This window comes from Capricornis sumatraensis, chromosome 8 (genome assembly GCF_032405125.1).
Source record: "Capricornis sumatraensis isolate serow.1 chromosome 8, serow.2, whole genome shotgun sequence".
In the NCBI taxonomy this organism is placed as follows: Eukaryota; Metazoa; Chordata; class Mammalia; order Artiodactyla; family Bovidae; genus Capricornis; species Capricornis sumatraensis.
Window position 1 is genome coordinate 24,219,194 of NC_091076.1, and position 133,944 is coordinate 24,353,137.

The 133,944-nt window shown below is 42.0% G+C and overlaps 4 protein-coding genes across 5 annotated transcripts; 3 read left to right on the plus strand and 1 right to left on the minus strand.

Moving 5' to 3' along the window:
• The first annotated feature begins 3,586 nt into the window (after positions 1–3,586).
• LOC138084374 (serum amyloid A protein-like) lies at positions 3,587–6,717 on the plus strand. The gene is given in 5 exon segments (XM_068978627.1): positions 3,587–3,603; positions 4,009–4,100; positions 5,915–5,999; positions 6,001–6,051; positions 6,443–6,717. Coding segments are annotated over 4 exon segments (390 nt in total). The 5' UTR covers positions 3,587–3,603; positions 4,009–4,012; the 3' UTR covers positions 6,609–6,717.
• Positions 6,718–12,999: 6,282 nt separating this feature from the next.
• On the plus strand, positions 13,000–22,797 carry LOC138084373 (serum amyloid A-3 protein-like). Of its 2 annotated transcripts, XM_068978625.1 has the most exons (7): positions 13,000–13,118; positions 14,932–15,058; positions 16,250–16,289; positions 18,351–18,445; positions 21,466–21,557; positions 22,011–22,149; positions 22,536–22,797. In XM_068978625.1, exons 1-7 carry the CDS (start codon positions 13,046–13,048, stop codon positions 22,699–22,701), a joined length of 732 nt encoding a protein of 243 aa, XP_068834726.1. In that variant the 5' UTR covers positions 13,000–13,045; the 3' UTR covers positions 22,702–22,797. The 2 variants fall into 2 exon arrangements, with proteins under 2 accessions (XP_068834726.1, XP_068834727.1); XM_068978626.1 differs by lacking the exons at positions 13,000–13,118; positions 14,932–15,058; positions 16,250–16,289; positions 18,351–18,445 and adding an exon at positions 20,406–20,912.
• A 17,639-nt stretch (positions 22,798–40,436) lies between these two features.
• Positions 40,437–84,862, minus strand: HPS5 (HPS5 biogenesis of lysosomal organelles complex 2 subunit 2). Its single transcript, XM_068977647.1, has 23 exons — positions 84,819–84,862; positions 75,793–75,956; positions 74,011–74,121; positions 73,778–73,842; positions 73,131–73,323; positions 71,887–72,020; positions 67,158–67,370; positions 66,772–66,843; positions 62,918–63,006; positions 61,643–61,821; positions 60,619–60,777; positions 59,850–60,036; positions 59,060–59,183; positions 58,079–58,228; positions 56,173–56,250; positions 55,280–55,860; positions 54,171–54,291; positions 53,813–53,968; positions 52,729–52,848; positions 51,043–51,156; positions 49,178–49,284; positions 43,451–43,721; positions 40,437–41,893 (listed from the first exon to the last, which is right to left on the minus strand). The coding sequence occupies exons 2-23, from the start codon at positions 75,898–75,900 to the stop codon at positions 41,833–41,835; spliced, it is 3,393 nt and encodes a 1,130-aa protein (XP_068833748.1). The 5' UTR covers positions 75,901–75,956; positions 84,819–84,862; the 3' UTR covers positions 40,437–41,832.
• A 397-nt stretch (positions 84,863–85,259) lies between these two features.
• On the plus strand, positions 85,260–114,012 carry GTF2H1 (general transcription factor IIH subunit 1). The gene is made up of 15 exons (XM_068977731.1): positions 85,260–85,416; positions 92,614–92,782; positions 95,906–96,098; positions 97,304–97,469; positions 98,420–98,513; positions 99,872–100,021; positions 100,142–100,221; positions 102,764–102,891; positions 103,001–103,088; positions 105,337–105,425; positions 105,794–105,911; positions 109,887–109,977; positions 110,393–110,508; positions 111,514–111,606; positions 113,700–114,012. The coding sequence occupies exons 2-15, from the start codon at positions 92,629–92,631 to the stop codon at positions 113,784–113,786; spliced, it is 1,647 nt and encodes a 548-aa protein (XP_068833832.1). The 5' UTR covers positions 85,260–85,416; positions 92,614–92,628; the 3' UTR covers positions 113,787–114,012.
• Positions 114,013–133,944: the final 19,932 nt, after the last annotated feature.

Consider the following 133,944-nt stretch of genomic DNA (forward strand, 5'->3'; position numbering starts at 1 on the left):
GACACCTTGCCTTCCCTTTGCTTCACTATACTTTTTGTACGTAGTCTTTCCCTTTTATTCATTGGAATCTAACTGATTTTATCATCAAATAAATAAGAGCTTTCTCTCTACGCGTGTATAATCATTTCCCCCAATTACAAGTCTCATTTTTATGAAGCCATAGCCTGGATCTGGTTATTTCTTGTCCCCTCTCCCTGCCATATGTGCCCAACATCTAGGATAGTGGCTGTTGCATTGAAGGTTGGATGAATGAATAAAAGAATGAACATGTCATTGTAGAAATTCTAAAAACCCAGAATAAGATAAACATTTACCACTACCTAGAAGCACAGATATTGTTTGATGTGCAAATTCCTAGCTTCTGTTTCACGCTGAGAGAATGTCTTTTAACAAACATGGAATCATATTCTATTTCGCTTTTTTCCCCTTGGATGTTAATTATGCTTCTCCAGGTCAGTAAACACTCTTCCACAGTATGAGTATCTGACAGAGTAGAAGTCATTCTAGGTGTGCCCCAATCCAGGGCTTGGCTCTCAATGCTGCTTCCAAGCTCAGGTGGCTGAGTTTTAGCGTCTGTGATGGGAACTCGGTGTCACAATCTCTACTGGGAAGGTATACTGGTGTTTTGTAATGAGACTTTCTATCAGCGATAAGCATGGGAAATGGAAGGGGCAAAGTTCTGGTTTCTGCTCTCTGAAGCTGAGGTTGCTGTATCCAGTAGTGTTCTCCCAAACCAAGTCATCCAGCCTGGAATTACTGTAACCTATCCTTCATATTTTTAAGAGGTACACCACTTCTCAGAAGAGAGCATTGCTCAGGTATGGAGGCAAGAGCCTGGAGAAGAAAGAGCATTGACCAAGGCATTGTGTGCATCCTTGGTTTTGGTACTTGAGTGAGCCATTTATAGTCTCTAAAGCTTCTCCATAAAAAGAAGTTTGGGAGTGGACTGTTTCTTTTTTAAAAAATTTATTGGAGGATAGTTGATTTACAATGTTGTGTTAGTTCCAGGTGTACAGTAAAGTGAATCAGTTATACATACATCAACTGTTTAAAAGATTCTTTCCCCATATAGGTCATTACAAAAATTTTTCCCCATATAGGTTATTACCAAATTCAGACTTAAATTGAAGAAAGTAGGGAAAACTGCTAGACCATTCAGGTATGACTTAAATCAAATCCCTTATGATTATACAGTGGAAGTGAGAAATAGATTTAGGGCCTAGATCTGATAGATAGAGTGCCTGATGAACTGTGGAATGAGGTTCGTGACATTGTACAGGGGACAGGGATCAAGACCATCCCCATGGAAAAGAAATGCAAAAAAGCAAAATGGCTGTCTGGGGAGGCCTTACAAATAGCTGTGTAAAGAAGAGAGGTGAAAAGCAAAGGAGAAAAGGAAAGATAGAAGCATCTGAATGCAGAGTTCCAGAGAATAGCAAGAAGAGATAAGAAAGCCTTCTTCAGTGATCAATGCAAAGAAATAGAGGAAAACAACAGAATGGGAAAGACTAGAGATCTCTTCAAGAAAATTAGAGATACCAATGGAATATTTCATGCAAAGATGGGCTCAATAAAGGACAGAAATGGTCTGGACCTAACAGAAGCAGAAGATATTAAGAAGAGGTGGCAAGAATACACAGAAGAACTGTACAAAAAGATCTTCACGACCCAGATAATCATGATGATGTGATCACTAATCTAGAGCCAGACATCTTGGAATGTGAAGTCAAGTGGGCCTTGGAAAGCATCACTAAGAACAAAGCTAGTGGAGGTGATGGAATTCCAGTTGAGCTGTTTCAAATCCTGAAAGATGATGCTGTGAAAGTGCTGCACTCAATATGCCAGCAAATTTGGAAAACTCAGCAGTGGCCACAGGACTGGAAAACGTCAGTTTTCATTCCAATCCCAAAGAAAGGCAATGCCAAAGAATGCTCAAACTACCACACAGTTGCACTCATCTCACATGCTAGTAAAGTAATGCTCAAAATTCTCCAAGCCAGGCTTCAGCAATACGTGATCCATGAACTCCCTGATGTTCAAGCTGGTTTTAGAAAAGGCAGAGGAACCAGAGATCAAATTGCCAACATCTGCTGGATCATGGAAAAAGCAAGAGAGTTCCAGAAAAACATCTATTTCTGCTTTATTGACTATGCCAAAGCCTTTGACTGTGTGGATCACAATAAACTGTGGAAAATTCTGAAAAAGATGGGAATACCAGACCACCTAATCTGCCTCTTGAGAAATCTGTATGCAGGTCAGGAAGCAACAGTTAGAACTGCACTTGGAATAACAGATTAGTTCCAAATAGGGAAAGGAGTACGTCAAGGCTGTATATTGTCACTCTGCTTATTTAACTTCTATGCAGAGTACATCATGAGAAACACTGGACTGGAAGAAACACAAGCTGGAATCAAGATTGCCAGGAGAAATATCAAGAACCTCAGATATGCAGATGATACCACCCTTATGGCAGAAAGTGAAGAGGAACTAAAAAGCCTCTTGATGAAAGTGAAAGAGGAGAGTGAAAAAGTTGGCTTAAAGCTCAACATTCAGAAAACTAAGATCATGGCATCTGGTCCCGTCACTTCATGGGAAATAGATGGGGAAACAGTGGAAACAGTGTCAGACTTTATTTTTGGGGGGTCCAAAATCACTGCAGATGGTGACTGCAGCCATGAAATTAAAAGACGCTTACTCCTTGGAAGAAAAGTTATGAGCAACCTAGATAGTATATTCAAAAGCAGAGACATTACTTTGCCGACTAAGGTCCGTCTAGTCAAGGCTATGGTTTTTCCTGTGGTCATGTATGGATGTGAGAGTTGAACTGTGAAGAAGGCTGATGGGCAAAGAATTGATGCTTTTGAACTGTGGTGTTGGAGAAGACTCTTGAGAGTCCCTTGGATTGCAAGGAGATCCAACCAGTCCATTCTGAAGGAGATCAGCCCTGGGATTTCTTTGGAAGGAATGATGCTAAAGCTGAAACTCCAGTACTTTGGCCACCTCATGAGAAGAGTTGACTCATTGGAAAGGACTCTGATGCTGGGAAGGATTGGGGGCAGGAGGAGAAGGGGACGACCCAGGATGAGATGGCTGGATGGCATCATTGACTCGATGGACGTGGGTCTGAGTGAACTCCGGGAGATGGTGATGGACAGGGAGGCCTGGTGTGCTGTGATTCATGGGGTCACAAAAAGTCAGACATGACTGAGCGACTGAACTGAACTGAACTGAGGCTGGAAGAGCATCCTCTAATCAGACACCTTCCAACCGCCAGGGGGCCTCCATCCTGGAGCTCCACACTCTTCATCTCCTGATGACCCTGCCTCAGCCCTTCTACCGCTGACAGCAGACACCAGGCAGATCAGAACTGCCTATTTCCTCAAGCATGCACAACCAGGGAAATGACCTGTGGATGAGGAAACCATCGGTGTCCAGTAAGTCACCCTTTGCAGATATGTAGGAGAAATCACCTGCAGGGACTCTCCCCGGGCACCAGACCAGCTGTTCTCCTCACCCCCGACCCTGCCAGTGATGACTCAGTATAAATACAGCCACCTCTCCACAGCAGGCAGGGGCCAGCAGCTCTCCTCCACTGGGGATCAGGTGAGAAACCACTTCAAGGAGCCATTTCTTTGAGAACATTTGCTTTAAAACATAACTCTTCTGATTTCTCTTTCTCCTATATGCGGTCAGTGCTGGCAGAGTGGTGCATGGGAAATGCTCTTTGATTAACGACAGGCCGCTTTAGTAAGACACAGCTTGGACCCAACTGTCCTCTTCTTCCATCAAAACCATCTGGGTGATCGCTTAGACAGTCTTGGGTTCAGGGCTGGTGGGTTCAGAATTGAGGGCTTGAGGCTGCGAGTAAGGTCTGACTGCAGTGTGTCCTAGCGGGATCACTGAGAGTCTAGTGGAGATGAACAGCCAGGCTCTCCTCGACATTAAACCCCAGGCGGAGAGGGGTGCAGGGCTCGTCCGTGTCTCCCTGACCCTCTCCTTTCCTTTCAGCACAATGAAGCTCTTCACAGGCCTCATTCTCTGCTCCTTGGTGCTGGGAGTCCACAGCCAGTGGCTGTCCTTCCTTGGTGAGGCGTATGAAGGTAAGGCCGATGGAGGGGCGATGGCATCCTTGGGCCTCTAGGCTTCACCCTAAACACCGCTGAGGGTTGGAGCTGCCATCCTAGGAGGTGTTCCTGTAAGTGGTAGAATGCTCCAGGTGTTAGGGGAGTATTTTCAGACAGATTGGAAAGCACAGGATTTATGTCAATCAGGTACTACAGAAAGAACAAGCATCATTCCCAGCTGAAATAGCAGTTTGAATGGAAGACAGAAAACAAGTCTGAAATGGAACGAACTTTCCATCAGACCAATTGCATGAAGTAGGGTGAAAGCAGTCCATGTGTTCTCCTCTCCCGTCTTTCCAGCCCTGCTCCTCCCTCCCTTCCTCTCTTCCTTCCTTCCATTTCCTGGTTGGATAATTCAGAGACTTTCAGAGCACCTTGTTGGTCCTTCCTGTACTCAGTGATGCTCTCCCTGCTTTGGTCTGCTTCCTATCTTTTCTTAGCTGTTAAACTTACAAAAAAAAAGGTGTATATATGTGTGGCAGGGGGAGGGGTGGAAACCTAATATCATATGAAAGCCTCCACCAGGAACTCAGCCCTTTCACACAAATCAAGTGACCCACTTTCCTTCTCTGCCCAGGGCTGGGGAGTTTTCCAGGGCACTAATAGCACTAGCTGGGGCAGTTCCACAAAGACAGGGGCAGTTCTGGTCAAGCTGGGACAGTTGGTCACCTATCTACCTGCAGAAATCCTCCATGAGGGGGCATCTTCCTCCACCTGAAGGGGAGAAAGCCGAGGCTTAGAGCAGCGAGTCCGTCACCCAGGGACTGAGCGCCTGTCAGCAGGTGGCAGGACAGAGGTGGGAACCCAGCTGAGCTTGAGGCCAAGGCTCTCACCGAGTAGACTTCTCCCAGCACCACTTCCTCAAGCCGGGGACTGAGCAACCTTGGTTGCAGTTTGGAGTCACCTGGGTGGCCATGAAAACTATTGCTGCCTGAGCCCAGCCCAGAGATGGGAAGCTGATTGGCTTGGGCTGTGAGGGCTCAGGGAACTTTCAGTGTCTCCCCAGATTATTGGAAAGTGCAGCCAGGGCTGAGGAAAAGACCCACTGCCTCAAGCAGCCCACATCATCAGTACCATCCACTAGAGAGTTCTCAGGATTCTGTTCACTCACCTAACAGGCAGGGGAATCAAGTCACAAGTGATCCTTCGTGAGGCAGGGATACATTTCTTAGGCGTCAGAGCAGAGCAGCTGTATGTCTGCCCCTTTCTCAGAACCTGTCCCGCATGTCACCTCCTCACTCACCCTCTTCCCCCGGAGCTTATCATGTGCAGCTTCCTCTACAACGGCGGTTCTGGACCAGGGCAACTGTGTCCTGGGGACGTTTGGTGATGTTTGGGGGCATTTTCAGTTGTCATACTGGGGAACAGTTTGAGAGGTCTAGGATGCCGCTAGACATGTTATGATATCATGAAGAGCAACAATGTACCTGGCCTCAAATTTCAATAGAATGCTGCTGAGGAATCCTGTCCTATAATAACTCCCTCTGTCCTTAAACATATCGGGTAGAGCCCTCATTGAGATGCAGCACAGAGACAGCATCACAGGGGTCAGACAAACAGCTCCCACAGCTGTAGCCCCTCCCCACCCCACCCCAGTGACTCTCATTCCAATACCAGGAGCAGGCAACTGGGAATAAGGAGTGCTCTTCTCACCCTACGGCATCTGTGGTGCTATGACCACAGACTGAAACCAAGTCAGTGGAAGATTTCGCATTCCTTGATTCTTCTGTAAGCTGTGTCACAGTTTTCTCTCCCCTGATAATCCTTACTCCATGTGCTTTGCTTTCCAGGGGCTAAAGACATGTGGAGAGCCTACTCTGACAAGAGAAAGGCCAAATACAAAGATGCAGACAAATACTTCCACACCCGCGGAAACTGACGCTGCCCAAAGGGGACCAGGGGGTGTCTGGGCTGCTAAAGTGATCAGGTACCAGGGCCCCTGGGGATGCAGGGATGGGTGAGCAGAGCTTGGCTGCCTAGGACAACGTGGAGGGGCCAAGCCCTGGAGAACTTTCCAGTAGGGCCGTGGGCCCTCCTACTATTAAGCACCCTCCTGCTCTGTGCCCAGTGTGAGGTCTGAGTGGCTGAAGACCAGAGCAAGGCTGGTGAGACAGGTGAATCTCCACCCTCCCCCTATGGGTGCTATTCACCCAGCACAGGGCTGAGGTGGACTGAGTCCAGGAAGCCTCAGGGTTATAGCCCCCCTTTCCTTGGCTCCTCTCAGAGTCATTGATCTCTTGGAAAGATGAGAGATGGGGAGGGTGGGGCTGTGGCTCATAGTCCTGAATTAATCCCCTCCCTGCCCTCCTCCTTTCCAGTAACAGCAGAGAGGCTCTTCAGGGAATCACAGACCCTCTGTTCAAGAGTATGACCAGGGACCAGGTACGAGAGGACACGAAGGCTGACCAGTTTGCTAACGAATGGGGCCGGAGCGGCAAAGACCCCAACCACTTCAGACCTTCTGGCCTGCCTGACAAGTACTGAGCTGCCTCTCTCTCTGCTCAGGGGATGGGGCTGTGAGTCCCCAAGTGAGGGACACTGACCTAGAGAGTTCTGTGTCCTCAGAAGGCAGCAGATCTAATAAATGCTTAAGAGATGGAATCCTGAGACTGTGTGTCATTCTTGGTATAAGGACAGCCTGTTAGTTCCAGGACTGATGGAAGGACCCCGACGGGAAGGCTGAGTCTGTGCCTGTGTGTTTGGTTCTGGACACAATCTCAGCATCATTCAGGACAGACCCCTCTCCAGCCTCCCCTAATCAGACCCGCTCCCTCTCCAGGCCCCTCTGGGGACCCTGGGGCCCTTTCCAGGCCCTTCACTGTCAGGCCTTCTCACTCCCTGCAGTCGTGTCCTGTCCCCCCGCTGTTGTGGGATCCAGTCCCCTAGCCTGTCCTCAGAGCTCTCTGTGTGGGGTCAAGAGACACTGTCCTAGAAGGTAGAACTGTAGAATTCTCCTGGGACTAAGCTATGAGTCACACATCACTTCCCTCCATACAGGGAAAGAGTGTGACAGAACTCTGCCTTCCCAGGAACTGAGACAGGTACCCAGAGGTGCCCAATAAATGTTTGTGGAACTGAACATGTTGATGGAAGCTGGAGTCTTCGAGTCAGACTCTGGGGAGAAAGGCCTGCTGGCACCATATGGACGGTTAAAGCTCTGTGGACGACGAGCCTGTGACTGCAAGGCCCCAGGAATCCCTGGCGATCTGGACCCTGCCCTGTGCCCACATGAGCCCGTTGAGCCCCAGGACTCTCAGGACCCCATTTCTCCTCCTAAGTAAGCCTGAGCTGGGAGAGCACTGGCCATCACGCTGGGCTCCTCAGTGGCTGGGGGCCTGACTCTGGCACAAGCCTGGGCAGCCCCATCCCCACTTCTTCCTCCCCTGTCACTGTGTTGCTGCTTCAGGCCTCTCTGTGTCCCGACTCTCCACTGCCCAGCCAGGTGCATCCTGACCCACCTCACTCCAGGCCTTATCCCCAGGGATCTCTTCCCAAACCAAGAAGGCACATTTGCTTTGGGAAGACCAGTCTCACGACACCTGTCCTGGAAACTGCATCTTTGACCCCAGGTGTTTCTCATCAACACCAGAGCCAACCCCTGACTCAACTGTTAACTGGTCTCAGCTCATTTAACCTAAGAAATCATTCTCAGATGAGTTTCCCTTACTTTCATCCTCACTATCTTTGGGTCAAACAAAATACTATTTTCACTTCTAGAGTGAATGTCAGCTATGTGGATACACACTTCCAGGGCACTTTAAGAGAAGCCTCCTCAGAAGCACAGACCGATGGCGATCCAAACTCTGCTGGGGTGTGGGAAGCTGAGGCATAGTAATCATAGAGGCCGTCATTTCCTTTCATTGTAAATGTTCTAACTCTGCATGCATCATTTGATTTACCACAAAGGCTTTGCAGGTCTCAGTTGAAGAAATGAGGCTTGGAGGTAAGTGATCTGGACCTTGCTCCAGGTCACACCTGTAGTAGGTGAGCAGCCAGGACTGCAGGCTGGTGTGTCTGACTCCAGGAGAGCAGGGATGTGGTGTCAAGACCGAGAGGTTCAGAGGCGGGGACTCTCTCCTCCACGGATCTCCAGCGTGAGAGCCCTTATGCCCAAGAGATGCCTGACTGGTTACAGACACACCACAGCTTGTTCTCATGTGAACAGTGCCTTGCAGGGTCCTTGCCCTCGGTGTCTGCTTCCTTAATAAATTCCCACATTGAAAACCCAGACTTCAGTCCACGTCACTCTTCACTCTGGCTCCTTTTCCTCTTCCTCTTTATCTTCAAATCTGAGAGTCTGCCCACCTGCATGTTCTGCTTCCTCACTTCTGACTCACACTAGAACCCACACCAGCCTGACCTCTGTCCCCACCACTCAACAAAACAGCTCTGGTCACCAGTGACCTCCCAGGTACCAAGACAATTGACATGTTTCTCTTCCTGTATCAGGAGGACTCTGAGCCACACTCAGCACAGTTGTCCTCTCCCTCCTTTTTGGAAGAAAACAGTATCTATATGTTGATGGCTCTGAAAATTCCCTCTCCTCCTGAGAACCTCATTTCCGAGCTCCATGCTTATATATCTGATTTCCCTCTAGACATCTCTGATTTGATGACTTCCAGAGATTTCACACTCAATGTGTCCCAAAGGGAGCTCCCATCTCCCCCACCAGAATTCATACTCAGGCCCCTCCATTTAAGTAAATGATCCGATTATTCCCTCTGTTGCTCAGCCCAGAAATTGAGGCATGTCCTTGAGGCTTCCCTTCCCTTTACCCCACATCCAGTCCACTAACAAGTCCTGTGATTCAACTTCCAAAATTCATCTCTAGTCCGTCAGCCTGCTCTCATATGCATCTCCATGCTCCTGGCCACACCATTTCTCACCTGGGTTCTTGCAACAGCTGTCTAACCAGTCTCCCCATCTTCATGGCTTTCCCCTCTGCTTAAGGTGACTGTATAATTTTTCATCTAAACCAAGTCACTTCCCACTGAAGGAAAAGGGCCTTATTGATGATTATACATGGATGGCAGGAATAAACTGAAATTGTCCTGGGTAAAAGAGAGCATGTATTTACCCCACCTCTCAGTCTAGCGTACAAATTACATTCAGGTCATGTGTCTTCCCTGCTTAAATTCTTCCATGGGTTCCCATTTCCCTAGAATGTAATCCGTTGTGCACTGTCCCTGGCCACCCTCCAGCATCATCTCAGGCCACACCCTCCCAGGCTCCCTGCCCCTTCATCTCATCAACAAGGCACGCTTTTATTTAGCACAGGACCTTTGCATATGACATTTTCTCTGTTCAGAACGTTCTTCTGCTTGTTCTCCATATGACTGTGTGTTTCTCACCTGTGGAGCTCTCCTGAGATCACCCTTTCCTGAGAGAGGCCTTCCTGGTCATCCTGGCTGACCTACTCTGGTTATTCTGTACTTTTTGCCAATTTCAATATGTGACTCTTGTACTAAATTTTTGTTTTATTCCTCTGAATTTTTTTTTTTGATTTGATTTTGATCCATCTTCCTCCCTTCTATTATAGAATCAGTGAGAGAAGTGACCATTTCTTTCTTGCTTATATCTGAATACCCAGTCCTGGCACATAATGGAATTTCAACGAGTGCTTATTGGAAATTAATAAATGAATAACTGAATTCATGTATTGTTTATTAGTAAAAAGTTTCTTTTCAAAGAAGGTCGGGCTAGCTTAAGAAACAGAAAGGAGCTAAGGAAGAGGGAGACACTGAAGATAAAGAAGTTACAGTAAAGTCAGGAAAAGCAGGAGGCAGGGAATCAAGCCCACAAGGGATGGTGGGCCAGCAGGGGAGCAGAAACGTCTCTGGCTCTGAGGAAGGAAGGAAGGTGAAGATACTGGGGTTGGGGAAGCAGCACATGGGAGAGGAGGACATGGAACTTATGAGAAGCCGTTTGTAGCTGCTGTTATTGCAGGTGGGACTCATCACACCCCAGGATGTCTGCCCATTTTCTTGTCTGTCTTTAGAACAAGCAGGTAGGAAACCCAAAGGTATGTCTCTCCTCCTGTGTGTCATCCTCGTGTCCACAGTGCCTGTCATAGTGCCTCACAGATAGCAGTTGCTTTTTGAATATCTGGCGAAATGAATGACTGTAGTCTGAAAAGAGGTGCCGTTCAGAAGTGGCCAGAACTGTGGGGCTTGGGAGTCGCACCAAGTATAGCCGTGGTTTGGATCTGCAAAATGTGGTGATGGCTCACACTGAGGCGACTGCTAAATCTGTACCAATATCATACTAAGAGACCAGTCAAGATGATATCATTTTACCTCATCATGGAAAATATTTAATTTTCTCTAGCAATGCTTTTCACACTCATAAAAATTAGAAACCCCATATGCAAATAAACTATTAGTCACTGTAGTAGCTGAAGAGAAGCCTTGAGAGAAAGGAAAGAATATTTTGAATTTCCAAAGTATTTAGTTGACTATCAGAGGGGCAAGTTAGCAGAGAATATTCTGTGAGACTGCTGCTGCTAGTGCTAAGTCACTTTAGTCGTGTCCGACTCTGTGCAACCCCATAGACGGCAGCCCACCAGGCTCCCTTGTCCCTGAGATTCTCCAGGCAAGAACACTGGAGTGGGTTGCCATTTCCTTCTCCAATGCATGAAAGTGAAAAGTGAAAGTGAAGTCACTCAGTCGTATCTGACTCTTAGCCACCCCATTGACTGCAGCCCACCAGGTTCCTCCATCCGTGGGATTTTCCAGGCAAGAGTACTGGAGTGGGGTGCCATTGCCTTTGCCTACTCTGTGAGAATAGAGGAAGGGAAAAGGGTCACATTGCATGTCTCTGAGTCTAGGACCTCTAGATTGAAAGATGCATTACTGTTTACACACCACCAAGAAAAAAGATGTTACCATTTAGATTCAGGCATAATGTTCAGACACACATTTTCTTATCACTTTGTATGTTTATTTTACACTTACTAGGAGAGTTCTTTTAAACTTAGACATAGATTTTAATCTTACGTCACTCCTGTGTGTAAACAGAAAAGTATACACAAAATTAACCCTAGTACAATGACAACCTTTTCATGAGTGCTTCCTAATTATTAGGGAATGTAAGACATGTACTAATTTCAGAATTATATAACCAAGAGATGTGCATCCTAGAAGTGATGTAATATGAGATTTAAATGTAAACCTACGCAAGTTCTCTCTCTCTCTCCTCTCTTTATATGAATATGTACATATATAAGTAGGTAGGTAGATAGAGAAAGGGAGCACTCATTCTCGCTCTCGCTCTCTCTCTTTATATATATACATATATATATACACACAGGGGATCATCCTGACCCAGGGATCAAACTCATGTCTCCTGTATCTCTTGCATTGCAGGCAGATACCTTACCCTCTGAGCCATCAGGGAAGCCCTGTATATATAAAGTGTGTGTGCGTGTGTGTGTGTGTGTGTGTGCACGCACATGTGTATATATGGGTTTCCCAGGTGATGCACTGGTAAAGAATCTGCCTACTAATGCAGAAGACACCTGAAGTAGGAAATAGCAACCTATTCCAGTATTCTTGCCTGGGGAATTCCATGGACAGAGGAGCCTGGCAGGTTTATAGTCCATGGAGTCACAAAAAGCCAGACAAGACTGAGCACACACATATTTATATGCACATATATGTAAACATATACATACATAAATATATAATTATTGAACTATTATAAATCACCAAGTGCAATGGTGGTGCTCCTGAGGTGAAGTCCACCTTCACACCACCCCTCAGCCATAGAGGACCTTCCCAGAGAGGAGCAGGTTATCCACAATGGATTCTGATGACGCTGCATATTCCAAGGCCCCTCCCTAGCTGAGGTGTCACCTCACCTGGCCCAGCACTGCCTTTTCTCTAACCTCACTGGTCTTGCCAGCAGGTTCCAGTGGACCTCCCAGAATGACCGGGAGCCTCTTCTCTTCCTGCAGAGATGGCAGATGGGAAAAGGCTCACCCCATCTCCTTCCTAGTCACACTCCACCGCTGCCTTTTCAACTTTACTGGCGTGGGTGCTCCATTCACAGCTCCTACACATGTAAACTCTCTCAAGAACTCACCACACTGCCCTCTGCTCGGATAGGGGCAACAGAATGAGCTGGCAGTGTCCGCAGTGAGCGTGCGCCCAGCTGAGAGATGAACAGGCATTTTTGTTTTTTTCTTGGCACCCTGAATCAATTGCCAGAAATCGCCTGCCTCCACAAATGCTGCACTCCCCGGGAGACTGACTGCCCTGCGGTCTCCCCTCCCCTCCTCGGGCATCTCCTCCGTGGACCAGGGGTGGGCTGCGGGAGGGGGCGGTGTTGACTGTGGAGCCAGCGCTGCTGCCTCTTCCTCGGCTTTGGGAGCTCACGCGGTCTGGCGCTGCTTGCCGGATGCCCTCTCTAGGGGTGGGGTCCTCGGAGCCCTGTCCTCAGCTGTGGGTGATGGAAAAGCAGCAGCACTCAGCAGCCTGTTTTCACACCTGGCTGCCGAGGGAGCTCTTGCACAATCCTCTAGTTTCCCGGGGCCAGTTTTTGAAATCTGTGATTATGGGAAAGAGCCAGGTCCTCTCCAAGAACGGTGTGTTCGGTTTACACACACATTTATTACCTATGGAGTCCTGTCAAACCACACTGTGTAAAACATATTTACAAAATCTCCTGTGAGTGACTCACTCGTATGTTTCCTGAAAGGATTGGGCAAATGGACAAGAACTCAGGCTGGCCAGCGTGCCTCGCTCCTGAACCATCCGACCTGGGAGGAGCCAGTGCACTGAGACCTCCCTTTACTCTCTGCAGGGCGGACTTAGACCGTCCAGCACAGTCTCACGTGGCGTCTGCAGAACCTCACGTCACCCTTCAGTAAAGACGCCTCCAGAGCTCCTTCATCCTTCTGCTCACTCTCCAACTCCCTCTTCATGCTCTCCCGGCACGCGGCAGGGGCTGGGCCAGGCCCTGGGGACCCGAGGCAGACCAGGCCAGTGCTCCCACGTGAGGAACATTCCACTGGAGAGTTATGATTAAGCTAATCAGCATTTAAGAGAACTGAATTAAAATATATCGTACATTTATTTATGTGCCACAACACGCAGTGTGAGCTCTATGACCTGAGGCTAAGAATCCCAAGGCTCCATCCTCACAGACTAGATGTGAATTTCAGCTTTGCCACTGTGACAGGGAAGGGTAGTAACATGCAAACATTATCACGGTAAGTTGTGCAGCAAAAAAGCAGAACATAAAATAATAGCTCATATACCACCCTGTTTTGTTTATGTGTTCATATGTCTACATACACTTAGGTAATAGACTGGAAACAAAGTTTCTACAGAGGTTCTTCCTGCTCATCCCCCTCTCATCCAGGTTCAGGAAATTAGTATTGCTCTTATTTTTGTCTTTATACTTATTTTATATTGTTCAAGTTTCCTTGCTGAAGATGTTCATTCAGTGAGATTAATCAAGCCTGGCTGTGTCGAGTGCTTTCCTAGGCACTGAATATTGTTGTAGAGAAAATCAACTTACTTCCTGTCCTCATGAGGATGAGATAAGGAAAAACAGCAAGTGTCCACTTACACTGTAGTTGACCTGTATATTCCTTTCTCTCTACACGCACACCCCACAACAGCACTAAATGTGCAAACACATATATGTACATAAATAATGCACATGAATTCATAAAGATTATGGTAAGATAAAAATTGATAAATGTGTCAGAGTCACAAGTAAAAATTCATAATGGAAAATAATAGGGAAAGGACATCAGTAATTTTCATATTCCATATTCTATTATTAATCCTGTTCTTTTCTTCTCCATATAATTTCTTTTCCTCTCAGGACTGAATCTCTTTCAGGGTTAAAGTGTGGTTCCAGTACTTGGCCTGGTAAACTATACAACCTACCAATCTCTGGAGAAAGAATTTTTGTAAGAAATAGAAAATGTTCCATCTCTCCTGAAGCTACAAGAATAGCAAATAGAAGAATAAAACCTGTATCGACAAAGGTTATTTTTAACAAAGGAGTTTTTTTTAATGACAACAACAAAAGATACATCAGAGATAGTCACTATGTCCTATGACAGCAACCCTCTAATATTTTATTTATAATTTAGATATTAATTTATGTCTTTGAAGCAAAATTCTTTTCTGATAGAAGCTGTTAGACTGGAAAAGCGGATAGCTGGTTCATTCCAAGGCAAGAGCACAGAGCCATAGAAATCCTCCCCATTGCTGTAGGGTGTGTGAGCTGGGCTGCCCCTCTGGACTTCAGAGTGACACTTTACTGTGAAACTGAGGGTACGCACACCAGCTCTGTCCCTCCTGTGATACACAAGGCATGGGGCAGGTATCGTTTGTATTGATCTGACACTTAAAACATGACTGCTTGTTGGTTTATTTTTCTGGTTATTAATGATTTGTGCATCTCTTTGTGAGTTTATTTATTATTGCATGTTGTCTGTAAACTGTTTTTTTTCCTAACACTTCACCCATTTTTCTATTGGGGCTGCCTTCTTGTCCTTATTGACTCACAGAAGTTCCTTGTATTTTTGAAATATTAATCCCTTGCCATATTTCAGATATCTTTTCCCTTTCTTCATCTACAACTATATTCTTATTGTTGATGTAGTCAAATTTACCACTTCCTGATTTGGGGTTTGTGCCTTTGAAATCTAAGAAATTCTACAACATCTCTAGATCATAAATATATTCTTTCATATCATTATTAACTTTATAGTTATCTCACATTTATGTATTTAATACTTCTAGAGTTGACTTATGTATGTGTATTAGGTAAGGGTCTAATTTTCTAGGCAAGAATTCTGGAGTGGGTTGCCATTCCCTTCTGCAGAGAATCTTCCCAAGCCAGGGATCGAACCTGGGTCTCCTGCATTACAAGCAGAATCTTTACCATCTGAGCCATCAGGAAAGCCCTGTTAGGTAAGGGCCCAGCTTTATTTTTCTCTTTCCAAAACTATTAAATCATCCTATCCTCAGTGATTTGTGATGTCTTCTCGATCATATACTAACGTCCTATACATGGGACCCTAGCTCTGCACTCTCTATTCTGTCCCATTGGTCAATATGTCTGTAGCTGAGCAAATACTATTTTTATTACTGCATTTTGCTGTTTATCTTAACACTTGGTAAAGTAAGTCCCTCTTGTTAATACTCTCCTTTTTTGAGGCTGACTTTTCTGTGTATGGACTTTTATTTATCTATATGAATTTTGAAGTAATCATCTTATGTTCCAGAAAAATTCAGCTGAGATTTTCAGGGTTAAATGTCTGAATTAATCTGGGGTTGAATCAACATCCTTAATGTTAAGTCATCCATCAGTGAGTTAGAAACTTCTCTCCATGTCTGAATCATACTTTAAGGTGTTTGCTAGAGGTCTGACACACCTTCTCCATTGGACTTCTATGAATTACTGGTGAAAGTAATTGCGAGGAATTTTATAGTTTTGCTGTTACTATGAATAGTTTATTGTTTTGGTCATGTTTTCTATTTGGGTATTTCTACTATGGAAAAATCTGTTGGTTTTTGGATCAAATGTGAGCCATCTTATTAAATTTCCTAATTAATTGTAATAATCTGTTGATTTTGTGGCTTGGGCAGTTTATAATTATACCAATGAAAATTTTTTTTTACTTTTTTTTAAATTTTATTTTTTAATTGAAAGATGATTGCTTTACAGAATTTTGTTGCTTTCTATCAAACCTCAACATGAATCAGCCATAGGAATACACGTGATGACAGTTTTATCTCTGCTTTTCTAATCCTTATATCTCTTCTTTCTATTTACTATGGCATTGGTCAGGGCTCCAAGAACCGTGTTAGACAATAGTGGTGACAGTGAGCATTCTTTGCTCATTCCTGATCCTTCAAGCAATGGGCTAAACGTTTTTCCATTATAAAATATGTTAATTTTATGAAATTAATTTTATTTCATCTTAATTTTATAAAATTAAGAATGTTCCATTTGAAATGTAATTTACTAAAGCATTTTTTCTCTCTCTTTTGAAAAATTCTTCTTATCGTTGATTTATAATGCTTGTTAGTTTCTGCTATACAGCAAAGTGTATTGACAAGATATATATCCACTATTTTTTACATTCTTTCCCCATATAGGTCACTGCAGAGTATTAAGAAGAGTTCCCACTGCTATATGGTAGGTCCTTATTAATTATTTATTTTATATATGGTATTATGTGTTTGTCAATCCCAGGCTCCCAATTTATTCCTCATCACCCCCTGCGTAATACCCTGGACACTACAAGGTTTCTTCCCTACATCTGTGAATCTATCTTAAAGGATTTTTTAAAAGAAACATAACTTTAGCTTTATCACACTCTTTTCTGATCCATTAAGATAATATTTTTCTCCTTTAGGCTAATAATGTGATGAATTACATTAATTGTAGTCATAATACTGACCAATTCTTGCATTCCAAGAGGAAACCTCACTCAGTTATGAGGGATTTTTAATGCTCATATTTGGTTTGGTAACACTATGCTCTGTTTGAATTGTTTGCACCTTTAGAGGTGAAATGGGACTGTTCTTTTCTTGTATTGCCCATCTCTTACTTTGGAATCAATTAGTCTACTTCTTTAAAACGAGCTATACATCTCTACTCTTGATTAATTTTCTACACCAACCTGTGTAACATACTATTAACTATCCCCTGAGATTTTAGCAGACTCTCCTGGAAAACCACTGGCCTTAGTAGGGGATACTGGGAAGAAGAAAGCTGTGATAGCCACTTTTGCTTATTTAATACTTAACTAACTTCCTAAAGACATCTATGTTTCTTTGCACTAAAAAAAAAGGCTATTCCTTCATCTAAATTAGCAAATGATGTGCCACCGTGAGTTGATTAAATGGAGATCTGAGGCTCCATGTTAAGTTTAACTTTGAACGAGGAAAGAGGAATTCAGATTAATCTCACTCACTTGGGTCTGTGTGGAGAGTCTACCTCTGTGAACTGGGTCTAACCAGCTCAGAATAGTGCTGCTGAAGACCTTTTATGCTGAGAGACGCTACAGTCATTGCAAAGAGTTTCATGTTGTGCTGTGTTGTAGCTGTTGTTGGCGTTGACTGTTGTGGCTTCTACCAGAAGTCACTGGGTGTACACGCATGACTGTGGGTGTAGTCTCACCTGTAAGTTGCCAGCAGTTTGCTGAGAGGAGAAACGCAGTGGATCTGGTCTCTTAGATGGTTGTTTCTAGGTTTGGAGTGACTGGCGTCAGATTTGTGTGCGATGCTAGGAAGTCGGTCTTTCCTTATGACACCAGCAGTCTGTGGAGGCTGTTTTCCTACACTCTTGGACCAGGGGCAGAGTGAGGAGCCCCCTCGAGCAGAGATGATCCCCTCCTAGCAGGTCACCTCAGAATCAGGGGGCTGCTGCCCTCTACCAGATAAACAGAGATCCTTAGGAAGCTCAGAGCAGCTGTGCAGTGTATTTCCTTTTCTGATGTGTCAATTCCAACCCTCATGTGTCTTTTTTTTTCCCTTGAGAAAAAAAAAGTGCAACCAAATAATCAACAATATACACGGCATTAGTAATTTCTTCAGTGCTATTTTCTTTTAATCTCCCTGGTGAACTGAAGGATGAAGAGGAGGGAAGCCAGCCTTTCTGGCCCTAAAGCTGTGTTTCCTTTCCTTTTGGTAAACTGTGAACCTCACAGTCCTGTCTGTCTCTCTCTCTCTCTCTCTGCCATGTAGTAGAATTACAGGGTTTGGCTTTAGAGAAACTACACATCCTCCCAACTGCTAGTGAAAGAGGCACTGTCAGTGTGAGGAGAGAATATCCCCCCTTCTCCTGCAGCTGCAAAAAATACAGATTTCTCTGTATCAAACACTTTGGGACCTAGGCCGCAAGTGTTATTAATAGTCAGAGTGTATCCTGTGGGTTTTGTTTTTTGATTGCAAAGCTTTGGTGTTCTTCTCTTCTCTTAATTATAACAGAAAATGAAGGTCTCTTAAACCTCTCAGTAGTCTTATCACATATGGCTATTAAGGAAGCAGTACCTCCTAATATATTAACCAGGTCTCTTTCAAAAATAAAACAATTTGCTAATTGTCACTCACTATTAACTATTAATCTGAAACAAGAGGCACCAACAGAGACCATCTCTGCAAACCAGGACACAGCTTTTCATGGAAGACTCCTGGGAAATCCCTTTAAGGCCTGAAGACTCTGAAATCATGACAGGATGGTTTTCTTTTGCAGGAGAAACAAGTAAAAAGAGCTGACTACTACTGTCTTCTATTGTTCCAAGCATGGCCCTGCAAGGAACTGGGTGTTCCTTCCAAAGACAGAGTGCCGTAAGTAACAAGGAAGAGAATTTGCAATGCTTGACTTGGTGTCTAGAAATCGTACTTACTTTGTCTCTAATGATTCTATCAAACAAGAAATGACTGGAATGATGCAAGAAAGTGGGAAGTGGAATTCCAGTATCCAATGGCTCCAAACAGAGTCAAAGAGTTGCAAAAGAATGTGATCACTGGCCCCTGATTTCTGCCCCAAGGAAGGCAGAAGAAGAGATGTGGACATCACAGCCCCCCTCTGAGGAGCTGCCCCAGGGCATGTTCAGGGCCAATGACTAGATGGTGACAACATCCCCTCTCCCCACCATGTCTACTCCTGGGACCAAGTCAGCTAAGCCACCTCAGGGACCTACACTACCCCAACCTCAGGGAACCCCAACTTTCCCAAGAAGTGTAAGTTCTGTTGAGAATATTTAAATATTGCTTAGCTTTGCCTTGGATAAAAAGCAAACAGAGCAATCCTTTAGACAGTTATCCGCCCTATGTGTTCATCTCATTATACCTACAGGAAATAAATATGTCCCAAACCCAGAAAGAGGCATCATCCTATTTCTGAGAGGTTCTACTCTAAGACAGGGCTTCTCAGGTGGCTCAGTGGTAAAGAATCCGCCTGCAGTACAGGAGACATGGGTTCTATCCCTGGGTCAGGAAGATCCCCTGGAGAAGGAAATGTCCACGCACTCCAGTACCGTTCCCTGGAAAGTCCCACAGAGGAGCCTGAGGGGCTACAGCCCATGGACTCACTGAAGAGTCGGATGTGAACTTGGTGACTAAACAACAACAAATCCAAGACCGCGATTCCCAGACCACAGTGTCATCCTCAGCCGGCGTGCTTCCTCCTGGGACAGTGCTCTTCTTTCTAACGTCCTGCTCACATTTCCCCGAGTCTTGTAACAAATTGGAAATGCTTCACCCTCCTTCTTCTCGGGATTACTACTTGAGCACAAGTCCCACATCCTTCCAGACTCTAATTTGCCATCTCCCCTTGTCTCAGTTCACAGGTCTCCATGATTTGCTTGCATCTGTCTTGGAGATGGCGTCCCTGTGTCTCCAATGCACAGCTCACGTTCCTTCTCTCCTGTGAACACTCCAGGCAAGAATCCTGAGGTGGTGCTCCTGGGCTGGGCCTTACTTGCCCTCCTGCTGTCCTCAGGCTTCCAGCCCAGGGACCCACTGTCAGGAAGAGCAGTTCCATGTCCTCTGGGTCCCCACCATCTCTGACATATTACACATGCATCTTCCCTCCTCCTCTGGGAAATCCAGTGACCTTTGAAATTTCCCTTTAGGATGAAGAGGCAGAGATGGCGCACGGAGTTCATCAGAGATGCCATCCCTGAGAGAGCACCTGCATGAAATTTCCTCCCAAGATTATCCTCCTGAACTCACAGAATAAAGCCCAGTCCTGCTTTTCTGATTGATACACCTTTTCTTTGATATCATACATGCCAGCATTTTTGTGATAAATCAGCTTTCTCTGTATCCTTCCTGAACCTTTTATCCTGATAATTTAACAGACATATGGACTTTTCCTGTTCATTTTTATGGTGTCATTTCTACACGATATCATAGCAAATTCCTCACTGTAGTTCAACCTTCCTGGGATTGCAATGACCTCTCAATATGACCTACTGTTATGACCATCAACAACATCTGACCATGAATACACTTGAAGCTGGAAGACTGCCTTTTCCAGGGCTGAATCCACCCCGTGTGTGCACTGGAAGTTTGATTTTCCTGAGTTTTATCTCCTTCCTTTCCTGCTCCTATAGCCTGAGGTCCCAGCTTCATCCTGAGCTGTCCCTTATAAGGGACCCGTTCTGCTGTTTCATTTGCCCTGCTGCTCACATTCTTTACTCAACTCTCTTTTTCTAATGTTAATCTTTGGAATTCCCAGGTGGCTCAGGTGGTAAAGAATCCACTTGCCGTGCAAGAGACCCAGATTCAACCCCTGGGTCAGGAAGCTCCCCTGGAGAAGGCAATGGAGTATTCTTGCCTGCCACTCCAGTATTCTTGCCTGGAGAATTCCATGGAGAGAGGAGCCTCGTGGGTTACAGTCCATGGGGTCCCAAAGAGTTGGACAAAACTGAGCAACTAAGCCCACACACACTTCACAGCAAAAGTCAGTAGATTACGGTGGGGGATGAAAAACACATTTGTCTCCTGAAGTGAGACTAGAAACAGGCAGGAAAAAGCCCAACATGCTACATTCTGAAAGTTGCCAGATTGCACAATCTAGGAAAATTAGATGTGAGTGGAGAATAACACTGCTGTTTTGAATGCTGGGTTCTGGTCAGGAGGGATTTCCCAAATTTTCTTTCCTTCTCTCTTTTTTTTGCTTCCACCCCATTTCTAATTTGCTCCACTGCCCAAGTGTCAGTATATAAAGCACCGGCCCCATCTCCCAGGCAGGCAGCACAGGCAGCTCAGCTTCACCAGGAGCCTCAGCAGCAGGTCACAGCCAAAGGTGAGGAGCTAGAACTCCCCAACACTTTTCCTCTTTGGAGACTTTCTCTTCAGCAGCTTTCTTGTGCTGCAGCCCAGCTCTCTGCTTCCTTCCTGAATCTACTGTTCTGACCATTAGTATCCAGCAGATGTGAGCACTTCAGGGAGTAGGGCTCTCCTTGTCTGCGTCTCCTGTGCAGGCAGTGATGGGGTGGGCACGCGGGCCACAGACACCTGTGCCTCGTTCTCCTCGTCTCATATCACAGAGAGGTGGCACAGACTCCTCTTGCCTTTGGGAAACTTGCAGTGCAGCTGGGTTTCTGGCTGATAGAGGATGACTGGACTGGAAAGTGGTTTATGCTAAAATCACGTTGCAATCCTTCATGCAGGAAATAACTAGGATTCCCAGGATTCAATGGAAATGAGAGCTGGATCCTCCGTGTTACAACCTATCCTCTATCTATCGAGATAAAATTCAGAGGGGTTTATGTTTGGAATGTAAGAGTGTATCCACATTACAACTCAGCCCCAAGCCCTGTCATTCTTGGTTGAGTCCACTCATCTCTCTGTTGCAGGATGAACCTTTCCACGGGCATCATTTTCTGCTTCCTGATCCTGGGCGTCAGCAGTCAGGGATGGGGGACATTCCTCAGGGAAGCTGGTCAAGGTAAGGACCAAAGGATGGGCCAGGGGAGGCTGTGTCTGCTTCCTGACTGGGAGTATTCTATATCCACAGGCTTTCTCAGTATTGTCCTTCTTCTCAAGCTCTGGTCAGAGCCTTTCCTGCTTCTTTCCAGGTGGAGGTTCGTTGTATAAGCAAACATCCTTTAAATAAAGAGCAATGACCTCTTCTTCACACATATCACACACCTCCAGAAACAAAGTTCCAACAGACTTAGAATGAAATCAAACAGAATAAACCTTGTACCAAGGGTTATACTCACAACTTCAGATCAGGGAAGTAAGTGAGAAGTAAAGAAGTATTCATTTCAAGCCAATATAATAATCTCCAAGGGCTTAGTCGAAGGCTGAAACCTAGAATCAGTGGGAGGAAATGATTTATTTCTCTCTTTCACCAAAACATGATCACATTCATCTCATCATTTTCTTTTCCTCCCAGGGGCTAAAGACATGTGGAGAGCCTACAGAGACATGAAAGAAGCCAACTACAAGGGTGCAGACAAATACTTCCACGCCCGCGGAAACTATGACGCTGCCCAGAGGGGACCGGGGGGTGTCTGGGCTGCTAAAGTGATCAGGTACCAGGGCCCCTGGGGATGCAGGGATGGGTGAGCAGAGCTTGGCTGCCTAGGACAACCTGGAGGGGCCAAGCCCTGGAGAACTTTCCTGTAGGCTGTGGGCCGTCCTCCTCTTACCCACCCTCCTGCTCTGTGCCCAGTGTGAGGTCTGAGTGGCTGAAGAGCAGAGCAACTTGGTGGGACAGGCGACTCTCCACCCTCCCCCTATGGGTGCTGTTCACCCAGCACAGGGCTGAGGTGGGCTGAGCCCAGGGAGACTCAGGGTTGTAGCCCCCCTTTCCTTGGCTCCTCTCAGAGGCATTGATCCCTTGGAAAGAGGGAAGTTGGGGAGGGTGGGGCTGTGGCTCATAGTCCTGGATTAATCCCCTCCCTGCCCTCCTTTCCAGTAACACCAGAGAGACTATTCAGGGAATCACAGACCCTCTGCTCAAGGGTATGACCAGGGACCAGGTACGGAAGGATTCGAAGGCTGACCAGTTTGCCAATGAATGGGGCCGGAGCGGCAAAGACCCCAACCACTTCAGACCTTCTGGCCTGCCTGACAAGTACTGAGCTGCCTCTCTCTCTGCTCAGGAAACGGGGCTGTGAGTCCCCAGGGGCAGGGACACTGACCTAGAGAGTTCTGTGTCCTCAGAAGGCAGCAGATCTAATAAATGCTTAAGAGATGGAATTCTGAGACTGTGTGTCATTCTTGGTATAAGGACAGCCTGTTAGTTACAGGACTGATGGCAGGACCCTGACGTGAAGGCTGAGCCTGTGCCTGTGTGTTTGGTTCTGGACACAATCTCAGCATCATTCAGGACAGACCCCTCTCCAGCCTCCCCTAATCAGACCCGCTCCCTCTCCAGGCCCCTCTGGTGACCCTGGGGCCCTTTCCAGGCCCTTCGCTGTCAGGCCTTCTCACTCCCTGCAGTCGTGTCCTGTCCCCCTGCTGTCGCGGGGTCTAGTCCCCTAGCCTGTCCTCGGAGCTCTCTGTGTGGGGCGTGGACACAGCCCAGGAGGACTGGAGGGTGGAATCCTGCTCCAGAGACTGCCACCTTGATCCCTGTTCATTTCTCAGCAGCACCTACAAGTCCAGCCACGAGCCACTCTCTGTCTGTGCCTCTGGAACCGCCTCCAGGGCTGCTCCCTTCCCTCTGTTTCCTTGCCTTCTACACGTTCCCAGCAACAAACGTGTCAAGAAGTGGAGGAATAGTGACAACATCAAAATTCAGAGCCAGGCGGCTTTTGCGTTGGATATGATTCATGTCCTTGAGAGGAAGTCTTTTTCCCCTCCTGGTTCTTTTCAACCTGGGAAAGCCAGCAGCAGTTACCTCTTACTGAAGAAAACAGTGTCTCTAATGGAAGGGGTTTGGGTCTGTGGTTGTTGTTTAGTCGCTAAGTCATGTCTGACTCTTTGTGACCCCGTGGACTGTAGCCCTCCAGGCTCCTCTGTCCATGGGATGCTCTAGGCAAGAATCCTGGAGTGGGTTGCATGGGTCTGTTAGAGCACAGGAATTATGAGTGATTCTGTAAATCATATATTCCTACAAAACCAAGAAACTTCTTTCTCAGATAAAAACTTTGGTTTCGGTGTTCAGTTTGTTTTGTTTTCAGATTTGATGTTTAGGAATCTTCAGATTCCAAGAAGTAAAATGATCTAAAATCTTAAAGAATGGTGAATAGACTTCTGTATCCAACTTTCATCTCAAGTAATAATTCACGTATTTTTCCCTTTTACAAAAATTTGGAGAGCTTGTTTATCCAACCTTGCCAATCATCCTTTCTCTAATGTTTGCTTTCTTTCCCCTCATTTTGCAAAATTTTAGACCTTCAGCACCTGGGATAGAAATCTAACAGTGAACAATCTCATAAAAGGCTGCTTACAACCTGGGGTCCATTCAGACTCTACCATCGAAACCCTAAACTCAGCAGAGCTTTGAGCCTGTTCTCAGCAGCTGATGGGCAGCCACGTTCTCCTTAATCCCAGTTAACTTTCGCCTGCTTTGTCTAGTCAGAGACTCACTTTTTTGAGATACAGCCATAATCCTCCTTAAACTTCACCTACCTACATCTCTGACAAGGCCTTCTGATGGGACCTGTATGAGAGAGCGCTCTTGTGACTACCTTATATCCACACTTTTTCTTCCTCCTTGACAGGGAAATACAACATGTCTTTCCTCTCTAGAGACCATTTTCTCATTAATCTTCTCCCCTCGGGAATACTCCTCAGTCCCACGTTCAGAGTAGAAGTGTGTGTTCATTTACTCTGAGCTCCACCCTACCCTTCTTTGCCTGGCTTGTCATTCTGGAGCTGGACCCTATGAACACACCCCCGGTGCCAGCTGGCTACAGTGCTAATCTCTGCAGTTTGGGGTGCTGGAGGGACTTTGCTGGAGAAAGCACTTCCTGGTTAGTGCTTCCCTTCTGCCCAGCTCCTGGGCACTCTTGTCCTGCACAGGACACCTGGGGACATTCAGCTCAGTGAGGAAAACGTGCTTGCTCCTCATGATACATGCCACACCTGAGTCCAGACCCTCTCTATCTGATTCCTTAATAAATTCCCACATTGAAAACCCAGACTTCAGTCCATGTCACTCTTCACTCTGGCACCTTTTCCTCTTCCTCTTTATCGTCAAACTTGAGTCTGTCCATCTGCACTTCTTGCTTCCTCTCTTCTGACTCACACTAGAACCCACACCAGCCTGATCTCTGTCCCCACCGCTCACCAAAACAGCTCTGGTCACCGCTGACCTCCGTGGTGCCAAGACAGTTGACAAGTTCCTATCTCATATCAGGAAGGCTCTGAGCCACACTCAGCACAGTTGTCCTCTTCCTCCTTTCTGGAAGGTTCTCTCTTGGCTTCATAATACCATACCCTCCTTTTGTTTTCCCTTTAATTTTCCTTTATCCCTTTAGCTGGGTCTTTTCATCTCCCTAAACTCTAAGGGTCCCTCAGACTTGGTTCTGGGTTCTCTTTTTTTTTAAGGTTTTTTTTTTTTCTCTCTCTCTTTTCTTCCCCCAAACTTATTTAATTGAAGGAAAATTGCTCCACAATATTGTGTTGGCCTCCGCAATTCATCAACATGAGTCAGCCACAGGTATACATGTGTCTCCTCCCTCTTTAACCTCCCTCCCACCTCCTACCCCTTCCCACCCCAGGACTCTCACCTTTTATGTCTCTAAATTTTCTCCAAGTGCAGGAAATAGCACCTATACACTGATGGATCTGAAAATTACACCTTCCCAACTCAGAAACCTGGTTTCCCAGCTCCGTGCTTGAATATCCGACTGACCTCTAGACACCTCTGCTTGAATGGCTTCCAGAGTTCTCACACTCAGCATGTCCCAAAGGGAACTCTCATCTGCCTCCAGAACTTTTCACCTGCAGGCCCCTCCATTTCAGCAGATGACATCACTGTTCCCTCTGTTACTCAGCCCAGAAATTGAGATATATGCCTGATGCTTCCCTTCCCTTTACCCCACATCCGATCCACTAGCAAGTCCTGTGATTCTATTTCCAGATTTCATCTGTAATCCATCAATCTGCTCTCACGTGCACCTCCAGCACCATTTCTCACCTGGGTTCCTGCAGCCGCTGCCTGACTAGTCTCCCCATCTTCATGGTTTCCCCTTCTGCTTAAGTTGGCTGAATAACTTATCATCTAATCCAAGTCACTTTCCAGAAGGAAAAGGGGCATTAGTAATAATTATGCCAGGATGACAGAAATAAACTGAGACTGTCACAGGCAAAAGAGTCCTGTTTCTCTAGCACACAGACTGATGGTCACAAACTGTAATCCGATCATGTGTCCCTTCTACTTAAAACTCTTCAGCAGACCTGGTCCCTGGTCATGTTCTGGTCTCATCTCATGCCACACCCTCCCAGCTCTCTGCTCTCCAGCCACATTGGTCTTCCCTCAGTCCCACCAATGAGTCAAACTCTAGTCTTTAGGTAAGTGGGATTGCCTTTGCCCAGAACATGCTTCCCACCCATGCTGCTTCCGTCTTTTCTGCACCTCTCACTTGAAATTCCTCTTCTGGATGGCCTTCTCTGACTATTCTGGGTGGCCTACCATGGCTACTACTTCTTTCCTAAATGGCACCCCACTCCAGTACTCTTGCCTAGAAAATTCCATGGATGGAGGAGCCTGGTGGGCTACAGTTCATGGGGTCGCAAAGAGTCAGACATGACTGAGCAATTTCACTTTCACTTTCACATCAATATATGAGATGATTTTATTCATTTATCGGTCTACTTTTTCTGTTATTTGGTTTGGGGGGGTGGTGTTTTGATGGTTTTCTTGGTCTGTCTTCAACCCTAGACTGTAACAATTTCTGTCTCATTTGACTTTAAATATCTAGCACTAAGCAAGGTATCTGGCATGTAATAGGACTTCAATGCTTATTGAACAAGTGAATGAATGAAATAATTAATTTTTTTAACTAACTAGTAAAAAGGGAATTTTTTAGGGTAATACATTACAAAATGTATTTCCATTATTCCACATCATCTTTATCCATTCACTCACTGATGAACTTTAAGGTGCCTTAGATGCGGTCCATATCTTGGCTGTTGCAAATATGCTACAGTTAACACAGGGGTGAACGGATATTTTCTTTTTATATTTTTAAATTGAGGTATAATTGATGTACAATATTTCATAAGTTTCAGATGTCCAACACAGAGATTCACAATTTTTAAAAAGTATATGGCATTTATAGTCATTATAAAATACTGGCTATATTTCCTGTGCATCCTTATAGCTTATTTCCTACACAGTAGTTTGTACCTCTCAATCCTCTACCGCTATCATGCCCTTTCCTCCCTTCTCTCTCCCTACTGGTAATCACTAATTTGTTCTCTTTAACTGTGAGTCTTTTTTGTTATACTCAGGTTTATTTTATTTTTTAGATTCCACATGTAAGTACGTAAAAGTTGTCATCACACACAAAAAAACTGTCATTGTGTATGGTGATGGGTGGTAACTAGACTTATCTTGATGATCATTGCACAATATATACAAATATCAAATCATTGCACTGTACACCTGAAACTAATGTCATGGTATATGCTAATGATATCTCAACTAAAACAATAATAAAAGCTATTCCAATCATCACCCGGTATCCCTGGAAGAGAGGAACCAGAGAGCCTGAGCTTGTGTTTGATCCATTTGGAGTCAAGTCCCTAGGCACCCCTCACAGAAAGTTCTTTCTCCAGAGAAAGTTAATTTAAGCCTAAATAAACTGAGAACAGAACAAGCTGTAAAATGGTCATCACCTGGGACTCAGCCAGAAATGCAAAATCTCAAGCTGTACCTCAGATCTACCACAGCAGGCAGGACCAGTTACATAATGTGTGGTACCAGTCCCAAATAAACATGTTCAGAAATTCTTAAAAATTCCAAGATGATGAAAGCGGGACATTAAACCAGGCACAGGGCTGTGCTAGGCATGGGGCTCTGCATGGGTGCACAGCCTCATGCCACGAAGACGGGCGGTTTAACTAGGAAAAGCTGAGGAATTCAAAACACTGATATGAAGCCATAAAACCCAGGCTTTGCCTATTAGTATCAGATAAAATCATGCCTAAATCACTAGTATATGTCATCTTGAATATTCAGACGGATTCAGAGTAGTCCATCTGGAATAATGTATTATTACCTGGGCATGCTGGGAAAACTCCAGTCCAAGAAAACATTCTCTGTATTTAGGACACAGCAGTGGCAGTATTTTCTGAGTCCTCAGGGAAGAAATACCAAGCAGGAATTTTCCAGCCTCTCTTGCGGTTTGTGTTTGATCCACTAGACCAAGGTTGACTGGAAACTCCAGGCTAGTCATCTCTGCACAGCAGCGTTGTGTTGTAATTCTGTACTGTTCCTCAGGAAGTTTCATGGTACCCAGATTTATTTTAAATGAAAGGGTGAGAAAAACTGAGGTTTGCTCTAAATTTTACCCTAAAGTTACTGTTCCCGACAAAAGGGGCAATTTCAGTCCCTTGTTGAGCCACAAAACAGTTAAGATGATAAATTTTATATTATCTGCATTTTACAATTAAAGAAAAAAAAAAACTTGCCATGTGGAACCAGAAGGGACAGAACCCTGGTGGAATTTCAGCAGATGGGCCCTGGGGCAAAGGGCAGGTCAGGGATGAGCAGGGGCACGACCAGAGGGCAAGTGCAGAGTGTGTCCGTGAACAGCGCCCAGGATGAGAGACAAACTTGGGCTCTGAAACAGAGGACAAGAATCTGGGAACAAGTCATCGAGGGCCTGGTCAACAACTTTTAATCAATACTCAATCTAAGAAAGAGAGAGGGGGACTCCCCTGGTGGACGAGTGGTTAAGACTTCACCTTCTAATGCAGGAATATGGGTTCAATCCCTGGTCAGGGAGCTAAGATTCCACATGCCTTGCAGTCAAAAAAACGAAACATGAAACAGAAGCAATATTGTGCGGGGGACCACCCGTGAAGGGTTAAGTCCTGGGAGCTGCTCCGCAGGTATGCAGAGCCTTAGGCGTTGTCCTAAGCTCCCTGTCCCGCCACCCTCAAGAATTCTTGTAGCCCTTAAGGCTCCAGGTCGTCTTGCTCCAGGATGTCTTGTTCTTGCAACATGTCTTAAAAGATAGATTACTTATAGGGGTCTGGTGATTGTATTTTGAGATTAAAGAATATCCCTATACATGTCTTAAGTCACGTACTTTACCCTATAAATACCGTGGCCTAATAAAGAAAGGCATCAGACATAGTGGGTCTGATCCTCTCAACCCCATCTTTTCTCTCTCTCTTATTTTTCCACGCGGGGACGCTCCGTTTCTCTCCCCTTGCAGGTGCGACTCTTGCTTGTGCTGGCCGCGGCAGGTGGCGCCCAACGTGGGGCCCGAGATCGACAGCTTCTCCTCGCCACTGCTCATATTAAGTCGAAAAGAGTGAGTATATAAGTATACTAGCGACTATCAAGGAAGGAGCAGTAAGGTATATCGTTGAGAGTATAAATATGGGACAGACGCATAGTCGTCAACTCTTTGTACATATGCTATCTGTAATGTTAAAACACCGGGGAATTACTATTTCTAAACCTAAATTAACCAATTTTCTTTCATTTATTGAAGAAGTTTGTCCTTGGTTCCCCAGAGAAGGCACGGTGAGCTTAGAGACGTGGAAAAAGGTAGGGGAACAAATTCGGACTCATTATACTTTACATGGCCCTGAAAAGGTTCCTGTAGAAACTTTATCTTTTTGGACACTAATTCATGATTGCTTGGATTTTGATAATGATGAATTAAAACGTTTAGGAAATTTATTAAAACAGGAAGAAAATCCTCTTCATGTTCCTGATTCGGAGCCCACGTATGCTGTTCCCAAGGGAATTAAAGGTGACCCTCCCTTTTGTAACTTGTCGCGTCCGCCAGATAATGATGATTCACTTTCCTCCACAGATGAGGCAGAATTAGATGAAGAGGCTGCTAAATACCATCAAGAAGATTGGGGTTTTTTGGCACAAGAAAAGGGGGCGTCAACATCTAAAGATGATTTGGTTGAATGTATAAAAAATCTCACTGTTGCCTTGCAGAACTTAGGAATTAAGTTTCCTAGTAACAGTTTAAAATCCCCTTCTGCTCCGCCTCTCCCCCCTGCCTATGCTCCTTCTGTAGTTGCTGGTCTCGATCCCCCTCCGGGGCCTCCTCCTCCTCCTCCATCTGAGATGGTGTCTCCGCTACAAAAGGCATTGAGACAAGCACAACGACTTGGTGAGGTTGTCTCCGATTTTTCCCTTGCTTTTCCTGTCTTTGAAAATAATAACCAGCGTTTCTATGAAGCACTGCCTTTCAAGCAATTGAAAGAGTTAAAGGTCTCTTGTTCACAATACGGTCCTACCGCTCCATTCACTATTGCTATGATAGAAAATCTGGGTACTCAAAATCTACCCCCAAATGATTAGAAACAAATAGCTAGAGCTTGTCTTTCAGGGGGAGATTATTTATTATGGAAATCTGAATATTTTGAACAGTGTGCCCACATAGCTGATATTAATCGGCAGCAAGGTATACAAACCTCCTATGAAATGTTGATTGGTGAAGGCGCTTTCCAGGCTACTAATACTCAACTTAATTTTTTGCCTGGTGCATATCCACAAATATCAAACGCAGCCAGACAGGCATAGAAAAAACTTCCTAGCTCCAGTACTAAGACAGAAGATCTTTCAAAAGTCCGACAGGGACCTGATGAGCCTTATCAGGACTTCGTGGCACGACTCTTAGATACTATAGGTAAGATAATGTCAGATGAAAAGGCTGGGATAGTATTAGCAAAACAATTGGCTTTTGAAAACGATAACTCTGCCTGTCAAGCTGCTTTAAGACCTTATAAAAAGAAGGCAGATCTGTCTGATTATATTCGCATTTGTGCTGACATTGGACCCTCCTATATGCAAGGCATTGCTATGGCAGCGGCATTACAAGGAAAAAGCATTAAAGAGGTACTTTTTTAGCAACAAGCCAATATCTCCTTTTATGGTCTTACTACGCAATATCCTATGTGCTTTTCTTATCAATTACAGCATCCTCACTGTATACAGGTGTCAGCTGATATATCATATCCTCGAGTGACTATTTCTGGCATCGATGAAAAAACCGGGAAAAGATCGCACCGTGACGGGGCGGGACCTCTCGACATTCCGTTTTGTGACAAACATCTAAGCATCCGCATAGGAATAGACACTCCTTGGACTTTATGTCGAGCCCGGGTTGCGTCGGTGTACAACATCAACAATGCCAATACCACTTTTCTATGGGATTGGGCACCTGGAGGAAAGCCTAATTTTCCTGAATATCGAGGACAGCATCCACCCATTCTCTCTGTAAACACTGCTCAGATATTTCAAACAGAACTGTGGAAACTTTTGGCTGCTTTTGGTCATGGTAATAGTCTATATTTGCAACCCAATATCAGTGGGAGTAAATATGGTAATGTAGGAGTTACGGGATTTTTATATCCCCGAGCTTGTGTCCCTTACCCATTCATGTTGATACAAGGCCATATGGAAATAACATTGTCATCAAATATTTATCATTTAAATTGTTCTAATTGCATACTTACCAATTGCATAAGAGGTGTTGCAAAAGGAGAACAAGTTTTAATAGTAAAACAACCTGCTTTTGTAATGTTACCTGTTAAAATAACTGAAGCTTGGTATGACGAGACTGCTTTAGAATTGCTACAACGCATTAACACGGCTCTTAGCCGCACTAAAAGAAGTGTGAGCCTGATTATTCTGGGTATAGTATCCTTAATCACCCTTATAGCAACTGCTGTTACTGCTTCTGTATCTCTAGCACAATCCATTCAAGCTGCTCATGCTGTAGACTCCTTGTCATATAATGTTACTAAAGTAATGGGAACACAAGAAGATATAGATAAAAAAATAGAAGATAGATTATCAGCTTTATATGATGTGGTTAGAGTTCTAGGAGAACAAGTTCAGAGCATTAGCTTTCGCATGAAAATTCAATGTCATGCTAATTATAAATGGATTTGTGTTACAAAAAAGGCTTATAATGCATCTGACTTTCCTTGGGATAAGGTGAAAAAACATCTACAAGGAATTTGGTTTAATACTAATGTCTCTCTAGATTTATTGCAATTACATAATGAAATTCTTGATATTGAAAATTCTCCTAAAGCTACTTTAAATATTGCTGATGCTGTTAACAATTTTGTGCAAAATTTATTTTCTAACTTCCCTAGCCTGCAATCACTATGGCGAAGCATAATTACAATGGGCGCGGTTTTGATTGTTGTGCTTATCGTGATTTGTTTGGCTCCTTGTTTTATTCGTAGTATTGTTAAAGAATTTTTACACATAAAAATTCTGATACATAAAAACATGTTGCAACACCGACACCTTATGGAGCTTTTAAAAATAATAATAATAATAATAAATAATAATAATAAAGAGAGGGGAGCTGCGGGGGACCACCCGTGAAGGGTTAAGTCCTGGGAGCTGCTCCGCAGGTATGCAGAGCCTTAGGCGTTGTCCTAAGCTCCCTGTCCCGCCACCCTCAAGAATTCTTGTAGCCCTTAAGGCTCCAGGTCGTCTTGCTCCAGGATGTCTTGTTCTTGCAACATGTCTTAAAAGATAGATTACTTATAGGGGTCTGGTGATTGTATTTTGAGATTAAAGAATATCCCTATACATGTCTTAAGTCACGTACTTTACCCTATAAATACCGTGGCCTAATAAAGAAAGGCATCAGACATAGTGGGTCTGATCCTCTCAACCCCATCTTTTCTCTCTCTCTTATTTTTCCACGCGGGGACGCTCCGTTTCTCTCCCCTTGCAGGTGCGACTCTTGCTTGTGCTGGCCGCGGCAATATTGTAAGAAATTCAATAAAGTATTGTTTTTTAAAATGGTCCACATGAAACAAAATTGTTTTTAAAAGAAAGAGAATTTTATTTGAGCCAACATGAAAATTACAGCTCAGGAAACAGTCTTTCAGAAAGTTCTGAGGGTAATTCCCTGGTGGTCCAGTGGTTAGGACTCTGCCCTTTCACCACTGAGGGCACAGGTTCGAACCCTGGTCAGGAACTAAAGTCCAGTAAGCTTTGGGATGTGGCCAAAAATAAACAAATAATTTTTTAAAAAGCCCTGAAGACTATTCCACCTATTAGAGATCAAAGCACTTATATGTTTTTAAAACAAAGAGTTATACATCAAAGTGTCACACTGACAGTTGACATAGTCCAACAAAGTGAATAATGGGTCATTGTGACTCCTTACAGGACCAAGGAAGGAAAGCTTAACTCCTAAGGAGTTACCTTGCTGGTGCCAGGAGGAAATTACTTTTTTCTTTTTTGGCAAGTAGGCATTCCTTTGTCTTTTAAGGGAATCTAGTTAATGTAACACACACAGTGTACACTAAAGGGGACAGGTTAGTAGTTCAAAAGGCAGAGAAAATTTTATGTTAAATTTTTTTCTTGTCCTGCCTTAAAATAATTATTTTCATCAGTTTTAAATACCAAGCTCAAGGATCTGGGATTTGGATTTGGAAAGCAGAGGGGAGCTATGAAAGTTTCCAGTTGGGAAGGGGTTGAAGGTTATGCCTCAGAGGATAAGGATTCTGACAGGGTCTCCAATGAACTTCCCATGAGACCCAAAGAACCAGTCACTCTGAAGGGCCGAGGTTTATCTACCAACTAGGATAACCTGAACAATGTGGGGATAGGAGACAAGTTGAAGGAGGTTAAGTCCTTAGATCTACAAGTCCAGGCCTGGGGCAGTGCTGGCGACGGAATGAAACACAGAGTGGTTTGAATCTTTATATTTTAACACTTGTTTCTTACAGCTGCTTTATTTTATATCCCTTGCACAACAACCTACAGGGCAAGCTGTCAAGCAATATGATTCAGAGACTATACAGTACGCAGGCGCAGGGCGAGATAACCTTTACCTTGACTTATTTACTGCAGCTAAGACTTTGTTTTGGGGAACTTCCTTATCAACTTAGAATCCGTTTTGTCCCTGGGTCTGTTCCTTTTGAGGAATCAGAGAAACATCCTTGTGTGCAAGAAATGTTCTTTTCCCCCAGGAACAAACAGGATTCTTAGCTGGACATTTCGTTTGCAAGAATGTTCAGCCCTGGTTGAGAGTCTCGTTTGCAAGCACTTCTCAACCTTCCTTATACCTAGTTCCCTACACTGGGCAGAACATCTCATTTGCAAGAATGTTCAGCCCTGGTTGACAGTCTCGTTTGTAAGCACTTCTCAACCTTCTTTATACCTTGTTCCCTACAGGGCAGGATTCCCACATTTGTATTTGTAACAAGACCCGCGATGATGCTAATGCATGGCAAGTCTGTGAATCACCTGAGTGATACTGAAGGTTGGTTCCATTGTGATGTGCTGGGACCGGGTGGTGGTAGGGGGCAAGGCAGTGTTTAGAAGCGTTAGAGAAAACCACAGGACCAAGATGGTGCCACTGGTGCTAAAGCCCAGGGAACCGAGACTGTAATAATCAACCAACTTGCAATTTCAACCCTCCCCAGAAATGTCATCTTAACCAGTGGAATTTTGTGGTCAGAGGTAATCTGCGAGTGGGCCTTCTCCATTCATCCCATCTCACCACCTCTACCCCCAAGAGGTAATATGCATAAGTCTTTATCGTCCCTTTTCCACAAAAAGATAACCTGACCTACAAATAATTCTTTCTTTTCTTTTGCTAATAACTCCCTTGTCTCACCCTTCTTTCTATAAAAGCCCTCCCCTTCATATACCCATTCAGAGCACTCTTCTGGTTATTAGATGGGATGCTGCCTGATCATGTCATTGAATAAAGCAATTAGACCTTTAAATTCACTGTTCAATTTTGTTTTTTAACAGAAGTGAAGGAAGTTCCCTAAAGACTGATGTAATTGTCTCAGTTGGAGAAGACTCTTGAGAGTCCCTTGGACTGAAAGGAGATCCAACCAGTCCATTCTGAAGATCAGCCCTGGGATTTCTTTGGAAGGAATGATGCTAAAGCTGAAACTCCAGTACTTTGGCTACCTCATGCAAACAGTTGACTCATTGGAAAGGACTCTGATGCTGGGAGGGATTGGGGGCAGGAGAAGAAGGGGACGACAGAGGATGAGATGGCTGGATGGCATCACGGACTCAATGGACGTGAGTCTGAGTGAACTCCGGGAGATGGTGATGGACAGGGAGGCCTGGTGTGCTGCGATTCATGGAGTCGCAAAGAGTCAGACACTACTGAGCGACTGAACTGAACTAAACCGAACTGACTGAAGAAGTAACAACAATGTGGGCAATAGAGAATAGAAAAATAAGCAACTGTTGGAAACAATCACCAATGTTGAATTGAGGGAATTTATCTAGTAACTGAAAGTCAGGGTTGAGGAAGGGGGAAGACACAAGAGAACAAGATTTTGAGGCTTGATCAGGGCAGTGACAAATTAAATGCAGACAAGGAAATTATTTCAATTTGGGGCTTCCTGTTCTCGTCCATTCATGAAAATCAATTACATAGGTCTGATCATTACTGGGTAGAATGATATTCCAAATATTTCAAATAAGAGCTAGTATTACCGAGACACAGGCACTACGTTCTGCATTTTGTGGGTAGTTTTGCTTTACACTTATTATCTCATTTAATCCTCCACTACCTAAGGCAGGGCTACTGTTAACCCCATTGCACAGATGAGGGAACTGAAACCTGCAGAAACAAAGCAACGTACCTGAGGCCAATCAGATAAAGAGCAGACACTCAAAGCCAGTCTGCCTCAGAAACAGCTACAAACTGGCACTTGTCAATTGCTTCAACAAGGATTAAATCATGAACTGCTGACCTTCAACATGCCCCGAAAAGAATTCAGGGTGGAGATCGAGAATGAAACACTCCAGTGATCTGGGAAAAACTGAACAAGTCTTCAGATAGCTATTTTCAGAAGATTTTAAGAGCTCAGTCCTTGCCTCTCCTCTAGAAGAGCACTAAAATCATTAACGGTGACATCTGTTCCTCCTGACCAGTAGCAAGGTTCTGCCAAAATGCGTGCTTGGCTGCAAGCACCCTCCTTCTCTAAAGTCATTTGTAACACTCCTCACCCCTACCTCTTTGGAACAGTTTCTTAGAGCTATCTGAAATGCCATCTCCTAGATTATAGTGTTGTAGCCACGCATTCTGGGAAACAAACTCACTCAGTGAAGTGCAGTTTATTACACCAGAGGGCCCAAGGCAGAGTCTCCTCTTAGCCAACGACCTCCACCAGCATTTGTGAAAATCTTTTATACCCCATGTGTCTGAACCCACCACTCCAAATTCCTTGAGACTTCCATAAACAAAGGGTAAATACAATCCCAATAACCCCATCATTCACATGTTATGTGCTCAAACAGTTAAACAACTGGCCAATAATCAATAAGCCCGAGGTTACACTCCTCCAGCTTATTGGTAGGTACAGAAAAATTTATGGCCTGTCCAGGGGGGGTCTTATCCTTCTGTTGTCGTTTCCATAGGCACTAAACACAGAGTTCATGAAGAACCTAAGCTACTCCATTTTGTTAACAGAAAAACTCCATTTTGTAAGGTTCTGGGAAAAGAGCCTTTGGAAATCCCGACCTCACCCCACCACCCACGAGCCAATCGGACCCCAGACCAGAATCTCCTGACTTAACGTTCAGGAACTTGTGGTCTACCTTGGTAATAGGGACCAATCAGAAACCAACACACAACCCTTCGAAAGAAAGTGACCAATCAGACGTCCCTCTACCTAGAAATTCTTTTTTCATGAACATTCCCTACATAAGCAATGTAATCCAAAACCCAGGGCTCCTCTCTATAACAGCTGCGTCAGTAACGGTGGGAGCCCCAGCTCGAGCTTGGTAATAAAAACTCTCTTGCTTTTGCATCGGATATCGGCTCCCTGGTGGCCATTGGGAGATTCTGCGACTTGGGCATAACATTCAGAGTCCTTTGGAGAGGTGGCCGAGCATGATCAGCATGAACAGGCCTAAGATGGGGTCCAGGCCCTTTGAATTCTCTCAATAGTTCTCATTTTGCCTCAAATAAAACAACTCACAGCTGTCACATTGTGCTTTTCTTTCCCTCCACAATGGACAAAGCCGGGCTAGCAGCCACTATGCTACCCTGAAGCCCTGTTAAACACCAGTCAGGCCTGGGTACAGGAGTAAAAGTGAGGCAAGCACAGGGCAAGTGAAAGATTACAAGTTGTACTTGTAAACACTGCCTAATATCCAAGTAGACTGTTCAAATATAAATGTTTAACTGAATGGGATTTTTGCCAGCTGAACTGATCGTGGCTATATTGGGTTACTTGACATGTAAGTCTGTACTAACATTAAGGGTGAAAGCCCTCCTGTTACTGTCAGATTTTGTCATTATACAGTGACCATGCAAAAGATGGTCTAGAGGAAATCCCAGGAGAAACTGCCTGAACTGGCACAATTGTGCAATCTTTTATGACACATCTTTCTAGGGCACGTTACATCTATCCTCATTTATCAAAAGGGTACAGAGAATTTTCTAGCATTAAAGGAAAAAAATTTCACCTGAATTTATTTTCCAAGGAAAACAAGCAAAAATACCATTCAGTTGGTAATGGACAGGGAGGCCTGGCATGCTGCAGTCCATGGGGTCGCAAACAGTCAGACAGGACTGAGTGACTTAACTGAACTGATAAGAAATCTATTATATTTGGTCTTCATCCCCTTTCCTGGGCAGAGTTCCTAAAACCCGTGGAATTTCCAAAGTGATAGGTGTCTTTTTGATGTTAATAAGGTGACTTCCCGGGTGGCTCAGACGGTAAACCATATGCCAACAATGCAGGAGACCTAGGTTCAATCCCTGGGTCAGGAAGATCCTCTGGAGAAGGAAATGGCACCCCACTCCAGTACCCTTGCCTGGAAAATCCCATGGATGGAAGAGCCTGGTAGGCTACAGTCAGTGGGGTCACAAGGAGTCAGACACTACTGAGCGACTTCACCTTACCTTAAGGTGACTTTCGACCACACCTAAGGATGGGGGCTGGCTGACAGTGCAGCCAACCACGTGATCAGAGGGCTGGAACTTCCAGTCCTGACACTGGCCATTGGCCACTGAACTCAACCTTCAGCCTGTAACCCAAGACTGCTGCTGCTTTATCTAGGGTTCCCTGGTGGCTCAGAGGTTAAAAGCATCTGCCTGCAATGCGGGAGACCTGGGTTCAATCCCTGGGTTGTGATCTCCTGGAGAAGAAAATAGCAACCCACTCCAGTATTCTTGCCTGGAGAATCCCACGGACGGAGGAGCCTGGTGGGCTACAGCCCACAGGGTCACAAAGAGTTGGACACGACTGAGCAACTTTGCTTTTGCTCTGCTTGGTGAACATGTAGCCATCCATCTGCAGTGGCACTGGGAGAGGGCATGGAAATTCCTTGCCCCTTGCCCATACCATCCCCTCCATCCAGCTCTTCCTGAGTTATAGGCTTTTATAATAAACTGACAAATCTAAGTAAGTAAAATGCGTCTCCGAGATCTGAAAGCTGCTCTAGCAAATTGAACCCAAGGAGTGGATCGTGGGAATCTCTGGTTTACAGCCAATTGAACAGAAACACAGGCACACGTGGGCAATACAGTGGGTTCAGTCCCCAGACCACAGCAATAAAGCGAGTCACATGAATTTTTAGTTTTCCAGTGCATGTAAAAGTTATGTTTATATTCTATGATAGTCTATTAAGCATGCAATAACACTGTCTTAAAAATCAGTGAATAAGCCTTAATTTAAGAATACTTTATTGCTAAAAAAAAGTGCTAACCATTATCTGAGCCTTCAGCAAGTTGTAATTTTTTTCCTGGGAGAGGGTATTGCCTCCATGATGGTAGCTCACTGATCAAGGTGGTGTTTCCTAAAGCTGGGGGTCACTGTGGTGATTTCTTAAAATAAGACAACACTGGAGTTTGCCACATCACTGACTCTTCCTTCTCTTCCTTTCACAAATGACTTCTCTGTAGCATGCAATATTTTATAGCATTTTACCCATAGTAAGAGTTCTTTCAAAATTAGTCAATTTTCTCTCAACCCTGCCACTGCTCTGTCAACAAAGTTTATGTAATATCTTAAATCTTTTGTTGTCATTTCAACAATTTTCCCAGCATCTTAACCAAGAGTAGATTCCATCTCAAGAAATCACTTCTTTTGCTCATCCAAAAGAAGATACTCTCTCATCCATTAAAAGTTTTATCCTGTGATCACAGCAATTCGGTCGTATCTTCAGGCTCCACCTTTCATTCTAGTTTTCTTGCTCTTTGTACCACATGTGCAGTCACTTCCTCCACTGAAGCCTTGAACCCCTCAAAGTCACCTATGAGGGTCGGAACCAACTTCTTCCAAATTCCTATTAATGTTAGTATGTTGACCTCTTCCCATGAATCAGGAATGTTCTTAATGGCATCTAAAACGGTGAATTCTTTCCAGAAGGTTTTCAATTTACTTTGCCCAGATCCATCAAAGGAATCATAATACATGGCAGCTATAATCTTAGAAAATGTATTTCTTAAGAAATAATATTCCAAAGTTGAAATTATTCCTTCATCCATGGACTGCGGAATGAACGTGTTAGCGGGCATAGAAACGTTAGTCTTTTGTATCTCTATCTTGGGCAATGAAGTACATTGTCAGTGAGCAGTAACACCTTGAAAAGAATCTTTTTTTCTGAGCAGTAGGTCTCAACAGTGAGCTTAAAATATTCATTAAACCATGTTGTAAATACGTGTGCTCTCATCCAGGTTTTGTGGTTCCACTTACAGAGCAAAGGCAGAGTAGACTTAGCCTAACTCTTAAGGTCCCAGGATGATTCACCATGGTAAATAAGCATTGGCTTCAATTCAGTCACTATCTGCATTAGCCCCTAACAGGAGAGTAAGCCTGTCCTTTGAAACTTTGAAACCAGGCACTGACTTTGCCTCTCTAGCTAGATGAAAAGTACTGGGCGGCATTCTTTTCAAATGCTGTTCCATCAACACTGAAAATCTGTTATTTAGTGTAGCCACCTTCATTAATGATCTTAGATCTTCTGGACAACTTGCTGCAGCTTCTACATCAACACTTGCTGCTTCACCTTACACAAAAGTTATGAAGACAACTTCTTTCCTTAACCTTCATGGACCAACCTCTGCAGCTTTCTTCTGCAGCTTCCTCATCTCTCTCAGCCTTGCTGTGGATTACACTCTGGCTAAAGAGAATGCTCTGGTTCGTTTGAGCTTCTATGTAGACTATTAGAACTTTCTCCGTATCAGCAACAAGGCTGTTTCACTTTTTTCTCATTTTTCTAGTCATCAGAGTAGCATTTTTAATTTCCATCACATACTTTTTCCTTCACATTCATAATTTGGCTGTTTGATGCAACAGGCCTAGCTTTCAGCCTACTCCAGCTTCCAACATGCCTTCCTCACTTAGCTTAATCATTTCTACCTTTTGGTTTAAAGTGAGAGATGTGTAACTAGTTCTTCCTTTCACTTGAATACTGAAGAGGCCGCTATAAGGTTATTAATTGGCCTATTTCTGTGTGTCAGGCAATGGGAAGGCCTGAAGAAAGGGAAAGGGATGGGGAATACATCAGTTGAAACAGTCAGAACACACATTTCTCGATTAAGTTCACTGCCTTACGTGGGTGCAGTAACGCCACAAAACATTTACAGCAGTAATGATGAAGATTACTGACAAAGATCACCATGACAAGTAATAGTGAAAAACTCTGTATTTTGTAAGAATCACAAAAATGTGACAGAGACACAAAGTGAGGAAATGCTGTTGGAAAACTGTACTGATAGACTTACTCAATGGAAGGCTGCCACAGATCTCCAATTTGTTTAAAAAAAAAAAAAAAAGAACAGTATCTGCAAAGAACAACAAAACAAAGTGCAATAAAAAGAGGGACGCTCGTACAGTGTACAACCTGGACTTGTGACTGGCATCTTAGGTGCTGGCAGTTTTGTGGAAACGAGCCCTTAACCTGCAGAATTCAATGCCATCTCTGGATTGACTTTCTGATGAGTGGAAAGGACACTCAGCTGGTACTGGAGAATCCCTTGGTGTGGGGAAACACACAACACACACACCCTGCCACACACCGGTGACCAAAACTGTTAGGATTTCCTAACAGTTAGGAAGGAACTAACTCTCTAAACTGTCAGACGGCAATTTGTGTCTCTAGTTCTCTGGCTGTGTTATAAATGAAAAAAAAAAAAAAAAGAAGTGAATCATTCAATGTATACAACATTTTGCCTATTCCATGCTGAGTTTACATCACACTCTCCTGAAAATTACACACAATGAACCTCATGTCTACATTCTAATCAAGTAACATTTTAAATCAGATTTTACATTTATTATTAATAAAACATGCTGTGTTAAGTACACAGAAGCCTGAAAATGGTAATCTAGTACTTGGCTTAAATAACACAAGCACTTGCTATAGTCTTTATCAATACTCAGCCTGCCTGTATCATGGTCCTTAAAATACAAATTTTAAAAGTGCATGATTCCTTTGGGCTACTTTATTTAGGAAAGACTGGAGTAAAACAGCTCTAGAAATGAATTAGTTTTATATAGGTTCAACTAGAAAATATCAAGTACTAGAAAAAAATATATTCTAAATTAGCTCAATTATTAATTTTCATTTTTACATTTAATTTGAATCTTCAGTGTTTCACTTATTTTACATGTTAATTACATTCTACCAGGTCTTACTTTGGTAATTTCTCAAGTATCCCAGAGAAGAAAAGAAAGGAATTCAATTTCTATCAACTACATGGTATGTCTTCATATGACCAGGTTGAGAAACTTTTGCTCCCTGCACAGCAGTCATGACATGAAAAGAATCACCCTAGTCCACCAACAAGAAACCAATAATTCTATTGTCCAGCATAAGGGCTGCACAGCTGGGGATATTCACATTCTGCTTCCTTCCAGAGCATTTTGTTTTAGCAAACAAGGACTGATTCCTTTCAAAATCCAACTCTGGTTGAAAAACGCTGAGGTCACAAATCGAGCCACAAATGCAGAGGTAACAGACAGGGATGAAGGTGCTCCCAAAAAGGTGCTGGGATCCCCGGTGGGGCCTTTCCTTCAAGAACAAGTGTGTTCAGGAGGCTCGGGAGCACAGCTCAGTCTTTCTCAACATGTTGTGACGCCCTGCTTCGTCTTTTTCACTAGGCCTGCTGAGACCAGAGAAACCGATCACATTTCTCGAGCATGCTTTGTATCAAGGCTCTGAAATCCCAAAGAAAAGAAACAAGCAAATTTAGTTGTCATTGTTCATTCTTTTCAGAAGTAAAGGATTCAAAAAGCTGACACTCTGTGCATCAAAAGACAAAACTAACAGAGTGAAAAGGCATCCTATGAATATGACACCTTGTCCTATACAATACGGGAAAATATTTGTAAATCATGTATCTCAGAGGTTAATATCCACAATATGTAAAGAACTCATATGACAAAAAACAAATAATGCAATTTAAAAATGGACAAAAAACTTGAACAGGTACTTTTCCAAAGATGACATTCAAATGGCCAACGAGCATATGAAAAAGTATTCAACACCACTAATCACTAGGAAAATGCAAATAAAAACCATAATGAGGTATTACCTCATGCCCATTAGGATAGCTAACTATCAAAAAATAATAGTAATAACTAGTGTTGCTGGGGGTGTGGAGTAACAGGAACCCCTGTGCGTTACTGGTGGAAATGCAGAATGGTGCGGAATCCATGGAAATTAGTCCAGGAGTGTCTCAAAAAATTAAAAACAGAAGTACCATCTGATCCAGCAATTCCACACCTGGGTATACACCCAAAAGAACTGAAAGCAGGGTCTCAAAGAGAGATTTGTATCCTCATGTTCACAGCAGCATTACTCAAAATAGCAAGAGGCAGAAGCAACCCAAGTGTCTATCAAGAGATGAGTGGATAAACAAAATGTGGTTATATACACACAATGAAATATTACTCAGTCCCAGAAAAAAAGGAAACTCTGACAAATGCTGCAACACAGTTAAGGACATTATGTTAAGCGAAATAAGCCAGCCACAAAAAGACACACACTATGGTCCCAGACAGAAAGAACAGTGCTTGCCAGGGAGCGGGCAGAGGGAGGAGGGGGAATTGTGGGGACAGTTTCAGTTCTGTAAGATGAAAAAGTTCTGGAAATTAACTGCACAATGACACGAATATATTAACACTACTGAACCAACTACTTAAAAATGGTTGACAGTAAATTTCATGTTATCTGTATTTTACCACAATTTTTAAAACTAAAAATTTTTTTTAAAAAAACTGACTGAGATGATTAGGTGTATGTGTGTGTGTGTGTGTGTGTGTGACTCAGTCATGTCCGACTCTTTGCGACCCCAAGGACTGTAGCCCGCCAGGCTCCTCCACGCATGGGATTCTCCAGGCAAGAATACTGGAGTGGATTGCCATTCCCTTCTCCAGGGGATCTTCCCGACCCAGGGCTCAAACCCTGGTCTCCTGCACAGCAGGTATTAGGTATGCGGTACAAATAATATTCTTCAAGAACTGACTATACATCATATTTGGGTATTCACATTGACCTACAAGTGTCTTGGTCACAACTATGAACGAAGTATTACTTTAGCCTCTTCTCTTAATCACCTAAGTCAACAGAGAAGTCTCTGTCCCCTCATCTGTGAGGGGTTGGGACTATGTGATCAATACAGTCCTGTCCCCTCTGAAATCTGTGGGATTCTACACTCCCCAAGTGCTTGTGGACAGGGCAGGACAAGGGCAGGACAGACAGACATTAATTACCTCTGCCTCTTCTCGGCAATTCTCAGGATATCGCAGGTTCTGGTAAACCTCTCTGACAGCTCCAGGGTCAAACCACACTCCTGGAGCAGTGACCAGGCCCGGTCTGGGCCCATGGCCTTAGCCAGCAGGAGGGCCACATTCTCCACAGTGATAGGGGAAGGCCCATCGCTGAAGTTCCCATCTGGTGACTGCTGGGGGGCTGGCTTTGTGCTTGCGTTCTGCACCAGATGCAGGAGAAGCTTCCACTCTTCCACAGTTTCTGGGATCCAACCTACTCAAACACACAGATACAATGTGGGCTCTGAGCACTCTGCCTGCATACAGGAGAAACCATTTGGAAAAATGTCTCATACAAAAACATAAAAATATTAAGAGAACATAATCTCACCATCCCGACACAAAGCTGGTTTCTGAATATTTGTGGAATAAATAGCTCAAGACAAGGAGAAGCCATGAAATTAGCCTCTACATTCTTTCATTTGATCATGCGGTAATAACACAGGGCACACTCCATGCTAGGCACTGAATATGATTGTGAAACAGACATGATGAGCCCTGCACTGCTGCGGAGCTCATGGTCTAGTGAAGGAGAAAGAACTTAGTAAACACGCAAACAAATCTACCCTTATAAATTGTGCTCAGTGCTTGCTATAAAGGAAAAGATCAAAGAGCCATCTGAGAGACTAGCAAGTTTTGGACAGTTTTTTTTTTTTTTTTGAGGATCAGAGGAGGGCTCTATGAGAGTGACATTTAAGCAAAGAGCTGAAAGATGAGACAAGTTTACCACGTGTGTGCATATGACCCATATGCATGTGACATACGTGCAGGGAAGGTGTTGGGAAGGAGGAGCGAAAGAGCTTACGTTTCTGATCAAGGAAACATGGAAGATGACACAGGAAGAAACTAGGTGATTTCAAGGAACTCAAAGGTGGTGGTGAGGATTGAGAATAAGATGACAGGGCCAGGCCATAAAGGACCAGCGTAAGAATCTAGACTTTGAGTCAAGCGTAAGGAGTTTCAAGGAGGAGAGCTACATAACCCAATTTTTCTCTAAAAGAACCATTCTGAGCCTCAGTAACATGGTGGAGCGAAAAGCTACCTTTGTCTCCCCCATTCATCCTACATAAACATTCACACCACAAAGGTGCCTGTGTCCAGCACACCGAGACACTGGAGAATTTCCCACACAAATGCACAACTAAAGGTGGTGAACGGGAACACAGAGAGGCGGCAGAACCGAGGGAACAATAGAGACGGGGCCCACAGCGCCCAGACCTCCAGCCCCAGAGAGGTTGGAGGAGCGGGGTAGGCAGCACACACGCTCCAGTCACCCCCGAAGCCGCAGAGCCCAGGAATCTTAGGACACTGGACACGGCTACCCCGCTCTACTCCCCGCCTCCTCCACAACAGCAGTGGAGCCTGCCACTCAAGGGACCCTGAGCAGGAGGTGCGCCAGGCGGCTATGCCAGCAACACTGGCAGAAGTAAGGCATCCATGGCCCCACAGGTAGAAGTGATAATAAAGGCCACAGGGCAGTCAGACGTGGAGGGCACCAAGTGCGGACTTTCAAGCATAAACAGAAGCAGCTGAGGCGAGAGAGACCCAAAACGTGTGCTAAGGCGCCATCTGCTGGAATACAAAGGAAAGGCCTCTAGTTTCTAACCTATTGTGTTAGCAGAATCAAGCAGAGAGGTTACTTGCCAGCAGAGAACAATTTCATCAAACATCATGAAGAACCATAGAAACACTTTATCACAAAAGGACAACGACAATTCTCCAGTAACCAAACTTAAAGTTACAGATTATTGTGAGCTAACTGATAAGAGAATTCAAAACAGCCTTCATGAAGAAAGTCAAAGAGCTACAAAAAAAGAGCAAAACAGAGAGGCAGTTCAATGAACTCTGGAATAAAAGTGAACAGAGGGGAAAAAATGAATGAACAGAGGAATACTTTACAAAGAGTTTAAAATTCTAAAAAAGGAGGACTTCTTCAGTGATCCAGTGATTAAGACTCTGCATTTCCAATGCAAGGGGCACAGACTTAGTTCCCTAGTCAGGGAACTAAGATCCCACATGTCATGGGATGCAAGGAGGGTTGTGTCCACTAATCAATTCACATAAACACCACATTAACAAAATCAAGGATGAAAACCATATGATCATTTCAATAGATGCATAAAAAGCATGTTACAAGATTCAATGCCCATTTATGATAAAAAAAATTCAATAAAGTGAACATAGAAAGAACATAACATAACATAAAAAAGCCATATATGACAAATCCACAACGAATATCATTTTCAATGATGAAAAACTGAAAGCTAGTCCTCTAAAATCAGGAACAAGACAAGGATGCCCACTCTTACCATTCTCTTCCAGTAGAGCAATCAGGCAAGAAAAAGAAATCAAAGGCATCCAAGTTGGAAAGGAAGAAGTGAAACTCACTATTTGTGGATGACGTAATTTTATATACAGAAAACCCTGAAGATAAGTACTATTAGAAATAAAAAATGAATAAAGCTGCAGGGTACAAATCAACATTCAAATATCTGTTGCAGGGGCTTCCCTGGTGGCTCAGTGGTAAAGAACCCATCTGTCAATGACACAGTTGAGGGCTCGATTCCTGGGTCAGGAAGATCCCACATGCCACAGAGCAACTAAGTCTATGCACCACAGCTCCTGAGCCTGTACTGTGCTCCAGAGTCCGGGAGATGCAACGACTGAGCCCACATGCTGCCGACTACTGAAGCCTGGGCACCTAGAGCCTGCGCTCCACAACAAGAGAAACCCACAAAGAGAAACCCATGCAGCAGTGGAGACCTAGCACAGCTAAAAGTAACTAAATAAAAAATTTTTTTTAAAGTCTGTTGCATTTCTATACGTTAACAATGAGCTAGCAGAAAAAGAAATTAAGAAAACTCAATTTACAATGAAAACAAAAAGAATAAAATATTTATGAACAGGTTTAACCAAGGAGGTGAAAAACCTGTACACTGAAAACTATAAGACGAAGTGGAAAGAAACTGAAGAAGGCACAAATAAACGGAAAGATCCTGCCTGCTCAGGGACTGAAAGAATTAATACTGTTAAAATGTCCATACTTCCAAAGCATGCTGTAGATTCAATGCAATCTTTACTGAAATCCCAGAAACATTTTTTCACAGAAATAAGACAAAAATTTCTAAGATTTATATGTAACCATGAAAGACCCCAAATAGCCAAAAGAATCCTGAATGAAAAGAACAAAGCTGGAGATATCACACGCCTTGATTTCAAACTATATTACAAAACCATAGTAATCAAAACAGCATGGTAGTGGCAGAAAAACAGATAGATAGATCAATGGGATAAAACTGAGAGTCCAGAAATAAACCCGTACATGCATGAACAATTAATACAAAACAAAGGAACAAGGCACATCCAATGGAGAAAGGATAGTGTCTTAAATAAATGGTGTTGGGGACACTGTTGGGGACATTTTTTTGCATGAGGCAAAAAAAAAAGTAGACCACTACCTCACACCATACACAAGAACCAACTCCAAATGGATTAAAGACTTAAATAGACTCAAAACCATTAAACTAGAAGAAAACACAGAAACAGCTCTCTTTGACATCAACTTAGCAATATCTCTCTAGATAGGTCTCCTCAGGCAAGGGAAATGAGCAAAAATAAGCAAATAGGACTACATCAAACTAAAAAGCTTCTGCACAGCAAAAGAAACCAAACGTAAAATGAAAAGATGATCTACCAAATGGGAGAAGATATTTAAAATGGTAAGGGATTAATAACCAAAAATACACAACCAGATGAAAAACTGGCCAAAGGTGCTACATAGACGTTTCCCCAAAGATGACATACACGTGAAAAGCACGTGGAAAGATGTTACACATCACTGATTATTAGAGAAATGCAAATCAAAACCATATGCGATACCACTTCACACATAATAGCTATCATCAAAAAGTCTACGAATAGCAAATATTGGCAAGGATGCAGAGAAAAAGGAACTCTGTACACTGCTGGGAGTGTAAACTGACACAGCCACTGTCAAAAACAGGAAGGTCTCTCAAAAACCTGAAAACAGAACTACCATCTGATCCAGCAATCCCACTTCTAATATTTATCCAAAGAAGATGAAAACACTAACTGGAAAAGATACATGCACCCCTGTGCTCACCGCAGCACTATTTACAATAGCCAAGATGTGGAATCAACTGAAGTGCCCCTCAATAGATGAATGGATAAAGAAGATGTGATTCACACACACAGACGACGGAATACTTCTCAGCCATTAAAAAAAAGAAGAAATCTTGCCATTGGTGGAACATAGATGGACCTTGAGGGTATTATGCTAAGTGAAATAAGTCAGACAAAGACAAACACCATATGATTTCACTTACAGGTGGAATACACAAAACAAAACAAAAAAATAAATAAAATAAATGAAGAAACCAAACAAAAACAAACATGCAGCTGCAGAGGAGAGAGCAGTGGTTACCAGAGGGGATGGAGCCAGGGCAGGGTCAAGTGAGTAAATGGAATAAACTTGATGACGGATGGAAAGTACATTTTTACCAGTGACCACTCTATAGACTACAAAAAAGTGAAAAGCGTTGTACACATAAAACTTATATAATGTTATAAACCAATGTTATCTCAATAACAAAGTTTTAATTGGAAAAACTTATGAGATATATATTGGGCAGTAAGATCAACAAGCTTTAAAGTGATGAAATGAGTTAGGAGAGAGAAATGTCAAGAAAAGACCCTCATTTAATATACCAAGGGTGAGAATAGCTATTATTATTATTATATTACCAAAACATTAAGAGTACTTTTATCTGGGTAGGAAGAATTTTAGGTGATATTTTCAGTTACTATTGTGATAGTGGGACATCTGAAGCTAACCCTTGCCAGTCACCTGGTTTCTTTGCTCGGTTCTAACTTTCCTTCTTCTATACCAACAGTGCTGAAATGAAAAAGCCAGTAGGTCACGTTGCTACATGAAGGATCCTGATGTCATGCTGTGGGTATCTCTGCATTGAGATGAATAAAGCAACACTACAAATCAGACCAAGACCGCCTCTCTGAGTGTAGGGTAAACTCTCAGACTTCAATGAGTCAAAATCCCGGCGTCCTGTCATTTTATCTGTACTGAATGGATGAAAATTTAAAAAAAAAAAAAAAAAAGTACCTGAATACTTGTAGAGGCTTAGGAAAATCTGACTGCTACTCTAAGTTCATCTTAATGATCTCTAACTTTGGGCTGTGTAAAAAGGCAACATGATGCAGAGAAAAAAACCTGAGCACGAGCTTTAGAGATGGTTGGACCTGGCCTGAACATCAGTTCCAGCAGTGACCAGTTGTTATGACTGTGGGGAAACTAACTGTCCTTTTTCTGAGCCTCAATTATACTTTCTGTAAAACAGAAATAATAGTAACTATCCCACAGATTTGTTATTTCATTTAAACTAGATGGAAAAGCATCTAGTAGAATGCCTCACACATTAGGCACTCATGAAATAGAAAAGTTGCCTGCAGTTTATTTCTAGTTAGGATTTCACGATATACCAAGTAGTAAGGATCAAAAAAACTCCACGAATTTGACAAGTAGCTAGAATAAAGAATATGATCACTAAAATGTTTACCACATTTCTTTACCGCAAAGTCTGTAGTGATTTCTAAAATACTATAACCAAGAGTAACCAATTGGAATTTACATACCATTGTCCCCTTCCATCAGGCTCATATCATTCAGATACACAATGTTGGTGAAGGCCTCTCTTCTTCTCTCCAGCTCCAAACAGAGAATAAGATATCCAGGCCAGAAACTTTAAAGAGACCAAAGTTGGTGAGAAGAATAAAAGGCAGTGAATTTATATGGCATTGTGCTGTCCAACACAGTAATATTAGCCACGTGTGGCTATTTACATTTATTTATTTTTGGCTGTGCCATGAGGCATGTAGGATCTTAGTTTCCCAACTAGTGATGGCTCCCATGCTCCCTGCACCTTGGAAGCACAGAGTCTCATCCACTGGACTGCCAGGGAAGTCCCTGCTGCTGCTGCTGCTGCGTCGCTTCAGTCGTGCCCAACTCTGTGCGACCCCATAGACAGCAGCCCATGAGGTTCCCCCGTCCCTGGAATTCTCCAAGCAAGAATACTGGAGTGGGTTGCCATTTCCTTCTCCAATGCAAGAAAGTGAAAAGTGAAAGTGAAGTCACTCAGTAAATTTAAAAGCCAGTTCTTCAGTTGACCAATACGCATTTCAAGGACTTAATGGCCACATGTGACTAGTGACTACCATACTGGACAGCGTGATAAAATATTTTTAGAATACTTTCATTCCCTCAGAAACTAGAGCACTTATGAAAAAACAAAAATTAAAGTTAGTGATAAATACTAATTCCCTGGTGGCTCAGACAGTAAAGAATCTGCCTGCAATGCAAGAGACTTGTGTTCAATCCCTGGGTTGGGAAGAACCCCCAGGGGAGAAAACGGCAACCCATTCCAGTGTTATTGCCTGGGAAATCCCATAGACAGAGGAGCCTGGCAGGCTATGGTCCATGGGGCCACACACAGTCAGACACAACTGGGCGACTAAGCATGCACTCAAGGCCAAGCCCCAACTATCAGACTTTTAAGCTTATATACTTTATAAACTTTAAGGTTTAATACAAAACGAGCATATTCCTTCTGCAAACATGCAAACTCTGGCAGCTCTCCTTGACTCTCCGCTTCCTCACTTCCTATACCAGTACCTACAGCTCCCACTGTGTGTTGCTTTGACATGCCCCACCGGCTGTGCTCCTTCTGTTGCCCTGGAATCAATTCAGTCATACCTGAATTACTCCACCAGGTTCCTAGCTGGCCTTGATTTCTTGTCTCCAATCTTTCTCACGTATGAACCAGAAGCCTTCATTTGTCATGCATTTTTGTACCAAAAAGTTTAAAAGGGTCTCCGCTGATCATAAATTCTTTTAACCACCTTTCAAGGTCCTATATGATCTCATGACCCACCACCTGGCCAGTCTCATCCCTCATTACCAACGAACAAATATGCATAAAAAGTGCCTACTACTTCATGAACTATGCACCGATAAAAAGCCATGTCAGTTTTCATGGCCTTGATCTTGCTGTTTGTCTCAGTTGACCTGCCCTCTACCTGGCTCATTCTTAAATACAAACCCTCCCCATTCTTAGGGCTTACCTCCATGTCTCACCTCCTCCCTGAGTCCTTCACCAGAAGTTCTACTGAGCCCACTCTGATCTCTCCCTTCCCAGAAACTGTATCAATTACAACTTGTATCACACAGCCTGGTACTTAACTAATTACACCTGAGAACTGGAGTGACCAGCTAAGCAGAAGGGGGAGAGAGGGACAAGCAAGGACCAGTCTCATGTGCACACAAAATAAAATATGCTCAAAATTTAAAACAAAAAAAAGATGCCTATTAGCACCTTAAAACAAAGAAGCACTTTAGCCAAAAAATAAATGACAAAGCATATACCTTCAGTCCCTTCACTACAAAGTTATTAACTAAAATGACTCTAACCTTAACTTCAGCTTCTAGGAAAATTCTCACTTACCCATGAGACCTACAGATGTCAGTCATTTTCTCTTTCGTTGTAAAATCTGCAGGGAGTTTAATCAGATGAAGGATGAGCTGACTGTAACCCCAGGAAAACAAGTGGGAATGAGGCCTGAGAGTTGAAAAAATATCAGTAAATTAGATAGGAAATAAACTCTACAAAAATGCTTATTCGTCAGCTAACAGGTAAGAATAGAAGTTTAATTATATTCTTTCCATCATTATATTTTTCAAATATTTCTACTTGGCTTTTAAAACATTAAAATCGCTCTTTCCTATGACAAATACCTGTTTATTTTTTTTAATTATACATTTTAGAAATCAAAAGAAAATTCAAAATTCTGTCATTCACAGATAGCCATTTTATATCTTTTCAGACCTTTTTTCTAGGCAAGTAAGACAGGCATTTTGGGAACTTTTAAAAAGTTTCTTTAGGAAGAAAACATAAAGAACGTATCTGATATATTACAAGCATCAATATGTATTTTTTATGAATTCTGGGTTTTCTAAATACCTTATTCAAGACTCTCTATTGTATTTGGTTGCACTGAACAGCTTCAGCTGCATGCAACAAATTCTGATAAATTCTTTTTATTTTTGTTCTGTTACAAATGTTTTTTAATTTTCCTTGTTACAGATTCTTAGATACACCAATCATTCCAAAGTGGACATTTAATTTCCAAATACATGGGGCTTTTAAAGTATCCTTGATATTAATTTCTCATTTTTATATTAATTTCTCATTAAGTGCCTCTCCTCTGCAACCACCATCTCTGTCTTTTCTTTTAACTTTATTAAGGCTTTCTATGGCTGAGTGAAAAATCTCTCTCAATAAATGTGACATTGCACTTGAAAATACACGGGTTATTTTCAAATATCTTTTGATATTGCTTTCTAACATAATTTCACAGTGATAAGAGAACAGACTCTATGATTTCAATACCTTTAGACCATGAAATTTCTGCACCTTGTTTTATGTCCCTGGATATGTTCCATTGTCGCCTGGTTTATAATCTTTTGGAATTTGAACAGAATTTATACGCTGCTGTTGTGTGAAAATTGTATAAATCTTAACTATGTTGAATTGGTTCATAGTGCTTTTCAGGTCTACTAAATCCTTCTACTTTTCTATTCATTCTATTAATTATTCCGAGTTTGATGTTGAAACTCCAACTAAAAAATAACTGTAACATACAGTGGAACTATATGTAACTTCGTTCTGTATTTTCCAAGTCTCCTATAAAGGTGTTATTTTACTTTCACAATTTAAAAAAGAAAAAAGAAAAAAAATTCCTAGGTTATGCATTGTCTAGAAATCCCTTGGCAAATTTCTAGGAAGAAAACACACAAATACACACACACTTTTCCCTCTAGCACAAGTTTAATCACCAAGTTCTTAATGTTGGTCCATGGAAGAGTTTCAGAGGCCAAGTTTAATTCTCTGAAATCATGTGCAAAATTCTCCATGAATGCGTATTTTTCTGACAGGAATCATCAGATTCTCAAAGGGTCTGTGATTCAAAACAAATGTTCAGAACTACGAGGCAGTACACTCAGTCTGATTACTAACATGACTTGGGTACCTCTCTTCCACAGCTGTTCCTAAAGCAAGCCCAGAATGCTCTATGTGAATAAACTAGTTCCATTCCAAAGGAGCACCAAGCTTAGAATTGATCCTTCGTACCTGGGGTTTCCGTCATCATCCATAGCGCTGGTGCTTGGGGGAGCATCATGGGACACAGCCAACAGCAGCCAATCCAACCTTAGAGACTCTGGTTGTAGAAGGGACTCAAGGAAGGATGGCCTAAGAAAACGTGGAGAGGAAAATCACCAATATTCATGCGGAGAAAGGAAAGATAAAATGTGCAGGTGTGACGAGAATGTTATTAAGGGATCAATATAGTGGACGAAACAACTTGAAAAACCTGCTACAAAATGGATAGAAGTGCTGGTGAAAGTCTAATAGCCTTTTAAGTGAACAGCTGAGCTTGAAGATAAAAAGGAAAACACCAAAGAGCCAAAAAAAGAAAAAGAAAGAAAGAAAGAAATACTAGTATATCAAATGTGAACCAATCAGAAAAGGGGAAAGGGGAAGTTGCCATTCTCAATAATCTAGGGACATGTGTGTTTACTGCCACGGAGAGATAGGAAAAGAGGCCTCAGCCCAAAGAGGCTGAGAGAGCTGGAACTGAGAGCCACCCACAGAAAGCTGGGATATCATCACAAAAAGGTGGCAGAAAATCCACTCACTGGCAGGGAAAGCAAGGAAGCTTATCAGTCTTGGCCTAGGCCCTGAAGCAGGAGTTTAACTTCACACTGTTGATCTGAGACTCTCTGAGAGGGAGAGGGGCAGGACAGAGAAGTATGGTTAGGGGCACATGTGCGATGCGTACTGTGATCTGTGAAAGAGGGTACATGACTGCCAAAATCCTCCTCTTCTACAGCAGGTACCTCAACTCTGTAGCAGTTAACAATAAACAGGTTTCAACTGATTATATGAGAGAAACAACGCTCTATCAAGAGAAAATGAAAGTCAAGTCACTCAGTCCTGTCCGACTCTTTGCAAAACCATGGACTATACAGTCCATGGAATTCTCCAGGCCAGAATGCTGGAGTGGGTAGCTGTTCCCTTCTCCAGGGGATCTTCCCAACCCAGGGATCGAACCCAGGTCCCCCACATTGCAGGTGGATTCTTTACCAGCTGAGCCACAAAGGAAAGGAAAGTCCTTATAAAGAAAGAGAGTCTGCAAATATTCTTTCCTTCTCACCGTTGATCTTCGGGCCTTGATTTCACCAGACTGTCTAAATAGGCCAAAAACTGAACAGGATTATGATGACAAAGTTGCATGACATCTGAAGGCAAAATGGATGGGTAAAACCTGATTAAGGATCGAAGGGCTGATTCTCCAAATTTCTCATACAATCTGCATTTAAAAACAAAACACATTAGTCTCCAACTTCAGTAAGATAATATAACTTGGTTACATTATCTACATATTTATTAGAAATGAAAACAAATATACTAACAAGAAGCTGCTCAACATGTGATAGAGGAAAACTTTAGAGACTAAGACCAAGAAAATGCCTGGACTTTAATGCATATGAACAACATACAGGACCACTCACCGGGCAGCATACGCAATCAACAAAGGACTGTCAAAAGGAACCGAGTCCTCCAATAACTTTAATCTTGTTGGAAGGTCTCCTTCTTCCATCTTTATATGTGTAGGACTGGAACTCACCATTTCTAAAAGACAAAGCATCCCTTCATCTCATAGCAGCTGAAAAAACTTAATTCACGAACATATTAATCAACAATCACTTGTCCTCTACCTACTGTGTGCAAGTCCCAACAACATTTGTAAAGCATCACAGGAAAGACAAAAAACACGAGAGACAATCTCTGCTTTTAAGAACCTTAAAATCAAACTGGGAGGCAAAGCATGTTCAGTAAGACAAAGGAACAGATAACCAATATGTAAGTGACTATTACTATTGAAAAAGCCATTTTACATGTGTTATCCATATTACATATATAAGCTATATAGTATATATACCTAGTACATATGTACCATTAATGTCAAATTCCTTAATTTTTTTTCTAGAACTGGTATCCCTAATCCATCTTTTGGAACGTCTGTCCTGGGTGGATATATTAGCAAGAAATAAACTATTCTATCTGCATTACTATGAAGTATCACAGCACTTGAGCCTGCTCAGATATTATGATCTCTCTGTGCCTGACTTTCCTCACCTACTAAAGAGAATGCCACCATCCACTCCAAGTGTCGGAAGGAAGAAATGAAACGATGCCAGAAAAGGGTTTAACGTTAATAACCAGCACGTGTAAGTACTTAATAAACAGGACATACAATCTCTCTATCAGTAAGTTATGTTAGGGATTTTCTGGTTTTCACATATCAGCATTTATGAAATTTCACTTAAATCCAACTTCTCCAACACTGCTATATCATTTTCTCAATGACTGTGAGAAAAATAAAACCAATTTCTTATAATAGCTGCAAGAACTATTTAAAACTAAATTGAGTTGTAGATCAATTTCTTAAAAAAGGGAACAATCTCAACAGAAAACAAAATTAAATTGAGTAGAAAACTAAATGGATGGTTGACCAGAAGAGATGATTTCTACCTTTTTCTCTTTAAACTTAAGCATGTCAACATGCTATTGACCGCTATACAAATTTTTATCTTTAGTAAGGCAATCTGATTATTACCTTTCAATCCTTCAACAAAAGTATCCCAAACACAAGGACTTTTAGGGTAACTCAGCTTGATGCTCTCCTTCGCTCTTTTCAAATCCAGAAGAAAAAAGTACTTCTTTAGAAACTGACAAGTCAGCATTTCAAGAGAGCACTGCTGCAGACTGTGGTCGCCATGCCCACTGGTACTTTTGATCTCAGAATTGAATACACTCAGTTCCAAACACAATGTTGTCAATTCGGCCAGATCCTTCTGAAGACTGTCTGCTATACTCCAAGGAGAACATATTTGGAAAACGTCATCATCCAAGGGCTCCCTCAGACTATTTACAGATTCACATGCTATTTGATCAGTAGTTTCTTCACTGCCTAAAGAGTCCCTTTCTTCTTTTTCATATTCTTCATCTAATATTCCCTTTTTTGACTCATCAAGCAATAGCATATCCTGGTTTGATTCCGTGGATGAGCTGCCAGTATCTGAAATGCCTGAAAAGTCCTTCATGGCAAAAGTCTTTTCTAACTGTGAAAGCCACTCCCGTAAAACCATTCTCAGGGACGTCGGTTCAAATAAAACCAGTGGGTCCTGTAGCTTGGTCCTATACAAGACAGACAAGTAAGAAACTTACATTTTGTGTGGTTTTTCAAAAACAAATTGTTTCATGTTAAATAAGCCTAACACAGACAATATTACTTATCTGAATAAATGTTACTTTTCAATATTTTTTTTCAACTCTTTAAATAAAAATGATGTTAGTATAAACACAACACAGAGAACATTAACTTAGTACTACTTCTTGAATTTCAATGCCCAGTGAAGCTATCTCTGCCCCATACTGTCCCAGGACCATTACTTATGATCTCAAAAAGTCATTCTTACTTACTATAAAACTTCATTCACAAATACTCACATTGCTTCTGCTGTTGCCACTGTGAGCTCTTGGAACTTGTCCTCTTCTGGAGGGCAACTAGTTATTTCTTCTTTTTCTCTAGAAAAGTATGAAAAAAGTTACAGGGGATTAGAACTTCCTTGGGTAAACACTTCTAAGTGCTCACTAAATGGTGCCTATTGTACTTAATGTTACATGAAGCAAACAGACAAGTATAAAAACAAATGGTCCATGGCTTCAAGATGAGTAAGCTCAAGGCAGAAAGAAAGGCACGAAAAAAAAACTCTATTACCAAAGAGAACAACATAAATGCTAAAGAGCAGAATAAGCACTGTGCTCTGGGCACAGAAAAAGGAATAATTACTCTGACTAGGCAATCAAGAGGGCTTTCCAGGTGGGGCTAGTGGTGAAGAACCCGCCTGCCCCTGCAGAAGACATAAGAGACACGGGTTCAATCCCTGGGTCAGGAGGATCCCCTGGAGGAGGGCATGCAAGCCACTCCAGTATTCTTGCCTGGAGAATCCCATGGACGGAGGATCCTGGCAGGGTACAGCCCATGGAGTCACAAAGAGTCAGACACAACTGAGCAACTTAGCACAGCACACAGGCAATCAAGATCCCCAAGGAGGTAGTATTTGCCTTAGGAAACAAGGGGAGAAAACACTGCAGGTGGGAGAAACGGCGTGAAGAAAACCAGTGAGGTGTCCACACCCAGTTCTCTGACGGGACTAGAATTCCAAGTGCTTAGAAGGTTGTGGGGAGAAGGCAATGGCACCCCACCCCAGTACTCTTGTGTGGAGAATCCCATGGACGGAGGAGCCTGGTGGGCTGCAGTCAATGGGGTCGCGAAGAGTCGGACATGACTGAGCAGCTTCCCTTTTCACTTTTCACTTTCATGCATTGGAGAAGGAAATGGCAACCCACTCCAGTGTTCTTGCCTGGAGAATCCCAGGGACGGGGGAGCCTGGTGGGCTGCCATCTATGGGATCGCACAGAGTCGGACACGACTGAAGTGACTTAGCAGCAGCAGAAGGATGTGGCTAGAAATGAGGCTGGAAAGGTCGGCTCAGTTCAGACTGAGGGCTGCCTTAAATATAAATGCCACAGCACTATCTGTACTTTTTTCTGACATTTATATATATGGTTTCATGACTAAGCTACTCTAAAGGTAACGCCCTTTTATCCCATCTGTCTGTCCAATACACACTCACTCCATGAGTCTGTCTCAGTTCCTGGTGATGCTGAGCTTGTGTACTTCCAATGCCCAGATCACCTGAACCATGAGAAAAGGAGGAGAAAAGATAAGATACACTGTGCCAGTCTAAGAGCTCTGCTGCAACTCCACAACACAAGGACTATGCCACCAGCATATCATTGGAAGATACACATCATCATCAATGCCAAAGCTCTTGTCTTACGGCCAGAGAGCATTACTCACCAACATCACTGTGCTAGTCAGAAGCAGAATCAGAACAAGGCCTCGATCCCTGGTCATCCTATTCTAATACCTTTGTTAACACCCTAGACATTTGAAGAGATCTGGAGGTGGGGGAAGTTGTTCAGGGGAAAGACAGAAGAGGTGCTCGATTAAAATTATGTCTCAGGAAGTCTTTCCTAGCGGTCCAGGGGTTAGGACTCTGCTTCCACTGCAGGGCACATGGGCTTGACATCTGATCAAGGAACTTAAGATCCTGCAGGCTGCACAGCATGGCCACACAAAAAAATCCATCTCAACAGACTTGCTATTGGTTGATGTAATTTTCCAGTACTTACTCTGCAGTATTTACAATTTTTATAAGCTACACAATCTACAATGAAGAGAGTTATAGTGTGCCTTCTTCTTTAAAAAAAAATGTAGTTTATGGCTCTCTTCAAACTGACAACTATGTCCTCTAGAATTTACACAGACTTCTCAGCAACAACTCACTCAGTGTCTTCCTCCTTTGGGCGAGTGACTGGACTCACATCCTCTTCACAGGACTGCTCATCACCCCTAGGTTCTTGTCTCACTTTCAGATCAGGGCTTGTATGAAGGGTGCCAATCTTCTCAGTAGTTTTACGCACAAAGCTGGAAACACTGGAGGTCAAATACCAATAAACTAACGTGAAAAAGGTCTCATTACTGCCAAGAATGAGAATTTCAGTACACGAGTTCTCTATGTTCCTGTTAGTCTCTGAAGGGAACCGGGACTTACTAACAAGACTCTGTTTATTGCAACTTCCCAAACCAAACTACATATTTCACATAGGGCCCACATAAATGTTATAATATAAAAAGGATGGACATTGTTTACTAAACTACTTTGATTCAGCCCTAAAGAAAAGGTCTTTATTTCCAGCTGTGCCTGCAATGTTTCTGCATGTGATCATCCTAAGCCATAGAATTTCTTCATGAAACTGCTCATTTGTCGCATTTATCCTTCTTGGAAAGCAAATATGTATCCAGTAGAACTCAGTTTAGCAGCCCTGGCACAAAGTCTTCTCTTTCATGGTCAATCCCAGGCCCACAGAGTAGTTAGAAAGATTTCTGAGGAGTCTCCAACTCTGAGCCCAAACTGAGAAATGATTAAGAAATGACTAATGCTATGTGGAAACTTTTCCTATCAAGGATGAGGGGAAGAAAAGGTTTTTAAACTTTTGCCCAGTCTGGGGGAGAAGGGGAAGGTGGGAAGCACATTTGTAACAACTCTAATATCCAGCTACTCAAACAATCTTGAGGGTAGTTACATTCCCCAAAATTGAAATGAGAAGTTAACAACTTCACATAACAGGCTATATATGACGGATAACCTAGTGACTTCCTTTTAAGTCATTTAAAATGTCTTTCTATTCTCAGCACAGACATGCTTAATATGACAACAGAAGTAAAACCAGAAATGGGATTAAATGACGAGACTAATGAGCTTACCTCTCCTTGACGGCCTGAAGAGACACAAGAGGAGACGGAGAACGAAATGATAATGGAATGCCGAAGGGGAGAAAAGTTTCACTTTTATCCGTCTCAAACGTCACTGATGCGTGAGAAACGTTATCTGGATGAATGGAATCAGGGAAAAGAAACAAAATCTAATCACACGAAGAGTTTTTTAATCTTTAAAGAAATTCTGAAATGAATAAACCAAAGGAAATAAAAGATTCAATACCAAAATCACAACTGACCCAAATACAAATGAGTGGAACACAGGTTTATAAGATGCTCAAGATGGTCCACATATAAAACACTCAGACAGGTACCTTAGTTTTTCCTACTAACCCTGAATCCCCATAGTCATAAAGGAAGTTTAGAGTCTCTATTAATCTCTTCTCAAGAGTTCGGCCACAGGAATACTTGAACATCGAAAAGTGAAGACAAGGACCCCCAAAACTGTAGTAATTTTTCATTCCTAATGAAAAATAATTCGGTTAGTCAGGATAAAATTGTTCCACTCTTTTGGTTAATGACTTCCTCTCTTAACCTTTCCCGCTCTTTAATACAAGATCAATATTAGGAACTTTACCAAATTTAGCTTAAACATGAGAGGGAAAAATTCCAACTAAACATAAACCCATTCTTCTAATGGTGAAGAGATCAATAAGTCTGGATGGAAACTCTATCAGCTTAATAAAAATTATTAACACTTCGTAGAGGAAAAATAAAGAAGCCACAGAAAATAACTGCTTCACATCAGCAATCAATAAAAACACTTTCCTTTCCTCACCTTCACTTCCCTGGGAGCCACAGCAATGATCTGGTTGGTCCTCTTCTTGATGTGAGGCGAACTCTTTAAGTCTCTCATCTTCTGAGAGTGTCTGGCTGTGAAGGGAACAAGAGTCTTCATCTGACTGACTGCCTCTTCTACTATTAATGATACGATAAATACCAGAGTCCAAGATGCTGAAACTTTCCTAAAAAGAAAAAGAATTAAAGAACAATTAAAATGTTTATAACACGATATAGCTCTTTTAAGGAAAGAATCAACACTAAAAGCAGTAAGTCATTAATGACAATTATGGTTTACTAGAACAAAACGGTGAGCAAGGTCTCGCTGCCTGGCAGCCGGTCCCTCTGACATGCCTGCAGCATCATGCGACCAGATTTCTCCATCCAGTCTCCACCAAGCCTGGCAGTGAGAATGAGGATTAAACGAGACAATCCTGAGCTTCCCTGAGACTCAAGCTAACATGAAGCATCTGAAACCACATACTAGGGGCAATTTAACTTGTACCAGAGGCTACATAATGTACATTTTCAAACAAGATATAATAAACAATGACAAAACAAAACACAGTTCTAAGACACACACAAAGAAGTGCTTCAGAGGGCTGTCCAAGAGCTGAAAGAAAGCCCCCTCTTGCCACTCACCACCTCCCCTCCAGTATAAACACTGGAAAGAAGCTAAGTTTTGGGATCCTGGAAGTAGGTGAGGACAACTTCATGGAGAACATCTCACTGTAGAGCAAAACCCTTTGAAAAGTGCGAATACCTACATGTGATGAAATGGAGCTTCTTCTACTGCTACAGGCTGAATCCAAAGGTTCCAATTTTAAGATCAACTCTTCCAGTTGGGAAACTAGATCACCACAGGTTGTTAAGTCCAGCTGAGATTTCAAGTGTTCCAATTTATCTACAGTTAAAGTTTTTCTTCCCTAATAAAAACAAGTAGAAACCCAATAGGAGAGCTTTCCATTTGTAACTAATTCCATATTCAAATTGCTAATACATTGACAGAAGTCTAACATAGAACATAAAACCTCAAAGGTGCTTTAAAAGGGCTTTAAAAGCTAGTAAAAGACTTAATGAGAATTTTCTTAGGAATTAAGCATTTAATTAAGAGTAACTGCACACACAATAATTTCACTTAAAACAAGGCCTGAAACTAAAATAAATTTGTGGGTAAATTTTATTTTGGGGCTTCCCTGATGGCACAGATAGTGAAGAATCTGCCTGTAATGTAGAAGACCCGGTGTGATCCCTGGATCGGGAAGATCCCCTAGAGAAGGGAATGACTACCCACTCCAGTATCCTCGCCTGGAGAATTACATGGACAGAGGAGCCTGGAGAGCTACAGTCTATAGGGTCACAAAGAGTAGGACATGACTAAGTGACTAACACACACGTACGGTTTTTCCTGCCCCCACTCCCCACTCCAGACTTACGGTCATGCTTCCTTTGGGGATTTATTACTGCTTAAACTGCAAGCTAACGTGCTGTTCACAGTTGCTCAGCTGTCTCCGGCTCTTTGCAACCCTATGGACCGTAGCCCAGCAGGCTCTTCTGTCCATGGGATTTTCCAGGCAAGAATACTGGAGTGGGTTGCCATGCCCTCCTCCAGGGGCTCTTCCCAACCCAGGGGTCAAACTCACATCTCCTGCATTGGCAGACAGATTCTTTACCCCTCAGCCACCTGTGAAGCCCCCTGCAGACTAATAAATATAAGTAACTGTGTAGCATAATCCCGAAAGCCAGATTGACCTTAACAACCCAGATGAACATGTAAGCTGATTGACTCACTCTGCTGGCAATGACAGAATTTTGGAAAAGAGAGCAAGTTCGAGCAGCCAGGTTCCACAGGCCTCTCCTTATCAGACGTTCCACACAGCGCTCCACAGACAACAGGGAGAGATGTGAGACCTTCCCATTCAGGTGTAGACAGAACAGTTCATTCTTGCAAACAGCCACATCCTGAATATCTACAAAAACCACACGGGTGAACATGCAGGACGCTAACCAAATATTTCTTTTCCATTTTTGTGACTGAACGAACTTACTTTAATAAATTCATTTTATACAGTCTGGTTTGATCGAATTTCACCTCTATTTTTATATTTTCATTTCAAAGAGAAAATCATATTTTAGACACTATTCTAAAAAGATCAAAAATAAGAGGAATATCTGTCTGATCTAAAACACTATATTTAAAAATGCTATTTTTGTGTGAAAAGAAGGGCACTTTAAAAGAAGGTACTTTTGAGACCACACTGTCACATTTCTGCGAGTAACAAATTTGATGTCAATAAACAGACTTTAACACATATGTTAATCAACAAACTGTTCCTAAAAAAATACCTGTCTTGGCAGAACATCATGAGTGAATCTAAAACACTAGTTTCCACAGGAGGCCCTCAGGAAACTTAATTCACAAGAAATCAGTGTTGATCAGATCATGAGATAATGGTTCATTTATCTTTTTTATGTTTTTACAAAGTACAAAATGACTCGTAAGTCAAGATACAATCTCTGGGCAATCATACTAAAAATCTTAGATTTATTTCCTCCATTTCTGGTTTAAACCAGAATACAGCTACTGATAGTCTTTGCCTCAGCCACATAAAATAGCTATTGTTCCCACAAGGACTTTTCAAATTCTTCCCTCCCTTGCCCTCCACCCTGTTTTTTGCACATGAAGAGTGTTTATTAACTCAGGGCTTCCCCAATATGTCAACCCCAAATTATTAAGCCACAAAACAAGAGTTAAAGCAAGTTTTCTAACAGAGATAAAGATTAAGGGTAAGTAGAAGGGGAAAAATTAACCCATTCAATCTTTAGCAGTGGTTGCTAATATTTAAGAATAAATGAAAATTTTATTTAAAATAACTAACTATAAATTCACAAATATATACTTGGGAAGTACCTTATAATGGAATACACCTATGATGTTAATCTTTAAGAGAAATGTCACCTCTTTCTACTTTCTACTTCTTACACTGCGAGAGAATCCTCCTACAATAATTAAATCTTTCACAAGCATGCAATTAAAAATTATATAAGGAAAAAAAACATAATTACCTTTGACTTCACTCCAAAGAAGAACTTGAACATTCTGAGGAATGAAAATATAAATTCCTCTTTCTGTCCAAGTCAGCACACAATGCTCACTGCAAGAAAACATGGAAGAGGTCAAGAGAATTTTAGTTTGCTCGGACTCAGAGGTTTATGATATAATTCCCTGAATTCAGACCCTCACATTAGCTATTAAAGCAAGATCTGCCTATACAGAGAAAATCCAACAGTAAATTCAGCCAATCATGTCCTATCACCTCTTTTTTGTCTGTGACAAGAGCCCACTGAAAGATATCATAACATGATGCCAAAATGGGAAAAATTCAGATACACTAAATATATTCTACAAAAATAAAATGCTGGTGTCTTACCTGATGTTTGTTACAATAGCTAAACCTCCCATATCTGGTATGACAGGGCCCATTTAAAACAAAGACTAAACAACATCTTACCATTCCTCACTGCTCTGGTGAGCTACTTTTAGGGAGGGAAATACTTTGATGTCCTTAGTTTTATGTGGGCAATAAAAGGTTGAAAATTCCCAGTCAACTCTGGGAGGTTTTTTTGTTTGTTTTTATCAAAGGCTATACCTGTATTATCTAACCCTGCAGCAACTCATTAAGATAGAAGCATTATTCCTATTTTGTAAAAAAGAAAAACTGAAGCCCAGAGAGATAAATAATATGTCGAAGGCCGTTCAGCATGAATATACAAGAGTCCAAATTCATCCCAAGGAGTCTGGGTCCAAAATCTGGACTTTTTTCTCCACACCTCATAGAATCTACTGCTACCCTCACTAATCCTCAATGTCCCACCCACTGTTATCTGGAATTCTGAACATTCCACTTACCTATAGTCTTGAAAGGTCACAGATTTTCTAGCTGCCAAACCCAATAACCTCCTTCTTCATTTTCTTTCTTGAGCCCCCAGCAGGGGCCAACCCTGCATATTGTCCCTTCCTTCCTGAATTGAGAGTCTTCCTAGACTCTGGACACTGCTTCTTCATCCACCTCCCTTTCCAGTCCTCTGGCGCTCTCCATCTTGGCTCATTTCCTTCTATACTCCTTTGCTCATGTATCTCATTTACTCTCTCCAGGCTGCTATTGCTTTTTTATACACCACTGGTAATCCCTACTTCTTGTTCCTGGTCAGAGCGTTCTCCACATATAACATTCTCATTCTAACCACTTCTCAAGGATTAGCAGCAGCGTTACTCCCCTTTGAAATCCTGTGACAGCCCTCAGCCATTGCTCACAACTCTTACTTTTGATTGCTGTTAAACATTTTCTAGAAATAAACTATATCTCTCCAAAAACTATGATCTTGAGAACAGGGACTTTTATTTAGTTTATGCCTCTAAATGTACTACAATGGTAGGTACCAGGTGGTTACAAAACCAAGAGTGATATTTAACAGGAACTGGGTCATCACACAAATATTAAACATTTTGCCAATGTAAGATCAGATCACTGTCCCTACAGAAAAGTAACCTTTGTCACAAAGAAGAAAGAAATCATCAGAACCATAGTTAAAACTAAAATTGGAAGGTTGCCTTTAGGAGCCAGAGAGGAAAAAAATCAGACCAGAAGATCCCTGAATACAGAGATACAGGATCACGGTTTTGATACTGAACTTCATACTCAGGTTGGAAAAATTCCGTAAAAATAGGTATGGGGTGGGGCAGGGCAGGGGGACTTACCTAAGAGCTGAGACTTTGTCATTTATACAGCCTTCATCCCCTTATAATAAACAGAAAGCGACACAAGCCTAACAACATTGTTTAAAAAGTTAAAGAAGGGAGGGATCTCCCTGGTGGTCCTGTGGCTTAGACTCCATGCTCCCAACGCAGGGGCCCCAGGCTCAATCTCTGGTCAGGGAGCTAGATTCCACATGTACAACTAAGGGTTCACATGGTGCAACGAAAGAGCTTGCAATGCAGATCAAAGATCCTGTTTGCCACAACTGAGACCCAGCACGTGCACAACTAAGGGTTCACATGATGCAACAAAAGAGCCTGCAATGCAGATCAAAGATCCTGAGTGCCACAACTGAGACCCAGCACGGCCAAGTAAATAAATACAAATTTTTTTTTCAAGTTAAAAACAGGAATGTGATATCAGCGTGCCGAAAAGGAAATTAAGTTTACAAATTTGCTTCCTTGTCATATACAAATTTGCTTCCTTGTCGCATTTCCTCGTGGGATTCGCGGGTATAACAGCGAAAGTTATCATAACACAAATAGGGGAAGAAAAGTAACAACAAGCCCTCTTAGTGATTTTTTATTTAGTCATTATTTGAGAACTTTCTATGTGCCGAGCACTGTGCCAGCAGTAAAGGAGCTAACGGTGTGGTGCTGGGATGGATGTGCACAGAACAGTGAGACAGGATGGTGATGGAGGCCGAACAAAAGCGACAGCAGTGCAGGCGGGCAAGCGTCTGACGTAAGCCACCAGGGAGCCAGGAAAGGCTTCAAAGTGGCACTAATTATTACTTACGCTGAGGAGTAGGCAGAGCCAGATCACGCAGGGCTTTGTTAGCTAGGCAGGAACTCTAATCAGAGCTTTAAATAGCTTAACTCAAAAAACTACTACCAGGAGAACCAAGCAGACTGTGGCCTTACCATTAGAAAACATACTCTGGGGTAAGGGACTTGCCTGCACTCCACACATCACACACAGTCAACAAATGCTTAAGTGTCTATGATGGGCCAGGCATTATGCCAAACACTGAGAAAAACACAGTGAATAAAACAGACACCAAGCCCTCGTGGACCTTACTGTCTAGGAATAAGATAGGCATACATGTTTGAATGTGTAATTATAAACTGTGGTAAGTGCCATAAAGAAAGAGGTTTTAATATGCTTCATCTATGGGCAAATAAATAGCTTTCTCCAGTAACTTTCAGGATGAATTATGGATTTATCAGTTACACTCTTTACAATTGACTTCCAAATATTTCAGTGGAGATAGTGCAACATATACATACTTTAGTTAGGGGCAGTTAGTTGACATTTCAAGTGTTTTATTTTTTTTTTTTAATTACATTCAAAGAGAAGTTAGTCTTTGAAAAAAATCAATCAGAAGCCAAACTCCAGACTACCCTATAAGAGCTCTACAGAATGTTTCCTGAATCTGTATTAACGATCTTGTTAATTAGCCTAAGGGATATTAGAAATAATATCCTATTGCTGAAATAAGAGAAGTTCAAGACATACAGACTGACTGGAAACCATACACTGGGCACTCACTCCCATGCTTGTAGAACAAGCTGCAGGAACTGGCAAGCCCAGCAGCTAACAGCTCTAAGTGGCACTCTGTGCTACCACTTAATAGTAGACTTTTTTATACCTAACCCAAATAGAAAGCTAGCTAAACTCTGACGTTAGAATATGGCTGGCTGGATCCAACTTGAGCAGATTTTTCATGCAAAGCACCTCAAGAACAGGGAGCTGAAATTTCACATTTACAAGAACAAATTCTGCAACGACTTTTGCACCTGCTTGCTAAGAAACATACATATGCAGCAGATTTCAGTCTGAGGCTTGCTTTCATTGTTGTATCCCACCAGGGAGGGGAGGTTATGAAAAAATGTGTACCTATAGCTCTGAGCTCTAATTGTCAGATGTACCCAACAACTATAAAGTGTTCAAGTGGTTTAGGGCAGTTCAAACCAGAAAGGGAAGTGTATTTCTATGATTTTTTTACCATTCCTCTTATATATAGCACTTTACAGTCATTTCCTGATTTTCTAAAAATGATTTAGTACAAAAACAAAGTTAAGAAGCTAACTGCCTCTGAACAAGAAACAGATGAAGTTTTTTTTTTTTTTTTTTTTTTAAGGATCAAAGAGAGAAACTTACCTAACATGTAAGAGTTTGGGGAAAGACAAAGACTGGGAGGATCCAATCGTATGATCATACTGAGGTTCTGATCTAGGAAGTAAACATGATTCATGATTTAATCACAATATAAAAGCACCTTTTTCGATACACAGGAAAATTTCTGCCTACAAAACAAATTCAAGAGCCAGTTCACTGCATTTGCTCTTGTTCAATTTGCTTTAACCATATAAAAAATAACTGATTAAAGAGTTTTAGGTTTCTCTGAATCTTTTATTAAAAATTCTACTTCACTCTTAAAAGGTATGATAAAATCTTTGATGCATATAGAACATCAGAGGTTTCTACCGAACCCCCACCCCATGTAAGTTCCTCAAATACTTCCTGCTGAACATATAAGTCATTACCTTAGATTAATCACAGGAAGAGGTGGTGAGGAGAGGAGTTTCTTAAACTGATGTGTGCTTAAAACTTCTCCATCAAAGTTCACCTCCCACATCCTGGAGCCGGGGCGAGCACAGTATATTAGGGGCTGCTGGCCTGCAGAACACCTTCCCGGGAAGAAACAAGCTCCATATTCTCCATCTCTTTCCTTGTTTCCAATTTTCCAAAATTTTTCTCTAATACCCCCCATAAAAAAAGAAAAATCACGTTTACTTACAGAAACGTCAAAAGCACTGGCAATGCAAATCCACATGGCCATAAGAACCCCACCCACAGTGTCCTCCCTTTCTTCGTATTAGCTCTTTACTGGAACGAACAACAGAATGGAAAGATCACAACAGGGCAACAACTCTCGTTTGCCATTAACTATTTCTGTTATAGGAAGCAAAACACTTCAGGTTAGTACTCAGTTTATTAGCCACAGTCAGAGTTAATGTGAAGGCTCTTTTTCAAAACTAAAAGATGAGTGCTACCAAACCGTTTCCTACATTAAATCAGTTAAATCCTACTGATTGCTCATCTTGTTTTTCACCTGTCCCGTGGAGGCCACTGATCTACTCTCCAATTCTGTCTCCAGTCCACTCATCTGTCACAAATACCCAACAAACGCCTCACTCTTTCCTCAAAACTCTAAGTCCTTCTGAAAGTCTGTACCTTGGAACATTCTGTTCCCTTAGGATTACACGAACTAGATATATAAAAGAACTGCACATACAAAACTGCCTGAGAACATGGAGGGTGACAATGAGTATGCCTCTTCCCCAACACTCCTTTCTTTTTCATGAGCTAACTCCAACCTTCCTCCTCTGACAGTCCTCTCTGACTCCTACAAGCAGAATTTCAGGCTTCCCACGCCATGTTTTCAAAGCAGTCACCGCATTACATGTGGCAGTGGTGTCTGCTTGAACGGTAGGTGCTAGCGGCAAAGAACCCACCTACCAATGTAGGAGACACAAGAGACTCTGGTTCCATCCCTGGGTAGGGATTTTGATCCCTAGGCAGGGAAGATCCCTGGAGGAGGGCATGGCAACCCTCGCCAGTATTCCTGTATACAGAATCCCCATGGATGGAGGAGCCTGGCAGGCTACAGTCCATAGGGTCGCAAAGAGTCAGACACAACTAAAGCGACTTAGCACCTGCGCACGCACCCTGCACTAAAACAAAACATCAGCTTTACTAGAAGAATAGTTTTAAGGATTAACTAAAATAAGCCAGAAATGTATTTTATTTCCCAAATAAGGAACATAAGTAATGAATCCGTAACTTCTTGTATTGCTCTGTATGCACGTCAAAGCACTTTCACATACATAATTCTTCTAGTAAAGCTCATTAACAACACTGACAGAAAGCTGCAGGAAAAGCAACCTTGTATCTCACTTGGGTTAGTTATCGGGAGCTTTGGTTTGAACAAAAAAAGTGTTTGTTTGGAAAGGAATATAGCTTGAAACAAACAAAACTTTAACATAAAAAATTTTAATTACTGTACTATCCATGATCCCCCAAACTGAATTCTAGCTAATGAAGAAGGCATTTCTTTAACATGTTATTTTTGCAGTTGGCTATCCTTATAACCAACTCTAGTCACAATCCTGTGAAATGAGAATTAGCAGCTATATTCAGTTCAGTTGCTCAGTCATGTCCAACTCTTTGCAACCCCATGAATCGCAGCACGCCAGGCCTCCCTGTCCATCACCAACTCCCAGAGTTCACTCAAACTCATGTCCATTGAGTTGGTGATGCCATCCAGCCATCTCATCCTCTGTCGTCCCCTTCTCCTCCTGGCCCCCATCCTTCCCAGCATCAGAGTCTTTTGCAATGAGTCAACTCTTCGCATAAGGTGGCCAAAGTACTGGAGTTTCAGCTTCAGCATCATTCCCTCCAAAGAACACCCAAGACTGATTTCCTTGAGGATTGACTGCTTTGGTCTCCTTGTAGTCCAACGGACTCTCAAGAGTCTTCTCCAACACCACAGTTCAAAAGCATCAATTCTTCGGGGCTCAGCCTTCTTCACAGTCCAACTCTCACATCCATACATGACTACTGGAAAAACCATAGCCTTGACTAGACGGACCTTAGTCGGCAAAGTAATGTCTCTGCTTTTCAATATGCTATCTACGTTGGTCATAACTTTTCTTCCAAGGAGTAAGCGTCTTTTAATTTCATGGCTGCAGTCACCATCTGCAGTGATTTTGGAGCCCAGAAAAATAAAGTCTGACACTGTTTCCACTGTTTCCCATCTGTTTCCCATGAAGTCATGGGGCCAGATGCCATGATCTTCATTTTCTGAATGTTGAGCTTTAAGCCAACTTTTTCACTCTCCTCTTTCACTTTCATCAAGAGGCTTTTTAGTTCCTCTTCACTTTCTGACATAAGGGTGGTGTCATCTGCATATCTGAGGTTACTGATATTTCTCCCGGCAATCTTGATTCCAGCTTGTGCTTCATCTAACCCAGCATTTCTCATTTGCACACAGATAAAAATAAACCTTCATTTATTTATTTAGTTCTTTATACCATTTCACAAGATTCTCAAAACAACCCCAGTAAGATGTTAATTCAGTCCAGTGGTCTGACCACTTGTCAGAATGTCAGTCAGATTTCTGAACTGGACTGTGTAGTAAACAGCAAAAACCACAAATGAAGAATAGTTAAGAAATTTGTGAGATTAACTAATATTTTATCAAAATCTCAAGGGTAGATTTAATGGCCAAAAGGTCCAATGTCAAAGGATACTAGAAGTGACTGAGGTACAGAAAAGGCACAAAATCAAGACGGAAAGATTCTAGTCTGCCTCCTCCAGCTGCATGATGTCAGGCAAGCTCTATTACTTACCAGGTCTAGGCTAAAAGTGAACAGGTGACATTGGATGATGTCCAGTTCTGTAAGTCTAACTTCATCACTGATCCACAGTCTGAAATAAGTCAGAACCAAGTACATTCCCCTTCCTACTAATTCCAGGTATACAGATGCTTTGCGTCTCAAAGCCTTGCTCCACAGCTGTATACCTAGGTTCTGATGCCAGACACCTGCAACCTCCTATTACTGGTCTCCTTTCCACAAGTCTTTCTCATCCCAAGAAAACAAAGTGCAACCTCTCCTCACCATCTCACGAGATAGAAGAACCCCTAGAAAGACATAAAAAGCTTCCAATCCTGGATAGTTCTAAGAGGACCCACTTCCAAACCCTGGTTTTCCACACGTACACTTCCTTAAGGAGAAGGCAATGGCACCCCACTCCAGTACTCTTGCCTGGAAAATCCCATGGATGGATGAGCTTGGTAGGCTACAGTCCATGGGGTCGCTAAGAGCCGGACACGACTGAGCAACTTCACTTTCACTTTCACACTTCCTTAAAACGATCTGAGAGCCCATGTACTTAGTTAGAGTGACATTTACAGCTGTCACTCTCAGTATGGTGCAAACTTACCAACGGGATCCCCAGCAACTTCCATCTCACGCCAGAAGGACACATCGTGGAATATGCTTAATTCTTTCTTGCTGCTCCCCAAGAGGCTGCACCTTCCTACTAGAACAGCCTCTCCCCTCCTACCTTTCTGCCTTCAAACTTCACCTACTGAACCTCCTAATCAAATTACTGAAGCTGGCTAGCAGACTCACAGGGGTTTATTAAGCAATTCTCTCTTCTTTTGTGTGTGCTCAAAATTCTCCATAATAAATTTCTAGAAGAGGGGATGGGTTCGGAGGAATATGGTAGCTGGCCAAGGCTACTAGAAGGGAAAAGGCGGGGTGGGGGGCAGTGAATATTTCTATGCAGTGAGAATGGCTGAGGAACTTAAACACAGTGATACATAAGATTTATTCATTTCAAGCCAATTCCTGTTCTAGTATTTCACAGCCACTACCAATACACTCCTTTGCCATTCACTGGCCCTTTGGCTTGACCCTTGTGAAAGTGAATTCGCTCAGTCATATCCGACTCTTTGCAACCCCGTGGACTGTAGCCCACCAGGCTCCTCCGTCCATGGGATTCTCCAGGCAAGAATACTGGAGTGGGTTACCATTTCCTTCTCCAGGGGATCTTCCCGACCCAGGGATCGAACCCAGGTCTCCCACATCACAGGCAGACGCTTTAACCTCTGAGCCACCAGGGAAGCCCACTTGACTTGACCCTTGAGATTTCAGTAAATATTTGTCAGCTTCACAAAGTTCTTACTTAAGTCTTCACCCTGTTTTACCTTTTAGTAAAATTCTATTAAATACACAGCAAAATTCCACATCACCATAAAATCTGAGACTCTGAGCCATGCGGGAGAGCAGTTCTCCTGGGTTCCATTATCCTTGCTCTCCACTTGGGCACCTTTCCCAAAAAGTCTCTTGCTTTTCCAGCAAAAGGAAAAAAAACAGAAAAAAAAACACATAGCCAATTTCAACAACAACAAACTCAATCAAAGAAGACACCGTGATTCCCCACATAGGAACAGGCCTTTGTTCAGCCTTCCTTCATGGCACTCAGACCAGGCTTCTTGGTAGAATTGAGCTTGTGCCTTAGTCACCCACTGGACTACGGTCACTCTCCTCGATATCCTCTCTGCTCTCTAACATCAGCTTGCACAGAGCTGGTTCCTTATTAATATTTGTATAACTGAATTGAAGAAATTGGGTGAGATGTCTTCTAAGTCCCTTCCAGCTCTGAAATTCTGTATTCCCAATGACTCATGGTTAGTAAATGTACCTCTCAGTGTCACACAAGAAGGATCGAGTAAGCGAAGATACAAGGAGTCTTCCATCCAAATAATCTAACTGGACGACACAGGAATCAACTGTCGTGATTGTCTGAACAGGAAACATCACAAAGGCAGCGGCTGCCTAAAGGGGATGTGATGAGAAAATAAAATTTAGCTTTCTGTATACACATGATCCTCCTCTCTTTACCTTTTAAACGAAAACAGCTTAGAGAGCAAAACAAAAATTTACAACAGGCCAAAATTAATTTGCCTATTAGACTATCAGTTTCATCCATTCAACAAATGGATCCACATAACTGCAGAGGATAATTCTTAAGGCTCTGTTTGTGATTATCTATTCTTAGAAGTTGGAATGAAAAAGACAAAATAAGTTTTCAAATATGTGAGAGAGCTGTTCACCAGTAGACAGTACTTCTCCACTTGGAAAAAGAGACAAACTAGGGCTAAGAATCCCAAATGTATTTCGGATGAAAAATACATTATGAATCAAGCGGTAACTGTGATGGGTCATCATGAATATTTCATTAACACATCAAGAATACTCTGATGTTTTAACTAAAAGAATAATTAGGCAATGGTATTTAGATCTCTTCTAATCTGCCACGATCCTCCAAGGAAATAAGCCAATGAGAGACAAGTTCCCCACTTCTGATGTAACAGCTTTGGAAAAGGAAGACAGTGAGAAGCAGGTCCGCTGTCTTAATGACAAACTAGAGCATTCCATGAAGCCTCAGGACCCACATTGCTAAGCCCAATCCGGGAGTGCCTTTAAGATTCCATTCACAAGTTACCTCTATTCTGAAAGAAAGTATACCTGCACTCAAGAATTTCTTCAAAATGGGGACGAGGAGACTAGGAGCCTGAGCAACTGGTACCATTCCTCCATGTCTGCCATTTTATTCACATAATTAATAAACAGGCATCTGTTCTTTCTGAACAGCCAACTATTAAAGAACGCTTTATTTAAGTGGGCCATCCAGGTGAATTATGGAGTAATGTGATAGACAACATGCAAATTATGAAAGTTAGCTCACAGCCATTTTGCAACACGACCAAGATAAACTAGGGTACCATACACACTACGTGCAAACAAGTTTTCTCAAAATTAATAGTCTGGGCTCTAGATAACCCTGAAAGACATACAGATCAAACTGTGTTCTTTAATTGAAATTCTGTGAGACAATACCTTCTATATTCACCCACTTACACAAAGCACTGAACTGTTTCTCACCTTTGCTTGCTTAGAAGTGTTGAGTTTGATGGCAGAAACTTTTCCCAAATGATCACCTACAAATACTCTAAGAATAGCTGTATCCCAACAGAGAGCTGTAACTTTTCGGCCTTTGTGTTCTGAAGACACATAAATTCGTTCTGGTTTCCCACGACGCTCTTGATTTAATTCCCAAACAACTACAAGACCTTGACTGCAAGAATGGAGACACAGAAGCAAATTTTTGGCAGTGGTGAAAAAGGTACAATTTCACTGCATCACAGTATCACCTATATTAAATATATAAGCATATTCTTATTCTTCAGAAAAGAGGAAGTACAAAGTCAAGATATTAATCTCCTTGCTTTAGTCCACCAATCCAATACAAATGGAGAACTTTGAGGTTCTAAATTATGTTACCTTTCTACTTTGAGGTCTCAGAAATGTTGCCTCATATCAGTGTTTTCCACAAATCCTATCAACTGCCAACTGCCCATCTTGGTTTGCTTGGGTCTAAATGTTTTCCCAGGTCACAGGACTTTCAGTGCTAAAACAGGGTGAGGCCCAGGCACACCAGGATGGTTGGTCACCCTAATAAACACACAACCACATTTTTCAATCTCAGATGCATCTGGGAAAGATCAGGTAGTTTCAGAACAGTCTCTCACCTGGTAGCCACGGCAACATAGTCGTCATCATGTAAACAGCAGGCGATCTGAGAAACTGCACCTTCCTAGAGCACAGAAGGAAAAGTATTAGGCAGCTCCTCAAAACTGGGTAATTTACTACTTAATCTCAAGTTTTACCTTCTTCTTTTATTCCAAATGATATTTACAATGGAGAACTCACATTTATGACAGATACTCCAGATGGTACATGACAGGGCAACCCTTAATCTTACCCTGTGAGAAAGAAAAAGCCTGTGCTTCCAGCCTTCTTTCTGAATGAGGTTGAGTCCTCCTCCTGAACTGCCCAAAGCCAACCATTTTCGAGACACGGCTATGCTTGTGCACTAGAAACATGGAAACGGACAAGTGAGAGACTCTCAGTCACTTAGCAAATCACACTACTGGAAATAAGATACTGAGAATCTGTGTCAGGCTCCTCCCCACCAGCCTACCCACTGCCCAGTTAGATACCATCCAACGGGACTCAAGCTCTTATTCTAGAATAGTGAAAGACACAGAAGAAAGGACATTTTGGTTTTAACTTTTTAACTGAATCTCAAAATGGCTGAATAGGCTCAATTGTATAAATGAGTAATTTCCCCCTTGGCAGAAGCCAGTTACTAGCCGATTCATCTTCTGGGCAATTCAGCTAGGTCATTCCAGTGCTGACCGCAATGATGGAAGCTCAAGTACCCAGGGGATAAAGCAACCACTTTAACCATTTGTTCAGGTAAATCCTTTCTAGTCTGTATGATGAGCACAGAAAACCCACAGCTCTGAGAGCCAGTGAGACTGTAGACGACGCAAATACAAATCACTGTACTAGTACATCTCCCCACACCTTCCGCTCCTGATCCCGAAGCAGCAGTGGGCATGCTGTGCCCAGTGCACTTGGTAAAAATTACTGACTGGCAAACATATTCCCAATCCTCTTCAACCTTGTTTCTTTCTACCATAGAAGCTGGAAAATCCAAATCTTCACTTACCCAGTTTCTTTTGCAGCTAGGGGGAGCCCTGGGACTCAAGTCTAGCTAATGAGACTAAACCCTGTGGGGGCATCCTGGAAAACTCTGCCCTCTCAGATAAACGGTAGAATCTGAAGGGGAAGAAAGCCTTTGTCTCAGGGCAGCTCCATCTCACTTGAGCTGCTACTGGAGATAATCAAGACTTGAAGCCAGCCTGCTTATCTTGCAAATGTGACCAACGGTCAATATACAAAAGCTAGCAGAACAGGAAAGATGGAGAGCCTGGGTCCTAAGGAATACCAGTGGCCACCACACTGAACCCAGAAACAACGACCTCAAACCAGGTTATAAACACCTTTATTGCTTGAGCCATTACTGAGATTTTCTGTAACTTGCAGCTAAAAAAATGTCAGCTATCAACCCTCATAATTGTTGCTCATACTACTTTGCCTATTACTTCCTGTTCCTTTGCTCAGAGGCTAGAAGGGTGCTCTGGGGTGAGGAACTGGTTATGAGACTGTTCTTTACCATGTCATTCCTGAGTTTATCAAATGAACTCAAGAGTTTGAGAGAAGCACATACTCCTTCCCACAGAAGTAATTTTTGGCTAATTTTGTAATGCTAATTTTTAGCTCTGTTCCCTTAAACAGAGGGGGTACATCAAATTCGTTGTTTTGAAATGAACTTCATAGAACTGCAATGGTTCTTATTGTTCAAAAGGCAATGAGGTATACTCATTTAAACTATGTTATTTTCAATCAAATACATTACTTTCTGAGAGAAGGCAGTAAGATTTGGGGGAGGGGGTGGATTCAGTAATCAATATCATGATCTTTAAGGATAGGAAAGAAGGATTCAATCAACTGCTTGAAAAATAAATCAAGAAAGTGCTAAGAAAATACTACTTCTATGCAAAGTATTACAGCACAGGTAAGAACACCCAGGAGTCTATAAAACATAAAAAATGTTTGGGGGGGGTACACATGTAACAGAGAACGAACCAAACTATGAATATGAAAATAAAATTGATATATGGATCAAGAAAATCACCTTTAGACGAGTAGAGTCCAGCCTCAGGGCTGAAAGTAATGGATCCAGAGACTCAAATTCTGCAAGAACATGGCTGTAGGACTCTGGTATCACTGGCACAAAAGTCATTTACCCAGACAGATGAAACTACGTTGAGGGACAGGCACAGTGATCCTGAATAAAACCTGCAGAAATATAATTTAAGAAGCTCACCACTCTTTCAGCAAGCATTAAATGAACAGGTGTTACAGCAAAGAACAAAATCTGACTCCATGTTGGATCTGTTCCTTTTAACCTTTGCTCCCCATTGCTGTTGTGATCCATACATAATGGCCTGCCTCAAGGAACCCTGCACCTCTGCCTGTATCTTAAACCAAAATGCCTTTCTTCAGGACCCTCTCCACCTGTGGATGGCTACAGGAAGGGAGAAATTAACACTCTCCTCCCTGACATTGGCCATTCCAGTAGATATTTGCAGGATTAATAGCCTTTTTACTTTACTTCCTCACCTTCCTCCCCACCCCTATAAAACAATCTGGTATCCAGACCCCAATAAGATGGTTATTTTGAGACACGAGTCTGCCATTGTCTCGGTCAGCTGCCTTTTCAAACGAAGTTATTCTTTGCCTCAACACTTCTGTCTCCGATTTACTGGCCTGTCATGCGGTGAGCAGAGCAAGCCTGGACTCAGGAACAAGTGGAAAAAACAAGGACACATGAGAAAGGGACAAGGATTCCCTGCTCTGGAGGTGCCTGGCACCTAGGTGGAAAGAAAACATGTACAAGTGACATTATATGTGACAGTCAGCTTGTACTGTATCATTCCTTGACTCCAAAACTCCCAGAGAAAAAAACCCAGACTCTCAAGGTTCTCCATAATCCTGTCCTACTCTATTTATCTAACAGTATAGAATAGACACTGCAGAACATAAGGAAAAATTTTGTCAAGCTCCTCTGTGGCAAAATAGCAACTCCAGCTGCAATTCTTTGAGCTGTAACACATCTGTCTTTAAGTCTCTCACTACATTCAATGGTTATGAGCCCACAATTCAACAGTGCTTAATAGGAAAGGGCCTCTGGATGGCTTCCTCCAGCCTGTGGGAAGTCAGATGCCAAGAATTAGCACACCAAGGGGAATGAGAGCTTCAGTATCAGACCTGATAGGAAAAAACAGGAGTAAGAATTCACATCCCTGGGATCGCAAAAGTCAGACACAACTTAGTGACTAAACAAAAGAATACAAGGGAGCGAATGCCAACCACCCAGTGAAGACTTTGTAAACTAACACAAGCATTCTTACCTGTTCAACAACACCCAAGTGTATGTTTCTGTCAAATTATACGAGTTTCCAGAAAAAAAAACAATTTAAGAAAATTCTACCCATTAATTTTAACTTTTCCTCAACCTTTTGTTATCTACCAACTTGAGAATAAAAAGCAAATACCACGGAAAATTTCAGAAATAATTGTTTATACTTGTTTTTAATTATTTACACCTTGTGGTTTTGGTGTTTTTTTCCCAAAAACACATGTATTCACTCACTCATTTATTCAACAAATATGTACTTAGCACCAACTACGTGCCAGGCATCCTTTTAGATCCCAGAGATACAACAGAGAACAAAACAAGTCCTAACATTCATGAAGCATACTTTCCAGGGGCAAAACACATATCGAAGCTTACAATACTTTTTACTGCATACACATAACATAGTTTTATTTTCTGCTATTAATGCTGTTTTTAATACAGCTTGATCTGTGCAAGAATGGTGTTCTGGAAAAAAAATCTTTAGGAGTTCTCCTATACTCAAAATATTATTTAAAAATCTTCTCTCATTCTTTCACCCATTCACATTATTAAGTATTACCGACACAGAAAAATCAGGATCACCAGACAAACAGCTCTGCTCACCATCCAGTTCTACAAGGGTTAGGTCCCAACCCGCTGCAGTTGCTGACCACCCCGGCACTCTGAGAGGAAATTAAGTCAACAGGATGAGGCTGCTGCCGACAACAGGCCCCTCAGATAATTAGATGTATATCCCAGGAAGAATTTTAATCACCTCAGATTTTTATATATCTCCATACATAAAAAAGCACTAAAATCTGTTCTTTATGATTAGCAGTAGTCTTTTACCAAGATATAGGCTTGCCTGCACTTATTTCCTAGCTAAAATTCACATGTGAACTGTCTTCTCTCCTACCTCTTCAGAGCAGTTTCCTCAGAGCTAACTGAGTAGCTATCGCCCAGGCTGAAGTCCTCAGCAAGCCCCTGAGTAAAATGTAAACTCATAATTCTGGTGTGTTTTTCTCCAAATCAAAAGCTTCTAGTAAAATATGAGGCACAGTGGTGCTAACAAGACAAAATAATTCCAGAAAGCACTTTATAATCAACTGAGGAAAGACAAATCACACACACACACACCCCTCATACATACACACACACACACCTCATACACACACACACCTCATACACACACACACACCTCATACACACACACACACCTCATATACACACACACCTCATACACACACACACACCTCATATACACACACACACCTCATATACACACACACCTCATACACACACACACACCTCATATACACACACACACCTCATAAGGGGAACAAAAGCAAAGTAATACGTGGGAACAGAGGACAGAGAGATCACAGTGAGTTAAAAGTAACCACAGAAACCTTTCTAAGGGAAGCAGCACTAGAGCTGAGGAAATGGAAAGGGTAACAAGGCAGCAAGAAGCCAAGTATTTACTGTTGTTCAGTCACTCAGTCGTGTCTTAGTCTTTGCGACCCCATGGACTGCAGCCCACCAGGCTCCTCCGTCCATGGGATTTCCCAGGCAATACTGGAGTGTGTTGCCATTTCCTTCTCCAGGGGATCTTCCCAACTCAGGGATCGAGTCCGTGTCTCCTGCACTGGCAAGTCAGAGGATATATTTGGAGAATATTAAGTCTTTGGCTGAAACACAGGATACAAGCAACAGAATAAAAAAAAGATAAACCTGGATATTAATTCAGGTACAAGTTTCAAAGCACTATGAATCTCAAACCAACGAACCTGAACAAATTATAATTTGGTAAGCAACAGAAAGACATTGAAGGATTTAGTACTGGTAGACAACATAATTTCTGTAAAGTGCTGTGGGCAGACATTAGAAACCAAAGACTTGAGAAAAGCGGTTAGAAGTGAGAAACTAAAGATGAAGTCTTTTAGTTTCTCAAGACATCTTGCGGAGAAGGAGAAAACCTCTCTTGACCTTATGAGCAGGGGAGACTCAAACAGAATTTAGAATGACAGGGACTGAAGATACAAGAAAAAAAAGATGAATCACTGTGTAAGGTCCTAAGGAAGATAGTAAGGAATGACATCAAGACCACAGTGGCCATCTCTTCCACTTGCAAACTTAAATTCTGATCCGGATAGACCATTTGGCATTGATCTCAGTGAAGAGAGAATGACCTGGAAAGTATGACCTAATCGGGTAAAAAACCTAGTTTCTATTTCTCTGAAAAAGACTTTAATGGAGATGAGAACAAAAAGGGAGCAGCATATACAATGTCAGTTGGCAAGAGAAGTTGCTGAGTGTTAGTGAAAGTGAAAGTTGCTCAGTCGTGTCTGACTGTTTGAGACCCCGTGGACTGTAGCCCGCCAGGCTCCTCTGTCCATGGAATTTTCCAAACCAGAATACTGGAGTGAGTAGCTGTTCCCTTCTTTTGGAGATCTTCCCAACCCAGGGATCAAACTCAGTCTCCTGCATTGCACACAGATTCTTTGCCATCTTGAGCTATCAGGGAAGCCCAGTGATAGTGTTGCTGCTGCTGCTGCTAAGTCACTTCATTCATGTCCGACTCTGTGCGACCCCATAGACAGCAGCCCACCAGGCTCCCCCGTCCCTAGGATTCTCCAGGCAAGAACACTGGAGTGGGTTGCCCTTTCCTTCTCCAATGCATGAAAGTGAAAAGTGAAAGCAAAGTCGCTCAGTCGTGTCCGACTCTTAGCAACCCCATGGACTGCAGCCTACCAGGCTCCTCTGTCCATCGATTTTCCAGGCAAGCGTACTGGAGTTGGGTGCCATTGCCTTCTCCGGGTGACAGTGTTACACCATTCCAAATTTATACCTTCCCTTGTGCTTACTTTGGCACTGCCTTTCTTTGGGATTGGAATGAAAACTGACCTTTTCCAGTCCTGTGGCCACTGCTGAGTTTTCCAAATTTGCTGGCATATTGAGTGCAGCACTTTCACAGCATCATCTTTCAGGATTTGAAACAGCTCAACTAGAATTCCATCATCTCCACTAGCTTTGTTTGTAGTGATGCTTTCTAAGGCCCACTTGACTTCACATTCCAGGATGTCTGGCTCTAGGTGAGTGATCACACCATCGTGATTATCTTGGTCATGAAGATCTTTTTTGTATAGTTCTTCTGTGTATTCTTGCCACCTCTTCTTAATATCTTCTGCTTCTGTTAGGTCCATACCATTTCTGTCCTTTATCGAGCCCATCTTTGCATGAAATGTTCCCTTGGTATCTCTAATTTTCTTGAAGAGATCTCTAGTCTTTCCCATTCTGTTGTTTTCCTCTATTTCTTTGCACTGATAGCTGAGAAAGGCTTTCTTATCTCTCCTTGCTATCCTTTGAACTCTGCATTCAGATGCTTGTATCTTTCCTTTTCTCCTTTGCTTTTTGCTTCTTTTTTCACAGCTATTTGTAAGGCCTCCTCAGAAAGCCATTTTGCTTTTTTGCATCTCTTTTCCATGGGGATGGTCTTGATCCCTGTCTCCTGTACAATGTCACAAACCTCTGTCCATAGTTCATCAGGCACTCTATCTATCAGATCTAGTCCCTTAAATCTATTTCTCATTTCCACTGTATAATCACAAGGGATTTGATTTAGGTCATACCTGAATGGTCTAGTGGTTTTCCTACTTTTTTCAATTTAAGTCTGAATTTGGCAACAAGGAGTTCATGATCTGAGCCACAGTCAGCTCCTGGTCTTGTTTTTGTTGACTGTATACAGCTTCTCCAACACACTAGTAAAGTGATGCTAAAATTCTCCAAGCAAGGTTTCAGCAGTATGTGAACCGGGAACTTCCAGATGTCCAGGCTGGTTTTAGAAAAGGCAGAGGAACCAGAGATCAAATTGCGAACATCTGCTGGATCATCGAAGAAGCAAGAGAGTTCCAGAAAAACATCTATTTCTGCTTTATTGACTATGCCAAAGCCTTCAACTGTGTGGATCACAATAAACTGTGGAAAATTCTGAAAGAGATAGGAATCTCAGACCACCTGACCTGCCTTTGAGAAACCTAATGCAGGTCAGGAAGAAACAGTTAGAACTGGACATGGAACAACACACTGATTCTAAATAGGAAAAGGAGTATGTCAAGGCTGTATATTGTCACCCTGCTTATTTAACTTATATGCAGAGTACATCATGAGAAACGCTGGGCTGGAAGAAGCACAAGCTGGAATCAAGATTGCCGGGAGAAATATCAGTAACCTCAGATATGCAGATGACACCACCCTTATGGCAGAAAGGGAAGAGGAACTAAAAAGCCTCTTGATGAAAGTGAAAGAGAGTGAAAAAGTTGGCTTAAAGCTCAACATTCAGAAAATGAAGATCATGGCATCTGGTCCCATCACTTCATGGGAAACAGTGGAAACAGCATCAGATTTTATTTTGGGGGGCTCCAAAATCACTGCAGATGGTGATTGCAGCCATGAATTAAAAGACGCTTACTCCTTGGAAGAAAAGTTATGACCAACGTAGATAGCATATTGAAAAGCAGAGACATTACTTTGCCAACAAAGGTCCATCCAAGTCAAGGCTATGGTTTTTCCAGTAGTCGTGTATGGATGTGAGAGTTGGACTGTGAAGAAGGCTGAGCGCCGAAGAATTGATGCTTTTGAACTGTGGTGTTGGAGAAGACTCTTGAGAGTCCCTTGGACTGCAAGGAGATTCAACCAGTCCATCCTGAAGGAGATCAGCCCTGGGATTTCTTTGGAGGGAATGATGCTGAAGCTGAAACTCCAGTACTCTGGCCACCTTATGTGAAAAATTGACTCATTGGAAAAGACTCTGATGCTGGGAGGGAGTGGGGGCAAGAGGAGAAGGGGACGACAGAGGATGAGATGGCTGGATGGCATCACTGACTCGATGGACGTGAGTCTGAGTGAACTCCGGGAGTTGGTGATGGACAGGGAGGCCTGGCGTGCTGTGATTCATGGGGTCGCAAAGAGTCAGACACGACTGAGCAACTGAACTAAACTGAACTGAACTGCGCTTACTATCTCTGAATAGACTCCTTACCTCCCAGACCTACTTACCAAAATCTTCCCAGGCTTTCAGGTCCAGAATAAGTCCCACTTCTCATAATTCTCAAAGTGGAAGACTCATAGATAACACGGTGCACACATCCACATAATTCAAAAATTAATCTGAATTAAGGTTCTGGATCCCTGCGCATTTTCAGGAAGGGAAAGGAAGTGCTCCCTCTCATGAAGCTGCACAGTCCACTCCTCCACAGCTCACACATTATAAGGTACTTCTTTACTACTAGGCTGAAACCTGATGACTTGGAACTTTTATTCCCAACCATGGCTTCTACAGTTTAAGAAAATGTCTGCATGCATGCTAAGTCACTTCAGTCGTGTCTGACTTATTTCAACCCTATGTACTGTAGCCGGCCAGGCTCTTCTGTCCATGGGATTCTCCAGGCAAGAGTACTGGAGTGTGTTGCATGCCCTGCTCCAGGGGATCTTCCTTACCCAGGGATCAAACCTGTGTCTCCTGCATTTTGATAGGCAGGTTCTTTACCAAGAGTGCCACCTGGGAAGCTCAAGGAAATGTTTACGCCTTACAAAACAGTCCTTCAGTATTTGAAAAATGTCATGAGGTCTTCTAAAAATTTAACACCACCAGTTCTTCACTCATTCTGACCTGACAATTTCCAAATTCCTCTCAGTTCTGATAAGCTTTCCACACAGGGCCTTTAGTTTGCCTGAACATGTCCTGTCCAGAACTGAACATAAAACTCTTCAGTAGCTTAATAACCAGAACAGAGTAGAAACACTAACTTCCTTGACCTGGACACTAAGTTTCTATATTATGTCCTAAATCAGTATCAGAGGCAGTTTTTGTGTGTTTTTTTCCAGGTATGTTTTTAAAGTAGCCATGTCACACTTCTGATTCAACAGAGAAAGAAGCTAACTAACACCCAAAGGAATTTTCAAACAAAATTAATATAATCTTCCTAGCTAGTACCTGGGCTTCCCTGGTGACTTAGTGGTAAAGAATACGCCTGCCAATGCAGGAGACACAGATTCGATCCTTGGGTTGGGAAGATCTCCTGGAGAAGGAAACGGCAACCCACTCCAATATTCTTGCCTGAGAAATCCCACAAATAGAAGCGCTTGGGGAGCTGTAATCCATGGAGTCACGAAAGAGTTGGAGACAACTTAGTACCTAGATACAGTAGAATTGAGCTCAAATTGAAAGCTGCTATTAATCAAATTCAACAATGGATATAAAAAGTACCCTGAAATTTTTAAGCTGTTCAAACAAGAACAGCAGAATGTTGATACTTGTTAAAGTTTGGTTAGGTATACATGAGGGTTCATTGTACTATTCCGTCTGTCTGTGTTTGAAATTTTACTGAACAAGATTTTTTATTGAGGTACATATAGTTAAATTACAATGCTGTGTTAGCTTCAAGTGTACAGCAAAATGACTTAGTCATACATATACATGCATTCAAGACTTTTAAGTAAATATTTAACAAGAATCTCTGTACAAATCTTTCATTCTATATAAACCTTCTATGCATCCATGGTTTAATATATGCTGTTTCTGGAATCTTCCTCCAGATAAGAAAAACCGGTCTCTCCACAAAACTGAGTTTAACTATTACTTCTGTCACAGTTAGCCTAGCAAAACACTAAGCAAACAGAGGGTGGCCATAAATGCTTACCAAAGTCAATGAAAAAACCTTTTGAAGAGCTGGTTTACTAAAGGTCACAGAGCTCATAAACCGAGGTGAGACTAAAATCCACTAATCTTGAGTCCAAATCTAATTACCTTTCCATTTCCCATATTCCTTGATGGCAACATAAAAAGCAGTAGGATCAAAAAAAGGTTTTTCTCTTGGCCTAGTACTCATTTTACTGAACCAGTGTTTGCTGCGCGAACACCCAAAGCAAATCACAGCGTTCTCTTTTCCCCACTAGATGCGAGGAAGGAAGAAAAGGCAAGAGAGAAGGAAAAGGAAGAAAAATTAAAGATATTATGCCAAGGGGAAGTTGGGGATTTCCTCATAATGGGATCTTTCTATAAAGAAGGCTGAACGCCAAAGAATTGGTGCCTTTCGAACTGCGGTGCTGGAAAACACTCTTTGAGAGTCCACTGGACAGCCAGATCAAACCAGTCAATCCTAAAGGAAATCAACCCTGAATATTCATTAGAAGGAGTGATGCTGAAGCTGAAGCTCAAATACTTTGGCCACATGATGCAGAGAGCCAACTCTTTGGAAAGGACTCTGATCCTGGGAAAGACTGAGAGCAGGAGAAGGGGGGAGACAGAGGATGAGAAGGTTGGATAGCATCACCGACTCAATGGACATGAATTTGAGCTAGCTCTGGGACACAGTGGAGGACAGCGAAGCCTGGCGTGTTGCAGCCCATGGGGTCGCAAAGTCGGACACGACTGAGTGACTCAACAACTACTACTCAAGTAATAGAGAACTCCTCTCTACCTTAGACCAAGAAATGGCGACTCACTCATTCATGCACTCAAAGTCTTGCACACATCTTTGCAGACATCTGACCACAAGCTCCCTGCCTAGCGAACTCCTAACTTAACAGCAGTTAACTTTAATACTACATTCAGATCTCTTGAAAGAAGAGGCGGTAATCAAGTTTTCAAAGCCAGGTTCACAGCCTGTAAGTCTCAGCCCCTCTCCACCACCTCTAGGCAGGCAGCCCCCAACTTTCTGTGGGTCACAGCCTCTCTCCCGGTTAGGCGCCCGCACACTCACCGCGCGCTAAGAGCCGCACCTGAGCTTCAGTCTTCCCTCCTACTCCTCCCCGCCCAGGCTTACGTCATCCCGGAGGGCCGGGGACGCCGGGACAAAGCTGTTAACGGTACTTCCTCGTCACGTGACGGGTTACGCCCTGCTTGCGCGTGGTCCCTCCCCCTTCGGCCGCGGTCGCGATTACGCTCTCTGCGGCCTGCCCGCTGCCGGCCGAAGACGCAGCGCCGGACGGGACCGGAGGAGCTCTAGGCCAAAGGGGTGAGACAGCCAAGTTCCTGGGACCTTTCACCGCTTAAAGCCGGCGAGAGGAAATGAAACAGGCGGGCACCGGCGGAGGAGGGAGGGAACTAGCGGAAGGTGTCATGGCGGCCGTGCTCTGGGGTCACGTGCCCCTCAGGCCCGCCTTCGTACTTCCGGTCACGTGCCCTCAGAGTTCTCGCAGCCAGCGATGGAGGCGAGACCCCCTGGTAACAGAGGCGGTGGCGGTGGCGGCGGCTACTGGGTTTCAGCCTCTTTCCCGCGGCGTCTCTAAGAAGCCCAGCGGAACTCGACTCGACACAGCGCAGTAACTTAGTCCCTGCCCAGGGCCGTCTCCCACCTGGTAAGTTTAGACCGAAAAATGGGGGTGGACGGGTGGGTGATGAGCTGACAGGCCTGGGGGCCGCAGGACGGCACGGAATCTGCCCCTTTTTCCTGTATCTCTGTCGTCGTTGCTGCAGTTCCCAATTCTGCTGTCTCGGTTAGCCGTTTATTTTTCTGAAGAGAGGAAGAGGCGACCCCTAATCTGCTTGTCTATAGGAAGCCAACTCCTCCACTGAAAGCAGGGACTCAAAAGATGTACCCGAAGCTGGGATGAGACTTGGCTCATGAGGGTGAAGGACGTGGAGGCCTCTCTCTGGCTGAGGAGCTCTTCCCGTTAGAAAACGTGCTATTGAGTCTTTCGGTTTCTGTAAGGGAAAAGCTTTCATCTTAGTTCCACACACCTTTTGCTTCGCTTGTCAATCCTGTCCCTCTTAAAACGACCTTAACACGTGTGCCAGTTCACCCCACCCCCGCCACTCACACACCAAGTTTTGATCTTTGCCCGACTTGATCATGTTTAAGCACCAACACATGGAAATATATAATTATTTTAGAAATTCTCAAAGGCTAAATTATGTAAGGAAGTGTTTTCGGTTGACTCTTAAACGCCTGTTTCAGGGTCTATAAAAAGGCGGCGGGGTGGCAGGTGTGACGGGAGGAAAGAGATAAAAACTTAACCTTTTGCCCATTAACAGACCCAGTTTTAAAAACATACCAAAACTGTGTGGTTTAAAGTATACTTTGCAGTAAGTACTGACTCCATAAGGAAGTGGAACAATTTTTCCTAGTGAATTCTTACCAGAAACCCCAGACATATAAAGCAGCATGCCATGGTGGAATTGCATTTGGGAGCACCCGTCCTACCCACTCAGCCTCCCCTCTTGGAACACAGTTTGAAAATCACTGAATTCAACTTTGGTAACTAAAGCAAGGTTGCCAACCCTAAGGTAGATTTTGAAAAATCAAAGGTAGAAAAATGAAATGAAGAGGTCACAGCAGAGGGGAAGGTAACCTCTAGTATCAGGGTTTTGGCATACAAAAGGACTAGGCTCTAGAAGGAACTTTGTGCCTTTTAGCTGACCAAAATCCCTGGTTTGGAAAAAAGAGAGAGGTAATTTGGAGCCATTAAACCTGTTCTGCTACTCTCACTCAGCCAACGCTTAGCAGTGCAGCAGATTGAAAGATTTGAATCTCTTCTGGGTGATACTAATAATAAATAGATATGGTAGTGCTCATGTGGAAAAAAAAAAAAAATCACACAAATGCAGAGAGAGCTGTTTAAAAATACCAGGAAGGTTGATGCAAAGAGAGGAATCGGTTAAAAACTGCACCAGACGATCAGCTTCAGTCAGTTGTGGCTGCTTCCTATACCTCCTGCTCTAAAGGCTTACATCTTCTTCCTGATGGTCTGTCTGTACATCTTTTAGCCCTGCTTTTCTATGCTGCTGGTTTTCCCCTCACCGTCAGAAGTTGTCAGGTGTACCTTGAGCTTTCCAAGCATTTTGCCCACTGTTTCTACTTCATGGATACTGCTACTGGAAGTGTCTTTAGTTCTTTCCTCCTTTCTGCACTTTGATTACCAGCTGATTGCTCTCCTCTCACTGTTGGTATCCTGCTGTTGGCATGCAGAATTTTATCAGTGAATACAAGCCTTCACTTCCTTCTGTCTTGCATCTCTGTGGCATTTCCTCCTCCTCCCTTTCCCTGCACTGCTGTAAAATGAAAAAGTGCTTGGTCTTAAAATTGCTACCTCAGTTTATCCATTTAATGCCCTCCTTACATATGTGAGGATCCTTAAAACAGTACATTTTGGTCACTCTGTACATACTTCCAAGGTTTTATTCCCTATAGTGCTGAATTGTTAACATTTTTTAGGATTGCCTGACAGCAAGCAGCATTCCAGATCTCTATTTTGTATGCTGGCAGACACAGAAGCGCTTTCTCTAATAATAATACTCGTTTTAGAGAGTGATACGGAATTTATTTCATGTGTCTTCTGTTTTGTTTTCCCGCACCATTTATCTCTCACGTTGGAAAGGGAATGGAAATGCAGAGATACAGGATGTAGGAAATGGAAAGTTGAAGATTTCTGCCAAATAGTTTCAAATTATTCTTATTCCTGTTTACTTATAAGCCAGTTATTGGAATCTGTGAGGAATGGTACTGTGATCTGTGAATTGAGTTCCTGAAGTTTAGTCCAGAATGTATGTACAAAGGTTTCTTGTTTCTTAACCAAGATTGTATTCTTTTAACAGCAGAGATCTTGCATAGATGTCACAGGTGCTTATTGGACTGTTCCCTCAGGCTTAAATATGCTGTTGGGCTCTGTATTGCCATGAACAACATATGCGGCCTCTGCCCTACTTTGTGAAGCTTGCAGTCTTGCCAGGAGACATACGTTAAAGAGTTACTTTAAAAATTAATTACAGTAGTGATAAGTGCTGTAAAGAGAAGAACAGGAAACCTTGCCTGGTGACTTTGAAACTTGGAGGAGACCAAAAAATGAGTACAAGCAAGTTGATGGAAAGGGAGGAGACTGTGTCAAGGCTCAGTGCAAGTAAATATTTAACTGCAAGTGAATTAATGCCTTTGCTGGAGGATTTTGCTATTTAAAGAAGTCTTGTGGCAGATTATTTCATAAAGTAATCTTTTAAGTAAAGCTAGATCTTCATCAAGCCGCTTTATTTAAATGTAACCGCATCAGTATTTTTCCTAAACAAAATATTCTGTGGCTCTTACAGAGTTCTACTAGAAAGAACTTTTTGCTTCCCCAAGGAGCCCCCTTCAAGAAAAATCTAGAAATCTTAGATGCCATTGCAGGATGGTACCACTGGTTCTGTTAAACTTCCTAAAACTGGTCCTTCTGTAGTTAACAGAGGTGCTGCAGATGAGCAGGGAAATTTGCCAAGCAAGTTATCTGTAAGACAGTCAGCTAGTTATTCCCAGTGTTCAGTAACTTGTCTTCCTTTTTAAAGCTCTCTCTAAATGGATTTTAATATGAATGGCTTTACCTTTTGTTTTTCCAAATTGATTTAAAGTAGCCAATTAATAGTTCTGTTAATCTAATTTATCCTCCGCTCTACGGTTCCTCTGTCTTCATTCATCTTTCTTCCTTACCGTCCCATCTCAGAAAAGTTTTCCTGTTCTTTTCCAAAGCTAATACTTTTATTTGTGCCTGTAAGCCCAGTTAATTGGGGACTTTCTCTACCAGCTGTCCTTGCTTTTCCTCCATACATGAACATACTTGAAATTATCCTGTCATTATTTGCTTATCCCCTTCCACACACCCTCCCCATCTGTCTTTCTCAGATTTTAATTCATGTTTCCTAAAACATGGTTCCTGTGGTATGCAGTTTAATTTTACAAAGTATAGATAAGTTTTTAAAAATTTTGTAATAATTTATGCTACAATATTAATGTAAAAATATTTAATGTTTGCATAGATGCTATAAAATTACTATAAGTTAAAATTTTAATACTAAATAAAAATAACATGCATATTACAAAACTTGAAAATAACAGTTGTTTTAATTCTTACCCACACTAACCACCTGTAACATTTTCCCATGTTGCCTTATAGATATAGTTTGATAGATCATAAAGTCTTGGAAAGACTTTTTTTTTTTTTTTTTAGGTATTTAGTTATTTGACTGCACTGGGTCTTAGTTGCGGCTTGTGGGATCTAGTTCCCTGAACAGGGATCAAATCCCAGCCCCCTGCCTTGGGAACCCAGGGTCTTAACCACTGGACCACCAGGGAAGTCCCTGGAAAGACGTTTTTAACAACTTTTTCTCATTACAAAATACAGTGTTTGTTGTAGATAGTCAAGAAAACAAAAAGAACATTGAAATCATCTGTAGTCCTGTCGCCATAGGTAACCACTATTCAATTGGGTATACGTCTCTCCTGTCACACATATTTGCAGAGTAGCGTAATGGAACTCCAAGGTCAGACTGACCCAGATTCAGACCCAGTTCTACTTCTTGATGCTTTGGGAAAGCTTCTGGATTTCTTAGACCCAGTTTCCTTTATCTGCAGGATGGAACTAATAATAGAACCTACCTCAGGATTGTTGACTGGGGACTCAATGAGATAATAAAGAATTTAGCCCAATTGCTGGCATGTATTACAAGCATGCAATAAATTTTAGATAGGTTTTTTTTTAATTTAAGTATATATAATCAAACTAGGGTTTTTTGCTCGTTTTGAGCACCTAACAGAATTTTTTTTTAATGTCATTAAATAGTCCTTTAGGGACTCCCCTGGCAGTCCAGTGGTTAAGACAGTGTGCTTTCACCGCCGATGGCCGAGGTTCGATCCCTGGTCAGGGAACGTAAATCCCACATACCACAGCACAACCAAGAAGGGGAAAAAATAAAAAAAACACTTATTTAAAACCATGGTTTTTCAAACTTTTTAAGCAACAGTAATCAAAATTTCAGGAGGACATCAAGTAAAATCAGTTAAAACATGGCATTAAGAATTTTGATCCTTTATCATATATGACGTATATTAAAGCTGGAGGTTGTAAATAACTTGGGAAAATGTTTTCAGTCACAAGTAAACAAGATGATTAACTTGGGGCATTTTTTAAAATCCTTTTTTGTTACTGGACTTAGTGAAACTCAGTCCCAGCATTTATAAATGCCTGCATAATACAGACTATCTTTACCTGCATGACTTAGCAGCACCTCAGACTCATTTTCAGGGCTGAATTGTCTTCACTTACAAACTTGTTTTTTCTTCTGTTTCAGTAAATGGCATCACTGTACTCCTGTCAGCAACACTTAGAAGTGGGGTGTGAGTAAGCAGCTCTGACATCTTCAGCACATCTATTAATTCCGCTTCCTCAGTACTCCTCCTTGTCTCTTCCTCTCTGTTCTCACCGCCCGCCGCCTGCTTCAGATCCTTCTGGTCCCTCTCTTCAGTCTCTCTCATGTCTTAGATTAATTTCCTAAAATACAAATTGGTCCCCTATTTTAATCTTTTAGAAGTTTTCTATTGGCAACCACACAGTGGGGTATTTTCCATTGTCTGCCTCCATCTTAACTCTTCAATTTCATATCCCACTGATCCCCATTATGAATTTTGTGCTACATCCAGAGGAAACTAGTAACCATCCCTAGCCCCAGTCCTTGAGTTCCAAACCTTTGCCCCAAGCCATTGCTTTTGATAACAATGCTTATTCTCTTTTCTCTGTCAAAACCCTCATTTAAGACCCAATTCATGAATAACATATATTAAAAAAAACAAAACTACTGATTCATGTAATACGGTGGATCTCAAAAAGCCAAAAATGAAAGCATACGTGCTGCATGATTCCATTTCCAATGAAATCCTGGAACAGACAAAAACTAGCCTGTGGTGATAGGAATCAGAACAGTTGCTGGAGGGTGGGAGGAAGAGAGTAGACTAGAAAGGGATGCGAGAAAACTTAGTAGGGTGATGGAAATGTTCTCTCTCTAGTTTTGGGTAATGGTACATGGGCATAAACAGTTGTCAAAATGCATCAAACAGAACACCTAAGAACTATGCATTTTGTTGTTTTCTTAATTATAATTGCATGTTTCTTAGTTGCCCTAAGGTATCTGTGACAAAGCCTCTTGTGTGAAGAAGTTAAGTGCCTGAGTCATAAATCAGAATGTTTTTTTAATCTCCCTGAACTTTACACATTCTAATTTATATGGATTCACACACCTATCTTGCTCACTAGACTGGAAGCTTTCTGAAAGCAGAAATTGCCACCGGCAGACATTTGTCATAATCCTTAGACTCCTTGGCTCAGTACAGAACTTTTGAATAAATGTGTTCACACTGACTCTTTTCCACTTGGGGATGGAGTAACCTGTAAGGAAACTTATGAAAGGGAAGATCTGGCTAATCAAAATTCAGGTAGTAAACTTCAGAGAAATTAAAAGTTTAGTCTTTTTTTAACTTGTGTTTTTTATATTTAAATCACTGCCTCAGTGAGTAAGAAATATTACAATAAAGCTTCACTTGTTTGCTCAGATATAATTATGACACCTGTGTATGTTAATTTGTCTGAAATTATAACTCATACCTGAACAAGTAAATCTTTTTAAGCTATATTTTAAGTCATTGCTTTGAGAATGAAAACTAAAGTCAAAACTTCACCAGAAATGGCATATGTGCCCTTTGTGCTACCAGTTTCCCCATCCCAGCCCATGGCAGACTTCATCAGTTGTGGCATCCTTCTTGCTGAACCCAGACTCATTCTAGATAGCCACACTCAAGGCGCTAGGCTTTGGGTTGGGTGGTTCAGAATCCCAGAATTCGGGAGAAGTTGAGGGAATCTCCAGGCAAACGTTTCCTAAGTAACAGATTAGCCATATACAAATGAAACTAACAGTTGAAGACATTTGATTGTTAAAATATGTGGGAAATAGCATCTGAAGTATTAAGTGTTAAATTATTTCAGTTTTATTTTTAAGCACACAGAAGGAAACTTAGACCAAGTTTTTAGATCTGGGAATGGTTTTAGGAAGGCTGCACAAACCCTGTAGCTTTTGGTTTTTTCAGTTGGAACAATTTGAACTGAATTATCCAGCAGTATAATTCTAAAGTTCTACAATTCCAAGAATAGGTTATAAACCACATGCTGCTGCTGCTGCTGCTGCTAAGTTGCCACAGTCGTGTCCGACTCTGTGCAACCCCATAGATGGCAGCCCACCAGGCTCCGCCGTCCCTGGGATCCTCCAGGCAAGAACACTGGAGTGGGTTGCCATTTCCTTCTCCAATGCATGAAAGGGAAAAGTGAAAGTGAAGTCACTCAGTCAAATCCGACTGTTAGTGACCCCATGGACGGCAGCCTACCAGGCTCTTCCACCCATGGGATTTTCCAGGCAAGAGTACTGGAGTGGGTTGACCTTGCCTTTTCCTTATAAACCACATATTTGTAGTCAAATCATACATTTAAGATTTCAGAATATAACTGAAAAAAATAAATCAAAAATACTAGGATTAGTGTATGTAGAAACGGTTTGAAAACTGGCAGGTGCGTCAGTTTTAATTGTATAAATTTACACGTGTGATATGAACAAAATGAAATTTAATTTTAAAGGAATAGCGCAATACTTCAACTTCGAATGAGGGAAACGACTTTTTTTTCCCTTTATTACTCATTTTAGTTTTAGAAGGGACTCAAAATCAACAAATCCAACCCTAATTGAGATGTGAAATCTTTTTTTTTTTTTAGCACCTTCTAGCCATCATGGCAACTTCATCTGAAGAAGTCTTGTTGATTGTAAAGAAGGTGCGACAGAAGAAGCAGGATGGAGCTCTGTACCTCATGGCAGAAAGAATTGCTTGGGCACCTGAAGGCAAAGATAGATTTACCATCAGCCATATGTATGCAGATATCAAATGTAAGTCAGCTATACTAAGGTGTGATGTATATTGTTTTTGTTAGTAATTTTATAAGGAGACAGCTTATACAATCTTTGTGGATTTTCTATTGTCAGAAAATCAATTGTATTGACATAATTACAAAGTGGGGTCACTGAATGTATATTATTCTATCACCTGCCTTTCTACAGTAATAGAGTATGTACAATTCACATGTGTGAATCAATCTCATGTAAAGATTTCCACACATACTTTCTTTTTAAGAGTTACCTAATAGTCCACTGAATGGAGTTAGTCGTTTACTTAACCTATTGAAGGACGTTTAGGAAGTTTCCAGAATTCTGTTATTGAAAGCAGTGTTGTAGTATTGACCTGTGCACTAACATCTTTTTAAGTAGGTCTTGTGTATGGGATACACCTCTTCAGTGGACTTACTGGTTCAAATGGCTCATGTATTTAAAATCTTGATAGATGATGCCAGGTTGCCCTTCATAAAATTGCATCATTTAAGTAAAGTTGTCTAATCTTTGGTAATGTGTCCATCATCTATTGAGAAAATAAGCTCAGTTTTATATAAAATGTAGATGGGAGAAATACAGAGCATAATATATTTATGTCCTTTTTATGATTTTCAAGTATGAAAGCTAACATCAAAACCCCTTCTCTTTTCCAACTAAATTAACTTTGAATTTATTACCCAAAGGGTATGGCACTTTGTGGCTCAATAATTAAGTTTAAAGGCACTAAGTGAATCCTGAGATTTAGAACCTTTACTCTGAAAGGGATTTCTGCAGTTTACCTAACTAAAAGATCTTGAATAGGAGGGACCCCAGGGGAGTCTGGGCAACAAAGCCCTTGACAAATTGTGGTATCTTAACTGTAACCATTAATATGAATTGATTTATCTTCCTGGATGTGAGATTCTTCTCCTAGATAAAAAATCCTTTGCAGATTTCAAGAAATATGACACCTTAAAACATAGGTAGTCCTCAACTTGCAAGAGGTCAGTATACAAGGTCCTTTGTATATGAACAGTTCCCCAAAGGGCTTACCTCTAATTTGCTGCTGGAAATGACCAAGATCTTCATCTTTCTCCCCTGAAATAACTTAGTATCTTAATTTCCAAAAGGAAATACTGTTTAAAATTCATTATATTAATAATTCAGTACTGCTTGAGCTATCTGGTCTTTGTCCACTCTCCTGCCAACACTGCTTCACTTTGTTTCTGTGAAGAAATGCCTCACCAATAATAATCTTGCAAATTAGCATTGGTTCTTCTGTAGCCTCACGAAATAGGACCTGTCTGTATTAGCACTTCTCTTAAGTGGGAAGCCTGCTCTATACCTTTGCAAAACATAGACTCTCTGTGATTCTTAAACAGCATGCAGTAGAGAACATGCCTATCCTGTCTGTTGGGAGGAGAGCACGTAGCAAACTCTAGATGTGCACAAAATCAGTTTTCATTTTAAGTTGAATATTTGAAAGAATGCTCATTTCTGAAAGAAGCCATTGGAAGTTTTCAGTAATAACATTCAGTTGAGTTCAGTCACTCGGTCGTGTGCAACTCTGCGACCCTATGAATTGCAGCACACCAGGCCTCCCTGTCCATCACCAACTCCCGGAGTTCACTCAGACTCATGTCCATCGAGTCCATGATGCCATCCAGCCATCTCATCCTCGGTTGTCCCCTTCTCCTCCTGCCCGCAATCCCTCCCAGCATTAGAGGCTTTTCCCATGAGTCAGCTCTGCGCATGAGGTGGCCAAAGTACTGGAGTTTCAGCTCTATCATCATTCGTTCCAAAGAACACCCAGGGCTGATCTCCTTTAGAATGGACTGGTTGGATCTCCTTGTAGTCCAAGGGACTCTCAAGAGTCTTCTCCAACACCACAGTTCAAAAGCATCAATTTTTCGGTGCTCAACTTTCTTCACGGTCCAACTCTAAGGTAAAAATCAGCAATTTTGTTAGTTTAAAAACTTCAGAAGTAGGCCTCTCAGAGGCATGAGCTAAGATAGAGCAAGAATAAAGCAATGACTAAGAAAAGACACCTAGAAAGAAGTGAGTTTGTTTTGGAGGAATAGAATAATAGAAGAGGCTTGCTGACAATGTAAATGCTTCATATTGCTACTTTTAGCTGTAAGGTATTTTATCTCAACTGTTCGTTTGGAAGCAACATCTTCATTGAAAACATTTCTCTTTAAATTTTGCCATATTTTATTATATGTGCATACAGTTTGCTCATAACATTATGACACCAAGGAAATTTTAATAAATATCCATACCACTGTTGGATTTTTTTTTTCTCCAGTTGTCCAAACATTGTTTTCTATAGCTGTGGGTTTTTGTTTTTTTTTTTTTTAATCAATATCTGGTCTAGGTTCATGTATGTAGTTGTGGTCTCTGTAGTCTCTTCTTTAGGAGTATGGATTTGTAGAATATCATACATCCTGATTATGTCAGATCAAGGTTTTATTTAATTATTTCCTGTATTTCTTATAAACTAAAAGTCAGGTCTGCAGCCTTGATTATACTGAAGTAAAACATTTGAGCAAGAAGAGCACCTAAGTGGTGGTGCTGGCTTCCTGTTCTGTCACCTCAGAAAGCCCACAGTGTCAGGTTGCTCATTTTTAATGTGGCTAAGTTTGATCACTTGGTTAAAGTGTTGACACCCGATCTCCAAATGTAAAATTACATATTTCCCTTCGCAGCTAGTAAATAAGCCATGAGCTATGTTTTGGAGTTTTTTGAATTGTGATAGATCATTTTTATTAATGAAAATGGATTAATCCTGTTGGTGGATTCAGGACTCCCGAGTTGGCTGTTCAGAAAGCTTTAAAGAAATCTGCTCACTTGAGTGGAAACAAAAGCCCTTTAGCATCCAGAGGTGGAATAGTGGGTAAGACATGCCACACAAAAAGAACACTATAGAAGGAACCTGAGTGTTACCAGTGAATTTGTTGAACCGTGCTCTGGTAGTATGCAATTATTTGGAAAGAGTGGATTTCTTCTTAAGCATCAAGATTGGAATAGGGCAACTAAAGCCCAAAGAAAGCCTGAGTCTTCTTGGGATGAGAAGTAACTTACTGTGTGACTGTGTGCACAGTGCAAGTGTCCTCATCTAACTAGCCTCATGCTTCTTTTTAGGCCAGAAAATCAGTCCAGAAGGAAAAGCGAAAATTCAGCTTCAACTGGTCCTGCATGCAGGGGACACAACTAACTTCCATTTTTCCAATGAAAGCACAGCAGTGAAAGAGCGAGATGCAGTGAAAGACCTTCTTCAGCAACTGCTTCCCAAATTCAAGAGGAAAGCAAATAAAGAGCTGGAAGAGAAGAACAGGTGAAGGAGGAAAAGAACAGCCTTTTAAAGAGACGCTAGGTCCTTACCAGTCAAGTAATAGTGTATTTCTCACCCTTTGTGCTTTGATAGTGTAGTCTTGGAAAATATAGGCTTTGTTATCTTTACCTCTGTGTTTGGTTTGTTTTTTAATTGGAGGAAGATTGCTTTACAATGTTGTGTTGCTTTTTGCTGTACAGCAACGCAAATCAGCCATAATTATACATGTATCCCCTCCCTTTTAAATCCATCTGCAGGGAAGGAATGGAGACGCAGATGTAGAGAGTGAACTTGTGGACACAGTGGGGGAAGGAGAGAGTAGGACGAGTGTAGAAAGTAGCGGCAACATGTATACAGCATCTTGTGTGAAATAGCTAGTGGGAAGCAGCTGTATAACATAGGGAGCTCAGTTTGGTGCTCAGTATGCTTGGTTCTTATCTTCAGCATCTTAACTAACTTTGGCTTTCAGCAAATGCAGTGAATTAGAAGTTAAACTAACTGCCTCAAGCCTAATATCAGATTAGGAACAAAAGTGTAATTCAAAGATGCCAAGATCCCTTAATTCTCTGTCACAGAGATGATACTAAGAAGTATGTTTGTGAATGAGAAACCTGAGAGTCATACTGTATAAGTTTAGAAAACTTCTAAAATAACAAGAGTTTCTGGGCCTTCCTGGCAGTCCAGTGGTTAAGAATCTACGCTTCCATTGCTGGGGCATAGATGCAATACCTGCTCAGGAACTAAGATCCTACATGTAGTGTGGCATGGTCAAATAAATTTAAAATAATGAGAATTTCTGACAAGATGAATTATCTTTCTGTGCTTATAGCTCCAAGTGTATATCACCATGAAAAACTTAGTTGATAGAAAATCCCTCTTCCCATTCAGCTTTTCGTGAAAGAAACCACAGTACTGCACAAATGCAGCCTTTGTGTCACTGGAACATAGGGATGAATAGGACCAAATCCAGGCCCTCAAAAGACTTGAGCCTTTGCTGCTTCAACTGCCTTCCAGTTATCTGCACTGGATTTCTTCCTCCAAAAATGTTTTTTTGCTTTTAGTTACTAACAAATGAAGTAAATGACCTTTGCCGCTCAGTCATCACAAAATGAAAATTGGATGTTTTGTGTAGCTAAGGTCTTTTTAGAATGCTACCTAAATGGTGTTTTATTCTAAAAGTTCAATATGTTGATATATTCTATCACCAGAATGCTGCAAGAAGATCCTGTTTTGTTTCAGCTTTATAAAGACCTTGTTGTGAGTCAGGTCATCAGTGCTGAGGAATTCTGGGCCAATCGTTTAAATGTGAACGCAGCAGAGAGTTCTTCCACGTCTAATCATAAGCAGGATGTTGGCATTTCTGCAGCATTTCTGGTATGTGACCCTTCTAGATTTCTAAAGAGGAAAAAAACCCTGGTATATGTGCTAATGATGCCATTTTTCTGGAAAATTTAGTATTTCCTTAAATTAACAAGATACTTCAGTACCCATGATACTCTTCTAAAATGGACTTTTGAAAATGAATCTTCTAGCAGTTGGACTAATGCTTATTTCCCCTAATACTTTTAAAGTAAGGGCTTTCAGATATCTTTTTTTCCTTTTTCAATGATTTCAATATTTTACTTATAATGCAAGTTTAAATGTAAAGTGACCATCATGTTACAAAAAAGTAAAATTTGGGAACGCCTCTGGCAGCCCAGTGGTTAAGACTCTGCACTTATAATGCAGGGGGCACTGGTTCAGTTCCTGGTCAGGGAAGTAAGACCACACATGCTATGTCACATGAACAAAAGGTAAAAAAAAAATTTTTTTAATTAAAGAAGATTTGTAACATGTATCTTGAAAGGAAAGTTGAGGATACCATGTGTATGGAATTAGAAAGTGAGTTTCAGTCTATACTGTGGTAAAACCAAAGCATTAAAATTTCAGTACCAGTTACATGTTTGGCATCTTTCTGAGTGCTTAGCAATGAATTGAATTAATAAGGCCTTTCTTAAAACAATCAGATAATATGTTGTAACCAAATAGTTCAATATTTGGTAACTGTAAGCTGTATGTTAAATTTCCACTGAGTATCTGCCTTTGGCCACATTTAAATGTGTCTGTTTGACCATGTTGTGTTTTCAGAAACATAGATTTTACTGGTCACTAAAGTTATGTGAAGCAGGTCAGATTGATTTGACCCATCTCTGTGCCAAATAAAGGCAAAGGATTTGTCTGTCTCTGTATTTCATTCAGAGACTCTGTTTTTCCTCCTTTCTCCAGTGTCCATTGGGTTCTTAGACATCTTGGCCCAATACTCTTAACAAATGTCTTTATTTTAGGCTGATGTCCGACCCCAGACAGATGGATGTAATGGTTTGAGATATAATTTAACATCTGATATCATTGAGTCCATTTTTAGGACCTATCCAGCAGGTAAGAAGAATCAGTTCTTTCAGATAGTTAAAATATTTGTTTGAATGAATTCAGTGAAATATCTGAAAAACAAAAAGCTTACCTTTATTCCTGATGAAGTGCAATAAAATATGTAAAGTATTATATCCAGTGCTTGACGTGGTAGATATTAAGAGGTCAGTGTGTAATGTACTGACATCAATCCATGGGTATGATGACTTTCTCATTCTTTCCACTGGTGGTTCTTAAACTTTATTTACCTTTTAATATAACCTGAGTAGGCTGACATACTCCAGAGGCATCAGTAAATGAGTGTCCACAGCACTAACTCAGATCATCCTTCATGCTGCCTGCAGAATGACTTCTAACCCACAAATCATTTCCCTTGGAGAAATCACCTAAAGTATAAATGGTTTGATCCTAGCTCTAGTAATGTAGCTCTAGTTGATGTACAGCCAAGGTTGAGAACAGTTACTTCAGTTATTGTTCTAACCACATAAAGCTCTCGAGCCATTTTGTTCTCTCTCCCTGCTTCCTCAGCTTCTGCCCCTTGACTCCTTAGGAGACAGTCTTCTGCAGGATTCACCTCAAGCCTCACTTCATTGCCACTTCTGTAAAATCTGACTTCCATAGGCAGATGTAATCCCCCTCTCCATTCCATCTACAGGGCTCTGTGTCTTACCACATTGTAATGTAATTATTTTCTATTTTTCTGATAATAATTATGTAGTGTTTAATCTTTGTGAGACACCATTCTGAGGCCTTTATGTGTGTTAACATTAATTGTCACAAATAGTACCTATGAATTAGGTTGTTATTACCCCATGTTACAGATGAGGAAACCAAGATAAAGAAAGATTAAGTAATTTGTCCAGCATCACATTGGGTAATAAGTAGTAGACCTCGAATTTTAAACTCAGGCTTTCCAGCTTAAGAGACCTTAACCTCTTAACTTAATCTCTTTGCTTATTAGACAACACAGGCTTCTGGAGTGCTGAACTGATAGTCCAGTGGGTTATGGAGATCTTTATTTCCCCAGCACCCAATATGGTGCCTTGGACTAAAAGTGTCCATATATAAATGATCAAACAGGCAAACTCAGGTCTTCCTCTTAATCTTGATGTTCCCAATAAAACTTTGAAACTTGAAGCTTAATAATTTTCTTGGTGCAAAATAAGGTTTTGTTTGTAATTTAAGATTCATAAAGGTAACGTCTAACGTAATCTCTCAGGTGATACTTACAGGTAAATTATTACATATTGTTTGTAAAGTTGAAATCTTTTATAATTTGGTTTTGCTGTTGGACTATTTTTAAACTAATTTGAGAGGTTTTAAGAATTGGAAATTCAGTATGTAACTATTGTGGTTTTTATTCACAGTAAAAATGAAATATGCAGAAAATGTTCCCCACAACATGACAGAAAAGGAATTCTGGACACGTTTCTTTCAGTCCCATTATTTTCACAGGGACCGGCTGAATACAGGGTCAAAGGACCTCTTTGCAGAATGTGCCAAAATAGATGAAAAAGGTAATTGCTTACCCCTGACACACTCTAGCTGCTGCTCTCTAGTCATCAGTGCCATTACTGATTTTTTGCTTTCTGGGAAACGTAAAACTTAATCAATTTTTTATTTCATTGATTCTCTAGGATTAAAAACAATGGTTTCATTAGGAGTGAAAAACCCGCTACTTGACTTAACAGCTTTGGAAGATAAACCATTAGATGAGGTAAGTAGTAGTAAAAGGATTTACAAGAGAAAACAGTCTTTTCCTAGTCTTCAACATTTGTATTTTAAAATTGCCTGAAGTATAGATGTTCTACTTGTGAGAAGGTAAAACAGAATAACGTTATTTGGAGTGGTTTATCAAAAGTGCTTTTTTGATAGCGCTGTTCATTGTTAAGATTGCATGGGAGAACTGAAATTCCTCTGTGAGTTGGTAGAACATTTTTTACAAGAATTTTTTAACTGCCTTATCAACAGTTGTCTAGGTATTAATAAAGGTTTAACAAATGTTTATGCTATATCTAACATTAAGTAAGTGTGAAAAAATATTTGTAGGTAGGGAAAAGATGATAAACATCCTTGGGTCCCCACTGTTTACCAAATGTTAAGCACAGTCATGACCATTACTCCACATTAGCCCCATTATGTTTCAATAGCTGAACCATCGAGTATGAGCTACCTACCTCAACATCATGACTCCAGACTTAGAAATTCATCCAATGCTAGAGAAATAGGTGATCCCTTCTGATCAAGGCTAATTCTGTCCCTGCCTCTGTCTTCTAGTCTAGAAAGGAACTTGCCTTCCTCAGTTATTCTCTGGACACTGTTACCTTTTAGTGCCCTTCGTTTCACTTGTTAATTTTCTTGCTTTCCTTTGGCTCCTTTTCTATTGACATGTTCTTGTCTGTCTTCTCTTAGTGTATGCATGCTCCAGGTGAGAAAACCAATGCTAAAATTTCATCTATAGTCTAAATTATTAAATTAACAGAAAATAATCTTGGTGCCCCAGTTAGTTGTTTCCCGAATGAAATTCAGTTGTTTTCTTGAAAATTCCCAGCACTCAGTCACTTCCTGGTGAATCTCAACATTATAAACATGACCTCTTTAATCACCCTGAGAAAATGAAGCTAAATAAACCACACAGCTGTTAAGTATGTTGACTTTAAAACCAAACTACTTGGTTTTAAATTGTAGTTTTTTTAATGTTTCTAATATCAGTTTTCTTGTAAAATGAGGTTAATAGTTCTGACCTTGAGGAGGGGTAGGAAATTTGGAGAGTTGTTGTTTAAGTATATGAACTTACAGCTAGTAGATCATTTTTGTAGACCTAATGCACAGCATGGCTGACAGTAGAAACCTCAGGTTGCTCAGAAACTGGGTCTTAGTTCTCAGCAAGAGAAACGATAATTATGTGACATGATGGGGTATTAGCTACACTGGTGATCATTTTGCAATCTGAAATCAACACATTGTAAACCTTAAAGTTACACAATGATCTTTTTTTTTTTTTTTTTTTTTACATTTTTTAAACTATCCATGTTGTATTCCCTTGCATGGATATATAAAAATTGATAAAACCAAGCCTTTTAATAAAAGTGTTGGTTGATTCAATTTTTCCCTCCTCTTTCCCTATCATCCTCTAGTAATTCTGTCCCAGGATATGGGCTTGGGGCTCCTTGTAATTACATTCTTTCCATTCCATTGCTAAAAATACCAATACTAACTGTGTCATGATGATTCCCAATTAGTCCTGGTCTGGCTAACCCAAGAAGTCCAGAATCATATGTCCAACTCCCAACTTGGCATCTTCATCTAGGTTGTTTCCACACACCCTTCAGCATAACATGTCCAGAATGGAGTCTTTGATTCCCATCGTCAAAAACCTGTTTCTTCCTGGCCCTTCCCTGTGTCAGTTAAAAAAAAAAAACATTACCATGGACTCGTTTGTTCAAGCCAAAACCTAGTAGTCTCCTTGATCCCACCCCTTTGTAGACCGCCAACATTCAGTTGCTCAGCAAGTGCTCTACATCGCAAAACTGTCTGCACAGACGCATTAGCCTCCTAATTGATCTTCTTGTTTCTTTTTGTTCCCTATAGTTTATTCTTCCCTAGCAGTAAGAGTTATAAATCAGATCATAATGTTCCCTTATGTAAAAACTTTTTCAGGGATTTCTCATTGAACTTAGAATAAAATTGAAACTACTGCCAGTCTCTTCTTAATTTGGCCTCTGCCTACTCAGTTGGGGCTGTTTCCTGTCCCACCCTTCATTCGAGGTATACTGAACTGCATACAAACCCATGACACAATGTTTTACATTACTCCTATACCTTTTGTTTAAGCAGTTTCTTCTTCCTGAAATGTTGTCTCAGTGTTTGCCTTGCAAGCACCTACCTATTCATCTTACGGTGCTCCACGAAGCTCTTTTGAACCTACCCTCCCCGCCCCCCACCTCTAATGGGATTGACCACTTCTTTCATAGCACCTGTAAGTTTTAACTTATGTGTAATGGCTTACAGCCCAGCATCCCAACTAACCAATATTTTAATGATTTGCTAACTAGCCAAAAATTGCTCCTTAGGGAAAAAAATGCAGCACTTAGCAGTTAAGATATTTTTGTGATACTAAAAGCAGTTAGTAGCATTTTTTCATTTTTGTGTGTGTGTATAATGTTACTTATTTTTAAATTTTTACCTGTAAATATTTTGAGTCCTATATCCAGAAAATTTTTTAACTCAACATATCTGTACTAAATTGTTCCTTGCAGGGCTATGGCATTTCCTCCGTGCCATCTACTTCTAATTCTAAATCCATCAGAGAGAACAGCAACGCTGCCATCATCAAGAGATTTAACCATCACAGTGCCATGGTCCTGGCAGCAGGTCTCAGGAAACAGTTAAGTACACATGCAGAGGTGCACTGATTGGGCTTTCTGTGATAGCCAGATAGTTGTTGTTGTTCTTCCTGTGGTACTTAACATTAATTTTTTTCCCTTTGTTTTCAGAGAAGCACAAAAGGAACAAAATGGTGAGCCCAGCAGCACTGATGGCAATTCCGGAGATACAGATTGCTTTCAGCCAGCAATCAAAAGGGTATGAGTACAAAGTCTGGAATGCTTATGGCTCAGATTTCTCCAGATATATGTTATGTAACTGCCAGTACCTTATGTTGACCCTTGATAAGTTCAGATGGCTTTAATTCTTCTGACCAAGCTGTTAAGTATTTGGCTTAAAGAATACTTCCTCAGTTTTGGCTTACCAGCCTACTTTCCATAGACTCAAGTCTGTTAACTGGTTTTATTGTTTTATTTTTCTCCTTCACCTGTAAACACACATAAATGTTAACACATAGTTTCATTTTCTGGAAGAGAGTACCCAACAAAGGCAATATGACAGAAAGAAAAAACTAAAGGTTTGTGTATTTGACTTTAAAAGATAAGATTTGGCCCTCATGTAAAACCTAGCATTTTAGAACTAGAAATGTCTTTCATTAAATACTGAAGATGGATTGTGAGGGAGTATGAACAGTTACCTACTTGTATATTTCTTCTCTCTTTGCAACTTTGCCAAGCTTCTGTATCCCTCAATTTTAAGTTCCTCCCTCGTTATAAAAATTATGATAAGGGTTTCTTAGAGGGCAATCAGGCAATATAGTGTATTCGATTTTTAAAGGTTTATACCCTTAATTTCACTTCCGGACAGTATTCCACTTGGAACTTTTTTTTTTTTAAGATATATGCAAAGATTTAGATACAGATACAGTGACAGTATTATAATTGAGAAAATAGCAAACATGATAGTCGTGATACATCTCTACAGTGGAGAGTGATGCATGCAGCGAATAATGACTGCTTTAAAGGATTATTGATACGTTGAATTAAAGTGAGTTCGCATATACCATGACAATAGTTCACTTCATTAAAATTAAAAGAAGCCATTTTTTCATTGCCTTACATGCCATATTAGGTGGCAGGAAACAAAAATGAGTAAGACTGGGTTTTTGTCCTCAAAGAATTTAGTGTCTATAGGTAAGACAAAATGAAAAGAATAATTGTAAAACAGAATTTAAAGTGTAGTAATTGTTTATTTACAGTAGGAAACAGAGAGTAAGTAGATAAAGTTTGTAGAACAAACTAATATGATACAGTTAAGTTTGTGAACTTTATGAACTTTAAGAGATTATGGGTCCTTTATGTATTTCAGTCACCTAATATATTTCTACAGGATATACACCTTTAAAATTAACAAAGTAAGATATTTCTTTTCTGAAATAAGCAAAGTGAAGCTAAAATATAAGTTAGAGATGCTAAAAAGAAATCTTGAAAGTGATTTTTTGCTTTGCAATATTGCACTGAGTACCCTTGATTCTTGGTAGTGATGAAATTGTCAAAAATCACTGTGTGAATTTTCACAATATTCAATGATAAACTGACTCAAGATGTTCTTTCACATCAGTGGTTGTCTGCTGTGTGTTCTACAAGGGATTTATAAAATGAGAGATCCTGGAATAATAATAAGAGTCCTCATATTCATGGAGCTTTCAGTTAAGTGTGAAAGTTAGGTGGATGACCAGGCCTTGGCAGAGATTTAGGATTTGGATTCATATAAACGGTTGGGTCAGGACATGACTTAAATCAGGCAGCAGGAGGGGTAGAAATGAGCTTGACATACGGGAATGGTAGTGAAAGACATCAGTATGCCTGATGACAGTTGGCTCAAGGGTATAGAAATGAGAAAGTAGTAAAAACACACTGAGACTATGCGAGGTGGGACTGATTGATACATTACTCTGAATAGCGTGCTAAGATCAGATTTGTTCGTATACAGTCCAGGAGAAAGCACATTAGTAAAACCAAGATAAAGAATGCAGACGTAAACCCAAATACATGAAGGGATTAAATACGTATATGATAAACATGGCATTTCAGAATCAGTGGGGAAAGATGTTATTCTACAAATGATGTTGGGGGACTGATTAATATTTTTTAAAAAAACTGATTCCCTACCTTATTGTTTATTTTACAATAAATTCTGTTGGATCAAAGTTTAAGCAAAAAAAAAAAAAATTCACAGAAGAATAAGTATAAAGGGAATAATTAAAACTGAAAAACACCAAAGTGAGGGCAAAAAGTATTTGCAACAGATAATAAAATTAATTTTTTTAATTTATTTTGAGTAAAATACACATTTTCGTCTATCAGATTTTCAAATATTAAAGGTTTAATGATGCATAGTATGGTCAGAGTATAGGAAAACAGTTACTCTGTTAAGTGGTAGCTATGTATAGAGGGGACACATGTAGGAAGTGCAGCAATAAAAAGTGTTGTGTTGATAATTATAGGCGAAGTTACAAGAATCCATTGAATATGAAGACTTGGGAAAAAATAATTCCATAAAAACAATTGCACTAAACCTCAAGAAGTCAGATAGGTAAGTTTGGTGACTATTAAATTAATTTGAAGCAAAATAGTTTTATAACACAAGTTGGTACAGAATTTATTCTGCAAGTGTAGTATTCAAGTTTTTATCAGTTTGTTGCCATAAAATATAGTATTATATTTCCTTAAAAAGTTACTTTGTAAATCTCAGGAAAGGATCCTAAATGATTGAAGCGAAGAAAATAACTTAGCTATCTGTGCTGTTCTCTTATTACCCTTATTGGAATTAAGTTATTTAATTGAAATATCTTTAACTCTTTACTTGGGGGGAATGTGGTATGGAGACTGCTAAAATATTTGACAGACAAATATTGAGCACCCTCATTATATGTGATTAGTAATTTCTTGGCTAATCTTCAGGTATTATCATGGTCCAACTCCAATCCAGTCGCTGCAGTATGCAACAAGTCAGGACATTATTAATTCTTTTCAAAGTATTAGACAAGAAATGGAAGCTTATACACCCAGATTAACTCAGGTAGGTGACTTACACAGTTTGAAAAACAGAATTCCCAGTTACTTTTTATGAGCACATTCATATTTATAAAACTCATACTTTACTTGGGGTAAAGACATATTTCTGCTTAATAAATTGAAAAAGGTAAAGAGAAATATTTGGCATACCTGAAGTTCAGATGATAAAATAATGAGTTTTGTGGTTGGTGATTTTTTTTCTTCCATATATACAGTTTTGTTGGAAAAATCTCCCAGATTTCCAAAAAATTTCTGGACATCATTCTGTAGATATTCTTTGTTTTTGCCTGCCCTTAGACATACTTCAGTTGATCAGCAAGTTCTGTCAGTTCAGTAATTCTTCACTCCGTCACCTTGACTTAGGTAAACAGGTCAGGTTTTCAGCACAGCCACTGCAAGTTATTTTAATAAAAGCATGATTCCAGCCACATCACACTGCAACTTAAAAACCTTTAGTGCTTCCCTTTCTTCTCATAGTAACTGGATGTTCTTTCTCTGACTCGCCAAACCCTACAATCTGACCCTAACCCACATCTCTAGTCCCAACTCCAGCCATATCCACCATTTCCTTCCCCACATAACTTAAAAAGAGTCCTGTACTCCAGCGTAACACACTATAAACTACCCAGAGGTTTTTCATCGTATCATCTACGTGCTTCCTGGGCTTTCTCTCATGCTTTCTCTCTTAAGAGTGTCCTTTGCCTGTTTCTATGTCAAGGAACAAATAGTAATAATTCAAAGTAGTTCAAATTCCATTGCCTTTGTAAAGCAGTCCTCAGCATGCCCAGGAAGAGTTATTTTTTCCATTTTCTCTAGTTTCATAAACACTCAGACACTGAATTGAAACCTGAATTGTAGTGCTTATCACATATGGGGACTTACTTTTTAACTTTTAATCTTGAAATCTTAGATTTACAAAAAGTTGCAAAAGTTTTCTGACCCATTTTGAAGGTAGATCCCTTTGTGAGCATGCTAAGTTGCTTCAGTCCTGTCCAACTCTTTGAAACCCTATGGACTGTACCCCAGTAGGCTCCTCTGTCCATGGGATTCTCCAGGCAAGGATACTGGAGTGTCTTGCCATGTTCTCCAGGACATCTTCCTGATCCAGGGATTGAACCCTAGTTCTTAGTCTCCTACATTGGCAGGTGAGTTCTTTACCACTAGCGCCACCTAGGAAACCCCAGATCCCTATACATCTAAATAACACAGTACAGTTACAGAAACAATAAGTTAACATTGTTTAAGTCTTATTATCTAACCTGTATTCTTTTCAAAAATTTTTTTTTTCTTTATTTGGCTGTACATGGTCTTTGGATAAGGAAATGGCAGCCCACTCCAGTATTCTTGCCAGTAGAATTCCGTGGACAGGATCCTGGCGGGCTACAGTCCATGGAATTGAAAAGAATCGGACATGACTGAGCAACTAACACACATGGTCTTAGTTAAGGCACTCAGGATCTTAGTTGTGGCATATGGGATCTAGATCACGCCCAGGCCCCCTGTATTGGGAGCATGGAGTCTTACCCATTAGACCACCAGGGACGTCCCTAACCTATATTCTTGGAAAATTTTCACCAATTGTACCATTAATGTCCCTGGAGCGAAAAAAAAAATTTTTTTTTGGTCCAGCATCCAAATCAGGTTCATGAATTGCATTCGGTTCTTACGTCTCTTTAGTTTCCTTTATGGTGGAGTAGTCTTTCAGTCTTTATCTTTCATGACCTTGATGTTCGAAAAGTAGGTCAGTTTTTTTGTAGAATGCCCTCAACTTCAGTTTCTCTTAACATTTTCTCATGATTGGATTTCATTTTTAGCAAGAATTCCACCAGGTTGCTGTGTAAGTAATACGTCATCCTTTGTGCATCTTACGAGGAAGCACATGTTTATTGTCCTGCCTTGCAGTGCTAACTTTGATCACTTGGTTAAGGCTCTGTCTATCTGATTTCTCTGCGGAAAACTTAACCAATTTTTCCCTTCATAATTAGTAAGTATCTTGTGGGGAGATACTGTGTAACTATTTTGTTTACCCTCAAACTTTTACTGACTAATGTTTTAGAATCTGTTGATGATTCTTGCTGAAAACAGTTATTACCATAGTGGTAGTTAAATGGTGATTTTCTAATTCTGTCCTCCCATCAGTTGACCTTCTGAACCTCCCTGACTCATTCATATTTATTTACTTTATAAGCATGGATTCTTATATTCTGTGGGTTATAAATTGTTGCTATCCTTTTTTTTTTTTAACTGAGATATCTTACAGTAAAATTTACCTTTTCAGTATATTCTTTTGAATTCAGTGTGTATATACAGTCATGTAATTACCAACACAAATAAAAGGCAAGTTTTGTCACCCCTGAAAAGGTACCCTTGCACCTTTGTAGTTATACCCTTTCCACGCCCTTTATATTGGCGCCTATATCTTTCTGACAGTATCTTCATCAGTTTTGAGCAGCTCTTTAGTTTATGGCACAATGAGATAGATACTCCAAATTCATCTAACTCTTTCCCTGCTTGGCAAGTGTTGAGTAGGTTTAGAAACCAAGATCTGAATACTAGGTGGGATGTCATTTGCTACTGGTCTCTTTGTCCTGTTAGTGGACAAAGCAAAGAAATATGTGTGTACATACTTATGCTCACATAGCAAATATGGGATTATCTGACTACATCTTCCCTTCTAGATTTGGCCCTTGGGCCAAAGTAGTTCCACCTAACATTTTTTGTACATTTATTTATTTAGTTAGTTCAAGGTTGAAAGAGCACTTATTTTGTACAAGTTCTTTTTATTGTATATAGGTCAACACTAAGTTTTTTAAGCTGTGGTTAGTTTAGATTTTTCCCTCCAAAAAGTGATTTGATTATCTGAGACACGTGAAGAGATGATCTGCCATCGGGTGTGTATCCATGAGTGTAGCCAGTGACTAGTCAGCAGGTGTAGCAATCAGTGAAACTTCTGCTTACAGTGCATTATAACACTTTCTGTATGTACACACAGAAGGAAATAGGAATCAAGTGAACCTTCATGTCTCCTTGACTCTTAGTTGACATGTAATGTGCTCTTCATACCAAGTTAAGTGTTCTGTTTCTCATCCAGCCCGTACATACCTGGATTTCTACTTGTGAAACACACTAGCCCTGTGCTTGAGCTGTTCAGCAAATGATTTGTTCCTTGCTATGGCTGGTCTTTAGCACTTATTAGGCACGCATTGAAGAGATACATCAGTTATGTCCCTGAATGTTCATGTGGATATAGTAGGGAATGTAGGTTTTTTCCCCCTTTTGGCAGTGTGTATCCACTTCCTTGAAAAATGCCAAGTGATAAGTTTCTATTTTGCTGGATTTTCTTCTGTCAACTGCCAGCCAGGGTTTATCTTTTTTTTTTGACATTTTTTCTTTCCTTAAACTCAGTTTTACCTTCAGTGCTAAGAAGTTGGTACCTAAGAAAGAGCTTGGCTATATCACTTATATGTGGACTCTAAAAAACAGTACAAATGAACTTATTTACAAAACAGAAACAGACTCAGACATAGAAAACAAACTTCTGGTTACCAGAGGGGAAAGTGGGGGCAGGGGTGGGGGAGGCAGGAATAAATTGGGAGTATGGGACCAACAGATGCACACTACCGCATAGAAAATAAACAATAAGAATTTACTGCACAAAGAACTGTATTCAGTACCTTGTGATAAATTATAAAAGAATAAAAAAAGAATATGGTTATATACATATATATGTTTAACTGAATCAGTTTGCTGTATACCTGGAACTAGCACAATATTATCCATCAGCTATACTCTTGAAGGTGGGGAAGCTTGACTAGACAAAAGGGTGTGTATTTTGAGGTGCCTATGAATTTGCCTGGTGTTCTGGAAGATTCGTAGGTATTCTAGTAGCCTTATGGGAAGTAGCTCACTCTGGGTGCCATAGACTGTGTGTTCCTGGACACTCACTGTTAAACTGAAATGTTCCCTTCATTCCTTTCAGGTTCTCTCAAGTAGTGCTGCCAGTAGCACCATCACAGCCCTGTCGCCTGGAGGAGCGCTGATGCAGGGAGGGACACAGCAAGCCATAAACCGTACGCTCTGGGCCTCCTTTTGCTACCCCTTTACCTAAATCAGCTCTAAAAAGCAATTTGAGAAGAGTGCTAAAGTTGTATTGGTTTTCCTTTGGAACATTTGCAGGATCTGTGTTTTGTTTTTATGCATCCAGATCCTGAAGCATACCTAGAAACAAACAGTGGCACATTGCTATGTCACTAAAAGTTTTTTTCCCTCTCCTACCTCTTAAAGCAAAACCTGAAAAGTCCTCTGAAACCCCAAGGGAATTTAGTGTCAGCCACAAAATCACTAACTTAGAATAGCACATCCAGGTTTAACATTGGCAGAGTGCACATTCACATTTATACTGTGAGCATAAATTCTCATTCTCTCAGAGACTGCACACACATGGGAAAATAGCTTTTATTCTGTGAACCTCTTTTTCTTTTGCAGAGATGGTGCCAAATGATATTCAGTCTGAATTGAAACACCTGTATGTGGCTGTTGGGGAACTTCTACGGCACTTCTGGTCCTGTTTTCCTGTTAATACACCATTCCTAGAAGAAAAGGTTAGAACTGATCCCAAACACAGCCAGCCGTTTTGATAATGTGAATTAGTGAGGTGTTATCTTGACGTTGGAAAACTGTGTTGAACGTTTACCATGTGCCAAACACTACTTTGTCTATATTGTTTCATTTAAGCCTCACAGCATCCTCATAGAGTAGGTATTGATACCCATTTTGTAAAGAAACTTGAGATCCAGATCAGTTCCATAACTATTAATTGTACATCTTAAAACTTAACTATCATTTTGCTGTACACCAGAAACTAACACAACATTGTTAAGTCAACTATACTTCAATTTTAAAAAAATAGTAATAGCCTTACTATATAAACTATCTTACAGACAATCTTTAGGGTCTCCCCTAGTGGTCCAGTGGTTAAGAGTTCACATTTCCAGTGCAGGGAGTGTGGGTTCATTTCCTGGATTATCTTTAAAGCTACAGAAAAGGTGCATTTTTTATGTATAATTTGCAAAAGAATAAAAAATTTGAAATAATCGGTATTGGCCAGTTTGATGAGAGTCCTTTCTGCTGCTGCTAGTACTACCTTTTTAAAAAATGCTTTGACCCAGAAATTCAACATTTAGAAATATAAGAAAATAATAATTAAGAATGAGTATATGCAAATATTGAGCCATAGAGATGTTTCTCTACCACTGTCTGTGTTAGAAATGGTCTGATACCTATCAGGAGAGGATTGGTTAAAGATATATCCATTTTAAATGATGACCTAATATTTAATGACTTAAAGATGTTCACAGTAACCAAGTGGAATTTTGTAACAGTATATACCGTATGTTTTCCACATACACATTTATACACATGCACAAAAAAAATACCAGGAAGGATAGGAATTATGAACCAGAAAAATCTAAATATATTAGATAACTGCTTCTCTGCCTGGTGGAGCCAGTAAATCTTAAAGAAAGAAAGTAACCTTATGTGTATTTTTCCCTTGATCTCTGTAGGTTCTTGAGAGTCTAATTCATTATTTCTCTCATCTTTTTTAGGTAGTGAAAATGAAAAGTAATTTGGAACGATTCCAAGTTACAAAGCTCTGCCCATTCCAAGAAAAAATTCGGAGACAGTATTTAAGCACAAATGTAAGGCAAAAATCTAATTTTGGCCTGATTTTTTTTCTCTATAGTAAAATGATGAAATTAACTTCATTTTCCTGTAATTGAGTATATATGTTGGTTTTTATGTCCCTGGGAATCCTGTTTTTTAATTGTAAAATGTATCATACATTCATAAGTGTATAAAACACAGTTGCTTTTTTAAGCAGTAAAGCCAGTGTGTGCTCACCACGCGTGGTAAGAAATAGAACCAGCGCCTGAGTGCCCCTGGCCAGTTGCCCACACCTCCTTCACACACTCTCAAGGCCACGACTAACCCAGCATCTGTAATAATCATCTTCATGATTTTCTTTATAGATTTACAACCTATGTATATGTTCCTAAAAATGTTTATTTTGAAAACCTGAGTAACAAGTTACGTTCTAGCAGTGCAAAGAAAGGCAGAGTTGCCATTCTGTAGAGCGAGCTGGGAAGTTCCTGGGCAATGGCCTCAGCTCCCCTGTTGACAGCAGGGCAGCAGTGAGGCGGTGCATGAGAAGTGTCGCCTGCACCCAGGATTTCTGATGTTTTTAATGCAGGGCTAGAGCAGCCCCACACAAAACCACACACACACAGAGCAGCCCCACACAAAACCACACACACAGAGCAGCCCCACACAAAACCACACACACGCAGAGCAGCCACACAAGATTGTTTCTCTGTGGGTAATGCAAGTCTTTCTCAGAGATGACTAGGAAAAAAATAACATATAAAACTATTTATGTTCAGTGTGTAAGTAGGATAAGCAAAACAGGAAATTTCACAGTTGAAAGCTGAAAAATCTTCATTAGTAATATTTTTAGTAAGTTTTTATTCCCTAAACATTGGTTTTTTCCCTCAAAACGTAATAATATTATTTATAATCAGAAAAGAAGCTTGAAGTGTCTTCCCACAGCAGAGCAAGGATCTCAGATTTCAGTTCCTGTGCCTTCTCATTTGATTGTAACTGCCTGGAGCACTGTAAAAAGGACTCTGGTAAAAAGAATTCTGAGCCCCTGAGCAGCCTTACCCAAGGCTGTGGTGTTTATCTCTTCTAACTGGTACTGTGGAAACATGTGGCCTGTCAAGCAGAATAAATGACTTTTATGTAGTTTACAGACAGAAGTAAATAACACTCCCCTACACAAACACACTTAGTGATAACAGATGTGGTAAGAAAGGTTTGTTTTGTTTGTTTCTAACTCTACCTCAGATTGAATCCAAATTGTTGGCATGCTGTAAGGATTTAAGCCTTCCTGTTCTCTGTCTCCATACTGCCAAAATTGACTTGGAGACTTTACAAAAATTGTACTTCCAACCATGTAAATTACACTGTCCACTTCCAAGGAAACAGATAATCCAAGGACATTCTACCTCAGGAGTCTTTATCAGCTTAGATCAGTGTGGTCCTGTTGACTTCTAGTTATGTCTATGATGAGGGCAAAAATTTTTTCTACTCAAAGTACATAGTCCTGACCTAAGGGGTTTCATAGTACTTGTGTGGAGCTTTAAGACCAATTACATTTTTCTATAATCTACTGAATTATGTGGAAATCCTGAAGTGTTGAGAGCTGGAAAAGACCTAGAGAGCACAGAAAAGTGCTTCTCAAGCTTGTTCAGAATCAGGCTCAGAAGCTTGTAAAAATGAAAAGATGCCTGGGTATCATCTCAGACCTGCTGCCTCAGAATCTTCAGGGGAGTAGGGCATTTTTTATATTTTCTCTCAGATAGTGTTGATGCCCTCTGGATCTTACTTAGAAGTCTAATGTTTAAACCTCGAAACCTCTCTGATTTGACCGAAGAAACTGAGGCCTGTAACACAGATTTTCCTGTTGTGTTGTGGCTGGTTAATGACAGGGCAGACATACAGTGTAGGCAGAGCAGGTGAATTTCAGCCTCTGCTGTACACCGCCCCCATCCCTCTTACCTTTCTAGACGAAATGTATCTGAGAACCTTCACAGAGGGCCTGCGTGTTGCCTCATTGGGGAAATAAAAAAGAGCTTTGCAAATGTGCTCTGAAATATGGACCAGATCTGAGTCAGAAGCATTAACCTCACCAGCCATTAGCCCTTGTTGCTTAAGAGTGTTGTTTGTTTTTCAGCTGGTAAGTCACATAGAGGAGATGCTGCAGACGGCCTACAACAAGCTCCACACATGGCAGTCACGGCGTCTGATGAAGAAAACGTGAAGTGTCTGCAGGTCTCACAGGTTTTGTGAGACTGAGAGAACTGTGGCCTGCAGTCACTCTGGAAACCTGGCCTGACGACATGCAGGTGATCACACAGGAGTGACAAGAAACATCTGCAGCACGCCGACTCTTGGAGCTGATGCTGTTGTACTTGCACATTGAGAACTGACAGGAAAGGAACTGTGATTAAACTAAAAGCTGGGGAAGTAAATTAAGGCAGAACCAAAATGAGCTAAGTTGCAAATATATATATATATATATATATATTTTAAAAAGACACTGTTTACTGCAGTTACTCAGGAACTGCTTTTGATTCACATTAAGCTGCTTTCAGAAATTAAAAAAAAAAAACAACACTTTTTAAAAGGGTGCATTGATAAATCTGAGGTTTTTGTTTTGTTTTGTTTTTCTGTGTAAATTTTTTTCCTAAGTTTATGGCACAGGGTACACCTTAAGTATTTCTCCTCCATCTTCCACTTGGATCCTCAAGTTTTGCTGAATTCTAGTTGTACCTTACATCAGCAAGTTAAAGAGAGTACTTTAAAGCAGAGGGAGACTGTTGCTCAGCCATCCAGAAACAGTTGTAGTCAGAAGACATCATTGGTCCTGTGTTTCCTACGGAAATAAGAAACAATAAATATTGCACTGAATGTTTGTGGTTTGGCGTCCCTAAATGATAAAGAGGGGACATGTTTGCAGAAAGTCGTGTGAGGTTTTTATGCAGAATTTTGTCAGAGGACAATGGCGCTGCATGTTTTTCTTTGAGTGCAAATGTACATTGCTAAGATTTTTTTTAAGATGGCATGTGCTTTGAAAAGAGGAAATTGCATTTTTAAGAGTTTAAAAATCTTATGAGTGAGAAATATAAGAAATCTTATTTTCACCTCTTTAGAAAAAAAAATAAAAGATGTTTCTCATATCTCTCTTTCTCTAATATCTGACTGTTGGCAAAGTGATAATCATTACATAGTAACTACAAAGCCTAAATGGAAAGAAAAAAAAAAAGATATGTTCATGTTTTTAGAATCCGTGCCATATTTTGTTCCTAATAGGATCAACTCAGTGTTCATCTAAGACTTTAGATATCTTGTATTAAAATTATAGGAAAAAGTAAAACTTTTTATAGATACTCTTTCAACTGCAACACATCTTGTGGATTCTCCTTATGTGTGATGCTTACTTGGTTGGGTTGCTCAAGAGCTACTCATTACTTTTTTAAGCCATTATTCAAGTGGTTATTTTCCATATAAAGTGGCTGCTGCTGCTAAGTTGCTTCAGTCGTGTCCGACTCTGTGCAACCCCATAGACGGCAGCCCACCAGGCTACCCCGTCCCTGGGATTCTCCAGGCAAGAACACTGGAGTGGGTTGCCATTTCCTTCTTCAATGCATGAAAGTGAAAGTGAAGTCACTCAGTCGTGTCCGATCCTCAGCGACCCCATGGACTACAGCCTTCCAGGCTCCTCCATCCATGGGATTTTCCAGGCAAGAGTACTGGAGTGGGGTGCCATTGCCTTCTCCTATAGAAAGTGGATGCGACTGCTACTGCTAAGTCACTTCAGTCGTGTCCGACTCAGTGTGACCCCATAGACGGCAACCCACCAGGCTCCCCTGTCCCTGGGATTCTCCAGGCAAGAACACGAGTGGATAAAGTGGCTACAGTAGGTCAAAAACCGGTTCAGACTTCGAGCCAGTAAAAGGAAAGCAACATCACTCTTCGGCTTCAGTCCTGCCATTTCTCTTCCAGACGAGTGTAGTGATGGTGTGTTATACCTTACAGTTTTACAAAGCACATTTCAAATGTATTATTGTCACAACTACTCTATAAGCAATAGCAATAGAGCAGATCAAAAAATGTTTGAAATAGAAGAAAGTATATCTCGGGTAAGTTCTCTGTTAAAGATTAAGTGATAAGTATAATGGAACGTGAGGGAAGAAACCATTGAGGGAATTGGGTAGGCTTCACTGAAGAGGTGACATTTTAGCTCAGCCTTGAAGATAGAAGAGGGAAGGGCGTGGTGAAGGTGTGAAGGAAAGGAAAGGCATTTGAGGGCAATAGTGTTGGAGAGTTGAAAGTGATAAGAGGCTGAAGAAAATCAGTTTAATTCAAGTTGCAAATGGCTTTGTATGCCAAGGTAAGGAATTCAGGTCTTGGGACTTCCCTGGTGGTCCAGTGGCTAAAACTGTAAGCCTAGTGCAGGGAACTCTGGTTCCATCCTTGATCAGGGAACTTGATTCCACATGCTGCAACTAAGAGTTCCCAGGCCACACCTAAAGATCCTGCATGCCGCACACAAAAAATAATCCCGAATGTTTCAACAAAGACCGAGTGCAGTCAAGTAAATAAGAAAGATTTTTTTTAGTAAGAGCTATTTTTTAAAGTTCAGACCTTAACCATTAGGTGTGGGTGAATCTTGGAGAAAATTTTAAGCATAAATTGTTTTTGTGAGGGAATTACAGTTGGTTGGCTTGTAGATAAAAAAAGTCCAGCCAATTAGAAATGCCAAAACCTTCATAAGACTTTGGAACAATCCAGACTGGAAAACTAGGTCCAAATTAAGTGGAATTCTGATAAGTAGGAAGATATGAGATGAAGTCTTATAAGGAATGAAGGACTTAACAGATTTCACCAAAGGTAGCTCTCAGTTTCAAGTCCAGCTAACATCTGATATACTTGATCCTTGGAGTCCTTTCAAATTGAACTTTGGCAGCTGTTCAGGCCTACCATGACCCCACCTTCCCATTGTGGAAAATGATAGCAGCTACTGGTAATTGAGAGCTGTGATCAACCAGCACTGTGCCAAGCACCTTTAGAAAAGGCTTTGATGTTAAGTAATTTACTCCAGTAAGTGGCAAGGCTTACCCTAGACTGCTAAACTCCAGTAGCCACTTAGGTAAGATACTGGTGAAGTTGAAAGCTTTTATTCCCCAGCCCAGGCTTTTCTTGCCCAGTTTTTCCTTTACCCTGTCAGTCATTCCTGCCTCCAGTTCTTCTACTGTGTGCTACTTTTAAGGTAGATCACATTATGGGATTAGTCTGCTTAGCAGGGCCCATTAGCCTGGAAGGCTACAAAATGTCATAGCATAGGGAAAGCATGCCGTGCCCCAGAAGAATGAATTTCTCCTGGAAAAAAGCATAAAAATCAATAGTCTAGTTTACTTTGGACTTAAGCTACAAAATGAGTAGGATACCTTGTGTTGCCTGCTTCAATCTGAAAAAACAAGATTGCTTAAACATCCATAACATAGAAAGGTAACCCACTCATCCAGGCTGAGGGTTTAATCCAGAAAGTGATTTCCTATTGGTGCATATGTCATCTGGAGCCACAGTGGCCCTTGGATGGAAAGCTGCCCGTTTTAAACTTAGGTTTGCTGTTTAGAGTGTCAGAACTTGCATGGGACTCCTCAGTGCATTACCTCTGCCCTTTCCCAGTTTAGCTTCTTCAAGACTCAGCTGTTCTCCCAGTTCCTGAGGCCAGGGGAGTCTTAGTTATTTTCAGCTCTTTAATTATCCAGAGCTGGAGCAGTTCCTAGAACTTGGTTCAGAGATGATCAGACTTGGTTTGTAGTCCATATCCTCGATTGGATATGTATTTAAGTCACAGAAAAGACTTTGTAAACTAACCGCAGAGTCCGGTTTTCATAAGCCTTTCCCAGAACTCCTAATATGACAAACATGGAATTAATTATACCTATTGAGGTGGAGCCAGAGGTCCGGGTGTTCCCATTTCCCCTAACAATACAGCTTGAAAAACCTATACCCTCTCTGGCCACCTAGTAACCTGCTGTGTTTTTTGGGATGGAGAACAGAAGTAGGCTGAAGGGAATTCCCTGGCGGCTTAGTGGTTAAATCTTGGCACTCACTGCTGTGGGCCCAGTTGTGATGGCTGGTCAGGGAACTGAGATCCCATAAGCCCTGTGTGTGACCAAAAAATAAAAATTATCTTTAAAAGGAGGCTGAAGCATGAGGTAAAACTGGCTTAATCTTTAAATTTTACTCATCTGTAGTCACAGAAATAAATAGCAAGATGGTATTAAGCAAGACTCAAACCCACCCTCTTGTTCAGTCACTAAATGTTGTCTGACTCTGTGACCCCATGGATGGTAGCCCGCCCGGATCCTCTGTCCATGGAATTCTCCAGGCAAGAATACTGGAGTGGGTTGCCATTCCCTTCTCCAGCAGATCTTCCCTACCCAGGGATAGAACCCAGGTCTCCTGAATTGCAGGCAGATTTTTTACCATCTGAGCCACCTGAAAAGCCCAGCACGCACCTTAGCAATTAAAACAGACTGAACACTCTAAAAGATAAAGACTGTAAGATTGGATTGAAAAACAAGACTCAACTACACACTAGTTGCAATTACAGAAATGTCTATACCTCACTGGATTTGCCCTTCCCTCGTGTCAAATTCTGGAGAAGGCAATGGCAACCCACTCCAGTACTGTTGCCTGGAAAATCCCATAGACGGAGGAGTCTGGTAGGCTGCAGTCCTTGGGGTCGCAAAGAGTCAGACACAACTGAGCAACTTTACTTTCACTTTTCACTTGCATGCATTGGAGAAGGAAATGGCAACCCACTCCCGTGTGCTTGCCTGGAGAATCCCAGGGACGGGGGAGCCTGGTGGGCTGCTGTCTATAGGGTCACACAGAGTTGGACACGACTGAAGCAGCTTAGCAGCAGCAGCAGCACCAGCATGTCAAATTCAGTTTCACTAGGTGTTAGAATTCACAGACTTCCTTTACTCAAATGTATATCTTTCTGGTTCAAGTATCTGAGTGGTGAACTGAATAGTGAAAAGGGAATGACAAGATCACTGACCATTAATGTCCATTTTTTGATTACAAAAGTTTTATTTTTTAAGGTTTAAGGTTTGAATAGTACTGATATATATAAAATAGAAAATGTTTCTGTATCCTTACCCCAAGTCTCATTCTCTTGAGGTAGTGCTTAGTGCATTTTCTCCAAGACATTTTTTTCCATCCACTTAAAATTATTTTTCTAGCCTACAGAGATTTTTCTAGCAAAGAAACACCTGTGAACACATTTATACCCTTTAAGATAAACCCTGACCCGGGGGGCTTATCTCCTTAGAGAATCCACTCATGGTCCCCTTCATGTAAGCAAAATTTTGTGAATTTTGGTCTTCCTCGTTAGTGTGCTACTTCTGGTACCCAGTTATCCATAAGAACAGGCTATGTCTGGCCTGAATACAGAAATTCCTTGGAATTTTACTTGTACAATCAGATTGTCACCCAAGACCCGCAGATGTAAGAAGCAGAAAAAAAAGGAGTGCTCTATCAGGCCCTTCCAGGATGGACTGCCGCCTCAGCAGTGGCAGACACAGGGCGGAGCAGCCATTGCAGCCCAGGCTTTGAACCTATGCTGTTGGGCTCAAGTCCCAGCTGCAAAGCTCACTAGCTATGTGACTAAATCTGTGCGCCAGTTTCTTCTTCATCTGTTGAGTGTTATGGTAGCACTTTCTGCCATAACAGTGGTGTCATCTGCGTATCTGAGGTTATTGATATTTCTCCCAGCAATCTTGATTCCAGCTTGTGTTTCTTCCAGCCCAGCGTTTCTCATGATGTACTCTGCATAGAAGTTAAATAAGCAGGGTAACAATATACAGCCTTGACGTACCTCTTTTCCTATTTGGAACCAGTCTATTGTTCCATGTCCGGTTCTAACTGTTGCTTCCTGAACTGCATATAGGTTTCTCAAGAGGCAGGTCAGGTGGTCTGGTATTCCCATCTGTCTCAGAATTTGCCACAGTTTATTTTGATCCACGCAGTCAAAGGCTTTGGCATAGTCAATAAAGCAGAAATAGATGTTTCTCTGGAACTTTCTTGCTTTTCTGATGATCCAGTGGATGTTGGCAATTTGATCTCTGGTTCCTCCGCCTTTTCTAAAACCAGCTTGACCATCTGGAAGTTCACGGTTCACATATTGCTGAAGCCTGGTTTGAAGAATTTTGAACATTACTTTACTAGCATGTGAGATGAATGTAATTGTGCAATAGTTTGAGCATTCTTTTGCATTGCCTTTCTTTGGAATTGGAATGAAAACTGACCTTTTCCAGTCCTGTGGCCATTGCTGAGTTTTCCAAATTTGCTGGCATATTGAGTGCAGCACTTTCACAGCATCATCTTTCAGGATTTGAAACAGCTCAACTGGAATTCGATCACCTCCACTAGCTTTGTTCATAGTGATGCTTTTTTTAATATAAATTTATTTATTTTAATTGGAGGTTAATTACTTTATTGTATTGGTTTTGCCATACATCAACATGAATCCACCACAGATATACACGTGTTCCCCATCCTGAACCCTCCTCCTTCCTCCCTACTCGTACCACATAGTGATGCTTTCTAAGGCCCACTTGACTTCACATTCCAGGATATCTGGCTCTAGGTGAGTGATCACACCATTGTGATTATCTGGGTCGTGAAGATCTTTTTTGTACAGTTCTTCTGTGTATTCTTGCCACCTCTTCTTAATATCTTCTGCTTCTGTTAGGTCCATACCATTTCTGTCCTTTATCAAGCCCATCTTGGCATGAAATGTTCCCTTGGTATCTCTAATTTTCTTGCAGAGATCTCTAGTCTTTCCCATTCTGTTCTTTTCCTCTATTTCTTTGCATTGATCGCTGAAGAAGGCTTTCTTATCTCTCCTTGCTATTCTTTGGAACTCTGCATTCAAATGGGAATATCTTTCCTTTTCTCCTTTGCTTTTTGCTTCTCTTCTTTTTACAGCTATTTGTAAGGCCTCCTTAAACAGCCATTTTGCTTTTTTGCATTTCTTTTCCATGGAAGTGATCTTGATCCCTGTCTCCTGCACAATGTCACGAACCTCCCTCCATAGTTCATCAAGTTCATCATATTTCATCATAGTTCATCAGAAAGTGAAGAGGAACTAAAAAGCCTGTACAATGCATTTTTGCATTTCTTTTCCTTGGAAATAATCTTGATCCCTGTCTCCTGTACAATGTCACGAACCTCCATCCATAGTTCGTCAGGTTCATCATATTTCATCATAGTTCTTCAGAAAGTGAAGAAGAACTAAAAAGCCTCTTGATGAAAATGAAAGAGGAGAGTGAAAAAGGTGGCTTAAAGCTCAACATTCAGAAAACTAAGATCATGGCATCTGGTCCCATCACTTCATGGGAAATAGATGGGGAAACAGTGGAAACAGTGTCAGACTTTATTTTGGGGGGCTCCAAAATCACTGCAGATGGTGATTGCAGCCTTGAAATTAAAAGACGCTTACTCCTTGGAAGGAAAGTTATGACCAACTTAGATAGCATATTCAAAAGCAGAGACATTCCTTTGCCGACTAAGGTCCATCTAATCAAGGCTATGGTTTTTCCAGTAGTCATGTATGGATGTGAGAGTTGGACTGTGAAGAAAGCTGAGCACTGAAGAATTGATGCTTTTGAACTGTGGTGTTGGAGAAGACTCTTGAGAGTCCCTTGGACTGCAAGGAGATCCAACCAGTCCATCCTAAAGGAGATCAGTCCTGGGTGTTCGTTGGAAGGACTGATGCTGAGGTTGAAACTCCAATACTTTGGCCACATCATGTGAAGAGTTGACTCATTGGAAAAGACTTTGATGCTGGGAGGGATTGGGGGCAGGAGGAGAAGGGGACGACAGAGGATAAGATGGCTGGATGGCATCACCGACTCGATGCACATGAGTTTGGGTGGACTCTGGGAGTTGGCAATGGACAGGGAGGCCTGGCGTACTGCGATTTATGGGATCACAAGGAGTTGGACACGACTGGGCGGCTGATCTGAACTGATAGTAGCACTTAGCTGGTAGGGTTACTGCAAGGATAACAAAGTATACAGGGCACTTGGGACAGAGTCCAACACTTGATATGTGTCAGGTGAGTGTCTGCTGACACAGGTTTTCACCGAGCCATACAGTAAAAGGCAACATCTTCCTAAGTTCCTTGTTGAGAAACCTGAATGGAAGAAAATTCCCTCAATGAACAGTAAAGGTGCCTAGTTTTGTACTCTTACCCCACCCAAAACTGCCCCCCAAAGCTAATTTTCATGGCTTATCTTTAATAGACTTATTAATAGTCACTTCTTAGTGGTGCCCTGCATTCTCCAAATTACCTATATGAAATTGCTTATAACTAATTGCACACTTCAGTTGCAGTATTTATGAAATAAACTCTTTCCACTCTTTTGAGAACCTGAAGAGAATGTTTCTATATTCTTCCCTGGGATGTAAAATGTAAAATATAGATTAAAGGACAACTGTAAGTTAAAAGAAACTATAAATTAGTATCCAAAATTTGTTTGAAATGAATGTTTCATTTCATATCCTGTGTTTCATATTTAGGGAAGAAAACTTTCCCTTTTTTATTAGTGGAAATGGGAAAAGAAGCACATTTTATTATATTTTAACTACTTGCTAAGATTTTTTCTTCAAGACAGAAGTTGGAATCTACGTCGAAAACAAACTTATGGTTACCAGGGGGTAAGCAGGAGGAGGGATTAATGGATGGTTGGTGTTGACATATACACACTACTATATATAAGATAGAAAACTAATAAGGACCTACTGTATAGCATAGGGGACTCTGCTCAATACTCCACAATGACCAATGAGATAAAAGAATCTGAAAGAATGGGTATATGTATATGTATAACTGATCCACTTTGCTATACACGTGAAACTAACACAACTTTGTTAATCAGCTATATTTCACTAAAAACAATTTTTGAAAAAGGAGGTTGGGGGCTTCCCTGGTGGCTCAGTGATAAAGAACTGGCCTGCCAATGCAGGAAACACGGGTTCGATCCCTGAGGGGAAAGATCCCATATGCCACAGAACAACTAAGCCCCACGCATCACAATTACTGAGCCAGCACTCTAGAGCCTGCGCTCTGCAACAAGAGAAGCCACCGCAAGGAGAAGCCCTCAAACCGCAACCAGAGAGTAGCCTCCGCCCTCCACAACTAGACCCAGCACAGCCAAAAATAAATAAGTAAATAAAATTATTTTTTTAAAAAGACGTTGGGATCAAAGAATAAGAAGATATGCTGAGTTAGCAAGAGAGCAACCCCGAAGCTTGATAAAATACGTGAATGGGTTTCTCTTCAAAACAAGGTCACTAACAGGCTTCAGTGAACACTTCCCCAGACCCAAAAGTGGTGACTTTGTTGTCTGGACAGTAGCATATCATAAGTATTGCTTTGGCAAGAAGGAATTTCCTGAAAAACCTGATAGTGATCCATTTTCTGGGTTACATGAATAGATTGTTAACAATCTAGTAAATGAGTTAAGTGCTTAAGCTCTAAAGCTGAGCTGCCTGTGTTCAAATCCTAGTCCACCGCTTACTAGCTATGCCATTCAGTTCAGTTCAGTTGCTCAGTCGTGTCTGACCCTTTGCAACCCCATGAACTGCAGCACGCCAGGCCTCCCTGTCCATCACCAACTCCCAGAGCTTGCTCAAACTCATGTGCATTGAGTCAGTGATGCCATCCAACCCTCTCATCCTCTGTCATCCCCTTCTCCTCCCACCTTCAATCTTTCCCAGCATCAGGGGCTTTTCAAATGAGTCAGCTCTTTGCATCAGGTGGCCAAAGTATTGGAGTTTCATCTTCAGCATCAGTTCTTCCATGAATATTCAGGATGGATCTCCTTTAGGACATCTCCTAGTTTGATCTCCTGGGAGTCCAAGGGACTCTCAAGAGTCTTCTCCAACACCACCGTTCAAAAGCATTGATTCTTCCACACTCAGCTGTCACTGCCTATGCCTCAGCATCCTCACTTGTAAAGTGGGCATAATAAGAGTACTTAGGGAGTGAAAATTGAATAAACTAATATAAGCTTGCAAGGCGCAAATTAAGGACTCAATAATTGTTCTTTGTACCATTTATTATTATTTACCTCTATCAGACTTCAGCTCAAAGCTGATTGATATCAAATTGATAGGGAACTGAGGCAGAAAGTAAGAGAGGAAAAAAATTAATGTTTATTTGATCTATTTACCAAACATTTGCCATGCCATATGTACATTCTTAATTAATCCTTATGATTCACTCAGTTATTCTTTTTCCAGTTTTCCAATTAGAGGATTATTACTTGACAATATTCTGGTGGTTTTTGCCACACATCAACATGAATCAGCATTAGGAGTACACATGTCCCGTCCCTCTTGAACCCCCACTTCCACCTGCCTCCCCATCCCACCCCTCTAGGTTGTCACAGAGCACTGGCCTTGGGTTCGCTGAGTCATATATCGAACTCAGCAGCTATCGACTTTACATGTGGTAATAAATACGTTTCAATGTGTTCTCTCATATCTTCCCACCCTCTTCTTCCAGCACTGTGTCCAAAATGTCTGTGTCTCCTTCGCCACCCTGCAAGTAGGATCGTCAGTACTATCTTTCTAGATTCCATATATATGCATTAATATACGATATGTCTTTCTCTTTCTGACTTACCTCACTCTGTCTAACGGACTCTAGGTTCATCCACCTCATTAGAACTGACTCAAATGTGTTCCTCTTTATAGTTAAGGATTCACTCAATTATTTGTCAAGCTCCTGCTATGCATCAGTCTACAGCCCCCACTATATAAAGTCTCCAATCAGGAAAAGGCGATGGTTATAATAGATTGTGCCCTCATGGAACTTAATAAACTGAGGATTGGAGAGGTGAAATAACTTGCCTAAAGACCCGGACTCCTATTTGAGAGGGGAGAGCTAAGATTCAGGCTCTGCTCCTTAAAGCAAATTATGCAGCTGCGAACTATTGACCTCTCTCTCTAATCGCCTTATTTTCTCCCCACCCTGCTATCAGGCCACACACACTGTCAAGCACAGATGGCTTCATTTTCCTGAAGGGCAGTGACAGATTCTTGGGGACCTGAAGCTCTAAGGGAGAGCCACGTAGGGTTCAACTCTGCTGTTGGTACCTAAGCAACCATTATGCACTAGGTCCTCTGAAGAATTCAAAGAGTTTTCACTGTCCTGTTTTCTCCTGACATTTTACTTTTTTAAAATTAAATGTTCTGCAAATTTATACGTGCTCATAATTTAAAAAATCAAAAGCATAAAGGGTACATAGCACAACATCATGTCCATCAACTTCCCTCTTCACAGAATTCATCACTTTCAACTCCTTTAGCTTATATTATACCATTCCCAGTTTATCAATTTTGTTATTCACTACTATCATGGCAGTTAAGGATTTGGTGTTCTTATACCATTATTCCCATTTCCCTTTCTCCAGCTTCCCACTATAGTTATTTCACAGGTTTTCTGGTATTCAGCAGTCAGTTTTCACATTTTGATGATGTAAATATTGTTTGGTGCTTCAAGTCAGAGTCGTGGCAGGAAATAAATGGCACCCTCAAACTGGGTAATTTGAAGAGATCAATAAAGGAACGGTTTCCCAAGGTGATGGCAGAGGGATGGGGGTGCTGCTACTGTGTGTTTCCTTCAGGTCAGCCTCTCAGAGCCCAAAGCATGATGGAAAAGAGGACAGTGAACCTGCAAGCCAAATAGATGTCAAAAAAAAAAAAGATGTCCTGCACCACAGCCAACCAGGGTACCTTTCTTGACCAACTGTTTGTCCTTCACCACAGGTTTCATTGGGCTTTCCAGGTGACGCTAGTGGTTAAAAAAAAAAGTAAACAACCACCCCGCCTGCCAATGAAGGAGACATAAGAGAAGCAGGCTTGGTCCCTGGGTCAGGAAGATCCCCTGGAGGAGGGCATGGCAACCCACTCCAGTTCCAGTATTCTTGCCTGGAGAATCCCCATGGACAGAAGAGCCTGGCAGGCTACAGTCCACAGGGTCACAAGAGTCAGATACGACTGAAGTGATGTAGCGTGCATGCAGTTTTCAGCTGGCTCCATCTTCTAACATTCCTATGGCTACTTTACTCCAAACTGTGGGCAGACTGTAAAACTCCTCAGCTGGCACTTATATTTGAGCAAGTTGCTTTAAAGTGGGTTAGAAGCTCAATGTGCACAGGCAGGTCTGTCAAAGGGCTTCCACGAGGGTAACAGGGGAGGCAGCTTTGCCACCCTAGTCTCTCAAAAGTCGGTATTTGGGGAACTTTTCGAGGCCGTTCATCTCTCCAGAGAAGGAGCTCCATGTCTCTACCTGGGAGTATAAGCTTCATGCTAACTCTCTGGGAACTGCCTCAAGAAGGGGCTTCTCTGTATGTAAACATGCTCTTGTGCCCCTGTCTTTAACCAGTACCTCTCACCACTGTACTTCATCCTGATTGCATTTCCCCAGAAAATAGACCCCCTATTTTCAGTGAGGGTGGAGGCAGGAGGCAGTCATTTTGTTGCACATATAGGGATAGGAATCTGGGTGTCTAAGTCTCATATCCATTGTTTCAGCCCCACACTGCACTCCTTCCAATTCCCAAGCCCATCTAAGTGCTTTGCAGGGCAAATCAGCTTCCATCTCTTCCCCACGCCCTGCTGTGAGCACCTGAGTTTCATCTGGTGCTGGTAACGCTAATTTCGACCTTCTAAACAATTGTCAGCAGACCTTGTCTGCGGTTGTCTCCTCTTCCGGTCTCTGGGTCTTTGTATGATTATACTTTTGTATGTTCTTTTCCCGTTACTTTAGTGGGATCTAGGGAAGGACCTAAGATAAACATGTGAGTTCAACCCACCATGTTTAATCAGAGTCATTATTGAATTTTGGTGGTTTGGTTTTAGAATCAAGATGAATGTTCACCATTTCATGACTAGAGGTCCCATAAGATGATTGCTTTAAACTGGAGAAAAAAGCACAACCAAAAAGCTTGAGAATTGCATTTTATTCAGCAGACATACTAAGGACTTAAGCCCAAGAGACAGACTCTCAGCTCTGAAGGACTGTCCTGAAGAGGCCAGGGAAGAGGCAGGATATATAGCAGTGTTGTGAGAAACAAACCGCGTAGTTGAAAACAAAAAGATTTCTGCTAATTAAAGAAAGAAACAAATATCTGAAAGTTAATGAATTTAGCACTTTGTATGGGAAGATTCATTTTGTCTGGGCTTAATGAAATTATTCCTTTGGCATGCACCTCAGCTGTCTGGTGTCAGCATCCTATTCTTTTCCATCTGCTCAGGGTGCACTGTTGGAAGTGGCTACAGTGGCTGATGACTTGATGGCCACGCCATCCTTTGTTCACTGATTTGGCCACTGGAATTCTTTGTCCACAAACCAAACCCCTAGTAGCTATCTTCAGGCCCTTGTGATAGAGCAGCAAAGTTACTGAGCTCCTGCTTTTAGCCCTGATGTGTGTGTGAGCTTGTCACATGATCCCACTGCTAGGTTGTTCACTAGCCCAGTGTTTTCTACGGTGTGGTTAGCACCCCTCCAGGGGGTTGAGTAAGGATCAGAGAACTGAGCATTTCAAAATTCTGATTGTATAGTGATATCAGTTTAGTTCAGTTGAGTCACTCAGTCATGTCCGACTCTTTGTGACCCCATGAACCACAGCACACCAGGCCTCCCTGTCCATCACCAACTCCCAGAATTCACCCAAACCCATGTCCATTGAGTCAGTGATGCCACCCAACCCTCTCATCCTCTGTCATCCCCTTCTGCTCCCACCTTCAATCTTTCCCAGCATCAGGGGCTTTTCAAATGAGTCAGCTCTTTGCATCAGGTGGCCAAAGTATTGGAGTTTCAGCTTCAACATCAGTCCTTCCAATGAACAGCCAGGTCTGATCTCCTTTAGGATGGACTGGTTGGATCTCCTGGGAGTCCAAGGGACTCTCAAGAGTCTTCTCCAACACCACAGTTCAAGAGCATCAATTCTTCAGCACTCAGCTTTCTTTATAGTCTAACTCTCACATCCATACATGACTACTGGAAAAACCATAGCCTTGACTAGACGGACTTTTGTTGACAAAGTAATGGCTCTGCTTTGTAATATGCTGTCTAGGTTGGTCATAACTTTCCTTCCAAGGAGTAAGCATGTTTTAATTTCATGGCTTCAGTCACCATCTGCAGTGATTTTGGAGCCCAGAAAAATAGTCAGCCACCATTTCCACTGTTTCCCCATCTATTTCCCATGAAGTGATGGGACTGGATGCCATGATCTTCGTTTTCTGAATGTTGAGCTTTAAGCCAACTTTTTCACTCTCCTCTTTCATTTTCATCAAGAGGCTTTTTAGTTCCTCTTCACTTTCTGCCATAAGGGTGGTGTCATCTGCATATCTGAGGTTCTTGATATTTCTCCTGGCAATCTTGATTCCAGCTTGTGCTTCCTCCAGCCCAGCGTTTCTCATGATGTACTCTGCATATAAGTTAAATAAGCAGGGTGACAATATACAGCCTTGACGTACTCCTTTTCCTATTTGGAACCAGTCTGTTGTTCCATGTCCAGCTCTAACTATTGCTTCCTGACCTGCATACAGATTTCTCAAAAGACAGGTCAGGTGGTCTGGTATTCCCATCTGTTTCAGAAGTTTCCATAGTTTATTGTGATCCATACAGTCAAAGGCTTTGGCATAGTCAATAAAGCAGAAATAGATGTTTTTCTGGAACTCTCTTGCTTTCTTTGATGATCTAGCAGATGTTGTCAATTTGATCTCTGGTTCCTCTGCCTTTTCTAAAACCAGTGATATACTTTTTTGTAAATTAAATGAAACTGGTTTATCAGGCACATATTTGTTAAGGATGAGACTGTAAAATACAGTGGGTTTAGAGAAGTGCATTGAGTAGAGTAGTATAAGTGCTATTTGCGAATGGCAAACATTGTGACAATGATATTTGCTGAACCCCAGTGCTGCTCAGTTGCAGCTGGCTAGTGCTACATGATTCAGAAAGAAGACTTAAGAAACACAATTCTTTCCCAAAAAAGCCCTAGGGCTTGTGCTCTTCCTTCAGCTGGAATGGAAACTAAGGATTGTCCGGTGTGGGCATCTCTCTCTTGTGGAATGGGTGCAGAAATCCTTCCAGCCTGACTGGAGTTGGTCAGTTGTGCGTTGCAAGAGGGTGTCTGCAGACTGTGGGAACTAGAATAGCAGAGCAGGCCTGTGGAGCTGGCCTTCCTCTTAGCTGTGTTTCTGTCCCCAGAGACCTCCCCTCCTCGGCACCTTTGCTTCCGTAGCTCTGCGACATAGCCTGAGCGCGTGGAGGGGCTGGTACCTGACACTTGGCTGGAGTGTCTGGTTCTTAGCCTCAGGGAGGCTGCTCACTTGTCTCAGAATGGCCCTGGCCCAGCTCCTGCTCAGAGGAGGCAGCACAGGCAGGGAGGCAGGTGGTATTAGCAGTCTCCCCTGGCTCCTGGCGGCCTTCCTCTTCTTAGCCGGGGCTTTCGAGAGCTTCCTAGTGTTAGTCCCTCAGTGATGTCTGACTCTTTGCCACCCCATGGACTGTAGCCCGCCAGGCTCCTCTGTCCCTGGGACTTCCCAGGGAAGAAACCTGGAGTGAGTTGCCTTTTCCTTTCTCTGGCGGATCTTCCCAACCCAGGGATCGAACCCGGGTCTCCTGCACTGCAGGCAGAGTCATTGCCATCTGATCCACCAGAGAAACCCCTAGGAAGTGTCTTCAGTTCAACATTCCTGATTGCCCCACAGGAACTGAAAAGGGAGCTAATATTTATTGGGGACCTACTGGGTGCTGGGAGCTTTACATTTAAACCTCACAACCTATGAAAACAAGGTTTTTACATTTTACAGAGGCTCCATGAGAGGAGGTAATTTGCTCAAGTTCTCACAGTGAGTGGCAGAGCCAGGAATCAAACCCAGGGCAATGTGAGGACAAAGCAAAGAGCCTCCCTGAGGGAGAGACACCAACAGGACTGTCCCCTGGAGACAAGGGCCTTACACTGCTGCTCTGTCTGGACATTGCATGGCTGCGTGCCTTACCAAACTGTGAGAAAAACACCAGTGAGGGAGGCCAGGGTCTCATGGGCAGGGGCTGCCTGTCTGGATCCATGCAAAGGGCAGAAACCAGCCGGTGTGTGGCAATGACAAGGCAGCATGGCCAGGGGTGGCCAGAAACAGCCACATGCTTTGCACCATAAGCTAAGGATTATGCACAGAAAAGTCAGGAAAACTGTAGCCCCTCCCTGACCAGCCCAGACTTGTATATGCAACCAACTGTAGTACTAGGTAATAAGGCATATTAAAAAAAAAGAAAAAGAAAAAGAAAAAGGTTGGTAAGGCAGATAAGCACAGGTTCTGGAAGAGTTTCACTGAGAAAAGGATCGAGCTGTGCCTGGGCGCAGGGCCAAGAAGAATGGTCAGAACCAATTAGAGTCCAAAGCAGATATAACACACTGTCAGACCAGTGACCACAAACTCGACTCTCTCCTCAGCTCCTTTCCTGAGATCGGAATGTGGCCTATTGAGCAACTTCCTTGTGCCAAGTCATTTTGTTGGCCTTAAACCTACTATGTGGGTAGTACGGGTTTTCCTATTTCACCAAGGCATGAAGTTTAGAAAGTGACTTGTCCAAACGGAATCATGTCAGAGCTTCCTGTGGGAAGGGTGGTTTGAACCCACTGACTCCCAAACCTGAGGTTCCCACAGAGACCCCCTTCCTGAGGGACAGTAAGTCTGGCGCCACAGAGGAAGGCAGTACAGAGGCTCAGCCATCTGCCCCTCCCTGTCCCGCAGGACTCTCCAAGTGCTGGGAGCTCGCGGGGGACATTTGCGTTCTGAAACGCCTCGGCAGAAAGGTCGACAGGGCGCTGCTCAGCGGGGCTTAATCTGGGCCGTGTGTCCCCCCACTCGTCAGTCCCAGGACTCACAAGATGGCAGGGGAACAAACAGGCTGACAGGAGGTGTCTTAGATGATCACCTCAGCTCCCGGCACATTGCTGACGCTCAGAGCTGAGGAGGGGCAGCCTCCACGGAGCCGGGCCTCGTATCAGCTTGATTTTCTGCTCTGCTGGGTCAGTGAGAGGCTGCGGCTTCCACAGAGAACCCTCTTCAGCGCGGCCTAGCAATTTCCAGAGAGGAGCTCCCCATCGTGCTTGCTGCACCTGGCCTCCCTGCAGAAAACTTGCCTGGACACCACCCGGCTTTCATGCCTTCCGGGCCAGGTGACAGCACGTCTGACTTTGGGCAAGTGTCGTTACCTCCTGTGACTCAGTTCTGTTTCTGGAAAATAGGAATACTGATGTTCCCTTCTCCACAGGGCAGTTGGGAAGATTAAATCAAACAATGCCTTCAAAGGTTTTAGTAGGAGTGCTGGGAGGCTTCCCTAAGTGGCTCAGACGGTAAAGGAGACGCAGGTTCGATCCCTGGGTCCAGAAGATCCCCTGGAGAAGGGCATGGCAACCCACTCCAGTATTCTTGCCTGGAGAATCCCATGGACAGAGGAGCCTGGAGGGCTATAGTCCATGGGGTCGCAGAAAAGTCAGGCACGACTGAGCGGCTGACCAACAGCAAGAAAAAGGACTGCTGGGTACATACATATTAAGTATTCCGTAAACATGACAGTGATTATTGTTACAAGTCTCACAAAGTCTGGATCCACAAGGTTTGGTGTCCGAGCACTGACTAGGAAGTGCCCTTCAGCAGTCGCAAGTAACTTCCAAATAGCTCAAGCCTGAGACCTGCCCTTTGGCAAAGTGAGAGGGGAAATGATGATGATGTCCACGGCAGCACTGGGCATGAATTCTCGGTCCCGTCAAATCTCTCATCAGTCAGCAGAAGTTAGGGCAACTGTCTTCCAATCTCCCACCTCCACTGCCTCCAAAGTTTCCTTGAGATATTTTCTATTTCTCTTTATTATATAGACTAATATCCTGTAGACCCAAATCCTTCTTTCCATTGCCAGTCCAACCACAGAATCTTCACCAACTGGGTATTGATTCTACATTATGAAAGCCCAACAAACAAGATGAGCAAAACCAAACTCCCCTCCCCTGAGACTGGAGAGAAGTTGATGAGAAGGAATCCCCCAGGGAGCAGAGAAGGCTGTGAACCACCGTGCCTGTACAGTATCCACACAACTGAATTTCAGGTTCCCTCCCGGAGATTCGCAGAGGGCACAGAGGAGAAGCAGGTCGAACTAGGTACAGTTCTACTTTGCATTCTGATTTGGTTTTCTCCTGGAGATGGAATCTCTAGGAAGAGGCCTCCCCAGTTCTTGACATTGTGGCGGTGAGTTTCAGCTCCATCTATGCTCCCAGGGTGCCCACCCTGCCATCCCTTTCACTCTGGAGTCTTTGACTCCACATGGATAAACACCCACCTGGTTAAGATCCTGCCGGGTCCTCAAATGTCTCAGAGGTCATTTATCGGGTGGGGGTAGCAAGGATCTGGGATTATTGCCTAATCCATTGCAAACTGTCTCCAGTCCCACCACCACCACCCCCTCTGCCAGGAAGAGCAAAGTCTAAAGCCAACTAGCACACTGTAAAATTGTCAACTTTCACTCATTACCCTAAAGAAGGTTTACCACCAGAAGCCCCACACTCTGCCCTGAGAAATCAATGGGAGGGAGAGGATGGATTCCAGTGAACAGCCTTCCCAGCCTGCCCCGTTCCAGGACTTTTCTCAGAAAACTCCCAATGGGTCTGAAGTCTTCCAGGGAAACTCAGCTGGGGTTCCTCCCTAGGCTGTTTCTAAGTTCCAGGAATGACAGCAGGGTGTGATGGGCCCACAGCAACAGTCAGCCCCACTGGGGTCTGCAAGGGAGCCCTCCATGGGTGTTGGCTCTGGATCATCGCCCAAGGCAGGAAACAGGGGCCTCTGGTTGCCATGGAGATCTTGGCACAGCCTGTGCCCATCTGTGGCTGACAGGCAGCCTCCCTTAAGAAATGAGGAGGAGAAATTTGGTTGTTTGAGAACCAGCTCAGCTGAGGGGAAGGGTCTGTGACATCATGAGCCTGCAGCTGAGGGAGCTGCAGAGGAGGCTGAGGCTGGGAGCGCTGCGAGAACCGTGCTCCACTGAGAAGGCCTCCTGCCAATCCTCTGACTTTAATGGCTGGGGTGTGGCCTCCCGCAGAGTGAGGTCTCTCTGTCAAGCTGCCAATCCCAAGCCAGGGCTGTTGGAAGAGGCTCTGGTACAGTGGAAAAACCCCAGAAGTCGAGCTGGGAGTGGAGCCACACCCACAGTGCTGGGAAAGAGCCTAGGCTGGTGGAGAAGGCTGTGGTGTCTGGTGCAGTGGAGAGAGCGCTAGACTGGTTGGGAGGTTCCTGTTTCTTAGTCAACACCCTGAAACACTAAGATAGGGTCAAGAGCATGTCACTGCCCTCCCCTTCTCCCAGCCCTACTTCCCCAACACGTAATGATGGCTTCCCTGTAGGCCGATCCTATTGAGAGTGTAAGCAAAGAGTGTGTGCGTGTGAGGGGCTGGCCTCCCTCTGATTCAGGGGGTAAAGGAGGGCCAAGGCTGTGAGGGCCTCTCCTAAGCTTTCATCCCTTCTGTGGCTAAAACTGGTAGATGAGCTCAGTTAACATGTCCTTTAAGATGCCTGACGCTGCAAGTGTGTTTGTGTAAAGGGCACTGCTTAACCCTACACACACATGGACTGTGCAAGGCTAATGGAGCCCCAGGAAGAGGGAGGCTTTATTAGAAAGGGCCCTGAAGCAGCCCTGGGGGCAGGTGAGCCATCTGGACCTTCCAGCAGCCCTGGATGGGGATTTATCACAGTCACCCCTTGATATTCAGGGAACAAAGGGTCAACTGCTCTCCAGTCCATGAGCCACTCCAGGAAAGACTGAGGCACAGGGTAGTGGAGGAGAAGGAAGATTAGGGCAGGAGTTTGAAATCCACCTGCCTACCTTCCATCTATGAGGCCTGAAGTGGTTACACTTTTGAGGCTGGGCAGTGTCACCAGTAAGAGAGAGGTAAAAATTCTTGTTCTGCTTTCCTCTCTTGGTTGAGGTGAAAACCTTGAGAGAATGGATACAAAAGCCTTCTCCCTTCCCACAAGCTACACATAAAAGAAGGACCCAACGAGCTTTATCCAGCTGCAGGGAGGCCTTCTCCACATCTGGACTCATTGTGGCCTCTGGTCCCTCCTGGGTTTCAAAGGAGCTCTCTTCTGTTCTTCTTAACACAAGTATGTGTGTTAGTCACTCAATTATGTCCGACTCTTTGCAACCCCAAGGACTGGAGCCTGCCAGGCTCCTCTGTCCATGGGATTCTCCAGGCAAGAACACTGGGGTGGGTAGCTATTTCCTTCTTCAGGGGAATCTTCCTGACCCAGGGATCAAACCTGGG

Bases quoted from the DNA above. Each gene is read 5' to 3' on its own strand.
- LOC138084373 (XM_068978625.1), top strand. From the start codon at position 13,046: ATGCTCTCCCGGCACGCGGCAGGGGCTGGGCCAGGCCCTGGGGACCCG. The intron at 13,119-14,931 runs GTGAGGAACATT...CTAATTTTCTAG, and splicing joins GACCAGGCCAGTGCTCCCAC to GCAAGAATTCTGGAGTGGGT. The intron at 15,059-16,249 runs GTAAGGGCCCAG...TTCCCCATATAG, and splicing joins CATCAGGAAAGCCCTGTTAG to GTCACTGCAGAGTATTAAGA.
- HPS5 (XM_068977647.1), bottom strand. From the start codon at position 75,900: ATGACTTTTGTGCCAGTGATACCAGAGTCCTACAGCCATGTTCTTGCA. The intron at 73,324-73,777 runs GTGAGAGACTGT...CCATTCTTGCAG, and splicing joins TATGTTGCCGTGGCTACCAG to TCAAGGTCTTGTAGTTGTTT. The intron at 66,844-67,157 runs GTAATGACTTAT...TTTACTTCCTAG, and splicing joins CTTCCTGTGATTAATCTAAG to ATCAGAACCTCAGTATGATC.
- GTF2H1 (XM_068977731.1), top strand. From the start codon at position 92,629: ATGGCAACTTCATCTGAAGAAGTCTTGTTGATTGTAAAGAAGGTGCGA. The intron at 92,783-95,905 runs GTAAGTCAGCTA...GCTTCTTTTTAG, and splicing joins TATGTATGCAGATATCAAAT to GCCAGAAAATCAGTCCAGAA. The intron at 100,022-100,141 runs GTAATTGCTTAC...TTGATTCTCTAG, and splicing joins TGCCAAAATAGATGAAAAAG to GATTAAAAACAATGGTTTCA.